The sequence below is a fragment of the Oncorhynchus mykiss genome, chromosome 6, assembly GCF_013265735.2.
Source record: "Oncorhynchus mykiss isolate Arlee chromosome 6, USDA_OmykA_1.1, whole genome shotgun sequence".
Lineage (NCBI taxonomy): Eukaryota > Metazoa > Chordata > Actinopteri > Salmoniformes > Salmonidae > Oncorhynchus > Oncorhynchus mykiss.
Window position 1 is genome coordinate 26345767 of NC_048570.1, and position 142756 is coordinate 26488522.

At 42.3% G+C, this 142756-nt stretch overlaps 7 protein-coding genes across 17 annotated transcripts in view; 4 read left to right on the forward strand and 3 right to left on the reverse strand.

Annotated features, from left to right (window-relative positions):
- The first annotated feature begins 20206 nt into the window (after positions 1–20206).
- Positions 20207–37043, forward strand: LOC110525610 (U5 small nuclear ribonucleoprotein 200 kDa helicase). Its single transcript, XM_021605888.2, has 44 exons — positions 20207–20611; positions 20982–21145; positions 21257–21428; positions 21602–21794; positions 21911–22065; positions 22162–22314; positions 22411–22510; positions 22632–22768; positions 22940–23020; positions 23199–23372; positions 23491–23628; positions 23787–23942; positions 24074–24244; positions 24419–24612; positions 24746–24869; positions 25030–25179; positions 25649–25759; positions 25855–25986; positions 26134–26322; positions 26503–26700; positions 26851–27003; positions 28686–28766; positions 28895–28978; positions 29066–29172; positions 30246–30364; positions 30486–30640; positions 30768–30957; positions 31088–31261; positions 31442–31602; positions 31729–31956; positions 32087–32278; positions 32442–32620; positions 32751–32902; positions 33007–33115; positions 33230–33338; positions 33443–33632; positions 33769–33933; positions 34096–34217; positions 34392–34535; positions 34709–34885; positions 35007–35167; positions 35404–35485; positions 35592–35684; positions 35876–37043. The coding sequence occupies exons 1-44, from the start codon at positions 20567–20569 to the stop codon at positions 36023–36025; spliced, it is 6414 nt and encodes a 2137-aa protein (XP_021461563.1). The 5' UTR covers positions 20207–20566; the 3' UTR covers positions 36026–37043.
- A 150-nt stretch (positions 37044–37193) lies between these two features.
- LOC110525611 (probable cytosolic iron-sulfur protein assembly protein ciao1-B) lies at positions 37194–45525 on the reverse strand. Of its 4 annotated transcripts, none has more exons than XM_021605892.2 (7): positions 45131–45525; positions 40282–40430; positions 40064–40175; positions 39837–39937; positions 39476–39668; positions 39290–39323; positions 37194–37750 (listed from the first exon to the last, which is right to left on the reverse strand). In XM_021605892.2, exons 1-7 carry the CDS (start codon positions 45267–45269, stop codon positions 37516–37518), a joined length of 963 nt encoding a protein of 320 aa, XP_021461567.2. In that variant the 5' UTR covers positions 45270–45525; the 3' UTR covers positions 37194–37515. The 4 variants fall into 4 exon arrangements, with proteins under 4 accessions (XP_021461567.2, XP_021461565.2, XP_021461566.2 ...); XM_021605890.2 differs by having other exon boundaries at positions 39290–39365; XM_021605891.2 differs by having other exon boundaries at positions 39467–39668.
- Positions 45526–45659: 134 nt separating this feature from the next.
- LOC110525613 (transmembrane protein 127) lies at positions 45660–48894 on the forward strand. The gene is made up of 4 exons (XM_021605893.2): positions 45660–45808; positions 46184–46463; positions 46545–46709; positions 47116–48894. The coding sequence occupies exons 2-4, from the start codon at positions 46220–46222 to the stop codon at positions 47424–47426; spliced, it is 720 nt and encodes a 239-aa protein (XP_021461568.1). The 5' UTR covers positions 45660–45808; positions 46184–46219; the 3' UTR covers positions 47427–48894.
- A 6211-nt stretch (positions 48895–55105) lies between these two features.
- LOC110525019 (coiled-coil domain-containing protein 74A) lies at positions 55106–57311 on the forward strand. Of its 2 annotated transcripts, XM_021604980.2 has the most exons (8): positions 55106–55137; positions 55653–55892; positions 55988–56029; positions 56170–56266; positions 56378–56570; positions 56694–56797; positions 56880–56936; positions 57021–57311. In XM_021604980.2, exons 2-8 carry the CDS (start codon positions 55733–55735, stop codon positions 57154–57156), a joined length of 789 nt encoding a protein of 262 aa, XP_021460655.2. In that variant the 5' UTR covers positions 55106–55137; positions 55653–55732; the 3' UTR covers positions 57157–57311. The 2 variants fall into 2 exon arrangements, with proteins under 2 accessions (XP_021460655.2, XP_021460654.2); XM_021604979.2 differs by having other exon boundaries at positions 55118–55892.
- A 1108-nt stretch (positions 57312–58419) lies between these two features.
- On the reverse strand, positions 58420–109654 carry igsf9b (immunoglobulin superfamily, member 9b). 7 transcript variants are annotated; one of them, XM_036979735.1, is made up of 23 exons: positions 108606–109651; positions 99096–99191; positions 97470–97676; positions 78917–79063; positions 78053–78204; positions 77837–77954; positions 75224–75365; positions 70686–70831; positions 70425–70567; positions 70179–70319; positions 69968–70084; positions 69714–69864; positions 69483–69594; positions 69211–69386; positions 68862–69100; positions 67589–67673; positions 66753–66923; positions 64604–64640; positions 60780–64325; positions 60456–60625; positions 60116–60304; positions 59795–59812; positions 58420–59675 (listed from the first exon to the last, which is right to left on the reverse strand). In XM_036979735.1, the coding sequence occupies exons 2-21, from the start codon at positions 99154–99156 to the stop codon at positions 60132–60134; spliced, it is 6234 nt and encodes a 2077-aa protein (XP_036835630.1). In that variant the 5' UTR covers positions 99157–99191; positions 108606–109651; the 3' UTR covers positions 58420–59675; positions 59795–59812; positions 60116–60131. The 7 variants fall into 7 exon arrangements, 6 of the variants coding, with proteins under 6 accessions (XP_036835630.1, XP_036835631.1, XP_021461570.2 ...); XM_036979736.1 differs by lacking the exon at positions 60116–60304 and having other exon boundaries at positions 108606–109653; XM_021605895.2 differs by having other exon boundaries at positions 58420–59812.
- A 310-nt stretch (positions 109655–109964) lies between these two features.
- On the reverse strand, positions 109965–112117 carry tmem230b (transmembrane protein 230b). The gene is made up of 3 exons (XM_021605898.2): positions 111681–112117; positions 111266–111388; positions 109965–111129 (listed from the first exon to the last, which is right to left on the reverse strand). The coding sequence occupies exons 1-3, from the start codon at positions 111774–111776 to the stop codon at positions 110989–110991; spliced, it is 360 nt and encodes a 119-aa protein (XP_021461573.1). The 5' UTR covers positions 111777–112117; the 3' UTR covers positions 109965–110988.
- A 28530-nt stretch (positions 112118–140647) lies between these two features.
- The window catches only part of adra1aa (adrenoceptor alpha 1Aa), a 10942-nt gene continuing 8833 nt past the window's right edge, over positions 140648–142756 (forward strand). The window contains exon 1 of the mRNA XM_021605899.2: positions 140648–141893. Coding sequence (XP_021461574.1) covers positions 140990–141893 — 904 coding nt within the window. The 5' untranslated portion in view covers positions 140648–140989. The remainder of the gene's footprint in view (positions 141894–142756) is intronic.

Sequence of the window (142756 nt, forward strand, 5' to 3'; positions counted from 1 at the left end):
CAGCTTAATTTCAGTGGTGAGTCACTGTGTCTGGGGTACATCCTTTATAGTGTGCACGTACACCACGTCACAAGATTGAAGCATTATGGCATTCAGCACTTGATTCTTTGCGGAAAGGGAGATGTTTATATACCTTTTGGTGATTGAGTCATGGCAGCATTTAGAGGGGTTTGAATCCCTATTCCTCCTGGGTTTAAAACTAAAGAAAGGTGAATACTCGTCCTCAATAGGGGCTTTTTTCTGGGAGATTTTTGGGAATGTCAGGAGCATGTCCCAGCAGGCTTATGTTCAAGCATTCCTGTCTCCTGAGAAAATTATTCACAAAGATCCTACAGATCCTGTTTGGCAAGGGAATGGAGAAAGTGAGGGAGGGAGGTAGAGGAGGGAGGGAAATGGGGTAGGAAGGGCTAACATAGGCCCTGGCTTCCTTTTTTTTCTTCAGTTGCTTATTTGCATGTTCTATCTTGTCTAACAAATGAAATTATATGATGCTCTGAATCATTTTCCAGAAATGAAGCCTTTGAACTGTGAACTTTGAACTGACTAGAATCAGGAGTTGCTCTGATCTGCTTTTATTCTGCACCAAAGTTTTTATATCAATATAAAATCATGCATTTACAATAAAATTGGCAAAAATGGATTTTTAGCAAAAAACTAATTCTCAAGCAAGAATTTTTACTAGGACTGTTTGAGAGTGGTCTGAGTGGAGAGTGTACAACTGAAAACTAGCTGTTATTTGCATAAAGGTTTGGAATTCTCTATCTTATTGGTCTATTTGCACATTTACCTGATGTCACCGCGTAAAGCCGAAACTCTGGCCCATGCATAGTAATGCGAGTTCGGCTCTTTTTACTGACTTAGATATTTTCGAGTCATTCAGTCAAAATAACGAATCGTTCGAATAATTTCGTTAATTTGAGTCCGTAATAGCCAGAGCAAGCATAACATTCAATATTTCAATTAATTGTATTCATTTTTGCACCATGTGATCAATTATCAGTTATAAACATGTATTTTTCTTCTCTATACTGACTGCAGCGTGATCTATTTTCCCTCGCGCACATGATAGACAGTTGCTAGTCGGAGCAAAGCCCCACCTGAGTTTGAGGAGCGCGTATTAAAAGCCAATTTATGCGGTCGGAGGCCCATTTGGAATTTGTGACGCAATTGCAGAGTGTCTTGAGGCAACCAGAGGCTAAATTGAACTCTGTACCACATCGTCATGCATCTCTTAAATTTTGTAACAATGTGGAGGGCTCCGCATTGACATGATTGGTTGACGGTATGTGAGGGTGAGAGGTCCTGTATAAGCACAAACTCACTTCCTTGACAACGTCCTTCACAACAGATTTGCGCTGCTCGGCGAAGCGCAGTAGGAATAATGGCCCTGACTTCTACAGAGGCCGTATCACCCTAAATGCTGCACGGCCAAAACAGACGTCAAATGACCATGTCGCTCCTATAATCCTTCTGTAGAATTCATTGCGGCCAACAGGTCAAACGAACTACTAAAATGAATGAGAAACTCTGAAAAATATATATAACTCTTGAGTCAGTAAAAAGAGTCGTTCAAGTTCGCAAACTGCACATCCCTAATCAGAAGGTCCTGTGTAGAGTGTTAGTTTCATCCGCTGTTGGGACGTGCTACCTGTCCCAGACCTGCTGTGAATTTCAACTCTCTAGAGACAGCAGGAGCGGTAGAGATACTCTTAATGATCGGCTATGAAAAGCCAACTGACATTTACTCCTGAGGTGCTGACTTGTTGCACCCGTGACAACTACGGTGATTATTATTATTTGACCATGCTGGTCATTTATGAACATTTGAACATCTTGGCCATGTTCTGTTATAATCTCCACCTGGTACAGCCAGAAGAGGACTGGCCACCCCTCATAGTCTGGTTCCTCCTTAGGTTTTGGCCTTTCTAGGGAGTTTTTCCTAGCCACCGTGCTTCTACACCTGCATTGCTATTGCTTGCTGTTTGGGGTTTTAGGCTGGGTTTCTGTACAGCACTTTGAGATATCAGCTGATGTAAGAAGGGCTATATAAATACATTTGATTTGATGTAGAATATATACGCTGAACAAAAATATAAACGCAACATGCAACAATTTCAAAGATTTGACTGAGTTACAGTTCATATAAGGAAATCAGTTAATTGAAATAAAACCATTAGGCCCTAATCTATGGATTTCACATGACTGGGAATACAGATATGCATCTGTTGGTCACAGATACCTTAAAAAAAAGGTAAGGGCATGGATTAGAAAACCAGTCAGTATCTGGTGTGACCTGTGGCGACCTGTCATTCAGGGCAGGTGGGGCTGAGGCCCACAAAGCAGGTCTGCTCTGCATAGCTCAGTGCTTTCTGTGGTGAGGCAGCCAGCAGAAAATGATTTGCTCAGCATTGCACTGTAATTGGCTCAGTGTTCTGTCACTCATGGGGACACTACATCACCCGCCTTTAGTAAGAGTAGACATCAAGAATGTGAGCCCTTTGGGTGCTGCCATGGAGTTACATTAGAAGTACCCAACCAAGAAGGCTCAAGGTCATTGGCCACAAATAAATTGACGTCAAATCATGTTATATCTACAGTAGTCTTGATTGGACTGATCATGTCAACATTTTACTTTCAAAATCTTAGCTAGCAGTCATCATCATAAATCAAGTAGACAATCTACTGGCAAATCCTTTTTAATCCTTGTCATATGAAAATAAATAATGAAGATAAATTATAGATAAAACGTATCGGTGCTCATCGGCCATTGGACATAAACATTACACAACCATGGCAAATACAAAAATGAGTTGTTTGGAAGGAATCGGTGACAGCAGCTAACCGCAAGCATTGACACTGGGAAGTCAGACTTTGGAAAATACGTTTTGAACGGTCATCCAACTCCAAATCTTTTTCTTTGATGACAAAATTTGCCAATGAGGAACCACCATGCACAAGGTGAGTCCAAAAATGTCTTATATGCTGCTGCATATATTATGTAATATGCCAGAGAGCCATATCAGCTATGTTTTTTAAAAAGGTAGTAAACGAGGCTGAATGAATTGTTTTGCTGCCAGACAAGGCTCCGCTGATAGCCAGGTGTAGCGGTGGTAAGGATTCACTACATTTTGCTGGATAGAAAGCTCTGCTGTTGGGACATGTTTATGTAGGCCCTAACAGTTTGTGGGCACCACTTGTTGCCGTTATAGTGCAATTAATGTATTGTTTAGTGTTGTGTTGTGTAGTGGCTTTGCTGGCATGCAATTTGAGGGGAGTTTGCCCCACCAAGATTTACATGCTAAAATTGCCACTGGGTGTGACCACCGTTTTCCTCATGCAGCGCAACACATGTCCTTCACATAGAGTTGATCAGGCTGTTGATTGTGGTCTGTGGAATGTTGTCCCACTCATCTTCAATGGCTGTGCGAAAGTTGCTGGATATTGGCGGGAACTCATGTATGGTGAGTATACAGGCCAACTGGGACAATTTCAGCTTTCAGGAATTGTGTACAGATCCTTGCGACATGGGACCGTGCATTATCATGCTGAACCATGAGGTGACGGTGGCGGATGAATGGCAAGACAATGCACCTCAGGATCTCGTCACGGTGTCTCTGTGCATTCAAATGCCATCAATAAAATGCAATTGTGTTCGTTGTCTGTAGCTTACGCCTGCCCTTATGCTTGAGTCTAAGGCACTGCATCTCAGTGCAAGAGGTGTCACCTCACAGCTTGGATTCGAACCAGACCTATCACATCCGGCTGTGATTGGGAGACACATAGGACAGAGCACAATTGGCCCAGTGTCGTCCAGGTTTGGCTGGAGTAAGCTGTCATTGTAAATACGAATTTGTTCTTAACTGACTTGCCTAGTTAAATAAAGGATCAAAAATAAAAATACCGTCACAATGTAAAACAGATGAGCTTCCCTGAGATGGTTTCAGACAGGGCTGGCCTGGGCTGGCGTGGTTACACATGGTCTGCAGTTGTAAGGCCAGTTGGACGTACTGCCAAATTCTCTAAAATGACCTTGGAAGCAGCTTATGGTTGAGAAATGAACATTAAATTCTCTGGCAACAGCTCATGTGGACATCCCTGCAGTCAGCATGCCAATTGCACCCATTGCTTGGGCTTAGTGGGAGCTGACCCCCGTAGGGAGACATGAATGCCATCTAGAGGACTTGAAGGGAATTTGTGTAGCAATATCTGAAACAAGTGCTTTCCATACAATCTTGGCATGCTCTCATAACAACTAAATGCAAACCGTTAAAGCTAATCAAACTAGCTGTTAACCTCTTGCAGTATATCTCCCAGCATCCCCTATCCAGACTTCTCACTATATTTATTGTTTGAACTTATGCAGCACTATTAAGCATCAACAAATACTTGACACATGACCTTGCTATTGAAGAGAATGTTTAGTAACAGTATTAAGCATCAAGGAATACTTGACACATGACCTTGCTACTTCAGGAAATGTTTGTTAAAGCATTTGGCGTCTGATCCCTTGTAATTGAAAGCATGAAAGGCCCATTCCTTTGTTTCTAAAGCAAGCACTATCCCACTTCCAAGGAGATAGACAATAAGAATCAATTAGTGTAAAATGTCAAGTTTATCAGGCATTATTCAACATCATATTCACAATACAACTATGGAAGGAATTAGGAAAGCATAATGACAATAAAAATATTTGACATTTTCTTTTGAAATGTACTTTTTTCTGTTTATACAATCGTTATATCGAGACCTTTCTTGTAACAACATCTACATTATGTAGGCTTCTCTGAATTACATTTTTTATTTATTTCACCTTTATATAACCAGGTAGGCCAGTTGAGAACAAGTTGTCATTTACAACTGCGACCTGGCCAAGATAAAGCAAAGCAGTGCGACACAAACAACAACATAGAGTTACAAATAAACAAACGTACAGTCAATAACACAATATAAAACATCTATATGCAGTGTGTGCAAATGATGAATGAATTCTCAAATACAATGTTTCCATCACAATCTCTCCCACAAGTATTTCTTAGTTATGAAGAACAAGATCTAACTGTGTTTTAGAGGAGGCAGTTTGTATAGTATTTCAACATCAGCTTGTAGAGTTCATTGTGAAAGATCCATTCTCTTCAACCAATAATGGTTGGCAGTATTGTACATACTTCAAATTGTGTGTATGTAGGATCATACAAAACAGAAATGAGAAAGCACGCTATGAGAAACCACACACAACTAATGATTACTGTGGGAAAATGCTCTACTGTACATCCTGTATAGTCAGTGTAAAAGCCCCAGCCTGGGAAAAGAAAGGCTTAGTATGTTGGGGGTTTGGTTCTCTCACACAAAGTTACCCTTATCACAAAGTTATTTCTCACACCTCAATGGAAAACAACATGCATTTTTCCTTTAAGACCAAGATGGCACATTCAACAACAATGTCACTAACTTGACTAAAGCCATACAAATGTACATTCATCTAATTATTTGTTTGGAAGTACTAATTAAAGATGCATTACTGTAATTATTTGATTATACAGTAAGTTGTCTGAAAAATGTAGGACATTCTCAACCGTTATAGTATTTGTTCTGAATGAAGAACTAATGTGTGAATACAATAAAACATTAAAACATTCGTTTAGAGATGATTTACAAAAGTGTCTTGTTTTGTTGATTTTTTACATCTGGAGGATGCCGTGCCAGCTAGTGTAATGAAGCAGTTGTACAGCCAGATAGATAACTGCAGATATGTGTGGGTGAGACGCTTCAAATGACACTCTTCCTGTTTTACCCCACATTTTCCCAAATGAAGAATTTGGGGTTGTAACGAATAACAGAGACAACATTATGCGATGCTGAAGTTTCTCGAATGACAAAAAGAAAAGACTGAAACAAGTCTTACACATGCGGAAAGCCTAACAGCAGAGAGATCTTTCTTTTAGGTATTTTTAGTATACTCTTTTAGCATATGTTTAGAGGATGTTGCATTTAAGCCAGTGTCGTGTCTTTGGCTATGCCGGATTAAGTGATATGACATGCTATTCTATAAAATAATTTCTCTGTAATTAATATTACCTGATTGAGCTAATCATGTAAATGTAATTAACTAGAGAGCACCACAAAATAATATTTATAGAGCTGTTATCTTCCGAATAAACTCTTAAAGACCTAGTAATATTTTACATCAATAGCAGTCAATATTAATCGTTATCTTAATTCAGTCTCATCTGAAAGTTGTAATTTCTTGGTTATCTGCACAAACCCTGGCTAACAAGTTGAATCAGCAATACAAAATTGGGTTCAATTATTTATTTACTAAATACCTAACTAATCACACAGAATTACACATACACATAATTAATCATAACTTGATTACAAATTACGTTATGAAGGAAAACGTCCCTAGAGGGCGGAACAGATATGACAGTTTGTTACACAAAAGAAAAGGGGCTGGGTTTGAGTGAAAGAGCGGGAAGACTGAGAAACAAAGGGAGAAGCTGTGCTATCGTAAATACAGTATCTTATGCATTCTAAATTACCGCCCATTTGTAAAAGGAAAATGCAATAAATATTTACTCTGAGCTGCGCTTCGGTAGGTTGGTGGTAGATGGAAGGCCATATTGCCAAACCGAGTTCTTTGTCCTTTGAAGAATGTCCCCGGTGGTCAATTGGATACGTTGTAGTAATGTCGTTGTATGATAGATGGGATACTCTGTCTGTTCCTTCCTAACCCTCGTTTGCAGCTGCTGTTGCTAACTCAACGGCTAGGAGGTATCACTTCTGTAATGAATAAGAGTTCAAAGTTCATACCATTCGCAACCAAGGCTCACGCTGATGTTGGCTTCGTTCTGTAGTTATTATCTGAACCATTCTGACATCGGACCGTCGTCCTCACATCCATCGTCAAGGCTTTATATAGTGGAGTGAGGAGGGTGTGTCTGAAAAGTTTTATAACCCATGACTCTTCACAGGGACGGCCCACTGATTGAGCAGAGCCCTAACCTTCTGAAAACTCAATTCTCACATTATAGAAGCTAAAATCACATTTCATCCCATCCCAAATAATTTCATATTCAAACATTTAAATTGAACAACAATTCCATGTGAATCCGATAACTCTGATGTGTAGACTTTACACTGTAGAGTTTATGTCATCTTATCATTGATGAGAATGTCTCAGATGACAACCGAACTGACATCATATTCATTAAGTACCATCACATATGTTCAATTGGTCGGATTACCAGAATATAGTTCATTTCCCCCCACCTTCTGATGTTCTCAGAATCTCTATGTTATCCAAGGGGTTTGCAAATGTAACATCAGTAGGGTAGAGAGGGGAAAAAGGGGGGAAGAGGTATTTATGACTGTCATAAACCTACCCCCAGGCCAACGTCATGACACCAGCACAACATATACAGTATACACAACAAAATAGTTGTGGTTGAGGTTGAGGAGAAACATGCATCACACAACTTTGCAGAAACCAACATGCTGAAGGTTAGAGCTTTGTCTTCAGCCAAAGAGTAATATAAAAAACACATGAGGATCATATTAAAGTACATTCAAAATATATATTGGATCACAGATGATTTGGAACGCTACATAGACCTTTACAGAGTTTTAATTAAGTAAAAAGCACAGGTGAAGTAACCTAACCAGTCAGTTATTCATTGCTAGTTTTGCAAGACACAGAACTGGTGTATCTTCTAGTTGCCTAGTATTTCATAAGACCACGGCCCAGCGCCAGACTACTGCCCCAGACCCCCACCTCCAATGTTGTTTTTATGACAGAAACATGTCCAGATTTATAATTCTATTTCTACACATTTTGTCACAAGGCTAAGAGAGAATGTTGCTGTTTTAAAGCAAATTTCTTGCAATTCTACACATTTTGCAATAAAAAACAAAAGGTTGGAGACCCAACTGTAATCCGGCACTGAGAAGGCATCAGTAACACTGCTCTTGAAGTGCTTGAAATCTACATTTGTGATAATTGTCCCCCACAATGAAATCGGGGAAGGGATTGAGACTTTGTCTCTGTCCATCAGTACAGAAAAAAAGAAAAAAAGGTTCTGGATAGAACCAAAAAGGCTTCTATTGCTTGCTTCATATATGGGACCCCTTAAGGTTCTATATAGAACCCTTTTGTAGGGTTCTTTGATCAGAAACCAGGGGGTTCGTCATCACTGAACGAGAATTGCTTCCATGTAGAACCATTGGGTTCCATACAGGGTTCCATTTTGAACCAATTTCGGGTTCTTTACTTTACCTTAAAGCTGCAATATGTAACTTTTTGGGCGACATGACCAAATTCACATAGAAATGTGAGTTATAGATATGTCATTCTCATTGAAAGCAAGTCTAAGAAGCAGTAGATCAGTTCTATATGCTCTATTTGTATGCTTCCCGTGCTAAAGTTTAGTTTTAATATTCTACATAGTTTAGCACAGAAAGCGTGGTCATTAACTACAATGACCATAATCCATTGCGCACCTACTTTTCCGGCCTATAAGTTTATTTTATGCCTGCTAAGTTAGGTTAGTGTGGAACAGAGAGAGAAAAGAGGCAGAAACATATGCAATCGAGAGGGATAGATAGCAGTTGCTTTGTGAGGCATCTGTACCTTAAAATACATGATCTAAGTTATTGATAATTGGTATTCAGCAGTCATAAAAGTATGACTTATTTACTTTGAAGAACTTCTAATATAGTGATTTTTTCAGACAGCATAGGCAGCAGCTTTATAGAGATGAGATGACTTGGAATTAAATAATACAGTTGTCAAATAAAACAAATGTAATATACACAACTGAAATAAGTTACTAAAGTAAAGTCGTGAATAAATTATGGTTAATAGGTGATAAGAAATAATGGGCCGTCACTAACATCATGGGAATTTAATTAATTGTTTTATTCTGTGTTACGGCATTCAACCCACATAATTCATAATGCATTTAATAATGTTACAAATAATTAAATTGAAACCTACCTCAAAAAACACTAATCACTCAGCACAGACAGCACTGGCCTGATTTTGACAAAACGTGGGTGAATAATGAGTCTTGCCATAGAGATCCGGCATTTACAAAATTACACTGATTGGCCAGATGGTGGCGCTACAACAAGAGACTGAAAATGCTAACTTTAAAAGGTCACACCCCTCACCTCGTTTGATCTAAAGTAATGAAATTTGGTAAATTTGTCTCTCTCCTCACGAGGAACAAATTTGCCCCAGGGACACAAAGTCTGATTTTAAAAAAGAAATAATTAACTAATTAACTAACTAATTAATTACTCCTCTGGCACCGAATGACGATCTGCCTGCAACTTGATATGTTGCATCTATGGACAAAGGTCTCAAGGCAATACTTTCCAGACTAGTACCTCAAACAACACTGATCAATAAACATTCACATGGGTGTGGTCTGGCACATAAATGCATATAAATCAATCAAAGGTATTTGTATTGTAACAAAATGTGGTACACATGCTACAAACGCTGTCAAGACTAAACGTATTAAAGAACATTCACATTGACCACATGGTGGTGCTATTACGGGCACATGTTTCATCATCGATGTGAACATGTACAATGGCTCTGAACACGTGCTGATGGAAGGCTCCATCAGTGCCATGTTTGGTGAGTGCTTAAATGAGGATCATTGTTAGGAGTTTAGAAACTCCTTGCATGCTATGTTGATTTAAGAGGTCTCAATGGCATTTGTTGATATCCTTTAAAGGCAACAAATGAGGACATTGATCATGCTTGTGTTCTACAGGTTCTGCTGTGTTGCAATTGACAGCTTCATTTTTAAAGCTCCCTATATCTGGAACCCACTGTATTGTGGGTGCAACAATTGGTTTCTCCATGGTAGCCAAAGTTCATCATGGGGTCAAATGGATGGAGCTACTAAGTATTGATGTGTAAATGACTGTGGTGATACGCTGCAATAAGGACTTGCTCAGACATGATAATTATGAGATGATGATATCACAGTATTAGTGTGGCAAAATAAGGGTTGAAAAAAATAAAAATGCTTATGACAAGTCTTACAATGCATTACATCTGTATCGTAATGCATTATTACCAAATGGTATTGGCCAGAGACTCATTGAAATATGCTTTGACATAATTATCTTTAGAAATACAGTGCCTTGCGAAAGTATTCGGCCCCCTTGAACTTTGCGACCTTTTGCCACATTTCAGGCTTCAAACATAAAGATATAAAACTGTATTTTTTTGTGAAGAATCAACAACAAGTGGGACACAATCATGAAGTGGAATGACATTTATTGGATATTTCAAACTTTTTTAACAAATCAAAAACTGAAAAATTGGGCGTGCAAAATTATTCAGCCCCCTTAAGTTAATACTTTGTAGCGCCACCTTTTGCTGCGATTACAGCTGTAAGTCGCTTGGGGTATGTCTCTATCAGTTTTGCACATCGAGAGACTGACATTTTTTCCCATTCCTCCTTGCAAAACAGCTCGAGCTCAGTGAGGTTGGATGGAGAGCATTTGTGAACAGCAGTTTTCAGTTCTTTCCACAGATTCTCGATTGGATTCAGGTCTGGACTTTGACTTGGCCATTCTAACACCTGGATATGTTTATTTTTGAACCATTCCATTGTAGATTTTGCTTTATGTTTTGGATCATTGCCTTGTTGGAAGACAAATCTCGGTCCCAGTCTCAGGTCTTTTGCAGACTACATCAGATTTTCTTCCAGAATGGTCCTGTATTTGGCTCCATCCATCTTCCCATCAATTTTAACCATCTTCCCTGTCCCTGCTGAAGAAAAGGAGGCCCAAACCACGATGCTGCCACCACCATGTTTGACAGTGGGGATGGTGTGTTCAGCTGTGTTGCTTTTACGCCAAACATAATGTTTTGCATTGTTGCCAAAAAGTTCAATTTTGGTTTCATCTGACCAGAGCACCTTCTTCCACATGTTTGGTGAGTCTCCCAGGTGGCTTGTGGCAAACTTTAAACAACACTTTTTATGGATATCTTTAAGAAATGGCTTTCTTCTTGCCACTCTTCCATAAAGGCCAGATTTGTGCAATATACGACTGATTGTTGTCCTATGGACAGAGTCTCCCACCTCAGCTGTAGATCTCTGCATTTCATCCAGAGTGATCATGGGCCTCTTGGCTGCATCTCTGATCAGTCTTCTCCTTGTATGAGCTGAAAGTTTAGAGGGACGGCCAAGTCTTGGTAGATTTGCAGTGGTCTGATACTCCTTCCATTTCAATATTATCGCTTGCACAGTGCTCCTTGGGATGTTTAAAGCTTGGGAAATCTTTTTGTATCCAAATCCGGCTTTAAACTTCTTCACAACAGTATCTCGGACCTGCCTGGTGTGTTCCTTGTTCTTCATGATGCTCTCTGCGCTTTTAACGGACCTCTGAGACTATCACAGTGCAGGTGCATTTATACGGAGACATGATTACACACAGGTGGATTGTATTTATCATCATTAGTCATTTAGGTCAACATTGGATCATTCAGAGATCCTCACTGAACTTCTGGAGAGAGTTTGCTGCACTGAAAGTAAAGGGGCTGAATAATTTTGCACGCCCAATTTTTCAGTTTTTGATTTGTTAAAAAAGTTTGAAATATCCAATAAATGTCGTTCCACTTCATGATTGTGTCCCACTTGTTGTTGATTCTTCACAAAAAAATACAGTTTTATATCTTTATGTCTGAAGCCTGAAATGTGGCAAAAGTTCGCAAAGTTCAAGGGGGCCGAATACTTTCGCAAGGCACTGTATCTCTCTTTCCTCTCTGTAGTGGTATCCTGGTTCCTCTCACCTCTGCTGTCAGGCATCATGTCTGCAATTCTCTTCTATTTTGTTCGCAGGTTCATCCTGAATAAGGTAAGAGTGGTAAACCTGTAATATTGTTTTTAGTGTTTCAACTTTCTCCTGACGAGAGAATGTAGAAGGATGAAATTACTGTTTCGGCACACAATGGGAAATATCTGAGGAATCTATGAAATAATAGTGACATTTAATAAGTGATCCTTAGCCATGTGCTCCGAGCCAGATCTCACCCCACCTATCTTCCTCAGGAGGATCCTGTTCCCAACCATCTGAGAGCGCTCCCTGTCTTCTATGCTATCACCATGGCCATCAACTTCTTCTCGATCATGTTCACTGGAGCCCTACACACTCTCAGTCACTATGCACACATACACCCCACTCACTTCATCCTCCCAAAACACTCTCCCACAGCACTAATGCAGGGACCATTGAAACCCTCTGGGGCACCCTTGATGCCTTATTAAAAAGTGTCACTGGAGGCATAAAGGAGTCAGTGTATTTAACTACCTGATTTTTTTTTTAACGAAATCATGCCGCTGTCAGAACCTCTGAAATTACATGTCTTATACTATGCTGTGGGATACAATTTAATTTTATTGCACACAGTAGACACATCCAACAATATAGGCTACTGTGTATGATATTGATCACACATTTACCACACTCATTTTCATGCTTGCCCACATACTTTTACACTTACCCTTACTCATGTATTCTGTTTCTCAGACATTCAGAGTAACACAACTGATGCTGATAATCTCACTCATGCTAACAGACACACATAATCAGAACCACACCATCTTGTAAGACTTAATTTAGAAGATATTAAATGTTTTCTTGGGAGCCCCTCATGGCAGTAGGATAGTTATTGTCACTGCATTACAGTATTTGCTATCCTGTATATTTTTATTATTGCTGTAAATGGTGTTTTGCTTCCTGTCTCTCACATCTGTCAAATTTGATTGACTCGTTGGCCATACATTATGTTTGATCTGTAACATTTGATTGGCTACTGGATTAAATAGGTAAGTATTGAGAAAATGTGCGTTACTAACCACTATAGTATAAAAATATGTTAAAAAGTTGAAACAATAGGTTGGTACATAAACTCAGCAAAAAAAGAAACATCATTTATTCAGGACCTTGTCTTTCAAAGAGACTCTTATCTCCCTGACTAGCTTTAAGTACCAGCTGAGCAGCTCACAGATCACAGCACCTGTACATAGCCCATCTGTAAATAGCCCATCCAACTACCTTACCATATTGTTATTTTTATGTTTTATTTTGCACCACAGTACCGCTACTTACAAACTCATCTTCTGCACATCTATCACCCCAGTGTTTAATTTGCCATACTGTAATAATTTTGCCACTATGGTCTATTTGCCTCACTTATCCTACCTCATTTGCACACACTGTATATAGGCTTTCTCTATTGTATTATTGACTGTATGCTTGTTTATTCCATGTGTAACTCTGTGTTGTTGCTTGTGTGGCACTGCTTTGCTTTATCTTGGCCAGGTCGCAGTTGTAAATGAGAACTTGTTTTCAACTAGCCAACCTGGTTAAATAAAAAGATAATTCGTAAAAATCCTAATTACTTCTCAGATCTTCATTGTAAAGGGTTTAAACACTGTTTCCCATGCTTGTTCAATGAACCATAAACAATTAATGAACATACACCTGTGGAACGGTCGTTAAGACACTAACAGCTTACAGACGGTAGGCAATTTTCCTGGGCCACTATAATTATTTTTCTAATTGGATTTGTCCCCTCTACCACACGGAACCCCACTAATCTACCAACGGAAACGCATGAGGTGGCTAAAAATAGACATCTGTCTTCTGCTAGCTTGCTACCCATGGCCCGGCTAGCTGTCTGAATCGCCGTGACCCCAACCAACCTCACTACTCACTGGACCCTTATGATCACTCGGCTAAGCCAGGTCGCAATTGTAATTGAGAACTTGTTCTCAACTTGCCTACCTGGTTAAATAAAGGTAAAATAAATAAAAAAAGAAATAAAATAAGCATGCCTCTCCTTAATGTCAATATGCCTTGTCCATTGCTGTTCTGGTTAGTGTTTATTGGCTTATTTCACTGAAGAGCCTCTAGCCCTGCTCAATATACCTTATCTAACCCTTCAGTTCCACCACCCACATATGCGATGACACCACCTGGTTTCAATGATGTTTCTAGAGACAATATCTCTCTCATCATCACTCAATGCCTAGATTTACCTCCACTGTATTCACATCCTACCATACCTTTGTCTGTACATTATACCTTGAATCTATTTTATCTCCCCCAGAAACCTGCTCCTTTTACTCTCTGTTCCGGACGTTCTAGACGACCAATTCTCACTGCTTTTAGCCGTACCCTTGTCCTACTCCTCCTCTGTTCCTCTGGCGATGTAGAGGTTTAATCCAGGCCCTGCAGTGCCTAGCTCCACTCCTATTCCCCAGGCGCTCTCTTTTGTTGACTTCCGTAACCGTAAAAGCCTTGGTTTCATGCATGTTAACATTAGAAGCCTCCTCCCTAAGTTTTTTTTTCACTGCTTTAGCACACTCTGCCAACCTGGATATCCTAGCCGTGTCTGAATCCTGGCTTAAGAAGACCACCAAAAACTCTGAACTCTCCATACCTAACTACAATCTACTGCAGAGATAACCTGCAGAGTTCTGTCCTACTATCCAGGTCTGTACCCAAACAATTTGAACTTAAAAATCCACCTCTCTAAAAACAAGTCTCTCACCATTGCCGCTTGCTATAGACCACCCTTTGCCCCCAGCTGTGGTCTGGACACAATATGTGAACTGATTGCCCCCCATCTATCTTCAGAGATCGTGCTGCTAGGTGACCTAAACTGGGACATGCTTGACACCACGGCCATACTACAATCTAAGCTGGTTGCCCTCAATCTCACACAAATTATCAATGAACCTACCAGGTACAACCCCAAAGCCGTAAACACGTGCACCCTCATAGATATCATCCTAACCAACTTGCCCTCTAAATACACCTCTGCTGTTTTCAACCAAGATCTCAGCGATCACTGCCTCATTGCCTGTATCCGTAATGGGTCAGCGGTCAAACAACTTCCACTCATCACTGTCAAACACTCCCTCAAACACTTCAGGGAGCAGGCCTTTCTAATCGATCTGGCCCGGGTGTCCTGGAAGGATATTGACCTCATCCCATCAGCAGAGGATGCCTGGTTATTCTTTAAAAATGCCTTCCTCACCATCTTAAATAAGCATGCCCCATTCAAGAAATGTAGAACCAGGAACAGATATAGCCCTTGGTTCTCTCCAGACCTGACTGCCCTTAACCAGCACAAAGACATCCTGTGGCGTTCTGCATTGGCATCGAACAGCCCCCGAGATATGCAACTTTTCAGGGAAGTTAGGAACAAATATACACAAGCAGTTAGAAAAGCCAAGGCTAGCTTTTTCAAACAGAAATTTGCTTCCTGCAACACAAACTCAAAAATGTTCTGGGACACTGTAAAGTCCATGGAGAATAAGAGCACCTCCTCCCAGCTGCCCACTGCACTGAGGATAGGAAACTCTGTCACCACTGATAAATCCACTATAATTGAGAATTTCAATAAGCATTTTTCTATGGCTGGCCATGCTTTCCACCTGACTACCCCTACCCCCCCACAGCAACTCGCCCAAGCATTCCCAATTTCTCCTTCTCCCAAATTCAGTCAGCTGATGTTCTGAAAGAGCTGCAAAATCTGGACCTCTACAAATCAGTCGGGCTAGACAACCTGGACCCTTTCTTTCTAAAATGATCTGCCAAAATTGTTGCAACCCCTATTACTAGCCTGTTCAACTTCTCTTTCGTGTCGTCTGAGATTCCCAAATATTGGAAAGCAGCTGCAGTCATCCCCTTCTTCAAAGGGGGGACACTCTTGACCCAAACTCCTACAGAACTATATCTATCCTACCCTGCCTTTCTTAGGTCTTCAAACGCCAAGTTAACAAACAGATTACCGACCATTTCGAATCCCACCGTACCTTCTCCACTATGCAATCTGATTTCAGAGCTGGTCATGGGTGCACCTCAGCCACGCACAAGGTCCTAAACAATATCTTAACCTCCATCGATAGAAACAATACTGTGCAGCCGTATTCATTGACCTGGCCAAGGCTTTCGATTCTGTCAATCACCACATCCTCATCAGCAGACTCAACAGCCTCGGTTTCTCAAATGATTGCCTCGCCTGGATCACCAACTACTTTTGCGATAGAGTTCAGTGTGTCAAATCGGAGAGCCTGTTGTCCGGGCCTCTGGCAGTCTCTATGGGGTGCCACAGGGTTCAATTCTTGGGCCAACTCTTTTCTCTGTATACATCAATGATGTCGCTCTTGCTGCTGGTGAGTCTCTGATCCAACTCTACGCAGACGACACCATTCTGTATACTTCTGGCCCTTCTTTGGCAACTGTGTTAACAACCCTCCAGACGAGCTTCAATGCCATACAACTCTCATTTCGTAGCCTCCAACTGCTCTTAAATACAAGTAAAACTAAATGCATGCTCTTCAACCGATCGCTCTTCAGCATCACTACTCTGGACGGTTCTGACTTAGAATATGTGGACAACTACAAATACCTAGGTGTCTGGTTATCCTGTAAACTCTCCTTCCAGACTCGCATCAAACATCTCCAATCCAAAGTTAAATATAGAAAAAGCATCCTTCACTCATGCTGCCAAATATACCCTCATAAAACTGACCATCCTACCGATCCTCGACTTTGCGATGTCATTTACAAAATAGCCTCCAACACCCTACTCAACAAATTGGATGCAGTCAATCACAGTGCCATCCGTTTTGTTACCAAAGCCCCATATACTACCCACCACTGCGACCTGTACGCTCTCGTTGGCTGGCCCTAGCTTCATACTCGTCGCCAAGCCCACTGGTTCCAGGTCATCTACAAGACCCTGCTAGGTAAAGTCCCGCCTTATCTCAGCTCGCTAGTCACCATAGCAGCACCCACCCATAGCACGCGCTCCAGCAGGTGTATTTCACTGGTCACCACCAGGGCCAATTCCTCCTTTGGCCGCCTCTCCTTCCAGTTCTCTGCTGCCAATGACTGGAACAAACTACAAAATCTCTGAAACTGGAAACACTTATCTCCCTCACCAGCTTTAAGCACTAGCTGTCAGAACAGCTCACAGATCACTGCACCTGTACATAGCCCATCTATAAATAGCCCAGACAATTACCTCATCCCCTACTGTATTTATTTATTTTGCTCCCTGGTACCCCAGTATTTCTACTTTGCACATTCACCTAATGCAAATCTACAATTCCAGTGTTTTTAATTGCTATATTGTATTTAATTTGCCACCGTGGCCTTTTTATTGCCTTTACCTCCATTATCTCATCTCATTTTCTCACATTGTATGTAGACTTGTTTTTGTACTGTATTATTGACTGTATGTTTGTTTTAGTTCATGTGTAACTCTGTGTTGTTGTATCAGTCGAACTGCTTTGCTTTATCTTGGCCAGGTCACAGTTGTAAATGAGAACTTGTTCTCAACTTGCCTACCTGGTTAAACAAAGGTAAAATACATTTAAAAATTAAGGTCACAGTTATAAAAACTTAGGACACTAAAGAGGCCTTTCTAATGACTCTGAAAAACACCAAAAGAAAGATGCCCAGGGTCCCTGCTCATCTGCGTGAACGTGCCTTAGACATGCTGCAAGGAGGCATGAGGACTGCAGATGTGTCCAGGGCAATAAATTCCAATGTCCGTACTGTGAGACGCCTAAGACAGCGCTACAGGGAGACAGGACGGACAGATGGTCGTCCTCGCAGTGGCAGACCATGTGTAACAACACCTGCACAGGATCGGTACACCCGACATCACACCTCTGGGGCAGGTACAGGATGGCAACAACAACTGCCTTAGGGGGCGGCAGGGTAGCCTAGTGGTTAGAGTGTTGGACTAGTAACCGAAACGTTGCAAGTTCAAATCCCCGAGCTGACAAGGTACAAATCTGTCGTTCTGCCCCTGAACAGGGGGCAACTCACTGTTCCTAGGTCATTGAAAATAAGAATTTGTTCTTAACTGACTTGCCTAGTTAAATAAAGGTAAAATAAAAAATAAATTACACCAGGAACGCACAATCCATCCATCAGTGCTCAGACTGTCTGCAATAGGAGATGCTGGACTGAGGGCTTGTAGGCCTGCTGTACTGTAAGGCAGACCTCACCGGCAACAACGTCGCCTATGGACACAAACCCACCGTCGCAGGACCAGACAGGACTGGTAAAAAGTGCTCTTCACTGACGAGTCGCGGTTTTGTCTCACCAGGGGTGATGGTCTGATTTGTGATTATCGTCGAAGGAATGGAGCGGGATCGATTTGGAGGTGGATGGTCCGTCATGGTCTGGGGTGGTGTGTCACAGCATCGTCGGACTGAGCTTGTTGTTATTGCAGGCAATCTCAACGCTGTTGGTGGAAGAGTGGGGTAACATCCCACAGCAAGAACGGGCAAATCTGGTTCAGTCCATGAGGAGGAGATGCACTGCAGTACTTAATGCAGCTGGTGGCCACACCAGATACTGACTGTTACTTTTGATTTTGACCCCCACCTTTGTTCAGGGACACAATATTCCATTCACATGTCTGTGGAACTTGTTCAGTCTATGTCTCAGTTGTTGAATCTTGTTATGTTCATACAAATATATGCACATGTTAAGTTTGCTGAAAATAAACGCAGTTGACAGTGAGAGGACATTTCTTTATTTGCTGAGTATAGTAATGCACCGTCCTGGTTGAAAGTGACCCTGATACATAAGTTCCTCTTCAGCACTTGTCTGACTCACATTATTTGTTGCTGCATGTCCTCTTTCTGATACTGCTCATATCTGAGTATGTACACAAATAGTTGGAAGTGAAAAAGTTCTCAAGAGATTCTACCACGTGTCTCCTATCTCATGCGGTCATGAAGTAGGAAGGGACCGAGAAACGACGAATTAGAGACAGCAAGAGGGGTCATTTAGTTTGTACCATCCTAGTGATTATCTAAAAGGACTTTGAAGGCACAAGCAATAGTACACTCAATAGTGTACTTGACATTTGTGTATGGTAAATGAAACGGACAGTTTCTTCTAAATTACTGAATTATAGGCATTTCTAGTTTTTGGAAAGGCATGGAATCCAACTACACATTTCAACTGAAACATCTGAACAGAATGTGTTTGTTGTGGTTGCTTTGACCGTGATATAGTACAGTGGCAAATGTTGCAATTCCCATACCAGGTGCTGTGTAGAAGGATGACCTTGAATTATGTGAAGGGCACATGCTTTAGTGAGAGCGCCCTCTACGCCTCACCCTTGTCTGAGCATTCTGTCCCCTGTTCCCTTGTCCTGTACACAGTTCTGGGGTTCGACCAAATGCCATTGTGGGTAACACTGCTCATCTCGCTGGGCTGCGCTCTCATCACAGCCCTGGTTGTGTGGTTCATCGTCTGTCCACGGCTTAAGAAGAAGATGAAGCGTAAATCTCATTACTGTTATACAACTTTCATCTTTGAAAGGGAATCGATTGATGTAGAAATAATGCTGATTGCTGCCTTGCTGCTGTTTGTCCATCAGTTGAAGTGGCCTCCAGTCGCTGTGAAACTCCACTGATGGAGAAGACCCCCTCCAAACCTGCCACACAGGAGCATCCCTCCACAATCAAACCTTGTGACTCCGTTCCCCAGACACCACCAGCCGATAAGCAAAGGGTGGCCTTTAACATTGGAGGCTCAGAGGAGGCTGATCTGGACAGCAACATGGACACCAACAACTTGGACGTCAGCAATAGTGAGATCCCCTAGTGACTAGTGACAAAATGATTAAGCTTTATAGTATTTTTCCACTCATCTTTATTGTTTGAACTGGTTGTATTGTTGCTGGTTATCCCTGTTAGGTATTAATTGCAGAATGGGCCCCATGACTATCATAGACCCACATAGTGGCCAGTATGTACAAACACAAAGGGAATGGAGCAACTGTAGGCAATTTCCTAACTATGTTTTTTTTAAAGAATGGCACAGCAGCCCAATTATTAGCTATGCCTTTGTTGGGCAGTATTCACAAACCTATATGACCTCTTGTCATTATATAATTGTCACCAAAACCAAGCCAGGCTAACAATACAGTCAGTGGTGGTTGATGAGGAACAGTCTGAGTGGGGGTTTTGAACCAGGGACACCTGACCCAGCACTAACATATGGATGGGGATGCTATACTCTCACTATTAGTTTAGATTCTAGAAAACCCTATATTTAATTAAATTGGCCAGAGCGGTACTGCTTCGTCGAATTGATAGAGGTAACTGTACAAAAAAATATAATCTCGAATTTGACCTACGACACGGACGGAAGCGGAAGTAGGAACTGAAGCGCCGCTTGTTGTTGGAGCGAGCGTGTTCGCAGAAACGGATGGCTAACGCTTTTACTAACAACAAGTACATCACATATCGCTAAGTGTATATATTGATAGAAAGGATTTTCGCTTACCTCTATTTCTTGATCCAAGCACATCAACATTGGCTGTGGAGCTAACGTTAGCCAATCGTAGTATAGCATCTCCATCTTAGCTAGCTGCTCTAGAAACTCGCTAGCTAATGTTCAGCTAGCTAACATTAACTAGTCATCGTTCTTCTAGTGACACTGTAAATTGTAACTGTTGAACCACAACAGTGCTTAAACATTAATTCAAGCAATCATGGCGGATGTTACTGCACGTAGCTTGCAGTACGAGTACAAAGCGGTAAGTATGAAATTGAACTAAGCTAACTTTAGCTAACTAACGTCACTTGGAGATGTTTTCACTCATGCTGTATTGTTTTCTTGCGCCTAAGTAGTTTGCAGTAGTTCGGTAGTTATCTAACGTGTTACCGGTATGCTAATGTGTCTGGACAAAGTATTGTAATTTCTACTGGTTACTAACTAGGTAGTTAGCGAGAAGTTCGCCAGCTAACGTTAGTCTGTTAGCTAGCCAGTTTGTCCAATGTTGGCAAACGAATTTCTCAATAAGTGTTGTTTTTGTGCTTCAGTAAGTGTATAACTAGCCAGCATGGTGAAGGCAAGTTTACATTGCTTTACCCTTCCTCTTAACTTTGTCTATTGTCCAATACTAGAACTCCAACTTGGTCTTGCAAGCAGACCGTTCGCTCATTGACCGCACAAGGCGTGATGAGCCAACAGGAGAGGTGCTGTCCCTGGTGGGGAAGTTGGTGGGAACCAAGATGGGTGACAAGTCCCAGAGGACCAAACCTTCAATGCTGGAGGAGAGACGGGCAAAGTAAGTACAAGTGCCTCTTCAAGTATTTTTCTGGTGCATGTCTGAAACACTTCTTGACTGACTAACCCATGTATGACTATTCCCTCCACCTTTGTCTTTTGAACTGTGCAGAAGGAGGAAGAGAGATGAGGACAGGCACGACATGAACAAGATGAAGGGCTTCACCCTCCTGTCAGAGGGCATTGATGAGATGGTGGGCATCGTGTACAAGCCTAAGACCAAGGAAACCAGGGAGACCTATGAGGTCCTTCTCAGCTTCATCCAGGCTGCGCTTGGAGATCAGGTCAGAGAAACAGCTGTTAAGACTCTTGTGCAATTATGTGTCTGTCTCAAGGGGTAATTGATTTGAAAAGAATGAAGAACACTATGCAGGCCATATATAATGGTGGAATGAACAATGTTCTAATCAAATCAATGACTTGAATATGCCTGTGCTGTATTTCTGTATCTCTGCAGCCGAGAGATATCCTGTGTGGAGCGGCTGACGAGGTGCTGGCTGTGCTGAAGAATGACAAGATGAGGGACAAGGAGAGACGGCGTGAAGTGGAGCAGTTACTGGGGCCTGCAGATGACACACGCTACCACGTGTTGGTCAACCTGGGCAAGAAGATCAGTGACTACGGTGGTGACAAAGAGCTCCAGAACATGGGTAAGAAAACGAACACAATGATGAAGGAATGTTTACATTATATTCACTCAACTGGATCATGCATTCATTTCTGGCTACTATTATGCACTAAAATGAACCAATGTTTCAACATACAGATGACAACATTGACGAAACATACGGAGTGAATGTCCAGTTTGAATCTGATGAGGAGGAGGGTGATGAGGACCAGTTTGGGGAGGTGCGAGATGATGGCTCAGATGAAGAGAGTGAAGGAGAGGAAGCAGACTTGGGCTGCACTCTGACAGCCAACGTAAGACCCCTCATTCACATAACACACACGTCTGTGTTTATACTAAACTACAATGTCTCTTTTAACCTTTGCACTAATTAAACATGTATCCTGTAGCTTGGTGTGACAGGTGATGTGATGACAGCCAAGAAGAAGGAGCTGCACCCTCGTGACATCGATGCCTTCTGGCTCCAACGTCAGCTCAGCCGTTTCTATGACGATGCCATAATCTCTCAGAAGAAAGCAGATGAGGTTCTGGAGATCCTCAAGGTATGTGTTTGTGTGTCTTATTTGTTTCAGTATCTCTGCCTTTGTCTATGTGGTTGCCTTGGTCTCTGACTGACTTCCTGTCTCTGTATTCCACAGACGGCCAGTGATGACCGAGAATGTGAGAACCAGCTGGTCTTACTGTTGGGATTCAACACCTTTGACTTCATCAAAATCCTTCGTCAGCATCGTCGCATGAGTGAGTACCTATCATTTCCACAACTAATGTACATTAAGTTAACATTTAGATGGGGACTATAACAGCATGCATTACCAAAATTGAGAGGTCACTCATAATACATTTCTCTGCTCCCTCACAGTCCAGTACTGTACCATGTTGGCAAGTGCTCAGAGCGAAGCAGAGAAGGAGAAGATCATAGGAAAGATGGAGACAGATCCAGACTTGTCCAAAGTTCTTTATCAGCTGCAGGAGACTGAGAAGGAGGATATTATTAGGGTAAGAAACCATCTTAATTGTTGTATTAATCACTGGATAAATCATTGTTTCTACGCTGTGTACTGTAGATGTATTGGAACAGACTGAAATGCATAGAAGGATAAATGATCACCTAAGCATTTAATGTTGGTTCCCTTGGTCTCAAACAACGGCTGGTGTTCATGTCTTCAGGAAGAGCGATCTCGCAGGGAGAGAGTAAGGAAGTCTCGTGTGGACAATGACTTGGAATCTATGGACATCGACCATGGAGAGGTGAGGAGGACCATGAATAATGCACACATGACTGTAGCCTGTCTATAGCCACTGTAATCCACAGACGATTTTAACATAAACTATAAACAGTACACACATGTAGCAATGATATACATTCAATATGAATACATTGATGCTAAATAAATCCTAACTTCAACCATTTATTCCCCCCTCTCAGTCTATGACCCCTAAACAGTTGCTGGACCTGGAGGACCTGGCCTTCACCCAGGGAAGCCACTTCATGGCCAACAAGAGGTGCCAGCTGCCCGATGGCTCCTTTCGCAAGCAGCGCAAAGGCTACGAGGAGGTGCACGTCCCTGCACTCAAACCCAAGCCCTTCGCTGACGATGAGGTGTGTGTGTGCGCCTGTGTATCTTTTTGATGTAGTCAGTACTGACGCTTCTAGCAAGTGAATGGTCTTATTTTCAAGAACCTTCCCCCAAGTCTCAATTGATCATCTGTATTAATAGGTGCTGGTGACCATTGAGAAGCTGCCCAAGTATGCCCAGGCAGGTTTCGAAGGGTTCAAAACCCTGAACCGCATTCAGAGCAAGCTGTTCAAGACTGCTATGGAGACCGATGAGAACCTGCTGGTGTGTGCTCCTACGGTCAGTAAATAAACCACGGTCAACTATAATACACTGCTCTCTGCTCAGCACTCTGTCATGTAGCATATGTTCAACAGTGCCGTTGTTGAACTCTGTTTTGTTTTTTAACTTATCCCAATGTATTTTCTTCCTCTGTCTATTCCACTGGGGGCCTCCAGGGAGCAGGTAAGACCAACGTGGCCCTCATGGCTATGCTAAGAGAGATCGGCAAGCACATCAACCTGGACGGAACCATCAACTTGGATGACTTCAAGATCATCTATGTGGCTCCTATGCGCTCGCTGGTACAGGAGATGGTGGGAAGCTTTAGTAAGGTGAGACTTGTTATTTTTATGGGGTCAGAACTCAGTGTTATGTGCTGTCATGCACTTGAATTGCCAGGAGAGCTATGTTTGTATAATAAGGAATTCTGTGATTGTGTTTTGCATGTCTCCCTTCCTCTCAGCGTCTGGCCAGTTATGGCATCACAGTGTCTGAGCTGACAGGAGACCACCAGCTGTGTAAAGAGGAGATCAATGCCACCCAGGTCATCGTCTGCACCCCAGAGAAATGGGACATTATCACACGTAAAGGAGGCGAGCGCACCTACACCCAGCTAGTGCGCCTCATCATCATTGTAAGTACAGACACTCTCTCAAACTTAAATGGTTATGGACTTTATGCAAGACCCTTTAATCAAACATCCCATTACTATTGCCCAAGCATTTATGTTATTTGACAGGATTTTTTAGAACTGTAGTTATAAACTCATTGGGTGTAAGAGCTGTAACTGAGTGTGTCTGGTGGTCAGGATGAGATCCATCTGCTGCATGATGACCGTGGGCCAGTCCTGGAGTCTCTGGTGGCCAGGACCATCCGCAACGTGGAGCTGACCCAGGAGGACGTGCGTCTTCTGGGTCTCAGTGCCACCCTGCCCAACTACGAGGACGTGGCCACCTGCCTGCGGGTAGACCCCGCCAAGGGACTCTTCTACTTTGACAACAGGTCAGCCAGGGCTCAGGAAGGAGGGTCAATCTCTCCACACGCTCTCACTTATCGTCCTACTATAGATGAACAGATTTTGTGAGAGGTTGGATTGGAAGCACAAATTTGACTGATAGTCTTTTCTGTCTTCCAGTTTCCGTCCAGTGCCCCTGGAACAGACATATGTGGGCATCACTGAGAAGAAGGCTATCAAGCGCTTCCAGATCATGAACGAAATTGTCTATGAGAAGATCATGGAGCATGCTGGGAAGAACCAGGTGAGGCCTGCTCAGCCTAGTGTTCTTCAACCATCATCTGACTCTGCAAAACATGAGAAACATGAGATCTGGAAAATCCTAATGTCTATCAGATGAGAAATATCAACAGACAGAACGTTCCACACAATCTGGTATTCCTGTGCTAACTTGTGTTTGTCAGGTGCTGGTGTTTGTCCACTCCAGGAAGGAGACGGGGAAGACGGCCCGGGCTATCAGGGACATGTGTCTGGAGAAAGACACCCTGGGGCTGTTCCTGAGGGAGGGGTCAGCCTCAACTGAGGTCCTCAGGACTGAGGCAGAGCAGTGCAAGGTGAGTTCATCTGACCTGGGGATTAATTTTAGCTAACAAAGCCTGTAGAATCTCTCCATGTGCAGAATTCTACACACATCTATCCCCAAATCTGTGAGTAAAAAAACAAATCTTACAATAATCTGATTATTTAAGCTGCAATATGTAACTTTTTGGGTGACCAAATTCACATAGAATTGTGAGTTATAGATCTGTCATTCTCATTGAAAGCAAGTCTAAGCAGCGGTAGATCTGGTTTATGTGCGCTATTTCTATGCTTCCCGGTAAGTTTCGTTTTTACATCTTTTACTTTTGGTTTTGAACACCAGCTTTAAACAGCTGAACATACAATATTTTTAGATTTAGATTTGTCACAAACTGAAATTAATTGAACTATTATAATTTTAGCAACCAGGAAATGGCAAAGCGATTTCTGCATATTGCACCTTTAAAAAAAAAGGAACATTACATACATTTTTTTCATCCCCAGAACCTTGAGCTGAAGGACTTGCTGCCCTACGGTTTCGCCATCCATCATGCTGGTATGACCAGAGTGGACCGTACGTTGGTGGAAGATCTCTTTGCTGATCGCCACATCCAGGTTAGTCTCTACTAACCTCTTTCCTTTAATACAGTCAGAGCTATTGTTACAATGTCACCGGACCCGTCTCACTGAAAGGGCTCTGTCTGTTTCAGGTGCTGGTGTCCACAGCCACATTGGCCTGGGGTGTGAATCTGCCTGCACATACTGTCATCATCAAAGGCACCCAGGTGTACAGCCCAGAAAAAGGCAGATGGACAGAGCTGGGAGCCCTAGACATTCTACAGGTTAGTCTGCACTGGCTGGATTAGACTAGTGAGGTACATTCACAGGGCTAGACTTCACTGTAGCAGAGTATTTTGTGAGCTAAATAATGCTCAAACTCTGTTAGCTTTGTGAGTTTGAATGACACCTGTGTTCTGTGCTGTGTTCAGATGCTTGGTCGAGCTGGGCGTCCTCAGTACGACACCAAGGGAGAGGGCATTCTGATCACATCCCATGGGGAGCTGCAGTACTACCTATCTCTGCTCAACCAGCAGCTGCCCATCGAGAGCCAGATGGTGTCCAAGCTGCCAGACATGCTCAATGCTGAGATAGTGCTGGGCAACGTGCAGAATGCTAAGGTGAGCGTAAACTGGATTTACAACACCTCACACAACTCACCACTAATAACAATACAGACATGCTGTGGTTTGCTACTGAAACTACTTGTGGGGAGACTGGTCAACTAGAACCATTAGTGCTAACATTCAAACCCTTGCTGCTGTAGTGGTCTCACTCCTCCCTTGTTGTCTCCTCATCAGGACGCAGTGAACTGGCTGGGCTACACCTACCTGTACGTGCGCATGCTCCGTAACCCCACCCTGTACGGAGTCTCCCATGACGACCGCAGCTCGGACCCCCTGCTGGAGCGCCGCAGGATGGACCTGGTCCACACTGCAGCCAATGTGCTGGACAAGAACAGCCTGGTCAAGTACGACAAGCGGACCGGCGCTTTCCAGGTACACACTGCTCTACACATGCACTCTGTCCAGTGGGATCAATGCAATGACACTGACCTATTGAGGCCTCTTCAAGATTCTAAGATGGTGAAAACAAAGATTATGCTATTGATATTCATATTAGATTACTTTTCTCGTCCTTCCCTGAAGGTGACGGATCTGGGTCGCATCGCCAGCCACTTCTACATCACCCATGACTCCATCCAGACGTACAACCAGCTGCTGAAGCCCACCCTCAGTGAGATCGAGCTTTTCCGTGTCTTCTCCCTCTCCTCTGAGTTCAGGAACATCACTGTCAGAGAGGTATGCAGCACTCTAGAATAGGGATGGGCACGGTTATTCAAATATCCAAATGGACGTTACTATTCGCTGACTTGGGAGAGTATTAACTTTTGAGACAATAAATATCGGCCTACTTTAACAATGAAAAGGCTTTGACTAAAATGAAATACGATTATCTATGTGACATTGTTACATAGCCTAAAAGGATAAACCATTACATATTTTTTTGTTTAATGACAGTTTGTATGAGTGCGCCCAATAAAAAGGATTCACCAGCAGCCTACACTGGTTTCACACGTGTAGCTTGTTGTTATTGTCGGTCAATCAAATCGCTGCTGCAGTCAGAGGCTCCATGTGTAGCAAGTGAAGAGGGAGATCTAATCAATACAAAATGGAATTACAATTACAGAATTAAGTTGGCTAAATGAGAAGGAGTAGGCTAAAACAATCAACCAAGAGGTAGGCTGTTGTTTCATATGAATGGAGTTGTTGTAGACAAGGACAGGAAGCACATGCAAAAAATACTAAATTAGTTAGCTGTGCTAAGTTAGCTAGATAGATAACGGCAGCAACACGTTTTTCTATCATACCATCTGATAGTGCCTGTCTTGGCTGCATTGAATCGTTGTAAAGAAGCTAGCTACAGTAGCCATTTAAGTTAGCCAGGTAGTTAGCTAGAGTATTTAACTGGCCTGTAGCTAGCTAGCTTCTTTACAACGATTCGATGCAGCCAAGACAGGCACTACCAGATGGTAAGATAGATAACCTATGGCAGCAACAAGTTTGGCTACTTTCTTTCTCTCCCACACACACCCTTCTGCTGAAAAAAGCAGGGGGCAGCACACCGGCTGTCTCCATTGAAGTTTGAAAAGTCTTTTAGATTTTTTAAATTAAAACATGTATTTCGACTATCTGAATAGCCAGGAAAAAAAGGTGAAATCATTTAAAATGCCCATTCCTACTCTGGAATACTCTATTTAATTACCAAATCAAATGTATTTATAAAGCCCTTCTTACATCAGCTGATATCTCAAAGTGCAGTACAGAAACCCAGCCTAAAACCCCAAACAGCAAGCAATGGGGCGGCAGGGTAGCCTAGTGGTTAGAGCATTGGACTAGTAAGGTTGCAAGTTCGAATCCCCGAGCTGATAAGGTACAAATCTGTCGTTCTGCCCCTGAACAGGCAGTTAACCCACTGTTCCTAGGCCGTCATTGAAAATAAGAATTTGTTCTTAACTGACCTGCCTAGTTAAATAAAGGTAAAATACAATTTTAAAAAAGGAAGGTGTAGAAGCACGGTGGCTAGGAAAAACTCCTTAGAAAGGCCAAAACCTAGAGAGGAACCAGGCTGTGAGGGGTGGCCAGTCCTCTTCTGGCTGTGCCGGGTGGAGATTATAACAGAACATGGGCAAGATGTTCATAAATAATAATAATCACAGTAGTTGTCGAGGGTGCAGCAAGTCAATAGCCGACCATTAGGCTTTTTCATAGCCGACCATTAGGAGTATCTCTACCGCTCCTGCTGTCTCTAGAGAGTTGAAAACAGCAGGTCTGGGACAGGTAGCACGTCCGGTAAACAGGTCAGGGTTCCATAGCCGCAGGCAGAACAGAAGGCCAGAAATGTTACTGAATGCTTTTGGCCCAGGTCTACACCAGAAACTGTACAGTAAAATGCTACAGATACATGAATGCTCTTATTTCAGGAAGAGAAGCTGGAACTGCAAAAGCTGCTGGAGAGAGTTCCCATTCCAGTGAAGGAGAGCATTGAAGAGCCCAGCGCCAAGGTATACTACTACTACACGTGTCAATGTTGACACTGTACACTGATCAATTATATGGAACACCACTGCAGTATGTATTGCTAGAGCCCTGTTGCTATGAGCCAGTTCTGAGGTGTGTGTTCTTATTACAGATCAACGTGCTGCTCCAGGCTTATATCTCTCAGCTCAAATTGGAGGGCTTTGCTCTGATGGCTGACATGGTCTATGTGACGCAGGTAAGGCTACGTCCATTTGTTTGTTTGATTAGAGAGATGTTTTCAGTATGTTACCAGTATCTGACTGTTAACTATATCCTTCCTCAGAGTGCTGGAAGACTGATGCGAGCCATCTTTGAGATCGTCCTGAGCAGGGGATGGGCCCAGCTCACAGACAAGACCATGAACCTTTGCAAGATGATTGACAAGAGGATGTAAATTAACCATTGCTGTTTATTCCTAGTTTTCACTGATGAACACCTTAGTCACCAGTCCTAGTGAATTATAGTGGACAAAAATATAAACGCAACAATTTCAACGATTTTACTGAGTTACAGTACATATAAGGAAATCAGTCAATTGAAATGAATTAATTAGGCCCTAATCTATGGATTTCTTATGACTGGGCAGGGGCGCAGCCATGGGTGGACCTGGGAGGGCATAGGCCCATCCACTTGGAAGCCAGGCACACCCACTGGGGAGCCAGGCCCAGCCAATCAGAATTACTTTTTCTCCACAGAAGGGTTTTATTACAGACACAAATACTCCTCAGTTTCATCAGCTGTCTAGGTGGCTAGTCTCAGACAATCCCACAGGTGAAGAAGCCGAATGTGGAGGTCCTGGGCTGGCGTGGTTACACGTGTGCGGTTGTGAGGCCGGTTAGACGTACTGCCAAATTCTCTAAAACAACATTAAAGGCGGCTTATGGTAGAGAAATGAACATTAAATTATCTGGTAACAGCTCTGGTGGACATTCCTGCAGTCAGCATGCCAATTACATTTCCCCTCAAAACTTGAGACATCTGTGGCATTGTGTTGTGCAGGTGCTTCTACACCTGCATTGCTTGCTGTTTGGGGTTTTAGGCTGGGTTTCTGTACAGCACTTTGAGATATCAGCTGATGTACGAAGGGCTATATAAATAAATTTGATTTGATTTGTGACATAACGGCACATTTTAGAGTGGCCTTTTATTGTCCCCAGCACAAGGTGCATCTGTGTACTGATCTAGCTGTTTAATCCGCTTTTTGATATGCCGCACCTGTCAGGTGGATTGATTATCTTGGCAAAGGAGAAATGCGCACTAACAGGAATTTAAACACATTTGTGCTTGAAATTTGAGAGAAATAACCTTTTTGGATGGATAATTTTGGGGATATTTTATTTTAACATGGGACCAACACTTTACATGTTGTGTTTATATTTTTGTTCAGTGTACATGACGAGGCTAGAATGAAATGTGATGTTCTTCTGGTCTACTCTGTCTGAATGTTTCCCCCTCCTACACAGGTGGCAGTCCATGTCTCCTCTGCGTCAGTTCAGGAAGCTCCCAGAGGAAGTCATCAAGAAGATTGAAAAGAAGAACTTCCCCTTCGAGCGCCTCTATGACCTCAACCACAATGAGATTGGTGAGTCTGCTCTGCATTGCACCCCAAATGCCCCACCTTGATCTGGACCCACTAACACTACATACTCATTGATTCATCCCCGGTTGTTGAAGTTGTCATTGAAAGTGTTTCTGTCCCTCAGGTGAATTGATCCGCATGCCCAAGATGGGGAAGACCATCCATAAGTATGTGCACCAGTTCCCCAAACTGGACCTTGCTGTTCACCTGCAGCCCATCACCCGCTCCACACTGAAGGTGGAGCTCACCATCACACCAGACTTCCAGTGGGATGACAAGGTCAGTGGATCTGTATACTACCCTCAGGCTGTTAGTTGAAAGCTGTTACATGGCTCAGATTAAATTAGGTTTTTCTTACTGTAACACACCCGCACATTCATACACACCCTCTCTGTGGCCCATACAGGTGCATGGCTCGTCAGAGGCCTTCTGGATCCTGGTGGAGGATGTAGACAGTGAGGTCATCCTACACCACGAGTACTTCCTGCTTAAGGCCAAGTACGCCCAGGACGAGCACCTGGTCACCTTCTTCGTGCCCGTGTTCGAGCCCCTGCCCCCACAGTACTTCATCCGCGTGGCCTCGGACCGCTGGCTGTGTGAGTGCGACACTCCTCTGGCTAGCTCTTATTAGTAACTTAGTCGATTCAAACTGTGTAAGCAAATCTAAAGTTTTGGAGGATGTCAATTGAAAATATTTCTCTCTCTCTGCACATATTTCTCTCTCAGCCTGTGAGACCCAGCTGCCGGTGTCTTTCCGCCACCTGATCCTGCCAGAGAAGTACCCCCCTCCTACTGAGCTGCTGGACTTGCAGCCCCTGCCTGTGACTGCCCTGCGTAATGCCGCCTTCGAGACCCTCTACCAGAACAAGTTTCCCTTCTTCAACCCCATCCAGACACAGGGTAAGACACACTCTGAGACTCTGAAGTGTCACCATTTGGGCTAACAGTTTCTCACTGCACCCATCTGACCTCTAAGACCAATGTGGCCCATTCAATGACTTCGATCAGGCCCATGCCTCTATACCTTTGGCGCTAACATTGTGAGTAAAATAACATGTGGTATTCTCTGTGTTTGTCCAGTGTTCAACGCTGTGTACAACAGTGATGACAACGTGTTTGTGGGAGCCCCCACCGGCAGTGGGAAGACCATCTGTGCTGAGTTTGCCATCCTGAGGATGCTGCTGCACAACGCAGAGGGACGTTGTGTCTACATCACACCCATGGAGGCCCTGGCTGAACAGGTACAGGGCTATCAAGATGGAGTGTTTTCAACTTTAACATAATGTTGTTTTTGTCTGACTTCTGATTATTCGCACTTATATTACCCATTCCTTCCACCCCGTTTAACGTCACTCGTGTGTGTCCAGGTGTTTGTTGACTGGCACCAGAAGTTCCAGGATGCTCTGAATAAGAAGGTGGTGTTGCTGACAGGAGAGACTAGCACTGACCTGAAGCTCCTGGGGAAGGGTGACATCATTGTCAGCACCCCGGACAAATGGGACATCCTGTCGCGCCGCTGGAAGCAGAGGAAGAACGTCCAGAACGTCAGCCTCTTCATCGTGGACGAGACTCACCTCATTGGAGGAGAGAACGGGGTAAGGCCATGATCCAAACTGATGAAACCTATGTATCCACATGCCTAGTGCTTTGATAGCAACTACACAATGCTTTTTTGACATGTCAAGTAAAATATATTGATATTCATACTCACCGTCTTGCTTGAAGCCTGTGTTGGAGGTGATCTGCTCCAGGATGAGGTACATCTCGTCTCAGATTGAGCGTCCCATCCGCATCGTGGCCCTCAGCTCCTCCCTGTCCAACGCCAAAGACGTGGCCCACTGGCTGGGATGCAGCACCACCGCAACCTTTAACTTCCACCCCAACGTCAGGCCTGTCCCTCTGGAGCTGCACATCCAGGTCTGTACCATGACTGTAATGTCCTCTCAACCTGTTACATTATCAACCTGCTCTTATCCAAATAAAACCCCCATAAGGTTTTTCCATAAAATATATTATTATCTGGCTGGATAATATCATATCTGCTCAATTTACCTTAATTGTAATGCCTCTCCTCTCTCAGGGCTTCAATGTGAGTCACACCCAGACTCGCTTGCTGTCCATGGCCAAGCCAGTGTACCACGCCATCATGAAGCACTCCCCCTCTAAACCGGCTGTGGTGTTCGTCCCGTCCCGCCGACAGACCCGCCTCACCGCCATCGACATCCTCACCTTCTGTGCTGCTGATGTGGTCCCTCAGAGGTCAGACCCATAACCTTTACACACTTTAATCTTTCTGAGCAAGGAGTTTAATCTCTTTATGTATACAATGTTGGTAGATGTTATAACATGAGGTCTCAGAGCAGTAACAGATGTCCCTGTCTCCCTGTAGGTTCCTGCACTGCACTGAGAAGGACCTGGCTCCCTTCCTGGAGAAGGTGACAGACGGCACCCTAAAGGAGACACTGGCCAATGGGGTGGGCTACCTGCACGAGGGCCTGTCCACTACAGAACGCAGGATTGTGGAGCAGCTCTTTAACTCGGGTACAACTGGCCACTCCCTTAGAACTGCTGATATAGTACATAGTTAGAGAAAGTATAGCGGGTGATTGTTAAATGACATACTGTGTCTGGTCCTCTGTCTGCAGGTGCAGTCCAGGTTGTAGTGGCCTCACGCTCCCTCTGCTGGGGCACAAACATATCTGCTCACCTGGTTGTTATCATGGACACCCAGTACTACAATGGCAAAATACATGCGTAAGTAACACTGTTTATTTATTATATATATTTTTGGTTGTTGTAATGACTACATTTCCTAGTCTATATCACTCAGGTTAAGTGTGTTAGTGACCATGTCCTCTGTGTCCCCAGCTATGTGGACTACCCTATCTACGATGTGCTCCAGATGGTGGGCAAGGCCAATCGGCCCCTGCAGGACGATGAGGGACGCTGTGTCATCATGTGCCAGGGTTCCAAAAAGGTACGTCAGCAATATCCTCTTTTTCTCTCCATTTTCACTGTCACTTTTTCTTTCACTCCATCATTCTGTAATTTTAGAACCTAATCTATTTTTCTCAAATCTAGGATTTCTTCAAGAAGTTCCTGTATGAGCCCCTGCCGGTGGAATCTCACCTGGACCACTGCATGCACGACCACTTCAACGCTGAGATCGTCACCAAGACGGTGGAGAACAAACAGGACGCAGTGGACTACCTGACCTGGACCTTCCTGTACCGCCGGATGACCCAGAACCCCAACTACTACAACCTGCAAGGTGAGACAGGCACACCTACAGCACTGGCACTGCTCTCTACTGTTGAAATTCTAGACATGTAGTGTTTTTCCATACCTGTAGTGTTGTTGTCTAGGAGTCTTATGTTAATGTGCTGCTCTCCATCTCTCCCTTCCAGGCATGTCTCACCGTCATCTGTCCGACCACCTGTCAGAGCTGGTGGAGAACACCCTGCATGACCTGGAGCAGTCCAAGTGCATCAGCATCGAGGATGAGATGGACGTGGCACCTCTTAACTTGGGCATGATTGCTGCCTACTACTATATCAACTACACCACTATCGGTGAGAACTACCACAACCAACATCCCATTGTCACTAAATATGGCTTTATCAGTCACATCACCTATGCTGTGAACCACCCCATAGACTAAGCAAGTGTTAAAATAGAATACATACATTATACAGTATATAACTTGAGTTACTGATATTTTGTGTTTGTATCAGAGTTGTTCAGTATGTCCCTGAACGCCAAGACCAAGATCCGTGGATTGATTGAGATAATTTCCAATGCTGCTGAGTACAAGAACATCCCCATCAGACACCATGAGGACAACCTGCTCAGACAGGTAAACACACTAATTCACATCAATAATCATAATATGCACTTTTGCAGACTTACCCCACCCAAATAGTCATGTAGAACTGGAAGTAATGGAAAGTGTGAATTCATTGCTCACAAATACTAATCTGGAAGCATTCTATGAAATTTTCATTAATCAAGTTGTATATGTTGTTTTCAGCTGGCCCAGAAGGTGCCCCACAAACTGAACAACCCCAAGTTCAACGACCCCCATGTGAAGACCAACCTGCTGCTGCAGGCTCACTTGTCCAGGATGCAGTTGAGCGCTGAGCTCCAGTCAGACACAGAGGAGATCCTCAGCAAGGTGAATGAGAAATGAATAGATGCTTTGGTGCAGTCTACACTGTAGTAAATGGACTCTGTAGAGCAGAAAGACTCTAGTATGACCTAGTGTTGAAGAGTTCAGAAAGTAGAGGGTCAGATTTGAAGTGTGCTAGTGTTTTAAAATCTATGTGTATGGTTGTGTGTCCTGTCCAGGCTGTGCGTCTGATCCAGGCCTGTGTAGATGTGCTGTCCAGTAATGGCTGGCTGAGCCCTGCGCTGGCTGCTATGGAGCTAGCTCAGATGGTCACCCAGGCCATGTGGTCTAAGGACTCCTACCTCAAACAGCTGCCCTACTTCACCTCTGAGCACATCAAACGCTGCATGGACAAGGTAACACATCTACTACTGCCTGTTACTCTATTAATTTGTTACACTTCCATTTTCCAGACAAGGGATCATGGCCATCTTGCTTTGATGTGGATCTTGAAGCTGATCTCTCGTATTTCTCAAGGGTGTGGAGAGTATCTTTGACATCATGGAGATGGAGGATGAGGATCGTAGTGGGCTGCTGCAGCTCTCAGACACCCAGATAGCTGACGTGGCTCGCTTCTGTAACCGCTACCCTAACATTGAACTGTCCTATGAGGTGGCAGAGAAGGAGAACATCAAGAGGTGATTTAAATGGGGGTGTAGATGTAGAGGGGAATAATTGTGGGGAAATAGGTTGACTGAATATAGAGAGATCAGTACCACAGGAAAATGTTTGTTTGCTTCGGAGGTTGTTAATTATAAGGTGTTAATTATAAGGTGTTTGCTACTTACTACGACTGCTCAGTGAATCTATAGACCATTGAGAATGAGAGGAGCAGAGTAAGTGAAGGTGTCTGATCATATCTTTGTGTTTACAGTGGAGGTCCAGTGCTGGTTTTGGTCCAGTTGGAGAGAGAAGAAGAGGTGACTGGGCCTGTTATTGCCCCACTCTTCCCCCAGGTATGGATCATCACCTCCAGTTTGTCAAAGCTCCTCTAGTGATTCATTCAAAAAGCACAAACTCAACAATGACCATGTTTAACCTTTGACTGTGTTGTTGTTTCAGAAACGTGAGGAGGGCTGGTGGGTGGTGATTGGAGACCCCAAGTCCAATAGCCTGATCTCCATAAAGAGGCTGACCCTGCAGCAGAAGGCCAAGGTCTGTTTATAATCCTAACTGGACCTTAAAGAGCCAATACATGCAAGCATCTGCGTATTTTGACAGTTGCCTACATGTAGACTAGCATGTAATTGATTTAGCGTCTGAAAGCCCGAAAGTAATCATAAAGGTGAATACCCTCTGTGTTAGCAATGCTTGGCCTCACTCTGTGCCCTTTTCTCCCATTGCAGGTGAAGCTGGACTTTGTTGCACCAGTGCTGGGCGTTCACAACTACACACTGTACTTCATGAGTGATGCCTACATGGGCTGTGATCAGGAGTATAAGTTCAGCGTGGATGTGAAGGAGGCAGACAGCGATGGAGACAGTGATTCAGACTAATCAGGCATCAGATGACAAGTCATTTCTCAATTCAAGCTGGGATCAGTAGAGTTTGTTTGTTTTATACTGAACAAAAATATAAATGCAACAATTTTACTGAGTTAGTTCATATGAAGAAATAAATACATTTCTATGGATTTCACGACTGGCAATACAGATACCATCAAAAAAATGGGCCTCGGGATCTTGTATTATTGTTCATTGCCCGTAGCTTATGCCTGCTCATACCATAACCCCATCATGGGGCACTGTTTACATCAGAAAACCACTCGCCCACACAATGTATTATGATCATGCTCTTTAATATGCCACGCCTGTCAGGTAGCTGGATTATCTTGGTAAAAGATAACCGTTCACTAACAGGGATGTAAACAAAGCACAAAATGTGTGAGAAGCCTTTTGTGCATATGGAACATTACTGGGATCTTTTATTTCAGCTCATGAAACATGGGACCAACACTTTACATGTTGCGGTTATTTTTGTTCAGTGTAGATGAGTCACGTTTATGGGCTGTTATATTCTATTGTGCTTGAGGTAATTGTCAGCCCTTTTTGTTTAAATGTGCTCCAGTCAAGGATAGTGATGTGTATATAGTACCCAATTAGAGAAGTCTGCTTACATTTTTAGTAAACAAATCATAGTATATCAGAGATTGTCTCAATTTGCCTGTAACGGTTTCACAACTCTGCAATCATAGTTGGGTACTTTCTAAATAATCTGTCAATTGTCAAACTCTGATTACTTTCCCCTTAAATCAGAAGAAAGGATCCATCCATCGTGTGTAATCATAGTGGCCTCTGACTCGCTCAGGTGGAACAAGCTGGCGCCTTTCAAGACTAATTTGAATGTCATTGAACAGTCGAAATGTATTTTTTCCCCTGGCAACAACTGATTAGTACAAATAAATTCAGTTACTCCCAACCCTGTCTGCTATTAAGAGTGAAAAGCTTGTTTTGTTTGCTGGTGAAATACCTTTGTGCTGTCATAGCTTTTCCAATAAAAATGATCCAGACTACTTTGACTGTAAATTAATATAATCTGAAGACCATCTTTATGAACAATTAATATAAAAGGTGAAAGTGAAGACATTTTCCATCAACGCTTACTAGAAGTGGTTTCTGGAAACATTTATCTAGCATCTAGACATAAGTGTGCTGAATCCCTTGATTACATAGCTATGACAATTTTATTTTCTTGATATTACAAAACACCATTGGAATGTGTATATTGTATTGTTAATCAAATACATAATTATGACATTTAGGGCCCACATTCAGTTTTGAACCACAAGTGCACAGGCAGGTATCAGTATAATGAAATCAAAACCACTCTAACCTCATTAAAACAGGTTATTGCAAGAGGGATTAATAATAAACATCATACATGACAATTTCAGTGCTGTTGGCACCCTTGACAGTACAAGGTAAATTCAGCATTGTTAAACACTGGATCTGGAAGTCCTAACTAGCCCCACATACTGTACATGTTCTCAGACCCCAGACTGGTAGTTCCAGACTGCTATCTCCCCATTGTCACTGCAGGAGACAAGGAGCCCAGCCTCCTTGGGGTTCCAGGCGATACAGTTGACATCCTGGGTGTGGGCCTTGGGTACATGGGCAGACAGGGAGAAAGCAGGCTGGTCTGGGTCAGCAGTCTCATCCTCCTTAAACACACGTACTCCGTCATCACCACATGCAGTCGCCAGGGCACCCGTCAGTGGACACCTGAGAACAACCAAAGAGTACTGACTTGGTGAATCTGGCTACATTTTAAAATATGTAAATCCGTTCAAATATAACCTACCTTCCAAAAGTTTGGGGCCACTTAGAAATATCCTTGTTTTCCATGAAAACATTCATGAGTTGCAAAAAGAATAGGAAATGTTGACAAGGTTATAAATAATAGTGTCCTTCAAACTTTGCTTTCGTTCAAAGAATCCTCCATTTGCAGCAATTACAGCCCTGCAGATCTTCAGCATTCTAGTTGTCAATTTTTGAGGTAATCTGAGGAAATTTCACCCCATGCTTCCTGAAGCACCTCTAATGGCCAATCCATTAGACAGAATACCTGACTGCTTCTTCCCTAAATAGTTCTTGCATAGTTTGGAGATGTGCTTTGGGTCACTGTCTTGTTGTAGGAGGAAATTGGCTCCAATTAAGCAGCGTCCACAGGGTATGGCAAGGCGTTGCAAAATGGAGTGATAGCCTTCCTTCTTCAAGATCCATTTTACCCTGTACAAATCTCCCACTTTACCACCCCCAAAGCACTCCCAGACCATCACATTGCCTCCACCATGCTTGACAGATGGCGTCAAGTTCTGCATCTCACAAATGTTCTTTGTGATTCGAACACCTCAAACTTAGATTAGTCTGTCCATAACACTTTTTTCCAATCTTCCTCTGTCCAGTGTCTGTTCTTTTGCCCATCTTAATTCTTTATTTTTATTGGCCAGTCTGAGATATGGCTTTTTCTTTGCAACTGCCTAGAAGGGCAGCATCCCGGAGTCGCATCTTCACTGTTTACGTTGAGACTGGTGTTTTGTGGGTACTATTTAATGAAGCTGCCAGTTGAGGACTTGTGAGACATCTGTTTCTCAAACTAGACACTATAATGTACTTGTCCTCTTGCACAGATGTACACCAGGGCCTCCCACACTTTCTATTCTTGTTTGGGCCAGTTTGCACTGTTCTGTAAAGGGAGCAGTACACAACATTGTACGAGATCTTCAGTTTCTTGGCAGTTTCTTTGCAATTTCTCACATAGAATAGCCTTCATTTCTCAGAACAAGAATAGACTGACGAGTTTCAGAAGAAAGTGCTTTGTTTCTGGCCATTTTGAGCCTGTAATCGAACCCACAAATGCTGATGCTCCAGATACTCAACTAGTCTACAGTTTTATTTTTTCTTTAAATCAGGACAACAGTTTTCAGCTGTGCTAACATAATTGAAATAGGGATTTCTAATGATCGATTAGCTATTTAAAACAATAAACTTGGATTAGCTATCACAATGTGCCATTGGAACACAGGAGTGATGGTTGCTGATAACGGGCCTATGTAGATATTTAAAAAAAAAATGTTTTAAATTTGCAGTGTCCAGCTACAATAGTCATTTACAACATTAACAATGTCTACACTGTATTTCTGATCAATTTGATGTTATTTGAATGGCCAAAAATGTTTGCTTTTCTTTCAGAAACAAACATTTCTAAGTGACCCCAAACTTTTGAACGTTAGTATATATTTCTATAAAGAGGACTCTCACCATGCAATATCATACACTGTCCGTCCATGAAACCCTGAAAGGGTACAAACACATTTCCAAGCCGTGTCAGTGCCTTCTGTAAAAAAATAAAAAAAAACTATAATAAAAAAAGTTGTTTTTCCTGACCTTCCTTTTCACCACACCATCTATGGAGCATTGTGTGTGTATCTTTCTCACCCTGCCCACCTTCTGGCTGACATTCTTTCCAGATCTTTACAGTACAGTCATCACTGCAGGAGGCCAGCCGCTGGCCACTTGGGTCAAAGGTCAAACCCCAGACAGTGGAGGTGTGTCCTTCCAGGGTCGCCCTGCACTCCCAGTCATCATCCTCTTCTTTATAGACACACACATTGTTGTCGTAGCTACATGAGGCGAGGAGCTGCGTAGAGAACATCACTTAGCTTTAGTGGGGTAGACAGTGAATGCAGAGTACAGAATACTGAAATGATTAGTCCAGAGAAGCCTTGCAATAGCAATGGGGTGTCATGAGATTATATAACATTGCTATTAGTACAAGGAGTGAAACAGCATATGAAATAGGCAGTACCTCCTGTGTTGGGTGCCAGACAACATGCTTGACATCCTGTGTATGAGAGTTTACCACACTCACACACTCATACTCATTCTCATTCTCATTCTCCTCATCCACTGAGAAGGAAAGAGATTGTGAGAGACTATTCAAAACTACATACAGAGAAACAGTTGAATGTTAATACTTGTTTCACGTGATAGAAATACAAAGACATTTTATTCCTATATTGATGCCGCACTAACCTTCCCAGATCCAGACGCTCTTGTCTCTACTACATGTGGCCAGCAAGTTACCGGATGGGGCCCAGGCCACACATTTGACCTCATTCTCATGTCCTTCCAACACAGTCAAGCACTGAAAGAAACCGAGACAGTGTGATGCTCTCAACTAGGGACATATCTTACCATCACCATAAATGCATATACAGTAGTAAGCTGTTCACAGTGACCAGTCCCCTCACCTCAAAATCATCATTCTTCTTTTTCCAGATGCAGGTTGTGGCATCAAAGCTGGCTGAGGCCAGGTAGTTCCCACATGGGGACCATGCCACCTTTCTGACAGTTCTCTGGTGTCCATCCTGGAGCAAGGTCTTACATTCCCAAGAGTCACCTACACAGATAATCAAATGGGGGTCATTTTTTCCAGTAGTATGCTACTGCAACCTACAATTTGTGGCGGTCTGGCATGTGGGCATTCCTGCATCCCCCCAAGCATCCCATTGGTTCCTGCATGAAACACCGGCAACACTGTGTGCTAACTACACTGAACAATATAAACGCAACGTAAAAAGTGTTGGTCCCATGTTTCATGAGCTGAAATAAAAGATCCCAGAAATGTTCCATAAGCGCAAAAAGTATTTCTCTCAAATTTTGTGCACAAATGTTTACATCCCTGTTAATGATTATTTCTCCTCTGCCAAGATATTCCATCTACCTGACAGGTGTGGCATACCAAGAAGCTGTATAAATATCATGATCATTACACAGGTGCATCTTGTGCTGGGAACAAAAACAGGTCACTCTAAAATGTGCAGTTTTGTCACAACACAATGCCACAGATGTCTCACGTTTTGAGAGAGCATGCAATTGGCATGCTGACAGCATGAATGTCCACCAGAACGTTTCCAGAGAATGTAATGTTCATGTATCTACCATAAGCCGCCTCCGTCATTTTAGAGAATTTGGCAGTACGACCAACACTTGCAAACCAAGTGTAGCCAAGGACCACAGGCCAAGGACCTCCACATACAGCTTCTTCACCCAGCTTCCCTGAGAAACTGTGTCAGTGAAGCTCATCTGCACGCTCGTCGTCCTCATCATGGTCTTTACCTGACTGCAGTTCGGCATCATAAGCGACTTCAGTGGGCAAATGCTCATTTTTAATGGCCACCGGGCAGATGGCAGACGTATAGCATCGTGTGGGCGAGCAGTTTGCTGATGTCAATGTTGTTAACAGAGTGCCCCTTGGTAGCAGTGGGGTTATGGTATGGGAAGGTAAAGCTACGTACAACAAACACAATTGCATTTTATCGATGGCAATTTGAATACACAAAGATACCGTGATGAAATTGTGAGGCCCATTGTCGTGCCATTCATCCGCCACCACCACCTCATGTTTTAACATAATAATGCACAGCTCCATGTCGCAAGGATCTGTACACAATTCCTGGAAGCTGAAAATGTCCCAGTTCTTCCGTGGCCTGCATACTCACCAGACATGTCATCCATTGAGCATTTTTGGGATGCTCTGGTTCAACAGCATGTTCCAGTTCCCACCAATATCCAGCAACTCCGCACCGTCATTGAAGAGGAGTGAGACAACATGCCACAGGCCTCTAAAAGCCTGATCAACTCTATGTGAAGGTGATGTGTAGCGCTACATGAGACAAATGGTGCTCACACAAGATACTGACTGGTTTTCTGATCCATGCCCTTGTCTTTTTTTTTAGGGTATCTGTATTCCCAGTCATGTGAAATCCATAGATTAGGGCCCAGTGAAGTTATTTCAATTGACTAATTTCTTTATATGAACTGTAACTCTGTAAAATATTTGAAATTGTTCATGTTGCATTTATATTTTTGTTCAGTGTAGTTTGCGACACAGTGTGCACAGCAAGCTACGCCTAACAAAATAAATGCAACATCAAATCAAAATCAAAATGTATTTGTCATATACACATGGTTAGCAGATGTTAATGCGAGTGTAGCAAAATGCTTGTGCTTCTAGTTCTGACAATGCAGTAATATCCAACGAGTAATCTAGCCTAACAATTTCACAACAATTACCTTATACACACACACAAGTGTAAAGGAATTAATAAGAATATGTACATAAAAATATATATGAATGAGTGATGGTATAGAACAGCATAGACAAGATGCAGTTGGATGGTATAGAGTGCAGTATATACATATGAGATGAGTAATGTAGGGTATGTAAACATTATATTGAAGTGGCTAGTGATACATCAAGATGGCAAGATGCAGTAGATGGTATAGAGTACAATACATACATATGAGTAATGTAGGGTATGTAAACATTATATGAAGTGGCATTGTTTAACTTCTTGGTGACAGGGGGGCAGTATTGAGTAGCTTGGATGAATAAGGTGCCCAGAGTAAACTGCCTGCTACTCTGTCCCAGATGCAAATATATGTATTAGTAGTTTTGGATAGAAAACACTCTAAAGTTTCTAAAACTGTTTGAATGTTGTCTGTGAGTATAACAGAACTCATATGAGCAGGAGAAAACCTGAGACAAATCCAACCAGGAAGTGGGAAATCTGAGGTTTGTAGTTTCATTTAAGTGATTGCCTATCCAATATGCTGTGTGCCTATGGGGCCAGATTGCACTTCCCAAGGCTTCCAGCAGATGTCAACAGTCTTTAGAAAGTTGTTTAAGGCTTCTACTGTGGAAGGGTGTCGAATAAGAGCTGTTCCAACAAGTGGACTAGGCTGAGGCCAATCAGTTGTTTACTGCGCGGTCACGCCATTCCTTCTTTTTCCTCTGTAATGAATACGCTATTGTCCGGTTAGAATATTATTGAAGATTTATTATAAAAAGACCCTAAGGATTGATTGTAAACATACGACATGTTTCTACAAACTGTAATGGAACACTTGACTTTTCATCTGGATTTTGCGCTCGCGCATTGTGCCTTTGGAATAGTGAACTAAACACGCAAACAAAACGGGAGGTATTTGGACATAAATATGGACGTAATCGAACAAAACAAACATTTCTTGTGGAAGTCCTGGGAGTGTATTCCGACGAAGATCAGCATAGGTAAGTGAAGATTTATAATGCTATTTATGACTTTTGTTGACTCCACAATTTGGCGGGTAACTGTATGGCTTGCTTTTGTGGCTCAACGCTGTTCTCAGATTATTGAACATTGTGCTTTTGCTGTAAAGCTTTTTTGAAATCTGACACAGCGGTTGCATTAAGAACAAGTTTATCTTTAATTCTATGTAAAACATGTATCTTTCATCAAAGTTTATGATGAGTATTTGTTATTTGATGTGGCTCTCTGCAATTTCTCTGGATGTTTTGGAGGCATTTCTAAACATGGCGCCAATGTAAACTGAGGTTTTTGGATATAAATATGAACTTGATCGAACAAAAAATACATGTATTGTGTAACATTGATTCCTGGGAGTGTCATCTGATGAAGATTGTCAAAGGTTAGTGATTCATTTGATCTAGATTTCAGCTTTTTGTGACACCTCTCTTTGGTTGGAAAATGGCTGAATGCTTTCTGTGACTAGTTGCTGACCTAACATAATGATATGTTCTGCTTTCGCCGAAAAGCCTTTTTGAAATCAGACACTGTGGTTGGATTAACGAGAAGTGTATATTTTAAAATGGTGTAAAATACTTGTATGGTTGAGTAATTTTAATTATGAGATTTCTGTTGTTTTGAATTTGGCGCCCTGCAATTTCACTGGCTGTTGGCGAGGTGGGACGCTAGCGTCCCGAATGATCCCAGAGAGGTTAAAGTGGCTGGTGATACATTTATTACATCAATTTTTCCATTATCAAAGTGGCTGGAGTGGAGTCAGTATTTTGGCAGCAGCCACTCAATGTTAGTGATGGCTGTTTAACAGTCTGATGGCCTTGAGATAGAAACTGTTTTTCAGTCTCTCGGTCCCTGCTTTGATGCACCTGTACTGACCTAGCTTTCTGGATGATAGCGGGGTGAATAGGCAGTGGCTCGGGTGGTTGTTTTCCTTGATTATCTTTTTGGCCTTCCTGTGACATCGGGTGGTGTAGGTGTCCTGGAGGGCAGGTAGTTTGCCCCCGGTGATGCATTGCGCAGACCTTACTACCCTCTGGAGAGCCTTAGGGTTATGGGCTAAGCAGTTGCCGTACCAGGCGGTGATACAGCCCGACAGGATGCTCTCGATTGTACATCTGTGAAAGTTTGAGTGTTTTTGGTGACAAGCCAAATTTCTTCAGCCTCCTGAGGTTGAAGAGGTGCTGCTGCGCCGCCTTCACCACGCTGTCTGTGTGGTTGGACCATTTCAGTTTGGACCATTTCCATTTCAGTTTGTCCGTATTTTCCTCAAAGCGAGCAAAGAAGTTGTTTAGTCTGTCTGGGAGCAAGACATCCTGGTCCGCGACGGGGCTGGTTTTCCTTTTATAGTCCGTGATTGACTGTAGACCCTGCCACATACCTCTAGTCTCTGAGCCGTTGAATATCGACTCTACTTTGTCTCGACACTGACGCTTAGCTTGTTTGATTGCCTTGCGGAGGGAATAGCTACACTGTTTGTATTCAGTCATGTTTCCGGTCACCTTGCCCTGATTAAAAGCAGTGGTTCGCACTTTCAGTTTTGCGCGAATGCTGCCATCAATCCTCTGTTTCTGGTTTGGGAATGTTTTAATAGATGCTGTGGGTACGACATCGCCGATGAACTTGCTAATAAACCCACTCACCGAATCAGCGTATTCGTCAATGTTGTTGTTCGCCGCAATGTGGAACATATCCCAGTCCACGTGATCGAAGCAATCTTGAAGAGTGGAATCCGATTGGTCGAACCAGCGTTGAACAGACCTGAGTGCAGGAGCTTCCTGTTTTAGTTTCTGTCTATAGGCTGGAAGCAACAAAACAATCAGAATTGTGGCAACCAGGAAATGGCGGAGCGATTTCTGCAATGTGGATCTTTAAAAACCAATATAAATATAAAGAGGTGCCTGCTAATGCAGAAATGCCCACATGCAGGAACACCCCCTTCAAATTTTTGTTTTGTTTCCGCGGGCACATGCTGCTTTTAATGTTAATTTCACAGCGGATTTGTCGTATTTACCTTCCCTTCCCCATATCCGAATGGCTCGGTCACCACCGCATGATGCCAGCAATGTGCCTTTGGGGTTCCATGCCACATACCAACAGCGGGAATCTGGATGCGCATTGAATTTCTGCAGAAGGGCCACAGTGTCGTTCATTGCTAGCAAGCTGCTATCTAGCTAGTGACTTGTTATTGGCAACTGATAATGCTGCTACCAAAACAGCAAGCTAGTCGTAGCTATGCAAACGTCATACACATAAACAAGGAAGACAGCTAATATCCACTTCAAATACGAGGTTTGTATATGGTATTTGTAAATAAATTTCGCAACTAACGTTTTACCAAAAATACTCCATCAATGTGCTAGTTTCTCTTCCTCTCCGTAGGTAAGTGCTGCCAATCTAAAGTCCATTCGGCTCATTACTGCCACTATCAGTACACGATGATCATTGCATGTTTTATGGACACGTTGTACCAAATGGCCAAAGTGTAACTGCAGAATATCCCAGTAGGTGGCGGTATTAACAACAAATGTACCTTGGTCTGGTGTAACATTAAATCTAAAAAGAAGAAGTGATGATGAACAAGGAAACAATTTTACAGGAAGATAGCTAGTTACTTGGCTGCCTTTTGTTTTTAGCGTAATATCGTTAGTATGCTTCCTCCTTTGGGCGTTTTAGATTACTTGAACAGATTGTGAGTATCATGTCTTCAGATTTGATATATTATGGGTGTCAGTTCACGTTACAATTTGTTTGAAGTAAATCAACTAGGATTTTAGACTGCTAGCTAGCTTCTGCTGCTAACAGGCCTACGTCGAGGTCTGAGCTTTGTAGCTAGCTAGACTGAAAATTATTGTTCAATTTGTTTTGTTGTTGAGTAATTTAGCTAAGAGATTACGCATTGTGAATAGACTTAAACCTATTTATTTGACACATTGTTACCAGTTGACCTACACTAACGTTATCGGTTTTAGTTAAGTTAGCTGATAATTTCACAGACAGAAGGACGCTTTGTCAAAACAAAAGCTGTCTGTCATTTGAAGACTGACTTAGCATAGCTATAAATCAGGCACTGACTCCTGGTTGACGGCCAAGTGGGAATTGGATGACAATGTATGCACCACCGGGTACCACTGTCCCCGGAAGCCGGCGAAGGAGAGGGGGTACTGCACTGCCCAAGCAGCCAGAGCGAAGCCTGGCATCTGCCCTCCCCGGAGCACTGTCCATCACGGCTCTATGTACGGCCTTGGCCGAACCAGCTTGGGTCCGAGTTCATGGAGGGACGTGTCCCAAGCAGGAGCTTGGAGTGGCTGATGTCCTGGGATACATTGACCCAAAACTTCTGGAGGGTAAGTAATGATTTTGCCAACAGTGGCTCAAAGCACCTACTACCTGTGGTTTGTGTTAACTATCACCAACTTCTTCTTCAGATTATTGTGTGAACTCCCAGACCATCTTGCTGCTAAGGGTCATTGCTGCCTTCTGCTTCCTGGGCATCCTATGCAGCTTGATAGCTTTCCTTTTGGATGTCTTTGGGCCCAAGCACCCTGCCCTCAAGATCACCCGCAGATACGCATTTGCCCACATTCTCACAGGTATGAATGGATTTGGGCCGTGGACAAGAGAGGAAATTAGCGATTCAGCTAAAGTTTAACAACGATTTCAAGGCAAAGTATAAACTAGGGCTGGTATGATACCAGTATGGCAATATTTTTCCTATGGCAAAAATGGAAACACAAAGCAAACTTGGTCCTTTAAAAACCTGCTGTATGTAAATATTGTGTGCTATAGCTTGGAAAATAAATACATGTGACTCTGGATGACATATTGATGTTTGTTTCCAACGTTAGGGCTGTTTTGCTAAATAAGTTCAAAATAAATGGTTTTGTTTCTCTGCCACGATACTAATGAGTATCACAATAGTGGCCCTAGTAGAAACAATGGAAATCAAATAATCCCTTTCCTTTTTCCCCTGCCTGCTCTTTCTTTTTGTGGTTTTAGTGCTGCAGTGTGCCACAGTAATCGGGTTCTGCTACTGGGCCTCAGAGCTCATCTTGTCGCTACAGCAGCAGCATAAGAAGTACCACGGATCACTCATCTATGTCACGTTTGCCATTAGCTTCTACCTGGTGGCGGGGGCTGGCGGCGCCTCCATTCTGGCCACAGCTGCCAACCTGCTGCGCCACTACCCCACAGAGGAGGAGGAGCAGGCTCTAGAGCTTCTCTCAGAGATGGAGGAGAGCAGTGAAACATATCCTGCCGATTATGACATTGCCAACCAGTTCCAGCCGCCTCCTGCATACACGCCTTAATGTAGCCAGCCCGGCCACTTCTTTCTCTTACATCCATGCTTCTCTATGAGCACGTCTATTGGCCTTGTCTCAACACCTACAGATATGTGATCCAAAAACTGTACCCAATGGATATTCTCTGCAAATACTCTGCTTTCTATAATCAACATTAACACAAATGGACACACTTATTTCTTGATTGTGGGTGCTTGAGTGCATGAAAGCTTCCTTTTACGGTGGCAGAGATTCAATACTTGATTCGTGTTTTCACCACTGAAGCTTGGCTTTTAGGAATTTGCATGTATATGTCATTAAGGACTTGACCCTTACATGTAAAGCAAGAGAAACTGGCAATATATGGGGTGTTATTTTAAGAACTGTTATACGGTTTGGGTCTACACCTGGTTTATTGAATGATCAGATATGGCGTGAGACTCAACATAGTGTATGACAGTGTTTTAAGTCATGGCTTAACAAAGGTCAAGTTCGGAAGTTTGGGCTTTCGAGAGTGTGGCAGTAGTATTGGGCATTGGTTTGAAGTGTTAAATGACCGCTTAACATCGATCATTTGAGTGAAGTCTTTTGACTTGCCTGCCATGTGATTATAATTGGACATTTTATCAGTTAAACCTGAAAGGCACCGAGGTTAAACACACTGAATTTTAGACATTTATTTCTCAATTGAAATGGACCATTATTTATTAACTGTCTGTCCCTGCCTGGTGTGGTAACTTTTTTTTTATGTGAATGCAAGGCACTGTTTTGCATTTTATTTAGTCTTAACAGTTGTGCAGTTCTGAACTTGGAAGTCAATAGGTTTTCCATATTAAGTAAGATTGGTTAGTCACAGTAGTAGTAAAAATAGTTATTTTACATAAACATGGCCAGTGATTGAGGCCCAAATTGTTATGAAAGTAATTAATGGAAAGCCATGAGAAATGTAAAGTTTCTCATGGTTTTGAAATGTACGTTATTCACATTTTTCAGATGTTGGACAAATAGAGGAACATTATTTTCTCTTTTTAACAACTGTCAAAAAGGGTAGTATGCCATTGTAGATGTAGACTCATCCTCTGTCCACAATGCATTGGTCATTTCATAAATTCAATCATTTCACTCAAATGTATCCAACTGAATGACAACTTTTTTATTTGTACTTTGTGATTACTTAACTTGAGTTATGTGTGTTGTCTGTGCATGAGTTCTTCCCCCTGATCCTCAGGATTGTGAGAATCTTATTGAAATCTTTTGGGATGGAATACTTCACACAAGTAATCTCAACTTGTGTTAGGATTCAGCCTTTTTTTCATGTGAATAATAATCTAGTTGTACAAGTGATTTGTTGCTCTATTGTTTATTTTGATATTGTTTCTTTTATTTTAGCCTTTCTGCTTTACTTTTCATAAGTGTGTAGAAATGTTAAGTAAAATATTGTGGACAGTTTATATATAAAGCTGGTCGTATTCTAAATAAAAAATAAATGTCCAATTTTGTTTTAACTAATTGCATTCAATCTTAGAACTAAAAATGAAGAGATTCATTCCAAAACGCGCTATATATATATATATGCAGTTTCAGAAATGTTGGCCAATTAGCATTTTTTGGTTTAAAGAGCTTATGAAAGAGATTGGTGTATATTTTTTTCCCCATATTAGTATTATTAAACAAATACATTTCACTAAATGGTTTCATTTCAGAGGGACAATTTTTGCAAAATTATATATGTCCAGAGAAAAGTGCTGCAAGGTTTTACACAGTCACATGTTTTAAAGAACTATGCAATTGAATAATACAATAATATGATACAGTAATATGAGATCTGTATGTAAAATATACAAGATATGAACATTCCATTCCAGCTAAACAATGGATCTAAGCTATAGTGTTTTGCGAGACAACCAATTTTTAATACACACATCTGGAATCAGTGTTGTGGAAACTACTCTGAATAAATAGTTTACCAAGCTACCAATTACTTCATACAGGAAGAAGTTAAGCTACACTAAAGCTACTCTTAAGAAAAAAAGTTTACTTAACTAAAGTTACTTAGAAAAAAATCTAATAAAATGTATTTATATAGCCCTTCGTACATCAGCTGATATCTCAATGCAATGCAGGTGTAGAAGCACGGTGGCTAGGAAAAACTCCCTAGAAAGGCCAAAACCTAGGAAGAAACCTAGAGATGAACCAGGCTATGAGGGAGGGGTGGCCAGTCCTCTTCTGACTGTGCCGAGTGGTAGATTATAACAGAACATGGCCAAGATGTTCAAATGTTCATAAATGACCAGCATGGTCAAATAATAATAATCACAGGAGTAAATGTCAGTTGGCTTTTCATAGCCGATCATTAAGAGTATCTCTGCCGCTCCTGCTGTCTCTAGAGAGTTGAAAACAGCAGGTCTGGGACAGGAAGCACGTCCGGTGAACAGGTCAGGATTCCATAGCCACAGGCAGAACAGTTGAAACTGGAGTAGCAGCTCGACCAGGTGGACTGGGGACAGCAAGGAGTCCTCATGCCAGGTAGTCCTGAGGCATGGTCCTAGGGCTCAGGTTCTCCGAGAGAGAGAAAGAAGTAGAGAATTAGAGAGAGCATACTTAAATTCACACAGGACACCGGATAAGACAGGAGAAGTACTCCAGATATAACAAACTGACCCTAGCCCCCCGACACATAAACTACTGCAGCATAAATACTAGAGGCTGAGACAGGAGGGTCAGGAGATACTGTGGCCCCATCCGATGATACCCCTGGACAGGGCCAAACAGGAAGGATATAACCCAACCCACTTTGCCAAAGCACAGCCCCCACACCACTAGATGGATATCTTCAACCACCAACTTACCATCCTGAGGCCGAGTACAGCCCACAAAGATCTCCGCCATGGCACAACCCATGGTTGGGGGGCGCCAACCCAGACAGGAAGATCACATCAGTGACTAAACCCACTCAAGTGACGCACCCCTCCTAGAGACAGCATGAAAGAACACCAGTAAGCCAGTGACTCAGCCCCTGTAATAGGGTTGGAGGCAGAGAATCCCAGTGGAAAGAGGGGAACCGACAGCAAGGGCGGTTCGTTGCTCCAGAGCCTTTCCGTTAACCTTCACACTCCTGGGCCAGACTACACTCAATCATATGACGCACTGAAGAGATGAGTCTTCAGTAAAGACTTAAAGGTTGCGACCGAGTCTGCGTCTCTCACATGGGTAGGCAGACCATTCCATAAAAATGGAGCTCTATAGGAGAAAGCCCTGTCTCCAGCTGTGTGCTTAGAAATTCTAGGGACAATTAGGAGGCCTGCGTCTTGTGACCTTTTACGTGTAGGTATGTACGGCAGGACCAAATCAGAGAGATAGGTAGGAGCAAGCCCATGTAATGCTTTGTAGGTTAGCAGTAAAACCTTGAAATCAGCCCTTGCCTTAACAGGAAGCCACTGTAGGGAGGCTAGCACTGGAGTAATATGATACTTTTTTGGGGTTCTAGTCAGGATTCAAGAAGCCGTATTTAGCACTAACTGAAGATTATTTAGTGCTTTATCCGGGTAGCCGGAAAGTAGAGCATTGCAGTAGTCTAACCTAGAAGTAACAAAAGCATGGATGAATTTTTATGCATCATTTTTGGACAGAAAGTTTCGGATTTTTGCAATGTTACATAGATGGAAAAAAACTGTTCTTGAAAAAGTCTTGATATGTTTGTCAAAAGAGAGATCAGGGTCCAGAGTAACACCAAGGTCCTTCACAGTTTTATTTGAGATGACTGTACAACCATTAAGATTAATAGTCAGATTCAACAGAAGATCTCTTTGTTTCTTGGGACCTAGAACAAGCACCTCTGTTTTGTCCGAGTTTAAAAGTAGAAATTTTGCAGCCATCCACTTCCTTATGTCTGAAACACAGACTTCTAGCGAGGGCAATTTTGGGGCTTCACCATGTTTCATTGAAATGTACAGCTGTGTGTCATCCGCATAGCAGTGAAAGGTAACATTATGTTTTTGAATGACATCCCCAAGAGGTAAAATATATAGTGAAAACAATAGTGGTCCTAAAACGGAACCTTGAGGAACACCCACAATTTACAGTTGATTTGTCAGAGGACAAACCATTCACAGAGACAAACTGATATATTTCCGACAGATAAGATCTAAACCAGGCCAGAACATGTCCGTGTAGACCAATTTGGGTTTCCAATCTCTCCAAAAGAATGTGGTGATCGAGGGTATCAAAAGCAGCACTAAGGTCTAGGAGCACGAGGACAGATGCAGAGCCTCGGTCTGATGCCATTAAAAGGTCATTTACCACCTTCACAAGTGTAGTCTCAGTGCTATGATGGGGTCTAAAACCAGACTGAAGCATTTTGTATACATTGTTTGTCTTCAGGGAGGCAGTGAGTTGCTGCGCAACAGCCTTTTAATTTTTTTTGAGAGGAATGGAAGATTCGATATAGGCCGATAGTTTTTTTATATTTTCTGGGTCAAGGTTTGGCTTTTTCAAGAGAGGCTTTATTACTGCCACTTTTAGTGAGTTTGGTACACATCCGGTGGATAGAGAGCCGTTTATTATGTTCCACATAGGAAGGCCAAGCACAGGAAGCAGCTCTTTCAGTAGTTTAGTTGGAATAGGGTCCAGAATGCAGCTTGAAGGTTTAGAGGCCATGATTATTTTCATCATTGTGTCAAGAGATATAGTACTAAAACACTTGAGTGTCTCTCTTGATCCTAGGTCCTGGCAGAGTTGTGCAGACTCAGGACAACTGAGCTTTGAAGGAATACGCAGAATTAAAGAGGAGTCCGTAATTTGCTTTCTAATAATCATGATCTTTTCCTCAAAGAAGTTCATGAATTTATTACTGCTGAAGTGAAAGCCATCCTCACTTGGGGAATGCTCCTTTTTAGTTAGCTTTGTGACAGTATCAAAAATAAATTTCAGATTGTTCTTATTTTCCTCAATTAAGTTGGAAAAATAGGATGATCGAGCAGCAGTGAGGGCTAGTCGGAAGACTTCCAGTTTGGTGTGGCGCAATTTCCGTTCCAATTTTCTGGAAGCTTGCTTTTCAGAGCTCGAATAGTTCCTGTATACCAGGGAGCTAGTTTCTTATGAGAAATGTTTTTGGTTTTTAGGGGTGCAACTGCATCTAGGGTATTGCGCAAGGTTAAATTGAGTTCCTCAGTTAGGTGGTTAACTGATTTTTGTCCTCTGACGTCCTTGGGTAGGCAGAGGGAGTCTGGAAGGGCATCAAGGAATCTTTGTGTTGTCTGAATTTATAGTATGACTTTTGATGCTCCTTGGTTGGGGTCTGAGCAGATTATTTGTTGCAATTGTAAACGTAATAAATGGTGGTCCGATAGTCCAGGATTATGAGGAAAAACATTAAGATCCACAACATTTATTCCATGGGACAAAACTAGGTACAGAGTATGACTGTGACAGTGAGTAGGTCCAGAGACATGTTGGACAAAACCCCCCAAAATGTTCACTTCTTCCAAACTTCTTTGGTAAAAAATGTATCTAAATCTGAAATGTCATAGGGTACAAATTGCAAGAACAGAACACTGTAGTCAGATGTTAACTAAATGTGATTTTGCCTGTTACAGATGCAATATGCAGAAATCGCTATGCCATTTCCTGGTTGCTAAAATTCAAATAGTTTGCCTAATTAAAAAAAATTCTGACAAAACAAGCATAGTGTAGTGTTGAAATAGAGCATATAGAACAGATCTAATGCTTCTTAGAATTGCTTTCAATGAGAGTGATATCGACAACTCACATTCCAAAGTGAATTTGCTCGGGTCGCAAAAAAAGTTACATATTGCAGATTTAAACACAAAGTGAGAATTAAGCTCACAAAAAGTGTTTCACGTGAGAATTAGGCAGGTCTGAAGAAAGAAAATTCTTACCTACCGTACGCCCATATTTTTTTTTTGGGGGGGGGGGGGGGGGAATAGGGTAGTGTGTAGTTCCAGTAGTTAGCTATACCTCTACATGGCAAAAAAAGTAGCCTAATTAACTACTGAAAACACTACCAAAATTTGAATTTAGTTCCAACTACCACCAAGCTACTGCAAAATGTAATTAAATTACTAGTTGAACTACATGTAGTTTTACCACTGCCCAATAATGTCTAAAATCTATTAATTTAAAATCTGAGAAGAGATATTTTACAGACACATAAAGGTAGCTAGCTACCCATAAGCATTTATTTCTGATGAAAAAACACGTGAAAAATTGGTCTATATGATGTTTTGGAAATAAACTGTTACAGTGGAGGCTGCTGGGGGGAGAATGGCTCATAATAATAGCTGGGATGGAGTAGAATGGAGTGAAAGGAATGGTATCAAACCCATGAAAACCATGTTTTTAATACCATTCCATTTACTCCATTCCAGCCATTATTATGAGCCATTCTCCCCTTAGCAGCCTCCACTGCTATTCAAATGTAGGCTGCACACAATATTTATGCAATCATGTGTGGATGTCTTGAGCCATGTGTGGTCTACAGTATAATTAGGAATTAGAATACTAGAATGGACATGAACCTAATTATGATGGGATAAAGGTCAGGGAGTTGGTCAACCATGGTTTGTCTGTGCTGTGATAAGATATTGTGTAAAATAATGAATTTGAAGAATCTATCTGCACTATATGTTTGTTAGCTAGCTATCCAGACAGTTTTAGAGGAATGATTCCATACATTTTTCACATTAACTGCCAATATGCCAGCATTCCATTCAAACAATGCGGTCACAGCAATAGACTGGCTGAGATCAGTTGATAGGACTTGGGACAAGTTGTAGATGCAACAAGTACTGATATTTGGTACGTTCGTAAATTCACTCTGGAGTGCCAGAGAGCACTCAGAGTGCGCTCTGGGCGTTCGTATATTGAGAGCGTTGTCAAGATTGTCCGTTTGTAAATTCAGAGTGTTTCACTCTCGGAGTGTTTAGAGCGCAACCTGGAAGCTCCTGCCGAGGAGTAGGGTTGATCCGAGCGTTCTGACCTCACAACTGCAGTCAAGCACCCAAGCTAACTGGCTAAAGCTAGCTAGCTTGTAAGCTACTTCTAGACATAAATGAGAGAACACCTCACTCTAACCATTTTACTTGCCATAGCAGAGCTGGTTAGGCTGTTTTCATGGTATCCAGAGCGTTGGTGACTGTAACTGTGCTGCTGGCAACAATTTAATAACGTTTTTTTTGCCGATGTTTACTGACACCGGCCAAATTCAACGGGTGTTCAGCTTTCGTAAATGAATCAGTTATTCTGCGCTCTGGAACACTCAGAAGAGAGTCAGAGCGAATTTACGAACGCACCCATTGTCTCATATAATAGCACACACAGTTTTCCAAGAAAACAAAAATGCAGACATTTAGGGTATGTTTACATATATTTTATAGGATATTTATACAGAAAATGTGTATAAAACCTATTTCAACTGTATTTATAATTAGATGACAATATTTTAGGATGACAATACTTATATTACACAATTTCTAATATCCTGCCTTACTTTTATGTTCCTGCATAAATAAAATCAAGGTTATGCCTCTACTGCCATTTATTCCAATTTGAATGGTTTGGAGGTCTCATTGACCAATATGGCTGTCATTTTAACTCCATTCTGGAACTTTGAGGGATTATGACATTACCCCTCTAGTAATTTAACAGGACCTATGCTGACTGTCGGTCGCTATGGTAACGACTGTTTTGTTGACGGGAGGCACAATTGAGACATCAGGAAGTAAGTCGAGCAGTGCGGAGTCCAGTCTTTTGAAGCTGAAATTTTTAAGATAAGAGAAATGTCAGCATGAACAGCCTAATCAGGACCTATTGGCCTATCTGAAAAGTTACGTATTTTTTCATGATCGTGGTTCTCTGCCATATGTGGCTCTTGGTGCTATTAACTTAGGCTACCATGCTGCTAAGAGATATGTAGCCTAATTTTACCCAGTGGTGGGCTTGGACTGAAATATGTGCTGGTACTTGTTTAATTTGGGACGGTACTTTTTATATTTAGGTGAACGAACTCTGCAATACTTTTAAGCTAATATTCTATAAGAAGTGCACTAACTCATGCAGTGGACAATTTTAGGTACCGGTAGTTCACTACATTCCGGTGAGCTCCTGCCCAAGTCAAGCACTGATTTTACCATTTTAAAATGTCAAACATTGTTAGCCAGATTCATATATAGTGTCAAGTGGTACGTTAGCTAATAGACAGGCGTGTTGTATTTTCTACTATCATGTCAAAAAAAGCAGTCCGGAACCTGCCCCACTGGTCCCATGTCGGATGTCACCGAAAATTACCCCGTGACTGGCCACCCAATCCTCCACAAATGATGGACCCAGAAAGTTTAACTTTTCAATGCACCATGGATTCTGACATTAGACGAGTGGCATCATTGAAGAAGGATGTTTTATTCCTACAAAAACAGCACAGAGAAACACTGAGGAAACTGCATGAGGAAATCGAAGAATTAAAACGTGAAAATAAAGGTATACAGTTAAATGCATCATGAGTATCCTAGTAGGCTACTGTATTATTAAATAGTGTTGTAACAGCCCTAATAATTGATTTATTCAATTTGCAGAACTGCACTATCAATCGATAATGGAGCCACAACAATCTGAAAGTATGAGTAGGCCTATGCCTGATATTTTCTTCTGTAGTTTTTTTCCTCCCACACAATCATGTTATTGGGGAACAAATTGTAAGTGTCCCTCCCTATTGAAATGTATTCTTATACCCCCCCCCTTTCCTCTTGTGGTTTAGTATCTTCAAGATGCAGATCTCAAACACAACAGCCCAGCTACACAGAGCAGACCAGCCACCCTCTGCATGGTCTGCCATCTCCATCAGCAAATCTAAGGTAATCATCACACTTAACACCCATATAATATCTTTCTTACATATCATTAATAATAAAATACTTTGGTGGCAGTGTTGATTGAACATTCTCTTTATTTTCACTCGCATGCAGAGTGGATACAGCAAGCACATCTCATCTTTTAAGATCAGATTTAAATGCAAAATCAAAAAGGGGGTTGATCACATCCTTGCTTCCCCTGCGGATTGATGGTGGTCCATTTCACTCCCCCTATGCCCCCACCCTGCAGGAGTGTGAGGTCATCATCAGACAGCTCTGTAAAAACAACAACTTGCAGTCCCAGGAGGTAGGCTACAGAGAGGACCCTACTGTATCATGTTCTGCTCTCATTCCATGTCAGCATGTAAGAACACCATGTCACATTTAATCTTAGAATGTTAAAACTCTCTTCTCTCAACTTGTTTTTCAGCTGCTACGTGTGAAGGCCATCCTCAAAGACTTAATAGTCAACAACAAGAAAATGTCCCAAGAGGCTTACACACTGACCAAGGCTTACCCCTCTGATGCAGACAGGTGAAATAGCCTACAGAATTTATCAAAATGTTTGGAAAAACTCATCCCTAAAATAGTCTTCATATTGAATTATTTATTTCAGAGACAAAGACATTGGAATGTTTCCAAAACTACCTCTCAAGTCGCTGCCAAAAAAACTGTAAGTCAGTCATGCTATTTATAGTGTTATTAATGTGCTCCATGATATTACTTAAAATAAGCATATTATTTTTGCCTTCTGAAGGCCCCCAGCCCCGATTGGCATGAGAGAAAGAGTCATCTTGCCAGCCATCAAACAGAGCCTAAACTCCAGAATAGAAGAGAGGCAGAAGAAGGCACAAGCTGTGCTGAGATCCCGTCTGAGAAGAGTGGTGCAGTAGGACACAGCATTATCATCACAAAATATGCATCCCTCAGTTTTGAACTGAGTGTGTTGTCTGTGAATAAAGTAAAGGTGTCAAGTCTGTGAATGATACACTCTTGAGTTCCATCTCACTAACTGTTTTTTGTATTATTTTTTTTATTTCACCTTTATTTAACCAGGTAGGCTAGTTGAGAACAAGTTCTCATTTACAACTGCGACCTGGCCAAGATAAAGCATAGCAGTGTGAACAGACAACAACACAGAGTTACACATGGAGTAAACAATAGACAAGTCAAGAACACAGTAGAAAAAAATAGTCTATATACATTGTGTGCAAAAGGCATGAGGAGGTAGGCGAATAATTACAATTTTGCAGATTAACACTGGAGTGATAAATGATCAGATGGTCATGTACAGGTAGAGATACTGGTGTGCAAAAGAGCAGAAAAGTAAATAAATATAAGCAGTATGGGGATGAGGTAGGTAAATTGGGTGGGCTATTTACCGATAGACTATGTACTGCTGCAGCGATCGGTTAGCTGCTCAGATAGCAGATGTTTGAAGTTGGTGAGGGAGATAAAAGTCTCCAACTTCAGCGATTTTTGCAATTTGTTCCAGTCACAGGCAGCAGAGAACTGGAATGAAAGGCAGCCAAATGAGGTGTTGGCTTTAGGGATGATCAGTGAGATACACCTGCTGGAGCGCGTGCTACGGGTGGGTGTTGCCATCGTGACCAGTGAACTGAGATAAGGTGGAGCTTTACCTAGCATGGACTTGTAGATGACCTGGAGCCAGTGGGTCTGTCGACGAATATGTAGCGAGGGCCAGCTGACTAGAGCATACAGGTCGCAGTGGTGGGTGGTATAAGGTGCTTTAGTAACAAAACGGATGGCACTGTGATAAACTGCATCCAGTTTGCTGAGTAGAGTATTGGAGGCTATTTTGTAGATGACATCGCCGAAGTCGAGGATCGGTAGGATAGTCAGTTTTACTAGGATAAGTTTGGCAGCGTGAGTGAAGGAGGCTTTGATGCGGAATAGAAAGCCGACTCTAGATTTTATTTTAGATTGGAGATGTTTGATATGGGTCTGGAAGGAGAGTTTACAGTCTAGCCAGACACCTAGGTACTTATAGATGTCCACATATTCTAGGTCGGAACCATCCAGGGTGGTGATGCTAGTCGGGCGCGCGGCCGTGACCAATAAAATTAACATGAGTGTAAACTGGATAGTTCAGGACCCTGTTCAATACTTCGATGTCAAATAATGTCACATTCTGGTACATTCAGAATAAAACCATTTATTCAATACAAACATAAAAATGACATTAAGAACAACCAAATGTCCAGATATATTTTTTTAAACCCAGTTGGAACAAAACATTAAAACATTTATTTAAAAAATGCAGATGTGCTCCAAATGTACAGATTTACAGCCGCTCCTTACGTATAGTACAGGCCTCAAATCTTTTTTTATTTTCCTTTTTTGGTTACTGTAAAACAGTTCCAGTATAAAGTACAGTTTTGTCATTACATAACAAAAGTCAGGACACATTTTTGTGCATAAAATGTACAACAATAAATGGAGACTTCTTATTCCAACATATAATTGATCTTAACTGAGTATATTCACAGTGTGGTTTTCACATCAATGAGGTGAATTTGCATGTAAACATTGTTGCATATCAAAACCCATGTTAATAAATATACAATAATGCTAATTATGCTTGTAGTACAAAAGATAAAAAATAATGATTACAATATATATAGTACTTAATCTCAAACCATATTGTTATTCTTGATCTCTAATAATTTAATATATGCTTAATTTGGGAATATGTTTAACCATATTTGTGAACAGTGAACTACCTTATTTTTGACAAAGGTAAAGCAAAGATGATACACAACCTTTCCCTGTCATGAACAACATAAGATATTTTTAAATTCAAGTCAAGAAATGTCAGCATGAATTCTTTTTCATATGATCGAGTATTAGGACGTTGAGTTTTTAAATGGTACCAAAAATATAAGGTTTAATTGTCTAGGGCTACAGTACATGAACACATTTACACTGTTAACTCTTACAAGCAATCACTCAACACTTTCCTGTTAGTCTGAAATACTCTGCAGAGAAAACTGAGGATGATTACAAACACATAAATGAGGGAGATTCACCTGTGACAAGATTGTAATTGGGAAAGTAATAAAAAAAAAAACGTTTTTCTACCCACTGTAACAATGCAATACAAAGATGAAGCCTCGCTCACTCAAAGCACAATCCATTTCCCTTGGGGATTGGTGACTCTAAATGCAAAATAGTGGTTGTGTTGATTACACAAAACACAAGAAATATAAATATCCAACATCTCATAATAGGCTTCAAACAGATCAAAGTATTATTCTGTGTCAATAATGATGGCACACAACACAAGTATCAATATCTGTGGCAATTGGTGTGTACAATGTGCGCCGTATGATCAAGCAGCATATCCGGTCTGTCAGTTGGCATTGTTCTGTCCACAGAAGATCCAGTTGAACTGTTGAGGATATGGATTTTGTACATATAAAAATTAGGTATCATGAAGCTTCAATAAAGATATCCAGCATTTATCGAGGACCACAGTGCTGTAGTATGTGCATCTGAGAAACTATTTACTTCCTTTCTTTGAAATATCTGAAACACAAAATGATAGAATACAGCACACTGTTAAATACATTCCCAGGACAAACAATACATCAAAATACTGCAAGATAGTCATTCCATTAGCTAGTACTACCTGCTGTTGTCCCTGACAATTTTCATCCATCTGTTGTGAAATTGTGCATTGCTTAAAAAGACAGCATTGTAAAATTTAAAAAAAAAGTGAATGTACAATTTCACAACAGAGAGGGATGAAAACTGTTAGGGACAAAGGCAGGCAGTGAGAGGTCAAAGAGAAGGTGAGAGGGTAGCAGTAGCAGGCAGAGAGGAACGGACCAAGGTGGGCAGGCGGTTAGAGGAGCGCTGAGTTGGAGTCTGTGTCGGGGGGGAGGCAGGGATCACTGGTGCAGGAGGATCCCTGAGCGCGCCTGTACTCCTGGTACTCCAGGCGGAGTGCGTTGAAGCGCGCCTCACTTAGGGAGCGACTGTATTGGCAGCGAGGTGGGTTGGAAACTGGTGAACTGACTGAGGGGCGGGAGGGAGAGGAACAGCATGGAATGGGAGAGTCATGGGTACAACTCACATCACCACAACCACAACAAAAGGCACAAATGAATTCACGCATGATATGATACATTCAGTGTGGTGAATAATAACATACTATTTATTCTCTTACCATTCCTGTGGCGGTCCTGTAGGCCAGCCGCAGAACGGGGTCGATCATGCCTGCCCTCCCCCCTGCCCCGTCTTACCCCTGCCTGTGGCTTCATTGCCTCCAGGACTTCCGAGTCCACACAGACATCAGTAGAATCCCACTCATAACTCTCATCAACTGATGTGTTCCTTCTATTGACAGACACACAAAACAAGTGGTCAGTCAGACATACACAGGACAATAGCATTAGTTTAACAAAATATATCAATAACATATTTGCAATATCCTACATTTTTTGGGCTGTGAAGAAATCTGTGTGATGTTGGACTGGTGCGGTAGTTTCACCTTTTCTTTCTCCGCTCAAGTAGATCCATCTCGGCTCTGTGTCTCTGTGTCTCACTTTCCTCGGTTGTCTCTGGGGAGCTGAGAAGGGTGGGAGTGATAGAGAGGGACTGGCGAAGGAGGCCAACGCTACCTCTCCCACTGCTCTGACTGGCATAACTGGCCCTCCCTCCTTCCCTGTTATCGCTCATCTCCACCTCTGCCCCTGCCCCCTTACCCATCCTTCTCTCTGCTTGTCTATGACTGTCTACATCTCTGGGTGGGAAAGGGCCACCATGGTAGGGTGAGGGCCAGCTATACATCCGGGGCAGGTTGGGCCTCGGTGGGCCCCTCTTGGACTCTATCGGCCTGGGGTAGTCCCCCCTCATGCCTGGTCTGGGTGGGTACTTGTCTGGTCTGGGTGGGTACTGGGGTATTGAGAAATCCATAGGGACATATATGTGCTGTACAGACCTCAGGGCATCCTGATATGTGATAGGTGACCTGGATGCATCAGGATAAGCACTGGCCTGTCTACGCAGATCAGATAGGTCTCGTCTAGCAGAGCCAGGGGGTTGACTTGGCGGGTACATGGAGGAGCTTAGGTAGGTATAGGAAGAACTGGATAGGGATCTGTTATACCGAGGCCTCTCCAGGGATCTTTCAGCATACCTAGCCCTTTCCAAGCTGCTTTCACTCGGCCGTCTAAAAGGGACACCTTCTTGCCACAAGGGGCCTGGCCTGGAGAAGGAGGATGCAGGGGTGCGTCCTAAACTATAGGACTTGACCTGGATGTCTGAGTTTGGGAACTTATCCCAGTAACATTTCTCTGAGACATAAGTCCTTGGGCTTTCAAAATGCTCCCATTTCTGTGACCCTAAGCTGATTGACTTCTTCAGAAATGGACGAGGCTGTCCCATGCCTGAGAGTGTTCTGCAGGGGCCGATGCTCAGAGATTTCTTCATGAATGGTGCACGGGGTTGATGGATCTTAGAGGCTATTTTATTAGTCCTGTTGCCCTGAGAATGAAGTCTTTGGGCTTGTTCTGAATATGACTCTGGTTTAGCGGCAAAAGTGTCAGGGTGTTTTGACACAACGTCTGCCATGCTTTTATCTGCACTAACCAACGTCTTGACTGGACTTAAACCCCTTCTCGATAGTTGTCTCTCTGAGGCTGTGGTCTTTTGACTAATCAGTGGTTGCGACTGCTCATGGTTGTGATGATAACTCCCTGTGAGTTCTGAACCAGGTGATTGTTTTTTTGACCAGTCTGGAATCCCAGCTTTGTGGCTTGAATCTCTTGCTTCCACTTGCAGAGAGTATCTGTAGGCTGGCTTCTCAACTGCTTCTGAAGTTCCTGCTTGACCAACAGAGTGTCTGTTTTCTAAAAAAGAAACTTTTTTTGGGCATGAACTTGTCTCAAGGTTCTCCTGCACATGAACTGCCCAGTCTTTTGGAACCACGTCTGGCTTACCTTCCAGAGAAGTCTCTGTCTGTGGCTCTACGCTTTGGCAAGTAGTGACTGTGAGTTCAGATTCATCCCCAGAGTCATCCACACTCATCTCAATGAAACCCGGGAGGCTCAAATACTCCAGAATTGCACTTGTCTGCAGTGGCGACATTTTGGGAGCCTGGTTTGTCTGCTTGTTCTTGAAAGACTCTGAGACTCTGGCAACAGAGAACTGGGACTGGTCACTATCACACTCTTCCAGAAGAGTTAAGTGGGAAATGTGACTGGGGCTGTCACTAAAAAGCGCCCTATCACTCCTTCTGGAGTGTGTCCTGCCACACTCTCTCTCCTGCTCAGGGTATAACAGTGAACTCCGAGGGTCATTCCCAATCTTATCATCTATCACTTTCCCTTTGGCCCCTGCTTTGTGGAGCTCATAGGGTAAAGTAGAATAACTAGAAGGACTCTGATTTACTCTCTCCCTAAGGCCATCTATTGTCTCTGTTTTCTCAGACAGACTATATGATGCAGTGCCTGGGTAAGGCTGAACAGGACTTGTGGCCCTTACTCGATCTGCTGAAACAGATCTCACACTTTCAGCTGCTGGCTCCAGATGCTGTGTACCACAAGCAAAGGACGATCTTAGTTTTAAGGCACCTCCCCCTGGTTGCTTCTTTTCCCTCCAGCCTTCCTCAACCATAGAGCTTCTACGATACGTGTCCTGCTCTCTTTCTACAGTTCTGTCAGGATTCCTCGACCTGGCTCTGCTTCTGGCTGTTCCTTGACCAATAGGTGGGCTTTCTGATGTAGGGGAGAGCAGAGATAGAGTGGTGCATTGAGTGGCTGGGGAGCATGAGCAGTCTTCAGGTAGCGAGTCCTTCATGGCCGACCCAATGTGACCTTGGTGAGGATGTTGGACCCTTGGTGTCGTGCTTTCTAAGGGGCTCTGCACTGGGATAAGGCTGTTGATAGAGGTGACTGGGCTGATGTCCCATTGGATGTAGGAGGAAGGGAGCCGGTCCATTGGGCTGCTCGTGTTCCCAAAGTAGCAGGCCCTTCTATAGTCCAACAGCTGATGGGTCTGCCCGGAAGCCCGGTGGACTTTGGGACGTAAGGTAATGTCTTGTGGCTTCCATATAGGATCCTCAGCCCCTGAACTATCCGGTTCCCTGTTAGGGCTTTCTGCCTTTTCAGGCTGCCTTTCCTCTTTCTCCCGCTCCCTTGCCCTCTGGCTGGCGGTATAGTTCTCCAGCTCCCTCTCCATCTCCTCCCTCTCTTTGGCCAACTGCAGACACTTGCTGAGGTTATCCCGCTCTTGTTCACTTGTATCAATCTGTGAGACCAGCGTGCTGGCATTAGTCAGCTGGCTCTCTCTCCCCATGGTATGGTAGCCTGCTTGGTGATGCCTGTCCCTCTCCAGCTGTCTGGCTCTCCTGCCCAGGCTGGGGAAGATGTCCTCTGGGTGCCCAGCATGGTATCTTTTCAGGGAGTCACAGGCTCTCTTCTCACTGCTGTCAGAGTAGAAGCTGTCTCTCTCCAGCAGAGCCTCTGAGATGCCCTGATCGTCATCAGAGTGGAAGCAGCCGTGACGGGAGAAGTTCCTGGCCATGGCCCTCACTCTACCCGGGGAAGCAGGGGGCTTGCTGAGGTCTGTAACTTCCACTGTAAGGTAGGAGTCCTTTCTCTCTCCCCTCTCAGAGCTCAGACTGCTGGACTTTGGAGAGTCTTTGAAAGATGTCTGATTGCTCCCTGTGCCGCTATCTCCCCCATTGGTTTTGGTTTGTAGGAAGACTGTTTTCACGTTTTTCTTCATGTTGGAAAGAGTAGACCCCTCTAGCAGGGGCTGGACAATGAAACGTCCATCTGGGCCTCTTGAGATGGACTCCAGCGGAGAGGGTGAGGGGGCATTACCCCCCAGGTGGCTCTCAAAGATGGTGTAGTGGGGTGGGGGAGAGGAGCTGGACAGGAGCTGACTACGCTGGTCCTGGTACTCTCCACGGCTGCCTTTATCAAAGGAGGAACGGTCAGACTGGGAAGATGAGGAGTTGGGGAAGAAAGACAGGGGAGGACACAGCTTTATCTTCAGAACGCTGTCAGGGCTGTCAGAAGGCGAGCGAGCTCTGAGGAAGAGAGGAGAGTCATAGGAGAAGTGATGAGTTCAGTTGAACAGAATAAGACAGGATAGTGCAATATTACATTATTGTCTCAAGCTTAAAATAACAATATGTAAGGATGCATTCAGTGGCTACAAATTGCTATGCTTTTTGTTATGAGAAGCAGATAAACACACATTAATATGCAATGATTCTTAAAAAAGGGCACATAAGAATGGAAAATGGGTTGGTTAGAATGCAGCCAATGCAATGAGGGAAATATGCTGGTATGGATGGGCACTTACTCTGGAGAAGGACTCTTCTGGAAAGCAGAGGGGAGATCTGGAGGAGGGAGAAAAGGTCAAACAATGGCACATATAAAATAAACAAAAATGGTGTCAACTGAAATAGATTAACATGCAATTACATGAAAAGGAACCAGGCTTTGGACCAGCTCTCAAGGCTTTGGAAATCCAGCTTAATAGGCTTTGAAAATACTTTAGTTGCTACATCTGTTTTTGGACATAAATTAATTATATATACACATTGATTCTTGAAGAATATAACTTATACACAGTACCAGTCAAAAGTTTGGGCACCCCGACTCATAAAAGGGTTATTTTTTTACTATTTTCCACATTGAAGAATAATAGTGAAGACATCAAAACTATGAAATAACACATGTAGAATCATGTAGTAATCAAAAAAGTGTTACAAAAATCAAAATATATGTTATATTTGAGATTCTTCAAAGTAGTCACCCTTTGCCTTGATGACAGCTTTGCACACTCTTGGCATGATTTCAACCAGCTTCATGAGGTAGTCAACTGGAATACAATTCAATTAACAGATGTGCCTTATTTAAAGTTAATTTGTGGAATTTCTTTCCTTAGTGTGTTTGAGCCAATTAGTTGTATTGTGACAAGGTAGGGATGGTATACAGAAGATAGCCCTATTTGGTAAAAGGCCAAGTCCATATTATGGCAAGAACAGCTCAAATAAGAAAATAGAAACATGAAGGTCAGCCAATACGTAAAACTTTGAAAACTTTGAAAGGTTCTTCAAGTGCAGTCGCAAAAAACCATTAAGCGTGAAGATGGAACTGGCACTCATGAGGACCGCCACAGGAAAGGAAGACCCAGAGTTCCCTGTGCTGCAGAGGATAAGTTCATTAGAGTTACCAGCCTCAGAAATTGAAGCCCAAATAAATGCTTCACAGAGTTCAAGTAACAGACACATCTCACCATCAACTGTTCAGAGGAGAGTGGGTGAATCAGGCCTTCATGGTTGAATTGCTGAAAAGAAACCACTACTAAAGGACACCAATAAGAAGAAATTACTTGTTTGGTCCAAGAAATACCAGCAATGGACATTAGACCAGTGGAAATCTGTCCTTTGGTCTGATGAGTCGAAATTTGATATTTTTGGTTCCAACCACCGTGTCTTTGTGAGACGCAGAGTAGGTGAAAGGATGATCTCTGAATGTTCCCACCATGAAGCATGGAGGAGGTGTGATGGTGTGGGCGTGCTTTGCTGGTGACACTGTCTGTGATTTATTTAGAATTCAAGGCACACTTAACCAGCATGGCTACCACAGCATTCTGCAGCGATACGCCATCCCTTCTGGTTTGCGCTTAGTGGGACTATCATTTGTTTTTCAACAGGACAATGACCCAACACACCTCCAGGCTGTATAAGGGCTATTTGACCAAGAAGGAGAGTGATGAAATGCCTCATCAGATCACCTGGCCTCCACAATCACCTGACCTCAACCCAATTGAGATGGTTTTGGATGAGTTAAACTGCAGAGTGAAGGAAAAGCAGGCAACAAGTGCTCAGCATATGTGGGAACTCCTTCAATACTGTTGGGAAAGCATTCCAGGTGAAGCTGGTTGAGAGAATGCCAAGCATGTGTAAAGCTATCATCAAGACATGTACTTTGAAGAATCTAAATCTAAAATATGTTTTGATTTGTTTAACACTTTTTTTGGTTTCTACATGATTCCATGTGTTATTTCATAGGTTTGATGTCTTCACTATTATTCTATAATGTAGAAACAAGTAAAAAATAAAGAAAAACCCTTGAATGAGTAGGTATGTCAAAACTTTTGACTGGTACTGTACATGTATGCCTCATGAGCTCAGCTCAACTCAATCAGAATCCAAAATAAAAGCTTGTTTTATTCCAATGTTTGTTAACATGGGAAACTCTGACAATATGCTTCAAACTATCATTTTGATATGTTGGATGGTCAGTACATTGCATCAATAGCTATTTCTATGAGTGGTAACATTTCTCCAGGCCCATCTTTCAGCTTTCCATTCCTTTGTTATTGTTTCAACTGCAGATTGCCCATTTAAAGATAACCTCTCATAAAACACTTCAATGGATAGAACGCTTGAAATTCTTTCTCTTTTAGTATCAGGGAAATGTTAGGATAAAGCAGTCTTTACCATCTCTCCTCTTCCTGCGAAGATGGGCTCTTCTGTGACTCATAACACAGACTGTCACCAAGGAGAGTATGATTGCCAGGAACAGGAAACACACTCCACCCAACACACCAGCCAATAAGGGCTCAGGGACAAACTCCAGGAAGCCTGGCCAGACAGGGTACATCTCCATGCCTGCAACCACACCAGGCACAGTGTGTTAGTAATGCACTAACAACACCGTAGAGACAGCCATGCTTTTGGCTAACAATCAGTGTAATACATGTATCAACATAATGACTACTGTCAAGAGTCATGACTATCACCAAGCACAATTTATATAACTGTTACATAATGTTTAGAGCTGTTTAGTCTTTGTCACGCCCTGATCTGTTTCACCTGTTTCTGTGATTGTCTCCACCCCATCCAGGTGTCGCTTATTTTCCCCAGTGTATTTATCCCTGTGTTTCCTGTCTCTCTGTGCCAGTTTGTCTTGTATGTTAGTCAAGTCAACCAGCATGTTTTTCCCCGTTCTCCTTGTGCGATTCTCTTTTTGATAGTTTTCCCGGTTTTGACCCCTGCCTGATCATCTTGCCTGATCATCTTGCCTGCCCTGACCTTGATTCTGCCTGCCCTTTGGTACCTTTTGGACTCTGAACTGGTTTTGACCCTTTTGCCTGTCCATTACCATTCTCTTGCCTTACCCTATTGGATTACTAAATATTGTAAGACTCCAACCATCTGCCTCCTGTGTCTGCAACTAGGTCTTGCCTTGTGTCATGATAGTCTTAGCTTTATAACATAACCAGTGTTTCTATAATACAGTTGATCAGAGCTGGCTGTACAGTAATGATACTAACCTGTGGTGTTCACATTGACAGACTCACTGGGCTCACTCAGTAGCTTGTTACTGCGAGACACCAATCTCAGATCATAAATGCAGTCCTGAGAGGGGAGAAGGACACGTGTTCAATAAACACAATTCTGGGCAACATACAGTGGCTTGTGAAAGTATTCACCCCCTTTGGTATTTTTCCTATTTTGTTGCCTTACAACCTGGAATTAAAAGTTGGATGGGTTCCGCTGGTGTACAGCAATCTTTAAGTCATACCTGAGATCTGGGCTTTGATTAGGCAATTCCAAGACATTTAAACGTTTCCCCTTAAACCATTCGAGTGTTGCTTTAGCAGTATGCTTAGGGTCATTGTCCTGCAGGAAGGTGAACCTCCACCCCAGTCTCAAATCTCTGGAAGACTGAAACAGGTTTCCCTCCAGAAATTCCCAGTATTCCTTTAATTCTGACCAGTTTCCCAGTCCCTGCCGATTAAAAACATCCCCACAGCATGATGCTGCCACCACCATGCTTCACTGTGGGGATGGTCTTCTCAGGGTGATGAGAGGTGTTGGGTTTGCGCCCGACATAGCATTTTCCTTGATGGCCAAAGAGCTCAATTTTGGTCTCATCTGACCAGAGTACCTTCTTCCATATGTTTGGGGAGTCTCCCACACCAAATGTGTTTGCTTATTTTTTTCTTTAAGCAATCACTTTTTTTCTGGCCACTCTTCCATAAAGCCAAGCTCTGTGGAGTGTACAGCTTAAATTGGTTCTACGGACAAATGCTTAAAGTGGTTCTACGGACAGATACTCCAATCTCAGCTGTGGAGCTTTGCAGCTCCTTCAGGGTTATCTTTGATCTCTTTGTTGCCTCTCTGATTAATGCCCTCCTTGCCTGGTCCGTGAGTTTTGGTGCGTGGATCTCTCTTGGCAGGTTTATTGTGGTGCCATATTCTTTCCATTTTTTAATAATGGATTTAATGGTGCTCCGTGGGATGTTCAAAGTTTCATATATTTTTTTATAACCTAACCCTGATCTGTACTGTGTATGTCCATTACATGAAATCCAAATAAAATCAATTTACATTACAGGTTGTAATGAAACAAAATAGGAAAAACCCCACGGGGGGTGAATACGTTTGCAAGGCACTGTATCTGAAAACACATTAAAGCTTGCAAGTCATCGTCTTCAGATTACAGTTAATGTACTTTAAAGTACTTTTCATTGCACCTCATTTATCTAATAGTTAGTGTCTTCATTCATTTTGCCAAGGTCCAAAATTATAATTGCCTCTCACCCTCAGTAATCCTTGTACGAGTAGTTCACTCTGGTTGGCCTTCACAGCGCTGTTGAGAATGACCCATTGGCCTCTGTTCCTCCGAGCCTGGAGGACATACCCAGTGAGGGATGTGGCCTGAGACTCAGGAGCATACCACTGTAGAACAATCCCAAGCACCGTCTGATTGGCTGACAGGAACGAGGGAGGGTCGATAGTTGGTAGAGTGGTGACCACTGTGGGTGGATCTGTTGGTAGGGCTGTGGAGGAGAGACAGGATAAGATCAGACTTGTACATACAAAAAAATGTAGATCAGTGTCCAATACAGATAAATTAAAGAGTGCTTTGTCAGTTAAAACTTGTACTGACCCTGCGTCCTGACAGAGGTGATTTCACTGAAGGGCCCAGAGCCCAGTTTGTTCTGAGGCAGGACACTGAACTGGTAGCTGGTGCCAGCCAGCAGCCCTGTCACCAAAAGGTGGAACTTGGACGTGGGCACTGGGAGAGATGCCCACTCATGTTTCCCTCTGGAAGCCTGCTTAACCCTGGGGCCAAGAGGGAGGGACTCAGAGATTTAAGAACCATAACAAAGAAGAGAATGGCCAGTGTCATTCAAATAAACATTGAGATTAATTACTAACCAGATAGTAAACTTCTGGGTGTATCCTCCATCAAATCCAGGTTCCCAGGACACATTGGCTTGGTTCATCCCGGTGCTTACTGACACGAATGAGGCAGCATGAGGGCTGGTGCCTGGGGGGGAAGATGAGGAGGGCAATTTGGCATACACCAGTGGAACGGTATACCCTGTTTACCAATGTACTACAGAATGGCATGTCTTGCCATGTTACTCCATGCAGAGGTCAACTCACCCAGAACCAAGACCACAGTGCCAGTGTTGACAGTGGCCACGCGGTTGGTGGCAAGGCACTCCCAGCCCCCCTGGTGGTCTTTCCTGAGAGGCTTCAGGAGGAGGGAGCCATTGGACAGCACAGTGTATGTGGAGCGAGGAGTGGGACCAACCTATGAGTTGAGAGAGCAACAACAGAGATGAGCGTAAACAGACAGAGAGAGAGGGCTATGCTCTCTGGGGTTCCATCAGCTGTGTCTATTAGGGACATATCACCTTGCTCCAGGTGATATTGGGAGAGGGGTCTCCATCTGCCTCACATGGGATGACTAGCTCCCGGCCCACCTCCTGCAGGTACTCAGCACGAGGGGACACAGAGAATGAGGGCGGATCCTGCGGAGGGAAAGACAGTTTTAAGTCCATACCAGACCCACAGGCAGCAGGGTTTTCTATGACCAGGGAACAGAGGCCTGTAGACCAGCCTTACCTGCAGGATAACCTTAGTGGGTTCAGACTGGCCCATGGTTCCATAGCTGTTATAGGCAGTACAGGTGTACATGCCCACTGCATCGTCATTGGCTGTGGCTATAAACACTGAGCCCTCAGAGTTCACCTTCCAGCCAGGGACCTGAGCAGACATAGACAGAAGGAGAAAACAAACATGAAATACAACATAGATCAATCACATATATTCTATGTATTAGGATTCATGTTTCCCAGTGTGAATACCTACATTGTCAAGGTTTAAATTGTTCCCATCTTTGGTCCAGTTGACAAAGAGCATGGGGGGCTCAGCCTGGACTGGGCAGAAGATGGCTCCCCTCATGCCCGTAGGTAGATACGTTTCCCTGGGCATCCGGCCCACCCGAGCAGGGTCTAAGAGAGACAAAGGAAATATATATACAGTAAGTCACTCTCCCAGAGATGGAATATAACACACAGGCCAGGAAATCAAGACATGCATACAGTAGCCATAGTCAACCACAATTCTTACGTTTGACTTTGAGGTGTGCTGAGGCAGAGGGTGGGGTCATCAACCCATTGGTTGGTGTACAGGTGTAAATCCCAGTGTCCTCTGGGACAAGACTAGGGATGAGGAGTGTTCCGTCCACTAAGATCTTCACACGGGTCTTGAGATAGCTGAGAACAAAACACACACACATCACAACCTGGCCTTGAGTGTCTTCTTAGTTGCAATATGCTCCATTGTCTAAGAATTACCTGTGGTCACAATGCTACTACTGGTATATAATTGACTCACTAACAATCAAATTAACTTGTATTGTAGAGGCAAACGCTTTGTGAGATTACATAGAATCAATGCAATGGGCTTGGAAACATAGATACACATCATAAGACAGTATGCTTCTCACATATCCCAGTCAGTGGAGGCTCCTCAGAGAAGGAAGAGGAGGACCATCCGTTTTAGATAAAGCTATACTAAATATATTCAAATGTCATTAAATAGTTTATTAAAATACACTGTTTTGCAATGAAGGTTTACAGTAGCCTCAACAGCACTCTGTAGGGTAGCTGTAATAATGAGACGGTGAGTCGGAAGCAAGTGCAGGTGAAACGTTTTAATAAAACAACAAAACCAAGAACACGACATGAACATCATACAGAATGACACCTCACCAAAGGGAAGCATCAGGGAGTTTTTTTGTTTTTGTGTTGGAGGTGATGTCGGGTCCGGGTGTCAGGACCGAGGCAACCGGGGAGGTCTCAGCCAGCTCATCAGGCTCACACTCCTCAGCTGGTTCGTCAGCTGAGGAGTGTGAGCCTGATGAGCTGGCTGAGACCTCCCCGGCAGATTTCTGCGCCTCAGCGGAGGCGACCGGTTCACTCCTGATCCCCGGGATCGTCGTGGTGGCTGCGGCTGGAGCCGAATGCGCCGGGGAGGGGACTACTGTCACGTATGCTCTCTCTCCGACGCTCTAGGTCGCCATGCTCCTGCACCTCAGCTGGATCGACAGGTTCCCACGCCTTAGCAGAGGTGACCAGTCCGCTCCTGATCCCGGGATCGTCATCTTGGTCAGCGTCCTGCGGCTGGAGCCACGTGTCGGGTAGGGGGTACTGTCACGTGTGCTCCCTCTCTGGCCTCTAGGTCACCAGGCTGCTCGTTAAGGCGCACACCTGTCACCATCGCTAAGCGCATTAGCGCAATATGACACTCACCTGGACTCCATCATCTCCTTGATTACCTGCCCTATATATGTCACTCCCCTTCCCCAGGCATAATTGCTTCTGTTTCAGTTTTATGTCTGTGCATTGTTCATGTTTTGTATTATGTTGTGTTTATTTATTACAACACTCACTCCCTGAACTTGCTTCCCGACTCTCAGCGAACATCGTTACAGTAGCGACCACCGTAGTCGGAGGACAGCTAGCTTCTGTCCTCCTCTGGGTACATTGACTTCAATACAAAACCTAGGAGGCTCATGGTTCTCACCCCATTCCATAGACATACACAGTAATTATATATTGCGGAGGACATCCTCCATCCTATCAGAACTCTTGCAGCATGAACTGGAATATTGTTCACCCAATCAAAGGATCAGAAAATTAATCTAGTACAGAAAGCATTAGCTACAGCTAGCTAGCACTGCAGTGCATAAAATGTGGTGATTAGTTGAATCAATGAGAGAGAAAGACAATAGTTGAACAGTTTTGAACAAATTAATTTATTCCAAAAATAAAGAAGCAAGAAAGAGATAGAGAGACAGATTTCATATTTTTTGTTAACTTTCAGTTTCACTTACTTAGCTAGCAAATGCAGCTACAGTTGAAGTCGGAAGTGTACATACACTTAGGTCATTAAAACTTGTCTTTCAACCACTCCACAAATTTCTTGATAACAAACTATAGTTTTGGCAAGTCGGTTACGACATCTACTTTGTGCATGACACAAGTCATTTTTCCAACAATTATTTACAGACAGATTATTTCACTTATACTGTATCACAATTCCAGTGGGTCAGAAGTTTACATACTCTAAGTGTTGACTGTGCCTTTAAACAGCTTGGAAAATTCCAGAAAATTATGTCATGGCTTTAGAAGCTTCTGATAGGCTAATTGACATCATTTGAGTCAATTGGAGGTGTGTGTACCTGTGGATGTATTTCAAGGCCGACCTTCAAACTCAGTGACTCTTTGCTTGACATCATGTGAAAATCAAAAGAAATCAGCCAGGACCTCAGAAAGAAAAATTGTATACCTCAACAAGTTTAGTTCATCCTTGGGAGCAATTTCCAAATGCCTAAAGGTACCATGTTCATCTGTACAAACAATAGTACGCAAGTATAAACACCATGGGACCACACAGCCGTCATACCGCTCAGGAAGGAGACATGTTCTGTCTCCTAGAGATGACCATACGTTGGTGCGAAAAGTGCAAATCAATCCCAGAACAACAGCAAAGGACCTTGTGAAGATGCTGGAGGAACCAGTCCTATATCGACATAACCTGAAATGCCGCTCAGCAAGAAAGAAGCCACTGCTCCAAAACCGCCATAAAAAAGCCAGACTACGGTTTGCAACTGCACATGGGGACAAAGCTAGTATTTTTTCAAGAAATGTCCTCTGGTCTGATGAAACTAAAATAGAACTGTTTGGCCATAATGACCATCGTTATGTTTGGAGGAAAAAGGGGTACGCTTGCAAGCCGAAGAACACCATCCCAACTGTGAAGCATGGGGGTGGCAGCATCATGTTGTGGGGGTGCTTTGTTGCAGGAGGGACTAGTGCACTTCAGAAAATAGATGGCATCATGAGGCAGGAAAATTATGTGGATATATTGAAGCAACATCTCAAGATCAGTCAGGAAGTTAAAGCTTGTTCGCAAATGGGTCTTCCAAATGGACAATGACCCCAAGCATACTTCCAAAGTTGTGGCAAAATGGCTTAAGAACAACAACGTCAATGTATTGGAGTGGCCATCACAAAGCCCTGACCTCAATCCTATTGAACATTTGTGGGCAGAACTGAAAAAGGAGGCCTACAAACCTGACTCAGTTACACCAGCTCTGTCAGGAGCAATGGGCCAAAATTCACCCAACTTATTGTGGGAAGCTTGTGGAAGGCTACCAGAAACATTTGACCCAAGTTAAACAATTTAAAGGGCAATGCTACCAAATACTAAATGAGTGTATGTAAACTTCTGACCCACTGGGAATGTGATGAAAGAAATAAAAGCTTAAATAAATCATTCTCTCTACTTTTATTCTGACATTTCACATTCTTAAAATAAAGTGGTGATCCTAACTGACCTAAGACAGGGAATTTTTACAAGGATCAAATGTCAGGAATTGTGAAAAACTGAGTTTAAATGTTTCTGGCTAAGGTGTATGTAAACTTCCGACTACAACTGTAGCTAGTTTAGCCTACTCAAACACACTGCTCAAACAGAGGGATGCTATTTTAGCTAGCTGGCTATAACTATCCAACACAACACTGGAACTCTTCCAAGTCAAGGTAAGCTTTTGGTTTTACTAATTTATTGCCATCGGGGCCTGCCGGTGTAAGTGCTAAATTGCTTACTGGCCATACACTGTAACGTTACTGCATGATTGTAGAGGGTTTACAAACGCATTAGTTCTATTAGCTATGTTGATGATGATGTTGCTTTAGCTTATATGGTGACAACAATGTAGGCTGTGCATAGCGGTTATGATATGGTTTGGCTTGGATTATTATTTTTTGCCTGGTCACATACAGCTGATGTGTTGTGCATTGAAGTGCACAAGGGAATGGAAAAGGTGAGATGAGGAGAAAGCATAGATGCGAGAAGGAATTCAACATGGCTGCTGTGAAAGTGAACTGTGTTTACACGTGATCAGGTGTGTATTCATTCCGCCGATTCTCTTGAATAACGTTTCTTAGACGGAAGCAAATGGAATGAAACGGGGATAAACATACCAGAATTTGTCCAATAGAAACTCTTGTTTGCAACTGTTGGACTAATGATTCCACCCTAGATCAGCTAGATGCAGGCAAGAGTGTGCAATGCAGTATTAAATGTGTTGCTGTCGGTCCATGTGTCTGTCACCTAAAAGAAAATATCTCGACCTGTGTGCACCTACATTGTAAACTTTCATTCATAGGCTAGGTTGAAGCAACCTCATGATGGATATAAGGAAATTTGAGTATAATGTACTGTAGTAGCCTAAACCTATCGCTGTCACATTAAAGTGGGTGAATGGAATATGAATGTTATCCAATATGCTGTAATAAAATAAGGCCATGCTTATGAAAATAAAAAAGCTTGTCCTCCGTCATCTTAAACTGCACTGACCGCCACTGATCCCAGTAGCTTCTGTAGTTTGTGTTTCTACTGTAGTTTGTGTTTCTGTGCGTTTCTGTTGTAGTTTGTGTTTCTACTGTAGTTTGTGTTTCTGTGTGTGTTTGTGTTGTAGTTTGTGTTTCTACTGTAGTTTGTGTTCCTGTGTGTGTTTGTGTTGAAGTTTGTGTTTCTACTGTAGTTTGTGTTTCTAATGTAGTTTGTGTGTTTACAATGTGTCAAAGTCAACTCACTCGATATGGTAGACATTCTGTCCCTGTTTCCACCACTCATAGGTGAGGTTGGAGGGATAGGCCTCAGCTTGGCACTGCAGAACTGCATCCTGGGATATGTTGAGGGTGGTGTCCTCTGGGGCGATGATGATGAGTGGAGGACCTATTTTGAAGTTGGGAGAATTTAAGTTACTGCATACATGTCTTTTTCTCTGGTTGTAAAACAAGTGAGTCATACTGATAAACTTAATGATACAGGTATGCGGACACAAATAACAGCTGAGGATTTGATGTGACAAGAACAGTGCATTTATAGACCATACACCACTAGATGGAAGTGTCACAGTAGCTCTGGGTCTGTATCCACAAAGCATCTCAGAGTAAAAGTGCTGATCTAGGATCGGTTTAGCCTTTTAGATTATAATGAATAAGATTATATTGACAGATCCTAGATCAGCACTCCTACTCTGAGATGCTTTGGGGATACGGGCCCTGATAGTAAAATGGCGCCGGAGGGGAAGGCTTATCGGCTCTTAACTAACCATGCTATTTTGTTTGTTTATTTGCGTTGTTCGTAACTTGTTTTGTACATAATGTTGCTGCTACCATCTCTTATGACCGAAAAGAGCTTCTGGACATCAGAACAGCGATTGCTCACCTCAAACTGGACGAAGAGTTGTTCTTCAATAAGTCGAACGGGAGGGATTTAATACAGACACCCAACCAGGCCCAGATACCCGTTATTTGCTGGAGAAGAAAACGCAGATTTCGCGGAAAGAGATCAGGGTGCTTGTGAGGATCAGGCGACGAGTGGCTAATCTTCCCATGCCTTCCGTCCTGCTAGCTAACGTTCAATCGCTGGAAAATAAATGCGACGAACTGAAAGCACGTTTATTCTACCAACGGACATTAAAAACTATAATATCTTATGTTTCACCGAGTCGTGACTGAACGATGACATTAAGAACATACAGCTGGCGGGTTATACACTCTATCGCAGGACAGAAACGTAGCCTCTGGTAAGACATGGGATGGGAGCCTATGCATTTATGTAAACAACAGCTGGTGTACGATATCTAAGAAAGTCTTGAGGTTTTGCTCGCCTGAGGTAGAGTATCTCATGATAAGCTTTAGACCACACTATCTACCAAGAGAGCTTTCATCTGTATTTTTCGTAGCTGTCTACATACCACCTCAATGAGCTGTATACCGCCATAAGCAAACAGGAAATCAGGTATCGAAGCACCAAGTCTAGGTCCAAGAGGCTCATAAATAGCTTCTACGCTCTAGCCATAAGACTCCTGAACAGCTAATCAAATGGCTACCCAGACTATTTTCCCAGAAAACATATGTTCTTTAAGTTGGCTTTCTGTTAAACTAAAGGCAGAGGCTGCGGATCCGTAGGTAACCACCCTATCCCAGCCCCCAAGAACCCTTTTCCCCAGGGACGCATTCAGCAGGACGCAATGTTTTGGAACGTTCAGAGAGAAATATGTGTTGTAGAGCAAACATGCCTCTCTGACATGTTGAACAAGGAATCACGTAGGCTCTATTCATGGCATTCCTATCTGCAATGTTCAACAACATTTGGCTACTGAACGTGGCCCAGTGCTGAAGATCGGAATCACGTTCTGTGCACGTGTTTCTTTACCTCTAATTTACTCACATATTTTTGTGGTCAAGTTTTACAGGTGAAATATTGTAAGCTGACATATGGAATTGTTTTAAGAAGGTCCTACCATGGATAATTTAGCTATTTGATTTTGAATTTTAGGACACCTTTAGGTATCAAACTAAATATGTATAAATGATTTGATAAAATATTGAATTTGGCCTTTACCACTATAGCCCATAGAAACACATTGAACAAGACATTCCTAAATGGCAAAATATATATATATATATATATATATATATATATATATATATATATATTAATGAATATATATATTCGTATAATTATATATATAGATAATTATACGAATTGAGGCTGTTCTGAGGGCAAAAGGGGGTGCAACTTAATGTTAGGAAGGTATTCCTAATGTTTTGTACACTCAGTGTATGTACTTGCTAATACCCTGAGATCTTGGAGTTGCAGAAATTATGTAGCAAAAATGTAAGTGTAGGGTAAAGGCAAGCACACTAGGTGGAGACAGTATGCTTTGTGTGGTCAGTGTAGGCTCTTTCTCCCTTTCTCCAGGCTCCTCTCCAATGAGAGACATACAGTGGTGAGAAAGACAGGGGTACTGAATCCTTGTGTTCCTAATGTTAGGAACATTGATTCAGCTTTGATCTAACTTTATTAAACGACCACCATTCATCAGGGTAGCCTGTTCTCTAAGAGTAGAGCAGAGACTATGAGTAAAGTAGGGAATCCCATACATGCGCAGAAGCTTTAGGACCTTTAGCTGACGGGAAGAGGGGTCCAGAAAATACCTATCCGCAGCCACTCCGTAAACTAAATGGTTAGTAAACAAAATAGTTTGTCTTCTAGACCAGACCTAAGGTTTTAAGGACTAATTTAGGAACCTTTAGGGGTTAATACATTGGAGACCCTTAAGGTGAGCGAACTGAGCTGATTGGGCTTATGAGAAGCCTGCCTCTCCCAGATGGTTAGAAGATAGTCAGACTGACCTTTGACCTGCAGCTGGGTAGTATGGGTCAGATTCCCCTCCGAGTTGGACACATGACATTTATACATTCCTGATGTCTCTCTGGTGACGGGGGCCAAAGATAAGGTGCCATTGAGCACCTGTGAGAGAGGGAGGGAGAGAGAAAGAGATTGCAGATGCTTTGAATCATGACCAACAACTTCATCCAACAACAGCAAATAGAAGCTTTTCTACATACCACCATGTTTTCACCATTCTCAATTGGGGCCTCATCTTTATGCCAGATAACAGTTGGTCGAGGGTTACCATGGGCACCACAGCTGAGGGTCAGGGAGTCCCCTAGCAGGACTTCCACAAAGGTAGGCGGAGTCTTGATAAATACAGGTGGGGCTGTAGGGGGAAAGTTAGATGATCTTTAAACAAATGTAACACAATTATCTAGCTAGTTAATTAACTATTGTGTAACAATTAGTTAACTAATTGTAAACTATGAATTATGTTACTGCTATATCTGTAAGCTAGTAGTGGCCTCTGATCACCCAAACATGTTGAGTAACCAGGTACGTTTCATGGATGTAACACAATACTTGCCCTGATGACATCCTATTTGATGCATAAGGGAGGAAGAAAACAAGACAAGATGTACAAATGGAAAGAAAGAGAGGATGAGAGGTAGATAGTAAATTGGAGTAGCATGTGTTTTGATATGTGTGTGAATGGGAAAACAGAATAGGAAAAGGAGAGAAGGAGAGAGTGACAGTAGGAGGAGAGAAGGATGCAGGACAAGGGAAACACTTGAACACAAAACATTGTTTTCCCTTTAGCCTCCACTATCCTGGTGAGGTCACGTGCACTGTGTCTACGTCCCCTGTGGCGAGACGAGACGAGACGTGTCGTGAGCACTGTGTAAAACATTGAGCATTTTGCAACAACAACTTATACACGGAAAAAAAACTCCATATGAAGATAAACAGGAGAGGGACATGCTGAAGATGTTGAATATATTCTAAAGGGAAAACACTGATGGTTGTGAGCAGTTAGAGGATGACTTGTCCTGTAGGTCCAGTTCCTCTGACTGCCACAGAGACCCACTGAGCTGCACCTGTGATGGAGAGGAAGGTCCAGGTGCCGTTGCGGAACTCGTCTGTGGTGCAGTCCAGGAGCAGGATGCGACACTCAAACCAGCCCTCGTCCTCCAGGCTCAGCCCCTCCACCAGCAGCGAGGCCCCCCGGGTCAGAGACACACGGCCTGGGCACAGAGAGAGACAGAGAGCCCCCAGGGTCAGAACATACAACCAGACTAGCAGAGTCAGCACATGCAGGCAGTGAGCTTACCAAGCAGAGGACACAGGCATCCAGTGTCACAAAAGGCCACAGGCAAAGTCAAACCTCATGGGTTTTCAGGACATCAACTATACTGTCCCATAAAGTTTTCGGTGAGTTAGTATTAAATAATCAATTATACATTACTTAAATTCCCCAAAGGGTTTAGGACTTTTCGGTCTGCTTAATGGAATATATGGAATGACATAACTGGCAAACAGAGAATGTAATTTAAAGAGAAAACAGAGACCTTGGGATAGGGAAGTACAAACCCATGATTCAATTTTGACCAGCAGAGCAAGATTCTAGTTGAGAAAGATTTACCATATTTAGATTTCCTGTTGTTTACAATACGGAGAGTGATGAAGAGAATAGATAAAAAAGGGTAAAGGCAGTTTGGTACCAATACCAACACAAGAGAGAAGCTCTTATCAATGTCAAAATGTCACCAGATTCCACCGGAATCTGAAGATTTGTTTTGAAATGTATCACCTGTTTTTGTATATCATGGAGGAGCATATGGCAGAGAGGGAAACTGTGGAAAGCGGAAGACACTTTATGAAGTGCTCCCCCCCCCCACCTCCTTCCAAACACACGTCTCTCTATCTCACACTCCGCCCCTCTCTTTTTCTTTCTACTTCTCACAACTCCTTGTCGGGCTTTGAAACGTGATCTTTTGGTTGCCTGGTGACTGAAGCCTGGTTTTCAGGGTACTAAGTTACCCGTCTTTCCCCACCCCCTCCTTTTATTCAGTCTCTCAATGAACTATTTTTTCCCCAAATGCAGGGTTTTAAATGATAGGAGGATGTGTATTGTAAAGCAGTGGAAAACTCATGCTTTTAGCAGGCAACAGCCAAGCAGTTTTAAAATAAACAGAGCAGTCACAGAGAAACCTCATGCATCCCCTCAGAACAAAACAAACGTACCCAATGAGTTACTCATAAACGTAAGTTAATAATGTTTGGAGCTATAAATGAGCAGAGGAGGAAGCCCTTCTCTTTTAAACACAGGAAACATACATATTTTTCAAGGTGGAAAAAGTTAAACCAATTAACCCTCTGACAAGGAATAGGGAAAGGGGGATACCTAGCCAGTTGTACAACTGAATGCCTTCATATGATGAGGTCTGATAAATGCTTAGGCTTTATAAGCCTCTGTAGTAAGCAATTGTAGTAGATAACCAATGCAATTCTACAGCCTGCAGAATCTAGAATAAAGACTGTAGGTATCTTGTACACTAAATCCTATGATTGACAACACAATGTGTAAAAAGCCCCTATTTTCATGAAAAAAAGCCCCTAGTCTGTTCATTGAATAAGCATGAGAATAGAGATGGAGTTGCACCCTCATCATTGAATCTTTTCACGACACAATCTTGTACTTCAGCTCCTGAGGTCATTTCACCAGGGTGTTGAATGACAGAAAAGATTTATTGAATTTACTTCAACTTTGAAATTTTGACAAAAAAAGATCAGAGGAAAACAGCGACTATTCAGCTGTCCAGGATGTTTTCCCTTCAGACAGCAGTGGCCGGAGGTAGTCTTGTGATTAATTAAGCAAAATGCACCCACAGCCTTGAGGCTTCAGGGTGAAACACCACACTGTGTTTAAAAAGGGATTAGAATGAGTCACAATTAACCCCACATTCCAGAGAGGGGCTGTTGTTTTGGTTAATGGTAAGGTATGCCTGCAGAGATAATGATTGTCTGACCTGCTTCAACACAGACCCAATCATTACTGGGCGGCTCTCAGTTTGTGCTTACATAAAAAGGTACCTCTGATCCCAGGTCAGTGTTATTAGGAGAGCTGATAGGACACTCAAAGAAAGGAAATGTGTGCTGAAATGATAACAGGTGTATCAAAGACTTCAGGCATGGGCTGTTATCTCAAAGTGAGGGATCCTCCCTGAGCTGTCTATTTCCTATACAGACTTTTTCCCAAACAGCAATGGAATTAACTCCACACCCAGTGCACTGGAGAAAAACTCTTTCATGTGTATCACTTCATACACAATCTCACACCTAATCCCTTTGTGGCTAGAAATGCTGAGGAACATTTTAAATTCATTAAGATTACCAGCACCTCTAAGAACGATTAAGAATCAAACACAAACCAAGGAATTCCCAATGGCCAAATAAATCTAAATACTGACATGCAAGCATGAGGGTGCACCGCATATGAGTTGATTTTCAAAACCTTGAGTGTGCAGTTCCAACTGGCTCACCACTGGGGAATTTTTTGTTTGACTATGAAACACTTAACTTTCTTGCTCCCCTCCTGCCTGTCCATCACTACAAAGGGAAGGCAACTCCCCCACACCACCCCTCGTAATTCTCTCAGATTACCATAGTGATGAAACCAAGAATACCCAGGGCTGGGAGTTTGGATTTGAATTCAGTTGCTGTGGAAACGGGGAGCGACGGGGGTAAAACACTGGGAAGGGAGGGCCAATCACAGGGGGTGGGTTTGTGCCTGTGATTCAAAAAATTACACATGGAAGAAAACATGTTTGGATTTAAATAATGGGTAAATGGCTTGTGACCGATCCAGCAGTAGGAAATGGAGACAGTGGGTGCATTCGTAAATTCACTCTGGCTACCTACTCTGGCTACCTACTCACTCTCGTCTGAGTGTGCCAGAGCGCAGAATAACTGACAAATTTACGAACGCTCAACACCCATTGAATATGGCTGGTGTCAGTAAACGTCGGCAAAAAAAAGCGTAATTCAATTGTTGTCAGCAGCAGTTCTTGATAATGCTCTGGATAACATAAAAACAGCCTAACCAGCTCTGCTAGGGCAAGTAAAATGGTCAGAGTGAGGTGTTCTCTCATTTGTGTCTGGAAGTAGCTAGCAAGCTAGCCAACATTAGCCAGTTAGCTTGGGTACTTGACTGCAGTTGTGAGGCCAGAACGCTCGGATCAACCCTGCTCCTCGGCCAGAGCGTCCAGTGTGCGCTCCAGTGTGAATTTACGCCTAGCGGGCACTCTGAGTGCACTCTGGCACTCCAGATTGAAATTATGAACGCACCCAGTGTGAGAGATAAAAGAGAGACAGAGAGAGAAAAGCATGTTTTAATTTGAATCTGAGGTCAGACAATAGTGACAAATGCAGTTTTATTTTAATTATTTGTCTAGCCATGGATGGTCACAAATGGCAAAATTGCTTCCATTCATAAAAAACAAATTAGAATAAGATAAAAACTAAATATGTGCCCTGTAAATGATTGCTTTTGTTAAGATGGACAGATGAGTCACTACCACATGATTTAAAATAATGTTCAAAATTAAAGGTGTGGACAATTTCCAATCCATCCCAACTCGAAAGAAAAATATGGGGATCTGAATACTCATCAAAGATGACCAAGTATTGATGAAAATTGTTAAACGGCTCATTGCTGCATTCTACAAGGAATACAATGACAGATTATGGCGAGGTTATAGAAGGAATTTGGATCAATAATCCACCGACTACTACCAATGAGTGAGACCTCACTGACCTCAGTGAGCCTGCAACACTCCAGCAGACACATTCATTACTCCCACTTGGCCTGCATTAGCACAATATCCTGATGCCCTCCTATACACTAGTCTCTATGGAGCACAGAGACAGCGAAACACTAGCTGCTCCTTTTTCCTGTCTATTCTCCTCACTGTTTTTCCACCCCCAGATATCACATGACGACTTCAGTCTACCTTACAACGAGCTGCTATTCTGACAGGTCTGGCTGGGGTGCAGTGAAGGGTGCATAATGGAAACTCTAATGCACCCGTTCAGTTCAGCGTTCCCCTCTAAGACGCACCAACCTCTTCACATTAGCCAGAGTCAAGTTCTCCCCCAGTGGGTGGCAGGTTAAAAATCACTCAGCTCTTTCTGAGCTGCACCGCTCACTGCACTGCCAGAGAACTGGCTTGCCTGTACTCGTGACAACAGTTTTTATGTAACCATGGCCTGGGGTTTTAATATACAATATACTGTAATGTACTACATGGTGTTTAAAATCACTCTGTGCTCCCATGCTTACTTTAGTCAAACTGGTGTTAAAATCATATTAATTTTACCCAAAATAATTCCATTCAAGCTGGTTGTCACACATATGGAAGTCAACACTTCCGATGCAGTGATTGTGTGGCAAATGCTGTTCATTGTGGTCCATGCAGCCTCTCAGCGTTAAATCTCTGGGATAATGTTCTATTGTTCGGAGGAAATGGAATGGACATGTGATTGTTGCAGTGGTGGTTCCCACTGCTGCGTAATTACATGTTGTAATGCACGGGGATATACAGAATTTCATATGCTACAATTAATAGCGGCACCTATGGAGGAAGACAGATCATTCTGTTTACAGAGGCCTCAGTTTTGTTTTTCTTTGTCTGTTCCGTATGGGTTTAAGGGAGACAGGCAGAGGTGCATTGTGGGATGTGTTTTGATTTGAATACAATCATAAGTCTGGGGCCAGCCCCTGACAGCCCACCCCTCCCTTACCCCCAAATTTCCCTCTTCAACCCTCCTCTCCCCTAATCAGTTTAACCCTCTTATGAATAGCTCTTTGTCAAGCAATAGATTACAGTTAACTCAGTCCCTCTCTCTCGGTCCGGCTGTTTTAACCCTTGCACCAGCAAGCACGTTCTGCTCACATGGTCAAGCCACTGCAGCAGTGAGTGACACATCCAAACCTCAGCCCCAGCCAACTTGGCCAACTACAGAATGGCCCTCCATGCCTGAATCAGAAAACAAACAATTTAGAAGCAACAAGTCAACCATGGTCTACTGCATTCAAATCTGTGACAAAGTATGGAAGTGTCAATGTACCAATACCTGTTTTTAATGACACTGTATTTGAAACATACTAACATACTGTATGACTTAGAAATGATCATGTGCAGGTGTTCATGCATGTGCGAGTTTTTTTATGAGCCCTTTTTATTTCCGTACATGATGTACAGTACTGGTAAATAATTGACAGAGGCTGCATTTGTTCTGCTCATTCGTTTTAAATGAAATCAAGCTTTATTTATACAGCACATTTCAGACATGGAATTTGTATAAAGGCAATTCTAACATTTTAAATACATTACAATACATTCATTACAGAATTCACAAGACACTAAGTGTGTGCCCTCAGGCCCATACTCCACTACCACATATCTACAACACAAAATCAAGGTGTATGTGTGTGTATTGTGCGTATGTTATCATGTGTGTGTATGCATGCCTCTATGCCTATGTTTGTGTTGCTTCACAGTCACTGCTGTTCCATAAGGCGTATTTTTATCTGTTTTTAAAATCTGATTCTACTGCTTGCATCAGTTACCTGATGTGGAATAGAGTTCCATGTAGTCATGGCTCTATGTAGTACTGTGCGCCTCCCATAGTCTGTTCTGGACTTGGGGACTGTGAACAGACTTCTGGTGGTATATCCTGTGGGGTATGCATGGGTGTCTGAGCTGTATGCTAGTCATTTAAACAGACAACTTGGTGCGTTCAACATGTCAATACCTCTCACAAATACAAGTAGTGATGAAGTCAATCTCACCTCTAGAGATTGACATGCATATTATTAATGTTTGCTCTCTGTGCACATCCAAGGGCCAGCTGTGCTGCCCTGTTCTGAGCCAATTGCAATTTTCGTAAGTCCCTCTTTGTGGCACCTGACCACACGTCTGAACAGTAGTCCAGGTGCGACAAAACTAGAGCCTGTAGGACTTGCCTTGTTGATAGTGCTGTTAAGAAGGTAGAGTAGTGCTTTAATATGGACAGATTTCTCCCTATCTTAGCTACTGTTGTATCAATATGTTTTGACCATGGCAGTTTACAATCCAGGGTTACTCCAAGCAGTTTAGTCACCTCAACTTGCTCAATTTCCACATTATTTCTTACAATATTTAGTTGAGTGAATGATCTGTCCCAAATACAATGCTTTTAGTTTTTGAAATATTTAGGACTAACTTATTGAAACCAACTGCAGCTCTTTGTTAAGTGTTTCAGTAATTTCAGTTGCTGTAGTAGCTTAAGTGTATGGTGTTGAGTCATCCGCATACAAAGACACACTGGCTTTACTCAAAGTCAGTGGCATGTCAATAGTAAATATTTAAAAAAGTAAGGGGCCTAGACAGCTGCCCTGAGGAATTCCTGGTTCTACCTGGATTATGTTGGCTTCCATTAAAAAGAGGCTTCCATTAAAGAACACCCTCTGTGTTCTGTTAGACAGGTAACTCTTTATCCACAATATAGCAGGGGGTGTAAAGCCATACGTTTTTCCAGCAGCAGACTATGATCGATAATGTCAAAAGCCGCACTGAAGTCTAACAAAACAGCCCCCACAATCTTTTATCATCAATTTCTCTCAGGCCAATCATCAGTAATTTCTGTAAGTGCTGTGCTTGTTTAATATATAATATGGGGCGGCAGGGTAGCCTAGTGGTTAGAGCGTTGGACTAGTAACCGGAAGGTTGCGAGTTCAACCCCCCGAGCTGACAAGGTACAAATCTGTCGTTCTGCCCCTGAACAGGCAGTTAACCCAGGCCGTCATTGAAAATAAGAATTTGTTCTTAACTGACTTGCCTGGTTAAATAAAGGAAAAAAAAAATATCCTTCTCTATAAGAATGCTGAAAGTCTGTATTGCATGCTGTATGTATCATCTGTATGTATCTGTATCTGTATGTATCTGGTCAAAACCATTTTTTTCAAAACTTTACTAAGGGTTTGTAACAGGCTGATTGGTCGGCTATTTGAGCCAGTAAAGGGGGCTTTACTATTCTTAGGTAGCGGAATTACTTTTGCTTCCCTCCAGGCCTGAGGACACACACTTTCTAGTAGGCTTAAATTGAAGATATGGCAAATAGAGGGGCAATATCATCTGCTATTATCATCCAAGTTGTCAGACCCTGGTGGCTTGTCATTGTTGATTGACAACAATCATTTTTTCACCTCTTTTTCACACACTCACTTTATGGAATTCAAAATGACAATTCTTGTCCTTCATAATTTGGTCTGATATACTTGGATGTGTAGTGTCAGCGTTTGTTGCTGAAATGTCATGCCTAAATTTGCTAATCTTGCCAATGAAAAAAAAACATTAAAGTAGATGGAAATATCAGTCGGTTTTGTAATGAATGAGCCATCTGATTCAATGAATGATGGAGTTGAGTTTGCCTTTTTCCCCAAATTTATTTGAAGGCGCTCCAAAGCTTTTTACTATCATTCTTTATGTAATTTATCTTTGTTTCATAGTGTAGTTTCTTCTTCTTTTAATTCAGTTTAGTCACATGATTTCTCAATATGCAGTAAATTTTCCAATCGGTTGTGTAGCCTGACTTATTTGCCATTTCTTTTGCCTCATCCCTCTCAACCATACAATTTTCCAATTCCTCATAAATCCATGGGGATTTAACAGTTTTTACAGTCATTTTCTTTATGGGTGGATGCTTATTAGTAACCGGGGAAAACAATTTCATAAATGTGTCAATTGCAACGTCTGTTTGCTCCTCATTAAACACCACAGACCAACAAATATTATTTACATCAACAGCATAAGCATCACTACAAAACTTATTGTATGACCTCTTATACACTGTATTAGGCCCAGCCTTTGGCTACTATATTGTGATCACTACATCCGATGGATCTGGATAATGCTTTCAAGCACATTTCTGCAGCATTAGTAAAGATGTGATCAATTCATGTTGATTATTTCATCCCTGTGCTGTTTGTAACTACCCTGGTAGGTTGGCTGATAACCTGAACCAGGTTGCTGGCACTGGTTACAGTTTTAAACTTTTTGAAGCTTTTTCTTGAGTGGGCAGCTTGATGAAAGCCAGTCAATATTTAAATCACCCAGAAAATATACCTTTCTGTCAATATCACATACATTATCAAGCATTTGACACATGTTATCCAGATACTGACTGTTAGCACTTGGTGGTCTATAGCAGCTTCCCACAATAATGGGCTTTAGGTGAGGCAGGTGAACCTGTAGCCATATTACTTCAACAGTATTTAACATGAGATCTTCTCTAATCTTTACAGGAATGTGGCTCTGAATATAAACAGCAACACCTCCACCACTGGCATTTCTGTATTTTCTGTAAATAGTCTAAACTTGTATTACTACCACTGTATCATCAAAGGTATTGTCTAAGTTAGAGGTCGACTGATTATGATTTTTCAACGCCTATACCGGTATCGATTATTGGAGGACCAAAAAAAGCCGATACCGATTAATCGGACAATTATTTTTTATTTTTTTGTAATAATGACAATTACAACAATACTGAATTAACACTTATTTTAACTTAATATAATACATCAATAAAATCAATTTAACCTCAAATAAATAATGAAACATGTTAAATTTGGTTTAAATAATGCAAAAACAAAGTGTTGGAGAAGAAAGTAAAAGTGCAATATGTGCCATGTAAAAAAGCTAACGTTTAAGTTCCTTGCTCAGAACATGAGAACATACAGTATGAAAGCTGGTGGCTCCATATTGAGTCTTCAATATTCCCAGGTAAGACGTTTTAGGTTGTAGTTATTATAGGAATTATAGGACTATTTCTCTCTATACCATTTGTATTTCATATACCTTTGACTATTGAATGTTCTTATAGGCACTTTAGTATTGCCAGTGTAACAGTATAGCTTCCGTCCCTCTCCTCGCTCCCTACCTAGGCTCGAACCAGGAACACATCGACAACAGCCACCCTCGAAGCATCGTTACCCATCACTCCACAAAAGCTGCGGCCCTTGCAGAGCAAGGGGAACAACTACTTCAAGGTCTCAGAGCGAGTGAAGTCACCGATTAAAATGCTATTAGCGCGCACCTTGCTAACTAGCTAGCCATTTCACATCGGTTACACCAGCCTAATCTTGGGAGTTGATAGGCTTGAAGTCATAAACAGCTCAATGCTTGAAGCACAGCGAAGAGCTGCTGGCAAACGCATGAAAGTGCTGTTAGAATGAATGCTTACGAGCCTGCTGCTGCCTACCATTGCTCAGTCAGACTCCTCTATCAAATATCAAATCATAGACTTAATTATGACATAATACACGGAAATACGAGCCTATCGTCATTAATATGGTCGAATCCGGAAACTATAATTTTCGACAAAACGTTTATTGTTTCAGTGAAATACAGAACCGTTCCGTATTTTATCTCACGGATGGCATCCCTAAGTCTAAATATTGCTGTTACATTGTACAACCTTCAATGATATGTCATAATTATGTACAATTCTGGCAAATTAATTATGGTCTTTGTTAGGAATGAATTTCCTGCCGTACATACCTACACGTATGCTACGGTCACAAGACGCAGGCCTCCTAATTGTCCCTAAAATTTCTAAGCAAACAGCTGGAGACAGGGCTTTCTCCTATAGAGCTCCATTTTTATGGAATGGTCTGCCTACCCATGTGAGAGACGTAGACTCGGTCTCAACCTTTAAGTCTTTACTGAAGACTCATCTCTTCAGTGGGTAATATGATTGAGTGTAGTCTGGCCCAGGAGTGTGAAGGTGAACGGAAAGGCTCTGGAGCAACGAACCACCCTTGCTGTCTCTGCCTGGTCGGTTCCCCTCTCTCCACTGGGATTGTTTGCCTCTAACCCTATTACAGGGGCTGAGTCACTGGCTTACTGATGCTCTTTCATGCCGTCCCTAGGAGGGGTGCGTCACTTGAGTGGGTTGAGTCACTGACGTGATCTTCCTGTCTGGGTAGGCGCCCCCCCCCTTGGGTTGTGCCGTCGCGGAGATCTTTGTGGGGTATACCCGGCCTTGTCTCAGGATGGTAAGTTGGTGGTTGAAGATATCGCTCTAGTGGTGTGGGGGCTGTGCTTTGGCAAAGTGGGTGGTGTTATATCCTTCCTGTTTGGCCCTGTCCGGGTGTATCATCGGACGAGGCCACAGTGTCTCCTGACCCCTCCTGTCTCATCCTCCAGTATTTATGCTGCAGTAGTTTATGTGTCGGGGGGCTAGGGTCAGTTTGTTATATCTGGAGTACTTCTCCTGTCTTATCCAGTGTCCTGTGTGGATTTAAGTATGCTCTCTCTAATTCTCTCTTTCTCTATTTTTTTCTCTCTCTCGGAGGACCTGAGCCCTAGGACCATGCCTCAGGACTACCTGGCATGAGGACTCCTTGCTGTCCCCAGTCCACCTGGCCGTGCTGCTGCTCCAGTTTCAACTGTTCTGCCTGCAGCTATGGAATCCTGACCTGTTCACCGGATGTGCTACCTGTCCCAGACCTGCTGTTTTCAATTCTCTAGAGACAGCAGGAGCGGTAGAGATACTCCTAATGTTCGGCTATGAAAAGCCAACTGACATTTACTCTTGAGGTGCTGACTTGCTGCACCCTCGACAACTACTGTGATTATTATTATGTGACCATGCTGGTCATTTATGAACATTTAAACATCTTGGCCATGTTCTGTTATAATCTCCACCCGGCACAGCCAGAACAGGACTGGCCACCCCTCATAGCCTGGTTCCTCTCTAGATTTCTTCCTAGGTTTGGACCTTTCTAGGGAGTTTTTCCTAGCCACCCTGCTTCTACACCTGCATTGCTTGCTGTTTGGGGTTTTAGGCTGGGTTTCTGTACAGCACTTTGAGATATCAGCTGATGTAAGAAGGGCTATATAAATATATTTGATTTGATTTGACTTCACACAGTTCACAATGAGCCAGGCGGCCCAAACTGCTGCATATACCCTGACTGCTTGCACGGAACACAAGAGAAGTGACACAATTTCCCTAGTTATAGGAAAATCATGTTAGCAGGCAATATTAACTAAATATGCAGGTTTAAAAATATATACCTGTGTATTGATTTTAAAGAAAGGCATTGATGTTTATGGTTAGGTACACACTCATCTGCAAAATCTTTAAAAAGGGGTAAGCCACGCTTCAGGGACAATAGGTAAATACCTTCACCCAAACCTTCAGGAACTCTGCTGCGGGGGAGAAAAACACCATCAAAAGCGCATCACCACCAATGGTTCACTCTCCCCCGCCGAAACCAAAGCCGGGGCTTCAGGCTGCCCCGGAATGATGTAATCCGATTCACACTCTGAAAACCCGCCAATCAGGGATAGTATATCGTCCTCGGAATCCAAACTCTGAACACAGGTAAAGAAACCGGAATGAGCCAAACTCAGCTGAGATGACACCCCTATCAACTCCAGCCATCAATCTTCCTCACAAAGTCAGCCCGGCCAGAGAGACAATGGTCACACAAAATATTCCAAACCAATGCCTCCTGAGTTTGTTTCCACCTCTGGCAAACAGGACAGCACTCATGAGTATCATTCATTTTCATTGTGAAACCACATGCCATAAGCCACGGTCAGTGGTTCAAACTCAGCTGGTTAGCCTTTTTAACTTACTCTTGCCACTGACCATCTTACTCAAGCAAGGAAGCATTAGCTACATAAGCAAAGCAAAGTAGTTTGCTTTTAGCAAATCCAAAAAACCAATGCTAAGACCCAAAACTCACAACATCTACAGTGACGAGTACTCTCTCTCCACTAACAGACACGTATTGTAACTCGGAGCCAAATCTCGTAGCCTTTGTGTGCTTAAAACGTTTGTAAATTACGTGACATGTTCTTCCTTCGGGAGAGCTGAAGTGCGAAGAATTGAGGAAATGGATGCGAGCCCAGTTATTATAGCCAGGAAGGTGGGGCTTCTGAGGGAGGGCTCAGCATCCATTGAGCTCCAGCCGTCTTCATTCCCCTTGTACCGCTCGAGGATAGCGTAGATCATAACACTGATGTCCGGGAGGGCACTCGCCTGGGCTACGGCGGTGTGGGAACAACAGTCCACCGTCTGCCTCAGTCTGGAGGAGTTTGTGGCGGAGGTACGGAAGGTGGTCGAGTCTCCATTGTCCGGGAGAGAGGCTGCTCGTAAACTGCTCCAGCTACGTCAAGACGTCCATAGTGTGGCAGACTACGCGGTGGATTTTCACACGTTGGCAGCTGAGAGTGCCTGGAAACCAAAAGCATTATTCGACATGTTCGACACAGATTATCGGAGGTGATCAAAGATAAGCTCACAGCCCGAGAACTGCCCATGGATCTCAACTCCCTCATAGTCTTGACCATCCGGATCGATGGGCGGCTACGAGAATGTAGAAGGGAGAGGGAATCTGTCCCCTGTTGCCCTCGCTTGCCCTCGATTCCCATGTTGCCTCCGAGGAATCCCGGAAACCCCTGAAGGCATTTCCGAGAGAATCTGATGTCACCCGAGTGCTCACGGGAATTGCAGAGGGCGGACGCCTCCTCCAGAGCCCAAGCTACTGGGAAGGGCTTCGATTATCTCCGGATGAACGTAAACGCAGACTGAACACCAGGAGCTATCTGTATTGCGGGACAACAGGACATTATCTTTCCATCTGTCCATTAAAACGTCCAGGCTCATCAGTAGGTATGAGTATTCTGTTGAGCCGGACGAGGAACCCATTACTCGCACCCGTATCAATGCCACCCTTTTATGGGGTGACCAGGCCAAATCACTCTGGGTGCTCATTGACTCTGGGGCAAATGAGAGCTTTATCAATGCTCCCTTGGTGTCGGAGCTTGGTATCTCCACTCAGCCCATCTCCATTCCCATGGACGTCAGAGTGCTGGATGGGCAAACTATTGGCAGAGTCACCCGCAATACCTGCCATTGACCTTCTCCCAGACACTACACCCCCTCGGGGGTTGGCTTTGTCGGGTCTGGAGACCAAGGCTATAGAGGAGTACATTGAGAACTCACTCATTGCAGGGAGTATTTGCCCATCTGCCTCCCCCGCTGGCGTAGGGTTCTTCTTTGTGGAGAAGGACAAAACCCTGCACCCATGTATCAACTACAGGGGTTAATGGGTAAAGAATACCCTCTACCACTCACCTCCTTGGCTTTCGAACCTCTTAAGGTAGCGACCATCTTCTCTAAGTTGGACCTTCAGAACGCCTACCATATGGTTCGGATACAGGAGGGAGATAAGTGGAAAACAGCCTTTAACACAGCTAGCGGGCACTATGAGTACTTAGTTATGCCATTCGGGCTGACCAACGCTCCCGCTGTGTTCCAGGCCCTAGTCAACAATGTGCTCCGGGACATGCTGAACCGGTTCGTGTTTGTCTACCTCAACGATATCATGGTCTTTTCCCGGTCAGCTCAAGAACACGTCCTCCACGACAGACAAGTCCTTCCGCGTCTCCTGGAGAACCAGCTTTTAGTTAAAACAGAGAAGTGTGAGTTCCATCGCTCCACCATCTCCTTCATTGGATACGTCATTGCTGCAGGACATATACAGATGGATCCAGACAAGGTGAGAATGGTGGTGGATTGGCCTCAACCCACATCCAGAGTGCAACTGCAACGTTTCCTGGGCTTTGCTAACTTCTACCGCCGCTTCATCCAGGATTACAGCATCGTGGCTTCCCCCTCTCAGCACTCACCACCCCCAAGGTTCCCTTCACGTGGTCTCCAACAGCTGACCAGGCGTTCTCGTACCTCAAACATCGATTCACTACAGCCCCCATCTTAGTCCATCCGGACCCATCCCGTCAGTTTGTGGTGGAGGTCGACACCTCGGATGTCAGAGTTGGGGCCGTCCAGTCCCAGCGTTCTGCCCAGGATCAAAAGCTGCACACCTGCGCTTCCCTCTTTCATCGTCTTACCCCTGCTGAGAGAATCTATGATGTGGGAAATTGAAAACTCCTTGCTGTCAAGATGGCGTTGGAGGAGTGGAGGCAGTGGTTGGAAGGGGCAGAACACCCATTCTTAGTGTGGGTGGACCATAAGAACCTGGAATATCTCCGCACCACCAAGCACCTCAACTCTAGGCAGGCTCGTTGGGCCCTGTTATTCACCCGGAGGGGTTCCGGCTAACCAGATGTTTGTCCCGGACTCTGGCCGTTCCCCGGTCCTGGAATGGGCACATTCCTCTCGACTGACCTGCCATCCAGGCTCCAGTCAGACCCTGGCTTTTGTTCGACAACGCTTTTGGTGGCCTTTCATGGTGCCGGATGTCTCCGCATTCGCTACCGCCCGCACGGTGTGTGCACAAAATAAGACTCTGCAGCAAGATATGGCTGGCCTATTTCAACCACTCCCTGTTCCTCACCGCCCCTGATCCCATATATTGGGCTCCCCCCATCAGACGGCAACACTACTATCATGACGGTGGTGGATAGGTTTTCTAAAGCCGTCCATATTATTCCCCTTCCCAAGTTACCCTCAGCAAAGGACACGGCTCAGCTCAGGGTGCAGCACATCTTCTGGATCCATGGACCTCCGGGCGACATGGTTTCCGATCAGGGTCCCCAGTTCTCGTCCCGGTTCTGGAAGGCGTTTGCACCCTCATTGGGTCGTCGGCCAGCCTGTCCTCTGGTTTCAACCCCCAATCTAACAAGCCAATCAGGACCTGGAGACGGCCCTTCGTTGCCTCGTCTCCACCAACCCCACCACCTGGAGCCAGCAACTTGTGTGGGTTGAATACGCCCGCAACACCCTTCCCTGCTTGGCCACTGGTCTCTCGCCCTTTGAGTGTTCCTTGGGATTTCAGCCCCCGCTCTTTCCCGAACAAGAGGAATTCAGCATACCCTCTGCCCAGATGTTCATCCGCCGCTGTCGCCGTACCGGGCTGCTCTTTTGAAGACCACATCCAGGTATCGCAACAAGCGGATCGCCACCGGACCCCTGCTCCCCGCTAGCGGCTTGGGCAGAGAGTATGGCTCTCCACTCGGGACCTGCCCCTCCGAGTGGAGTCCCGTAAACTTTCCCCCCATCTCATCGACGGCCATCCGTCTTACACGGTGAGGCGCCTCCTGAGTGTTCGACCTCGAGGCAGGGGATACCAGTACCTGGTTGACTGGGAGGGTTATGGCCCAGAGGAGAGGTGCTAAGTTCCTGCTAAGAACATCCTGGACTCAGCCCTCATTGCTGAGTTCCACCGCCGGCACCCTGGTCAACCAGGTATGTGCCCAGGCAGGAGGGGTCCTGTCACACACTGATGGGTTTCACCTGTCTTTGTGCTTGTCTCCACCCCATTCCAGGTGTGGCCCATCTACCCGATTATCCCATGTGCATTTATACCTGTGTTCTCTGTTTGTCTGTTGACAGCTTGTCTTGTCTTGTCAGGTTTTACCAGCATGCTTTCCCGTCTTCCTGTTTTCTCAAGTTTCTGTTTCCTAATATTCTCAGTTCTGACATTCTGCCTGCCCTGACCCCGAGCCTGCCTGCCATTCTGTACCTGCCTGACTCTGACCCGATTACGAACCTCTGCCTGCTCTGATACCATTCTGTACCTTACTGACTCTGCCCTGGATTACGGACCTCTGCCTGCCCTTGACCTTTCTTTTGCCTGCCCCTTGTTTGGTCAATAAACATCTGTGATTCTAGCTGTCTGCATCTGGGTCTTATCCTGAGTTCTGATACTTTCAATTTATAACCCTCTCCTTGTTGTAAACTACTCTTCCAACAGTACAGGTGTTGTATCTTAATTTGATCATCCTATTGTTGCAGGAAATGCAAATGTGTAGTGTATTCAAGGTTTAAACTTTCCAAAACTGCATCAACCCCTAATTTTTTAAAATTATAATCCAAACAAAAATGCCATTTCCTGTTGCTGCATGATTATTTTCCTTCTGTGAGAAACTTAGATGAACTCAGATTAAGATCCTATATCTGTAGGTAACAGAGGCCTGGCTCAACCAAAGCGCCTCTCTTCTCCTGTGTGAAACTCAAGCCTAGTCTGGGACAGGTCTGGGATAAGGTAGAACCTCCCAGGCAGTGCTTGAGCCTTAAAGAAGGACTTCACACAAAAGCTCCCAAGCAGCACAATACTGGGCCTGATCTCATTCCCATGGGACACACCTACAGCGCTGTGAGATGAAGTAACAGAACCTTTGTCCTGATGGAGTAACTTAAAGCTGGAGAACATGAGATCCACGGGTCTAGCCTGCATTCTTCTCATATTGTGTCACTGTTTGGCAAACGTCTCCCTGGTCCAGTTTTAGTAGAAATACAGATTGCTGCTGGATCATGTGGGTCAGCCTCAGCTGCCACCTCTCTGTTTGGCTCTCTCCTGGCTGAGTTGGTCGAATAGGGTCATGTTTAGTAAGGCATTGTTGACCAACGTAAAATGTCAATTCCAATTAAAAGATGGTGGAGGAACAAGGCTCATTAATTGAGGTTCTTTAATGTGTGTATTTGTATGAGGGCCAAACAAGGCCATGACTCCCCGGTGTTCACGGCTCACACTGAGACAGAATGATGGGGGCCTGCTGGGCTGAGTATGGGGTTTTGCCGCTGTCGTTCTACCCCCAGGAGGGTGGGCCCTCCACACCGTCTCCACTCATTTACTTCAGCGGAGAGGACACATTTGATCTGCCCTTTTTAGAGCAAGTGCCCCTGACAGCGCGGCCAGTGAATGGAGACTCACGTTTCCTCAAAAAGCACAACTCCAACAGACTTCACTAGCCGAGTTCACTCTACTTCAGTATTTCAGTGACTATTTATTTGTCTCTTCCTCTTTGTTCTCAGGTGATTGATGTTCAGCCCTCCAGGGCATGTTTAGAAAAGAGACATGGAGGAAGAAGGATGTGGCACTGGGCAGACTCCTCCAAAATGGTTTCTCTCCAGAAATAAAAGATTTGCAGAGCAGCCTGCACAAGTAATCTGTCTGTTTCAGAGCAAATGGCTTCTAATGGGGTCAACAGAAGGACATTACTCTGTGGCACAGACACAGACACAGCAAGCACTCCTCAAGCACTCACTGTAATCTTAAATACACTTGATATCCTATCTGAACAATTAGAGATTAAACGTATTACTTTATTATACCCCCATCCAAGATAATGCTTCCTCTCATTCTTTCATGAGACACTATTAGACTGGCGGATGGCGTCAGTGCAAGATTGTACATGAGAGATAGAGCAGTCTCATAAACTCTTAATAAGGATGAAAAAAAGCTAGGCATTTCTTCCTATTACTAAATTTTTTTGTTGTGCTTGTTAGTCCCTGAGCATAGACAGCTTGAGACAAAGATCAGGAAGTGGTTGTGTTTCATACTGTCTAGTGAGGTGGGGCTGTGGTTCAATCTGAAATCCCCCATACATTTTAATTTGATGGTAGAATACATTAGATCCGCAGTGCTGATACGCTTCACATGTTGCCACCTGCCTCCAAAAGGAGGGGAGCTGAGAGGATATGAGGCAGACAGGGGTTAAGCAGACCCCAGACACACAGAGAGGGAGAATATCCCTCATCAAAACCAAGTCCTTTTTGATTTCTAACAAACCGTTAGATTGTTGTTGTTACTTTTCTGTTGTTTTTACCCCCATAGCCTCAGTGATGAATTATGGGTTATGTTGCATCACATGATTGCCTTAAAACAATAACACTGGGGTTTATGGGTGGGTCAGAAAGACGGCCAGACATTGGTTAGTGCTCTTCTGGCCATTCCTGAATTGTCAGAGCCTGGTCGGTGTCCAGTGCACGCCAGGGTCCATTTGATCTTTAGTGGGATAGCTGAAATCATCTACTGATTGTTTTTAAGTGAAAACCAACTGTAGGTGGACTTTTTATTCCCCCCCTTGCACTCACACACATATGCATGCACACACAAAAACACACAAACATACACACATACATGTGCACACACCCACACACAGCCCCGTCTGTCATCCCACCTCCCTGACTGAACCATTAACATATTTACGTCCTCACCCAAGCCCTGCCCCAGTCCCCTGCCCCAGTCCCCGCCCCGGTACTATGGAGGCCCTACCACACACCCAGACACACAGTGTAATTACAGGGCTCTTGTTTGGGTGGATTACCTATTTGGGGTATTCTCACCACTAAACCCCCCCAGCATTCATAAATACCATTGTAGCCCCCTTCCACTTCCCCACCCCCACTCAAAACAAAACAGCTGTACTTAAATCACATTCCCAGCCAGCTACTAGTGAGGGGAAAGAAAGGCTCAAAGGAAGGTAATTGAAAGTTGTTTTAAGACAATGTGACCTTGTTGCACAGAATCTCTTCAGATATAATCAGAGAAATGCGTAATTTTCAGGTCCTTGTCTTGAGGTTAAACTCTCCTTTGTCCTTCCCCCATATGATACACTGAGGAATGTAGAGACTGCACTGGGGTGTTGTATGCAGGCAAATGACTCCCAATAAATCAGCAGGACAAAAGATTAAATTGCACCAGGACTCAAAGTGAGACCCAAAAGGTTCAAATGTTCAGCCATGTTGTATAACTGCAATTGCCACAGTGTATTTGCTATGCATTGTGTAATTTGAAAGAAGCAGTGATAAGACATACTGTAGATCTGGGACAAGAGGACTCACCCTTGTAGTTGGGATGCACACGTGGTGCGTACACTCCGAATTTGATGAGGATGGGAACATTGTAACCCAGACGAACCCACTCCACCACGTGCAGTGGGAACAAGTTTGGGGTGGTTACTCCAGTAGAAAGGGGGTTAAGACTGCAACCTAGCTCTGCAGTCCCCCCAACCCTGGCTCGTACCACCGCCTCCACACCCTGGGACGTACCTGAGGAGAAAGCACACAGGTTGCAATAATACAATGGTGGTAGGCTGAGCATGACTGGTGAATCGGCAGTAAAACATGTTGATGCCTGAAGAGTCAACAGTCAAGATCCACATGTGGATCTGTTCCACATAGGTTTGAGTCATGCAGAGCCAGATACATGCTGAGTTTTCTCCAAAATGCATTCTGTGGAATTTCTGGTTCTGAAGATATTGAGTAAATATTCACTTGATTTTTTGCAGGGCCGAGAACCGATGATAAAATTGTTTAGCAGCCAGCAACAGCTTGGCTCCTTTATGAGAGGGAAGGGGAGGACAAGAAACAAGAAACAAGGCTAAACCCAAAAGGCAAGGATGGAAAAAAACTGGAAGGACATTGAGAAACTAACATGCAGTAAAGGATAAGAGATTAGAGTAGATAGCATAAATATTGGATGTCAGCCTGCATATTTCCAATGACTGTGTTAATCTCTAGAGTATGCTTAGTTTAAAACAGACATACAGGGGCCATGTAAAACAATGACACTCCATTTGGTGACAAGACCGCTGGACTGCAACTCTTTAAACATGTTTCAATTCCATTAACGACACATGGGCCAGAGCCTGAGAGCCTGGCAGTGTTGTGTTGTCTCTGTACCTCGTCTGGCCTAGTGATTAAGCACTAATCTCAAAGGGGGACACTCCCTGATAGAGGGCAGGGCAGCAGGCCCCTCACCGCTCCCTCCCACTCCGCCACCCCCTGGGGTCCACACATGGCTTGCGCTCCACAAAACTCCCCTCCCCCTAGAAGCGTGCCTTTGGGATGGGGCCAGTATAAATCCCAGATTGATCTTAATCCGCACCCGTAGATTTTTTTTAGAGTAGGATTTCACCCCATTCCCTTGTAAACACTTGTGTCTAGACCCCCAGACCCCCTCCTCATCACTTTCCCCAATCCAGGCCATGTGTACATAGTAGCAGATGTCAGAGATTTATCCGTATGATGCTGTGAATCATATGTTCTAGGGAGTACATTCAGAAAATTCCACTGGCCAGTACATGAGAGTCAAGGGCTATGTGAACAATGAATCTAAAGAGAGTGGTATAAACTACAGAGGAAAATACATTGGTAGTTAAGGGTAGAAAAGGATGCAGAGAGACAGAAACAGAAGATAATGAATTGGATGAGAGGGTTTCTCTGATAATGAATTGGATGAGAGGGTTTCTCTGATAGTGAATTGGATGAGAGGTTTTCTCTAGAGGTACAGTTTACTTGATACGTTTTTACGGTGTATAACTTAACTACAGTGTTGTACCATTGTAATAGAAATGTATGAAGTGAATTACTTGGGTAGCTAGGAGAGCAAGGCAGGTGTAAGGAGAGAAACCAATAAAAATGTGATGAGCATAGCAAATCTTCCCAGATGTACAGTATGATACTTACGCAGCAGACAGAGGGCAACAACAGTGGTGACACCCAGAAGCCACAGTCTCTCCAATCCCATGGCCGTCCCTCACACTCCTTCACACATCTCCCAACCTGAAAACACAGAAACACACACATTCAATTCAAACCTCTGACATACAGTAACACACAGCCTTCAATACTGTACAAGGACCTTCCCACTGCATCTGACATCAGACAAGACCAAGGTAATCGTCCAAGTTAACATCAACCCTAAAGTATTTCATAATCCCTACTTTAAACTGGATTCCAGTCTGTTGATCACTTGATAACTGACTGCATTCTGTAAATAATCTTTGCACAGTGCAAATGTGATGTCTGATCTGTGGTTGGGATTTGGGAAACATGCTTATTCAAACTAGCATTGGGAGGGGAAATATTTCCTCTGAGTGGACATCATGCTCTGTTTGTGTGTGTGTGTGTGTGTGTGTGTGTGTGTGTGTGTGTGTGTGTGTGTGTGTGTGTGTGTGTGTGTGTGTGTGTGTGTGTGTGTGTGTGTGTCCCTGTCACTGATACGGTCAAAGAGATTTACCTTCTGCCTCTGATTGGTTCAGCTCATACCGTAGGTCTCCTATCATGCTAACTGGGCTAAAAGCTATAGACACATGACACGTGCAAGAGGAAAACACCAGCGACATCTCTGTTTACTGACTGGCTATCTCAACCTGGAATATACAAGGTCTGAGGTCATCTGCCTTTGGCCTAAAGAGCAGGAACCCAGACTTTATCAAAGAAATTGGAAATACAGACATTGTCATCCTACAAGAAACATGGTATAGAGGAGATCTCATCATCCCAACCCCAGTCTAGTCATCATCCCAACCCCAGTCGTCATCATCCCAACCCCAGTCGTCATCATCCCAACCCCAGTCTAGTCTTCATCCAAACCTCAGTCTAGTCATCATCCCAACCACAGTCTAGTCTTCATCCCAAACCCAGTCTAGTCTTCATCCCAACCCCAGTCTTCAATGCACTTTCAATTCATTTCTCCTCTTGAGTTTCAATGTAAAAAATGGTATCGTCCAGAGAAGAGAACCCTGTAAATGCAAGGGAATTTAATTTATATCTCTGACATTGGGCAGTATTGCTCCGACCCACTGAATACGAACAGGATATTACTGTAACCAGACTGCTCAATATTCAATTTCCTAGAAAGTAAAATGTTTAGAGCCTGACAATAAAATGGGTCAATAAAGCTGGGAAAACTGAATCTGTGCTACACTGTCTGGTCAGTGATGTGTTAAGGTTGCAACCTTCATCTTAAAATCTACAATTTAAATGATCCCCTTCCCTTTCTTAGAAAATAATGGAATGACCCCCCCCATCACCACATACACACTGTATTCTCCCACACACTTTATTCAGAGCCACTAATACCAGCTTATCACTAGTGTAAGTTAATTACACTAATATAAGGAGGCTATTTTTGGAAAGCTAACAACAGCATATTACGCCAACTCAACTCACGTGACACATTTGGTGCTCTACTGTCGCATGTTAGTTTGCCATTTCATCATGTAAAAACTGGCGCACTAGTATTATCCAGCCCTAACTCCAGGTTCGGCAATTTACCAGTGCTGAGACGGGAGGAGTGGCAATATTTGAGGTGTGTCCTTGACCTATCTAGCCATGACCCACAGTTTACATGGAAGGAGAGATGTGGCTTTTGCGCCGGTGAATCTCGTTTTTAGAATAACAAATATAACAAATATATAGGTTTCCCCCCATTTTGTTTAATTTGATTAAAAACTAAGCATAGCCTACCCTCCCTTTAATCAAGGCTGGTTTAGCAGCATCACATAGGTGTGTCTTTTTATCCTGACCATTAGCCAAAAGTACCCTATGAATAAAGGGGTTTTAATATGGTCTACTGAGAGTGCTTTGAGGTTTTTTCCCTCACAATTCACATATCTGAATTTCACTTGTTCAAGTAGGCCAGGGGATGGCAATAGGTGGCCCGCGTGCCAAAACTGTCCCGAAAGTGATTTCGGGGCCGACTAAAGTCTTTAGGATTTTCGTTTTTGGTAAAAGAAATACTGTAAAATCACCAGGAATTCAGCTAAAAGGTATTCCCACTAATAAAAAAAAGAGACAAAGGTGATTGTGTCTCAATTTATGAAATTATTGTCATTTTCAAATACAATCTCTTTTTGGGATTAATTGTGGTCAATTGGCAGGGTACAAATTATTTAAATCAATCGGACAAAAATTGGCAAGCGGCTGAATCTAGCTGCCTAATCCTGAAGTAGGCTATCCATCCCCATTTGCAATGAGCGCCTCTCGTCCGTTTACCAAAGACACACTATTCAGTCTTCTGATGTTTTTGAGAATCTTCCTCGCACATAGGAATTGATACAATTGACTAGAGGCAGGATGATACCAGTATCAGTCATTAGTATCGTGGCAAGGAAACCTGCTTCTTAACACACTGCTCGCTTAACCCAAAGCCAGCCACACCAATGTGTTGGAGTAAACACTGTCCAACTGGCAAACTTGTCAGTGTGCATGAGCCTGGCCCGCCACAGGAGTTGCTAGAGTGCAATGGAACAAGGACATCCCAGCCAGCCAAACCCTCCCCTAACCCGGATGATGCTGGGCCAATTGTGCGCCGCTTCATGGGTCTATTGGTCGCGGCCAGCTGTGACACAGGCCGGATCGAACCCGAGTCTCTAGTGACGCCGCTAGCACTGAGATGCAGTGCCTTAGACCAGTGCGCCACTTGGGAGGTGGATTTAACTTCTTTAGAAAAACAGCATGTTTCGTGGAAACAAACATCATTACGTTGTCATCCAGAGTCACATTTATTTATTTTCCATGCTATAGACGGGTTGGTTGATTAGCAACAGAAACGACGTGTGTACAACAATGGTGCAACACAGACAGGCTTGGCTTAGATTGTTGATGTCACGCCCTGGTCTTAGTATTTTGTGTTTTCTTTATTAATTTGGTCAGGCCAGGGTGTAACATGGGTTTTGTATGTGGTGTGTTTTGTCTTGGGGTTTTTGTTAGGTATTGGGTTTGTGGCTTAGTGGGGTATCTAGCATAGTCTATGGCTGTCTGGAGTGGTTCTCAATCAGAGGCAGGTGTTTATCGTTGTCTCTGATTGGGAACCATATTTAGGCAGTCATATTCTTTGAGTGTTTCGTGGGTGATTGTTCCTGTCTCTGTGTTTGTTTGCACCAGATAGGCTGTATAGGTTTTCACGTTACGTTTGTTGTTTTTGTATTGTTCGTTTTTTCTTCGTCATTAAACATGTATCAAGAATACCACGCTGCATTTTGGTCCGACTCTCCTTCACCGCAATAAAACCGTTACAGTTGACAACATGTAAACTATATTTAGTCTACGATGTTTATTGATAACATAAATCAATTTGCACAATGAGCACTTGTTGTCTCTAAAAAACATTGTTACACTGTTACAGCGAATTTGAGCCATGTTACCAAAGACATGACGTTAGTCAAAACACCTCAACACAAGACATGGTATCAAGAACAAGATCAAACTTGCTGGAACGAGCCACTTACGATTTCCCACATGGTAGTCATTGTTGCTAGCTATCTGGCCGTCCAGAATCACAACAAAACACCGCCTACTGCCTCTTGAAGCACACGCATCGTTTTCGTGACGTTGTCAGCGAACCCACACAATATTTTAAATACAGCAAGTTTTTTAAAGGACCAAAGAGTGTGGTCTACTTCATGTTTACATTTTTGCCATGGAAAGAATATTACGGTATTGGTATCGTCACAGCCCTACAATTGACAGGAGCCTAGTGTTTTGTATAGATGTGCAAATGTTATGCAAAAAGACATTTAGGCCTACAGTACGTGTGCAGTCTGCACAGAGTGCCATAGAATGAGAGATGCAATTTATGATATCATGTTTCTGAACCGATCATATTTAGCAATATTGTTTGATTAATTATTTTTCATTTAACTTGATAAAAAAAAAAAACGTATAAAAATTCACTGTCTATGGGTGAGAATGTACAGTACATGGCTCAAATGCAATGCAATTTAGTCTGCTATTTCCGGAGAAGTGCAAATATGATCTGTGAGACAGTTCCATGATGTTTATAAAACATTACATTTGAGAGCAGCATAACTGTGAGTGGACATATATTGGATCCAGCTCCTGTGAAAAGTTTGGATGTGTGTAAAACCCTCCATAGTCTCCATTGTCTGTATTATACGCCCACAGGGAGCAAGTATTGTGCCTGTAACTGTATTTATTTATATTTTATTTTACCCCCTTTTCTCCCCAATTTCGTGGTATCCAATTGTTAGTAGTTACTATCTTGTCTCATCGTACGGGCTCGGGCTCCCGTACGGGCTTTCGAAGGTCAAAAGCCATGCATCCTCCGAAACACAACCCAACCAAGCCGCACTGCTTCTTAACACAGCGCGCATCCAACCCGGAAGCCAGCCGCACCAATGTGTCGGAGGATACAACGTGCACCTGGCGACCTGGTTAGCGAGCACTGCGCCCGGCCCGCCACAGGAGTCGCTAGTGCGCGATGAGACAAGGATATCCCTACCGGCCAAACCCTCCCTAACCCGGACGACGCTAGGCCAATTGTGCGTCGCCCCACGAACCTCCCGGTCGCGGCCGGCTGCGACAGAGCCTGGGCGCGAACCCAGAGCCTGGGCGCGAACCCAGAGCCTGGGCGCGTGCCCTAGAACAACAAGTTGTTGTTTCATAATACCAACTTTTTAGGCCTACTGAATTTAATGTTGCTTATTGACAACATTTGACATGTCTTGTGAGAGACCCGTTGACAGGGGAGTATCCAGACTACAGACCCTGCAGAGAGAGCCTGTAGGGGTTAAAGTCTACAAGTGTAGACATGAGAGACATAGGACAGCCCCCACCACTATTCTGTGGCTTCAGGTACAACCTGTTTCCCATGGCAACAGAACAAGGCACAAAGTCCTTTAAATGCAAACAAATGAGGCCTACAAGTTTAGCTCAAGACGCTACATACGTTGTATGTAGTAATGAGGGGTTACATACTGTAGGTCACTGACAGTATGTATATAAAATGATAGTGCTAGTCATCTGCTGATGCACAGTACACCATCTTCCATAATGTCAAAGTGTCTTTCCTCTCACAATGGAAAATAAAATTGGGTGCATTTACAATGATTATCTCTCTATTTTTAACTAAACAGAGGACTCAGAGTTCTTTCTGAAAGCATATATTCAGACATCATTGCAATTATGGGACCTGCTCAACAAGAGTTTTTCTTTTAGTTTTTTGAGTAGCTGGTTTCATACCAATACACCTTGTAAATGATTATGAATTATCAGCTTAGACGTCTACTTTTGAATTATGTTCATATTGCCCAACAGTAACTTAAGTTCCTTTCACTAAAAACTAGCTTTAGTTTAGAGGGTTGGGAATGAGTGGTAGCTAAGACCATTTTACACAGTCCTGAACAGCAGACAAATGCAGCTCTGCCAACACAGGGAGCAGATGAACCAGGGGTCTGGGGAACTGAGGAGAGGGGAACCTGGGGGTATCTGAGGGGAAGACAGAAATTACATAATAATGTCTAAGAAGCCATTGAGGGTGATCTGGACCGTTCTGAGTAAGCTGATACACAACTGATACACAACCACAGACACTCATATAGTCTGGGCTTTTGCTCCCATATGTTTGGCAATCAATGCAGTAGACTAATACACACTTACATTTGACTTTGCAATGACAGTGTAAGGACTTTTTAGTTGCATCTCTTACTGGTCTTCAATGAGACAAATTACCTTGGACTGCACACTTGTGAACACCTAGTCTAATCCAGTACTGCCGCTCCCAACCTTAATAGTGTAATCAAATTAGAATTCAAAGTTAAAGGGCATCTGTCAGCAGCACACTGTCCTGGATATGCTTATACAAACACTTGGTGCATTTATTATTCTGCACTGCTACCCCTAGCAGACTGACAGTCTTTGATCCAGCTGACAGATGCACTATACCAAAACTCTCCCCTTCCATCCATCACCTGTGAGAGAGCCATCATACATCAAATCCATAATCTATCAATACTGTTGCGTCTACTCCTAAGTAAAGTGTTGTAATCATGTCAGCAAATACTGTACCCTAACCCTCTAGAACATTCTGTTTACAGGAATGCTTGCCATTTTGATCGCATTATAAATAACATGGACGGTTTATCCCATCCAAATGTGTCACACACTTGCAGTAGAGCTAAGGGAGCAGACAACGAAGAGGGCCAAGCCGGATCACACACCAGCAGGTAGGCTGCAGCACAGTTTGAAGAGCCCTACATTAAGAGGTGAAAAGGTCGAAATGTGGAGGGAAATAATCCACCCCAGGCCAGGCCAGTAGTGAGCCCACTGAAAGCAGACCTGAAAAAAGAAGGTGAAGTACAGATCAAAAGGATTTCCATTGAGATCACAGCTTTGCAGCTAGAATCACACCCAGACAATATTGTGAATGTATACCTCAAACTCATGAAAAATCTACCTGACACTATCCATCTGTTTTACTCTCTACTTCCACTCATCTGGCAATACATAACCCTAACCCTAAGGAAATCCTATTGGCAGAGCGGCCAAGGCCCATCAGTGATGGTGGTGACAGAGATGGAACTGATAAGCAGCTATATTACTTTCTTAGTAATCCTGGTTAATCCTGCTTGGGCCACGGCCTCAGAACAGGCCAGCTGGGTTTGAGGGGGGAACTTGACAAACTGAGGACCATATCACAGGTGCAAAAGAAAGAACACACCTAGTAGTAAATCATAAACAAAGGAAACAATTCATCCACTCCACATCCCACAAGACTAATTCTTAAAATCAAAAGGTTTAGGCCAACAACCTAAACTTTACTGACCCAATGAGGGAGTACTGAGACCAAACTCTTATTTCAAGATGTAATGGAAAAAGAGACATCGGAGGAAGCATTTCCTACTTCTTAAAAGGTCTGAAGGTTCCACCATTTCCACTCTGATATCAAGTTCAAGTTGAAGGAAAAGCTCCTAGTAAATTTAGCTGTAGCACAAACTCATTGTGTGGAGTGTGTAGACTTTTATTTTTCGCTTCTTAGTGTTGTTTTGTCTAAAGATACCCAAAGTGCTGTAAAAAGGAACAGTAGAAAAATACTCTCCAAATCCATTCAGGGCATTTAAGTTATACGTTGCTCAAAATACCCCAAAATGATGTGTATCCCTCAGTTCCCCACTGCAATGATGGAGTGTGTAGACAGAGTATAGTCATCTATTCATCTACTACGTTCCTCACGGTTTCGTCCTTTTGTCGTATCTTTCTTCTCCTCCCTACCACATGCACACAGTTTGAGCGCTCCAGACAAAAGTGCCTTTTCGTGGGAACGTCCAATTTGTAGAGGACGTGTCGGGGTCCCTGACAAAAAACAAACGTTATGCAACAGAACACGTCCGTAGACAAAGGCAATGTAATGTTGCATATCCACCAGTTATACAACATTACATCCACCAGTTATGCTGTTCAAGTTGAAATGTTATTGTCACATGCACAAGTACAGTGAAATGCTTCATTTTGAATGTGCTATTTTGCCTCTCCAGAAGTGTGTTTCTTATCAAGTCTATAAAACCCTCAGTGGAGAAGTGGATCCGCCTGGCATCAGTTGAGACCCATTAGGTCTAAATGTTGTGTACCGACATCCTCCTTTAATTTGACCAGCCCTTTAGAGTGGTTTGTCCCACCCTATGACCTCTGGTGGCCAGGCAAATCCTAATTCAGGCCAAACCATGGGGACATAAAGCTGCTTACAGACACTGAACTGAGTGAGGTGAACAGAAAGTGTCTCAAGGCATAGATAGCTGACTGCTGCACCTGAGCTAGAATAGTTCACACGAATGACCACGTCGGTTTTGTTAGAAGGTGAGAGACAAAATCAAGATGCTACCCCAATGTCTTGGTTGAGCCAAAGAAAGCTAAAAATAACACTAAAGAACCCATTTGATTCTGGAGGTTCATTTGTACCTAACCAGGTCAACTCTTACCGTCTAAGACTGAGGAACATATTCAGAGTTGCCAACAACACTGCAGATTGAAATAGCTCTGTCTATACTATGGTGCTATTGACACTGCATTCAGCAGAATATTTCCTCCTTTGCTCCCTCTCTTAAATCTCCTTTAGGTTTCCCCCCAAAAAACTATAAGCGGTTTTGTTTCAAATCCATGCAAGAAACAGAAAAGTCAATTATATTAGCTTTAGTACACCTCAATGCTAAACAAGTCATTACCCAACATTTTAAAACAGTGTAAAAAGTTAGACCTTCTCTAAACAAGTATGCAGAACATTGAACCACAGAGTCTGGTAAATAACTAAGGCCCATGGATGAACTGAGCGTTACAGTTGGACTTCGGTCACAAAGGTCAAAACCCTGAATATTTAAATCTACAAAATTAGCAATAACAATCCCCCATAACTCTGTTATAATGGAAACTTTTACTAAACCATGAAATAAGTGCCATGTTAGAGAACTAAACTTTTTAGCATCAATGATGCCCTTGTGTCATGATGAAGCACCACAGTGCCAACAGTCAGGATCTCCAGTATCAAACTCATACCCATGTCAAGCAGAAGAAATGAAAGACACAACGCATGGTCTTTCAGAATGAAACCAGTCTCAATAACCACGTGTGGACTGAACTGGCAACTCATTCAGAGTATGAAGTAAGAAATTATACATCATATTTTAGTAGCAGATGCTGTTCTGATTTATCAGTTTTCAAACACAAAGAAAAAAGATAATGTGCAGCAGTCAGGCTTATATTTGCATGCAATAAATAAGTCAAGAATAATAATTAAATCAAATATAAAAAAAACATTTCTGAAATGGTTACTTTAGAACTCAATTAAGTAACTAGATGGTTTGTTTACATGGGTGCCCATGTCATAGTCTCCATATCAGGCAAAAACAGTTGCCTCTATTGTCTGATGTGCAGTCACGTGGACTGATAGGAAAGGGACCCAACCTCTATAAGAAATTACTATTCTGCTGTGATTGATTGACCATTTTTCTCTGTATGCATAAACGTAATGCATTAATTAATCTTAATTTATTGAAGGCTATGAATAATCTGCCTGGTTCTAAACGTTCACTTACAGTAAATGCTAACGCACGCTTAAGCAATTATCAATCTGTAATTACAGTGGATAAACAAACATGTCACGAGCTAAATAATCAACAAAAACAGACGTCAACACAATGCACTACAGGAGATATTCTGCTTGTCAGACTGTTTCCATGGTCGGTTGAATATTCGAGACAAAAGTATAGCCTACAACAGCATGTTTTGTCTAGACTAAAACTAGAATGAGGAATTGTGATTGTGAAATAAAAACATTTAATATAATAGTATATCGTAAGTGAATGGCCCCTATTTACATTTGCAACAAAAGTGGACCCCGTGTGAAACTCACAGAGGCTGTTATTCACATGTAGGTTGTGCCCGATTTAAAAGTCCCTTTACCTTGCTTGAGGCACTTCTCTGACTTGACCAGAATCAAATCAGTCCATCGGGTCCTTTGCTTTTTTTCAGCATGCAGGTTGACGTATTTGGGCATTCATTAGTTACTCTCAAGTTTGATAAGGTTGCCTTTAAAATGCAGGTGTTCGACAAAGGCAGGTGGTCGCATAGTTTATAAAAGCGTGGCAGACTGTCTCACGCGCGCCACATGATAGTTGTTAAACATAACCAGGGAAGTTGTAGGAAAAGCTCCTAGTAGATTTAGCTGTAGCACTATCTCATTCAATTCTCAGGTTTTAAATCCCATATAAAGATAGAGGAAAAACCTAAGAAGTACCTAGATTGGTTTAGAATCGTTTAAAAGTTTCCGAGCATTATTTTATATTGCTCTTCTTCGTGTTGCTTTGTCCAAAGTTACCCAAAGTGTTGTAAAAAGGAGCAGTAGAAAAAATACAATCCGAATCCATAGAGCGCATTTAAATTATACGTTGCTCAAAATACCCCAAAATGATGTATGCCCGCCAGTTCCCCACTGCAATGACGGAGTGTGTAGACAGAATACAGTCGTCTATTCATCTACTACGTTTCTCGCGGTTTCGTCCCTTCGTCGTATCTTTCTTCTCCTCCCTACCACATGCACTCAGTTTGAGCGCTCCAGACAAAAGCGCCTTTTCGTGGGAAAGTCCAACGTATAGAGGACGTGTCGGGGTCCCTGACAAAAGACAAACGTTATGCAACGGAACACGTCCTTAGACAATGGCAATGTAATGTTCCATATCCACCAGTTCTACATTTTTTTAAATGACCAAAATGTTATCCAAAAGTCCTTGCGTTAAGCTTTTGTTCCCCTCCATGTGTCTTTCCGTGTATATTCAATTATTAATAAAGCCGTTATTACTGGGAGAAAATAGTCTACTTTGTCACAAAAGTTACAATAAAGTTCCTTCACCACACGTTTGCCAATCAATATGGGAGTGGGATAGTTTTACTTTGAACAAATGCAACAGTGTTGTCCCTCAAAGAACTACATGTAATGTCTGTGAGCTTTGCTTTGTTTGGGGTCTGGAGTTGTTGTGGTAAACTGATCCTAGACCTGCCCAAGTAGCAACCCCCTACTCAGTTGATTTAGGAAAAACTACTGTAGACTTGCTACACTGCCAGTAGCACCATTGACCCAGAAAATATCCAATAATAACAGCTCTCACACTCACAGATATGACACTTTTGGTTCAGACAACATCAATGGTTGTCTGTAGAATATATATATATACAGTATATATAAATCTTTTTCTTTTTTTTATCCACAAAGTAAACTTTGGCACACCACAGGGGGGTGTGAGTTGACACAAAAGTGGAGAGTAGTTCATGATACAGTCTTTATTGGAGCTGATGCTCAACCACAAATGCCTTTAAATTGAATATATGGATACACTACAGACTTCATTGCAAGTGACAATGCCTTTCAAAATCAGCCAGTGGAAAACTACACCAGACACTATATTGTTGCGTGACAACGTTTCCTTCTTGACTCTCACAGGCCTAGCAGCACACCATATGGAGATCAAAGAATTGGCATTAATCACATAAAATACTCCTACCAGGAACCCTCCAGGAAAGCATAAGCGACATTTCAACAGAAAAACAAAGTCAACTTTCAAGTTTAGCCATAATATCTCAAACTCATGGTTCTGTTGGGGTACCAACCAGAGTGAGAGTAAATTGATTTACGGTTACACTGATCAGGTCTTTCAGTTGGACAATACAATTAAACTCATGCCTCCCTTACAGCACAGCTATGTATTTTATCAGAAATTACATCCTTCCCTTTTATAGATAAGTGTGGGTATACCTACACGAGGCCAAAACTATGGGAATAAATAAACAAAATTTGCTCTAAACCTCAAACTGCAAGTTATGTGGGGAAAAAATGCATCCTAGAATCACATTTCCAATTGGTCAGTCAACTAAAAATCAAGGGTGGTCTACAGTGATAGGTGGGATGAGAGTGGCTGAGAGGTGGGATTAAATAGCTCTGTTCGGTTATGTATTATTGTTATGTGATTGCTGTATATGAAAGTGCCATGTATGTAAAATGTATATGTAAAATATATGCATATGTAGCAAAAAAACAAGACATGTCATGAAGTAAATACAAATGTGCATGTTATTTGTTAGAAACAATAACACAAACCTATCTAAATATAGTAGTCATTCACAATGAAGTATGGTGGTAATCCAGTCAAAGAACAAGAAGTGAACAGACATGACATGATGAACAAACATCAAAAGGACATCTGCTTTAGGACTACCCTGGATCCCAGTCTGTTTACTGTATTCAACAATGTTATGTGAAAATAACAAAGAAGTTGCCTCAGTTAGGAGTGGCTCAGTCATCAAAGTCTGGGATATCATCGTAGGAGTAACCACGGTAGCCCTTCGATGCATAGTAAGCTATCCGTAGGTGATAGAATCCAGGAAGGAAAACCAAGATTCCAATTATGAGAACGGGCACAGTCCGGTCAGCATGCTGAAATGAATGAAGAAGAAAAAATATATCTAAGAAACACAATGGAATGTGTCAAAGTTAATTATGTGAAATCTATTTGTTGTGCTGTTGTAAAACATGACAGGAATGTACAGATGGACTCAAAGTTCATACTCACTGTGACTTCAAAGTATCCTGCCAAAAGGAGAGCTCCAATGGTGATCAACAGAGAGCCAATCAAGAAGAGGACAGTTGCCAGTGCAATGGCTTTGTATGGGACCTTTGGTGGGCTTTTTTTGAACTGGGGGGGACAAACATGACTTCATAACAACATACCACAGAAGTTCAATAAATTGAATGGTACATTTTTGTAATTTGTGTATCACCAAACCATCCCAAAAGCTTTTTTTCAATACTGATATGAAAACATTATTCTATATACAGGGTTCTTTGATGCAATAACAACATTGGACTATGTCTATAGGCTACATAATCCCATAATTACCATGGGCAGTTCATTTCAAATAAAACTAAGCCGATATAGATTCTATTCCAACCCTACCAGGCCCATTCTAGCACACTAAAGCCCTTACCTGCAGGTCAATGTAGCCGTCATCATCATTGGCTAGTTTGGAGTACCTGACCTTAGTGTTAAGTATTCCTTGTCTTAAACTGCTGCGAGCGTTCATCTTTACTTTAAATTACTTGCTAAAACTGTTGCATTGTTATGTTACATTGGCAGCCGGTACATTGTATCATTTCATATTGAGAAATGCTACAATGATGACACTTGCCTATTCAGATACACTGTTGTCAACTTGCAACGAACGTGTTAATCAGTGTGTCAGCTCCTCTCGACTCACTACGATTAGCCTATGTTGCAACCAAATGAAAATAGAAAGAGGGATACCGCCTTTTCAGATCAGGAGTTAGAACATAAACATAACATGTTGTTGCAATAAAAACGTCCGCACTCATGCCCTCTTCCTTGTTTAGTCTGTACAACGCCTGCGCAATGCTCTGAACCGTCCCTGAACTGGAATGGAAGTAGGCTAGGCTACCACTAAGGGGCGGTGCCGTATCACATCTGAAAAACAAGTTGGTGCAGCTCAAGTGGACCACAACACATGTAGGCTAGGAGACACTCGTGTCAGTATCTGTCTTTTCATAAAATCAATATATCTATCACGTGTGAGTCCACATATTGTAATAGTGACACTGATGTTAGATAGTTAGCGTTTTTATATTCTGTATTTTGTGATTTTGTAATGGTTTTAGTGTAGCTTTCTCTGCATCCTCTTCCCATGCATAGTTCACTTCAGCCCATTCATAGAAGCTACCTTTAGCGCCTATTGATGAAGGTTTCTTCTTCCCCGGGGACTTTTGCTAAGAGCCCCGACACTTGCTCAAAACAATCATCGCTTGCAGAATGGTTTTTGAAACATAAGGAATGTACACTGAGTGTACAAAACATAAGGAACACCTGCTCTTTCCATGAGTGACTGAACAGGTGAATCCAGGTGAAAGCTATGATCCGGTATTAATGTCACTTGTTAAAGCCACTTCAATCAGGAAGGGGAGGAGACATGTTAAATAAGGAATTTTAAGCCTTGAGACAATGGATTGTGTATGTGTGCCATTCAGAGGGTGAATGGGCAAGACAAAAGATTTAAGTGTCTTTGGAGAAAGTATGGTAGTAAGTTTCAGGCGCACTGGTTTGCGTCCAGAACTGCAACACTGCTTGGTTTTTCCGTTCAATCTATCAATTATGTATTTATTGAGCCCTTTTTACAACAGCAGTTGTCACAAAGTGCTTATACAGAAACTGAGGCTAAAACTCCAGAGAGCAAGCAATGCAGATGTGATCAACAGTTTCCTGTGTATCAAGAATGGTCCACCACAGCAAAAGGGGGTGCAACTCAATGCTAGGAAGGTGTTCCCAATGCTTGGTACACTCAGTGTATTTTTCATATCAGTGAGAAATATTAATAAAAATAAAAGGTTAAATTACTACACACACCTTTTATAGGGTTAGGGTTAGTGTTCCCACATGGCCATATCTCCATGTTACAGTGCTTGTTTACGGAAAACAGACGGAAGACAGAAGTGTGCTCCAAACACCTGTGTGTAAGCGTAACTGAGGAGTAAGTGTAGTTCGTCAACTGGAGGCACACACCGTGTATGGATCTGTGAAAAACACCTACAGTAAGTGTATCTTGTTTATTTGAAAATGTATTTCACTCTGATATGAAAGATAAAGGCCATATGTTTCGAAAACCATTTCACAAGCGATGATTATTGACATTTCTAAACGTTAAAACACAGTGTCTGAGTTGTAGTTCACACAGAGCCAGCCAAGGGCGAAGCTAACCTCTGAAAACCATACAGAGAGAAGGGTTTTCAAGAGCTACGCTACTCATACCCTGGCTACACCTTGAGGTAGTTGTCAGATCGTACATGATTATACTGTGCATGTTCACAGCATAGTGCATAGTATTGACTCGTGTCTTTTGTGAGCATATGAAAAGAAATCAAACCAACAGATGGTAACTGGGAGGGCTTTTGTAACAGTTCACCTAACATGACTCTTGATTGGCTTCCAGACCTCCAGCTACTGCATCTGTCACTTCCTGTTGTTTGTGCGAATAAGATTAAGAAGGTCTGTTGAAATAACAATCAAAACTATTCAGGGATCACCTCCCACCCCTACACAGTTGCACAAAAGTATTTGTAACTAAACATGAAATGGTATAAAATCCATGTTAGACATTCCTTTTCATACGATGACAGCACGTCACATTGAATTGGCAATCATTGTTATCTGAAATTATTATCTAATATGGTTATCTCATATATCCTCATTTGCCTTGAGGCTTGTACTCAAATATAGATTTCTGTGTAAATATAGCCTTCAGGACCATTCCATCAGGACTACCTAGTCTGACGACTCCTGGCAGTCTCCGTCCCCAGTCCACTTGGTCCTGATCCAGTTTCTGCTGTTCTGCCTGCGGCTATGGAACCCTGACCTGTTCACCAGACCTGCTACCTTGTCCCAGACCTGCTGTTTCGACTCTCTCTCTCTCTCTCTCTCTCTCTCTCTCTCTCTCTCTCTCTCTCTCTCCTGATGTCTCGACCTCTGAATTCTCGGCTATGAAGGGCAGAACTGACATTTACTCCTGAGGTGCCGACCTGTTGCACCCTCTATAACCACTGTGATTATTGTTTGTCCCTGTTGGTCATCTATGAACATTTGAACATCTTGAAGAACAATCTAGCCTTGATTGCCATGTATTCTTATCTCCACCGGCACAGCCAGAAGAGGACTGGTCACCCCTCAGAGCCTGGTTCCTCACTAGGTTTCTTCTTAGGTTCCTGCCTTTCTAGGGAGTTTGTCCTAGCCGCCGTGCTTCTACATTTAGGGTTTTAGGCTGGGTTTCTGTATAAGCACTTTGTGACATCTGCTGATGTAAAAAGGACTTTATTGTTTAATATACTTCAGTGTTTCACTGCTTTGTTTCCATCTCTGTGTCCTAATAGGCATACATGGAGTGTACCAAACGTTAGGAATAGCTTCCTAATATTGAGTTGCACCCCCCTTTGCCCTCAGAACAGCCTCAATTCGTCGGGGCATGGACTCTACAATGTGTCGAAAGCGTTCCACAGGGATGCTGGTCCATGTTGACTCCAATTCTTTCCACAGTTGTGTCAAGTTGAATTGATGTCCTTTGGGTGGTGGACCATTCTTGATACACACAGGAAACTGTTGAGCCTGAATAACCCAGCAGCATTGCAGTTCTTGACACACTCAAACCATTGCGCCTGGAAACCTACTACCATACCCCGTTCACCCTCTGAATGGCACACATACAATTCATGTCTCAAGGCTTCTTTAACCTGTCTCTTCCCTTTCACCTACACTGATTGATTTAACATGTGACATCAATAAGGGATCATAGCTTTCACCTGGTCAGTCTATGTCATGGAAAGAGCCTGTGTTCCTAATGTTTTGTCCACTCAGTGTACGTACTTACTGAGGTGCATTACATTTGCACCATCCACTCCCATGCTATATGTCTGTTTTCATCAAATTGCCTCAGAATAAACAAAACTCTGCAGTGTCAATCTTGTCCAGAACACTGTGTTCTATAAAATGACATATCGCCTTAGATCAATAGCCCTTTAGTACATTCATGAATTGTGATACAAGAAGTTTACTTTTTCAATGAATGGTGATATTGGGTCAAAAAAACAATTAAAGGCCATCCACTTCTTAGAAGATGTTGCTAGTGTTTACCATGGCTCTGTCTCGGAGAGTGTTTAACAGACTACAAACCATTTGATTATCCATCCAGTGTCCGTGCAATAAGAGCTGTGCCTGATGACTCTGCACAGGTCAATAAAGTGGATACACGGTCTGAGAAGAGAAAGCAGAGAAGGGCAGAGGCAGACAGTCTATTCAGGTTATCTGATGATTCTTATCAGGTAGCAGAGTGACATCAATGTTATTTTTACCCTCTACAGTGTGGTGTATTCAGGGAGATTAGAAACATAAGAACACCAGGTAACTTGTACAAAAGCTTTGATGACATTATGTATGAAGGTTCATCTGGTTGTGACTACGGTTGTCTGACTGATTCTCCCTGCAATGGATTGTCATCTCTCTGGTCACGCACAGCAATGGCCTGGATGGCACATAAAGCAGTACTGCACACCTTTTACCCTCTGATAAATAATGAATGTAGTTGCCATTGATAGAGGGTAATTGTCTTCCTTCCCTGAAAATTGCTTTATTCCCAGCTAGTAAATAATGTTCTGAGAATCATATGTTTTTGAATGCTTGGTGAGAGCGTGGTTGTCCTATGGTTATTTTGCTCACAACCTTCCCACAACGTTCTGGGAATGGTGCAGGATACCCAGCTAGCACATAACATTCTGAGGTGGGAATTTCAGTATACGGGTTTTCTCATGGTTCTATTTCAAATAATGTTCTCAAATTGTTCTCAGAACGTTAAGAAACAATGTTCTGAGGGAATTTCAGTATTTCAGCATAACATTTTCTGCAGGTTTCCTCATGTTCTTAGAACATTAAGAAAACCTTCCATAAAAACCACAAGAAATCATTAGTAACATTTAAATAATGTTGTACGAATTTTATTTAAAAACATATACTGTACATTCTGTTCTGTCACCAAAACTCTGTCTATCATCTATCTTGTTAAGTGTGTTCAGGTGTGTTGGCTGCACCCACTAATTAGCCACACCTGATATTAACGAGTGCTTGTTTCCTTTTAAATAGGGTCTGTTTGACTGGACTAAAATTAACAGCTTTGTATGAGTACAAAAAAAATCATGCTAGCTCCATCCTGGTGGCGCAGTGGACTAATTCCATGCATGGACAACAGAAGATCATGGTTTAAATCTCACTTACGACGTACCACAATAAAAATGAATGTTTGCATAATTAAAGCCTACAATGTGTCTTCTTTGTGCTTGGAGTTTGAAACAGTTAACCTAAGCTAGCAGTGTTATTAAGTCTTATTGAAACATGTTCCCAGAACATTATTTAATTACCTTAAAATAACCTGTAATTTACCATCTCAGAATGTTAATAAAACCTCACAGGAAAACTTTCAGGAAACCATAGTCAAATGTTCTCAGAACCTCCCTGTAACCTAAAAATATGCATTCCCAGAACAGGCAAAATGTTCACTTCCGTTCTCAGAATGATTAAAAAACTTTACATTTTACTGGTCAGGATACTTATAGCTTCATTCCCAGAACCAATGGGAAAGCAAAAACAGACATTCCCACAACTTCCAAGGAACCAAATGTGCTTGCTGGGTTATTCACATTTCCCCTCTGGTCCTGGGAAAATTGGACAATCTCATAGACAAAATAGAGAGCCCCCTGTAGGCAGGAGTGTCTGATAACAACCTCACCATACAGCCCTCCAGCAAGGTAGCTGGGAAACAGTGATATGAGCACTTTGTCAGGGTCACGCACAGCGTTCATGGAGTAAATGCTCAGTAGATTATGAATACTCTTACGGATAAATGTGCTTTAGCAAATAAAACAGGGAATATATGATTTCATTATCTGAAAAAAATCAGTGTTGCTTTATATAAAATACATTAATATCTTGTCTGAAAAGGTATTTGAATCTTGAAGATGCTTTAGCTAATTACTCTGTGATCAGATAATACAACATATGGTTAGAGTTCAGAGTAACCTTGGGAATACTTAATTGACAAGGATGTGATGAAAATGTTACTTTGAACATATGTAAAGGGAATTTTATTTGGAAAATATTGCTCCGGGTGTTTAGTGAGAAACTAAAGACACTGAAACACATCAATATGGTTACATGATAAAACTTGATAAAGATGTGTGAAACCAAGCTCTAAATTGCTCAAGAGTTAGTTTGTCAACATCTAAAATAGTTTGTCCGAAGGAGACATGGAGTGTTGTCATTTTAGATGATAACCACTAGAGCATAATTCCCCAACTGTCAGTTATAGCATAATACCAGATGAACATAGCCCTGGGGATGTGTGTGTGTGTGTGTGTGTGTGTGTGTGTGTGTGTGTGTGTGTGTGTGTGTGTGTGTGTGTGTGTGTGTGTGTGTGTGTGTGTGTGTGTGTGTGTGTGGTATCATCCCTCCGTAACCCAGGGCGTGACATAGCACAGCAGTCAGGGAGCTGCAGCAGGGCCATCATTAGAGTCCTGTTTGGGGGCAGAGTTCCATCAGCTAAAAAAATTTAAGCCGACTTCATTACAGAAATTCCGAGAGGGGCTTGACCGCTGGCTTGACCATTACACCACTTCAGCGTCACACTATTGCCCTGTGCCGGTCTGCTGTTACTTTAAACTCACTGCTGGGCCCCAGACATCAATCGATGTGACATTCTGTGTGTCTGACACATATGCTAAGTTTAGGTGGGTATAGAACAGTATGACAACAATAATGACCCTTTCCTTCCCCATAGATGCCATTACATAGGCTACATGGAACATGATGCTTTTTAAATTCCTCTTAAAGGGATAGAAAAGGTGATCTTACCGAAAGTGATTGGTTCACAGAGAGTGAGATACTGAGACACTGTTTTGCCACCTGTATTTATTTTTGTACTTTTTATTGATAGCCAATTGGTAGTTACAGTCTTGTCCCATCACTGCAACTCCCTTACGGACTCAGGAGAGGCAAAGGTCGAGAACCATGTGTCCTCTGAAACACGACCCCGCCAAGCCGCACTGCTTCTTGAAACACTGCCGTACAGCTGGCGACCAAAGTCAGCTGTGCACGTGCCCGGCTGCGACAAGGAGTCGCTAGAGCACGATGCGACAAGGACATCCAAGCCAATCAAACCCTCCCCTAACCCGGATGACACTGGGCCAATTGTGCACTGCCTCATGGCAAGCTCCAACACAGCCTGGGATCGAACACGGATCTGTAGTGACGCTTCAGGCACTGTAATGCAGTGCCTTAGACCGTTGTGCCACTTGGGAGGCAGATTTAACTTCTTTAGGAAAACAACCTGTTTTGTTGGAAACAAACATCATTGTATTTAATGTATTTGTAACCTGTTGAATATTATCTGACATGAAAATGTTGGTTCTCAAAATCAACATGCAAGAATTTCCTCCTCATCTTCCAACTGTCTGCCCATGTGAGCCTTGAATTCACTTGAACCACTGATGCATCAAAGCCTGTCTTTTTTTCTACCTGAAATGTTTTTGTGTGTGGGTGGATGGATGATTGGCTGGTGTGTTAACAAACTTAATCAGTTTCAATAAGGCTTCATCCTCGGTTCAAAGGGATGACTAGACAGTCACCTTCCTGTATACATGTGAAGACCCAGGTATCTATAAGAGGCTGCAGGACAGATGTACATGATCATACAATGTCTCTCTTTTTTATATTAATCTGTCATCTCCTCATACTGTAAAAGGCTCTTGCTATTAGAACTGGATGGCTCTAACCCATTAATAAAAAAAAATGAAATCTGACACAGCGGTTGCATTAAGGAGAAGGGTATCTATATTTCTGTGCATAATAGTTGTATCTTTTATCAATGTTTATTATGAGTATTTCTGTAAATTGATGTGGCTCTGCAAAGTCACTGGATGTTTTGGAACTACTGAACGTAACGCGCCAATGTATACTGAGATTTTTGATATAAATATTAACTTTATCAAACAAAACATACATGTATTGTGTAACATGAAGTCCTATGAGTGTCATCTGATGAAGAACATCAAAGGTTTGTGATTCATTTATCTCTATTTCTGCTTTTTGTGACTCCTCTCTTTGGCTGGAAAAATGGCTCTGTTTTTCTGTGATTTGGCTCTGACCTAACATAATCGCTTGGTTTGCTTTCGTCGTAAAGCCGTTTTGAAATCGGACACTGTGGTGGGATTAACAAGAAGTGTATCTTTAAAATGGTGTAAAATACTTGTATGTTTGAGGAATTTTAATTATGGGATTTCTGTTGTTTTGAATTTGGCGCCCTGCACTTTCACTGGCTGTTGTCAAATCGATCCCGATAGCGGGATCTCAGCCCAAAGAGGATAAAGTCCATCATTTATGTCCAAATACCTCCTTTTTGTTCGCGCATTTAGTCCAGTAGTCCAAATGCACAACGCGCAAGCACTAAGTCCAGACGAAAAGTCAAAAAAGTTACATTACAGTTCGTAGAAACATGTCAAACGATGTATAGAATCAATCTTTAGGATGTTTTAATCATACATCTTCAATAATATTCCAACCAGACAATTCCTTTGTCTTTAGAAATTAAAGGGAATGAAGCTCGCTCTCACGGCCGCTCGTGAGACTTAGCTCATGGCATTCTGCCAGACACCTGGTTCAAACAGCTCTTATTCGCTCCCACTTCATAAAAGAAGCCTGAAACAAGGTTCTAAAACTGTTGACATCTAGTGGAAGCCTTAAGAAGTGCAATTTGACCCCATAGATACTGTGCATTTGATAGGGAATGAGTTGAAAAACTACAACCTACAGATTTCCCACTTCCTGGTTGGATTTTTTTCTCAGGTTTTTACCTGCCATCTGTTATACTCACATACATCATTCAAACAGTTTTAGAAACTTCAGAGTGTTTTCTATCCAACTATACTAATAATATGCATTAATTAGCAACTGGGCCTGAGTAGCAGACAGTTTACTCTGGGCACCTTATTCATCCAAGCTACTCAATACTGCCCCCAGCCATAACAAGTTATCGAACAAAACAAACATTTATTGTGGAACTGGGATTCCTAATGCTATTTCTGAGTTTTGTGACATCTCTCCTCGGTTGGAAAATGGCTGTATGTTTTTTTTGTGGCTTGGCACTGACCTAACATAATTGCATGGTGTGCTTTTACCGTAAAGTTGTTTTTAAATCTGACACAGCGGTTGCATTAAGGAGAAGTTTATCTATAATCGTATGTATAACACTTGTATCTTAGATCAATGTTTATGATGAGTATTTCTGTAATTTGATGTGGCTCTCTGCACATTCACCGGATATTTGTTTGAGACAATGCATTTCTGAACATAACGCACCAATTTCAAATGAGGTTTGAAGATGAACTTTATCGAACAAAACACACATTTATTGTTTAACATGGAGTCCTGGGAGTGCCATCCGGTGAAGATCATCAATGGTTAGTGATTCATTTTAAAGCTATTTCTGTCTTTTGTGACACCTCTCCTTCTTGGAAAATGGCTGGATGGTTTTCTGTGACTAGGCGCTGACCTAACATAATCGCAAGGTGTGCTTTTGCCGTAGAGCCTTTTTGAAATCAGACACTGTGGCTGGATTAACAAGAAGTTTATCTTTAAAATGGTGTATAATACTTGTGTGTTTGAGGAATTTTAATTATGAGATTTCTGTTGTTTAAATTTGGCGCCCTGCAATTTCACTGGCTGTTGGCGAGGTGGGATGCAGGCGTCCCACATATCCCAGAGAGGTTTTAAGGAACTTGACAAAACAAACCAAAAAATGTTGGTATTTCATTACTTTAACAGAACGTTTCCGCAGAACATTTCCGTTTTGGCAATGTTCAAGGAATGTTCTCCAACTGATTTGACATTGGGAATGTTTTCAAAAAGTTGAGAGAATGTTAAGAAACAGTGTTCTTCTGTGGGAATTTCAGTACATCAGCATAACGTTTCCTACAGGTTTCCTCATGGTTCTAAGTCATGTTCTTAAATTGTTCCGAGAACGTTATAAAACTTTCCATAAAAAACAAAAGAAAACTTTAGTAATGTTCAGAGAACATTCTAAGAATGCTATTTAAAACATATACATGCCGTTCACAGCATTAACCTTTCTGATCTCCCCATCCCGGATCCGGGTTCGTGAATACAGACTCAAGCTCATTACCATAACGCAACGTTAACTATTCATGAAAATCGCAAATCAAATGAAATAAATATGCTAGCTCTCAAGCTTAGCCTTTTGTTAACAACACTGTCATCTCAGATTTTCAAAATATGCTTCTCAACCATTGCAAAACAATCATTTGTGTAACAGTATTGATGGCTAACGTAGCATTTAGCATTAGCATTCAGCTGGCAACATTTACACAAAAAAACAGAAAAGCATTCAAAAAAATCATTTACCTTTGAAGAACTTCAGATGTTTTCATTGAGGAGACTCTCAGATAGCAAATGTTCAGTTTTTCCTGAAAGATTATTTGTTTAGGACAAATCGCTCCGTTTTCTGCGTCACGTTTAGCTATGAAAAAACCCCTGTATCCAGGATTGTGTAAATCTATCAGCAAGCTCATTAGCATAACACAACGTTAACTATTTATGAAAATCGCAAATGAAATGAAATAAATATGCCATCTCTCAAGCTTAGCCTTTTGTAAACAACACTGTCATCTCAGATTTTCAAAATATGCTTCTCAACCATAGGAAAACAATCATTTGTGTAAAAGTAGCTAGCTAGAGTTAGCATTTCGCGTTAGCATTTAGCGTTAGCATTAGCGTTAGCATCCAGCACGCAACATTAACAAAAACATAAAAGCCTTCAAATAAAATCATTTACCTTTGAAGAACTTCTGATGTTTTCAATGAGGATACTCTCAGTTAGATAGCAGATGCTCAGTTTTTCCAAAAAGATTCCTTGTGTATTAGAAATAGCTCCGTTTTATACATCACATTTGGCTACCAAAAAAAATCCATAAATTCAGTCCTCAAAACGCAAACTTTTCTCCAAATTAACTCCATAATATCGACTGAAAACATGGCAGACGTTGTTTAGAATCAATCCTCAAGGTGTTTTTCACATATCTCTTCATTGATACATCGTTCTTGGAAACATGGTTTCTCTCCTGAATCCCAGGAGAAAATGCCTGCACCTGAAGATTACGCACAAATTTAGACAAAGGACACCGGGCGGACCTCTGGAAAATGTAGTCTCTTATGGCCAATCTTCCAATGATATGCCTACAAATACGTCACAATGCTGCTAAGACCTTGGGCGAACGACAGAAAGTGTAGGCTCATTCGTTGCGCAATCACAGCCATATAAGGAGAGAATGGAAAACAGAGCTTCAGAAATTCTGCTAATTCCTGGGTGATGCATCATCTTGGTTTCGCCTGTAGAATGAGTTCTGGGGCACTTACAGACAAAATCTTTGCAGATTCTGAAACTTCAGAGTGTTTTCTTTCCAAAACTGTCAAGAATATGCATAGTCGAGCATCTTTTCGTGACAAAATATCGCGCTTAAAACGGGAACGTTTTTTATCCAAAAATGAAATAGCGCCCCTAGAGCTCTAAGAGGTTAACAAAACACTATTTTTGTATATAATAACACCTTGTAATAAGGCATTTATAATGGAATAGTAAATCATTTATTCATAATTTTATTTTACTCTGACATTTGTAAATGCTAGTAATCTAGTTATTCACACAAACTTTTGAAGTACAAAATAATGATTCATAAGATAATTTATAAGATGTTCAAAATAGGTCCTCATAAATCAATTACTAATCATTAGTTAAGTGTTTTTACGTGGTCTCATCTAAAGTTAGGGATATTTTATAAACTGTCATCATGGCAAAGGGTGGCTACTTGAAGAATCTTAAATATAACATATATTTTGATTTGTTTAACACTTTTTTGGTTATTACATATGTGTTAATTCATAGTTTTGATGTCTTCACTATCATTCTACAATGTAGAAAATAGTAAAAAATAAAGAAAAATTAATGAGTAAGTGTGTCCAAACTTTTGACTGTTACTGTATATAAAATATGTTATTGGCCATTCCACCACCCCCATCTTTGGATGACACAAATAACTTTGCTTTTGTAACTTTTTTGTTGTTGTTACATGCACATTCTACACACATGGTACTTCTTTACACAATAGTTACATAGCAAAACTCTACTTATTTGATATACATTACATCTGGATGGATAGTACTTAAACATTCGGTATACATTATAGTGTTTTCAGTCATAACTATAGATCATGAGCTTTTAATCCCACCCTTCTCTATGTTCTATCTTGTTAAGTGTGTTCAGGTGTGTTGCCCATGCCCACTAATTGGCCACACCTGATCTTAATGGGTTCTTGTCTCCTTTGAAATGAATCTGTTTGAATAGGCTAAAATGAACAGCTTTGTATGCTATAAAAAAATATGGCATGCTAGCTCCATCCTGGTGGTACAGTGGACTAATTCCATTGATAGAAAACATAGCTTTGAATCATACTGAGGCTGTGTCACAATAAAACATTAATGTGTTTGGGTGATTAATGCCTAGGAAATTAATTTAACCTGTATTTTCCATTCTCAGAGAATTAATAAAGGCTGTCATTGTAAATTAAAATTGATTCTTAACTGACTTGCCTACTTGAATAAAGATTAAATAAAACAATTGGAAAAAATACTGTCACGTTCGTCATAACGAGGAGACCAAGGCGCAGCGTGAGATGAAAACATTATTCTTTATTTAAACGAAGAACACTAAACAAACGTGAAGCTATAAACACGAGTGCTGACATACAACTACACAGACAATAACCCACAAACTATCCAAGGCATATGGCTACCTAAATATGGCCCCCAATCAGAGACAGCAATAAACATCTGCCTCTGATTGAGAACCAATCTAGGCAACCATAGACATAAAAACACCTAGACTGGAAAAAACCCATAAACATACAAAAACCATAGACAGGACAAAAACACATATATCACCCTCGTCACACTCTGACCTAACCAAAATAATAAAGAAAACAGAGATAACTAAAGGCAGGGCGGGACAAATACAGGAAAACTTTCAAGGAACCAGAGTAAAACATTCTCAGAACCTCCCTGCAACCTAAAAATAAACATTCCCAGAAGAGGCAAAATTTCTGTTTTACCAGTCAGGAAACATATGGCTTCATTCCCACAACTGTTGTGAAACCAAAAACATCTGTACCCACAACTTCCAATGAACCAAATGTTCTAGCTGGGTATCTAAGGGAAGTCATTAAGGTGAGTGTCAGTGTAAATTGCAATATTTGTAAGAATGTTTAGACAAGATATGTCCCTAAATTAAGTGTAACGTGCTCTACCTGTCTAATTTAATTGATTTTAGAATTGTCAAAACTCAGCAGTCTGCCCTGGTGTCTGAAAGGCTCAGACTGCCATTCTGACAGGTCTTTTACAGATGGAACTTGGCAAGATGCACACACAGACAGACAGAGAGAGGTGGTGGAAAGGGAGGGAAAGAGTATTCTGTATTAGTAATAGTCTGCTATTGTTCTAACATTTAGAGAAGTCTCTCATCTCTAACAAATTAATCTCTTTTTTTTGACATGTGTTCGTATTCCATCATTCAATTTAATGATGTCTTTGATATTTTTTCATCACTAATAATATCACATCAGTGAAATTAAATGGCAGATGTGCAGGAACGAAGGGTCAAACCAGATTTACTCTGCATGATCCCAAATGTGCAACCCAAATGTTGTCATTGTGAAATATGTTTACTGTAGATAACTACCATTGCTAGTAATTATGAGTGGTGATTAACAACTAGGAGTTGTCATGGTTATGTAAGTGTTAGGAGGGGAAAGTGAATCTTCCCAAAGCAGTAGCAGCACGTACTGAGAGGCAGTTCATTGCTCATCTGCCAGGAGAAAGAGGATTCCCAAAGCTCTGCTATGATAGCGTCCTAAATGCTTGGGTTGGTGTTGAATCTTTATGAGTTTGAAAACAAACAAGCTATGAACAGTTTACAATGGATGAGAATGAGAGAGAGAGTTGATGGTATCCTCAATGGTATTAAATATACAGACCACAAATTCCAATTGACCATACTTAACATCATCCTTGGCTCTAGCCTCTTCCCCAATATTTGGAACAAAGGACTGATCACCCCAATTCACAAAAAATGGAGACAAATTTGACCCCAATAACTACCATGGGATATGTGTCAACAGCAACCTTGGGAAAATCAACTGCATTATCATAAACAGCAGACTCGTACAATTCCTCAATAAAAGCAATGTAATGAGCAAATGTCAAATTGGCTTTTTAACAAATTACCGTATGACAGACCACATATTCACCCTGCACACCACAATTGACAAACAAACCAAACCAAACCAAAGGCAAAGTCTTCTCATGCTTTGTTGATAAAAAAAAGAAGCTTTCGAATCAATTTGGCATGAGAGTCTGCTATACAAATTGATGGAAAGTGGTGTTGGGGGAAAAACAACATTATAAAATCCATGTACACAAAGTGGCCTCATCCTACTACAAATGTCTACTGTTTGCTGATGATCTGGTGCTTCTGTCCCCAACCAAGGATGGCCTACAGCAGAACCGATATCTTCTGCACAGATTCTGTCAGGGCCCAGTAAATCTCAGCAAGACAAAAATAATGGTGTTCCAAAAAAGGTCCAGTTGCCAGGACCACAAATACTAATTCCATCTAGACACCATTGTCCTAGAGCACACAAACAACTATACATACCTCAGCCTAAACATCAGCGCCACAGGTAACTTCCACAAAGCTATGAAAGAGCTGAGAGACAAGGCAAGAAGGGCCTTCAATGCCATCAAAAGGATCATAAAATATCGACATACCAATTAGGATCTGTCTAAAAAATACTTGAATCAGATATAGAACCCATTGCCCTTTATGGTTGTGAGGTCTGGGATCCACTCACCCACCAATAGTTCACAAAATGTGACAAACACCAAATTGAGACTCTGCATGCAGAATTCTGCAAAAATATCCTCAGTGTACAACGTATAATGCATGCAGAGCAGAATTAGGCCGATACCCACTAATTATCAAAATCCAGAAAAGAGCTGTTCAATTCTAAATCCACCTAAAAGGAAGCGATTCCCAAACCTTCCAAAACAAAGCCATCACCTACAGAGAGGTGAACCTGGAGAAGAGTCCCGTAAGAAAACTGGTCTTGGGGCTGTGTTCACAAACACAAACAGACGCCACAGAGCCCCAGGACAGCAACACAATTAGACCCAACCGAATCATGAGAAAACAAAAAGATAATTACTTGACACATTGGAAAGAATGAACCAAAAAAGACTGAGCAAACTAGGATGCTATTTGGCCCTAAACAGAGAGTACACAGTGGCAGAATACCTGACCACTGTGACTGACCCAAACTTGACTACAGTGGGGAAAAAAAGTATTTAGTCAGCCACCAATTGTGCAAGTTCTCCCACTTAAAAAGATGAGAGAGGCCTGTAATTATCATCATAGGTACACTTCAACTATGACAGACAAAATGAGAAAAAAAAATCCAGAAAATCACATTGTAGGATTTTTAATGAATTTATTTGCAAATTATGGTGGAAAATAAGTATTTGGTCACCTACAAACAAGCAAGATTTCTGGCTCTCACAGACCTGTAACTTCTTCTTTAAGAGGCTCCTCTGTCCTCCACTCGTTACCTGTATTAATGGCACCTGTTTGAACTTGAAATCAGTATAAAAGACACCTGTCCACAACCTCAAACAGTCACACTCCAAACTCCACTATGGCCAAGACCAAAGAGCTGTCAAAGGACACCAGAAACAAAATTGTAGACCTGCACCAGACTGGGAAGACTGAATCTGCAATAGGTAAACAGCTTGGTTTGAAGAAATCAACTGTGGGAGCAATTATTAGGAAATGGAAGACATACAAGACCACTGATAATCTCCCTCGATCTGGGGCTCCACGCAAGATCTCACCCCGTGGGGTCAAAATGATCACAAGAAAATCCCAGAACCACATGGTGAATGACCTGCAGAGAGCTGGGACCAAAGTAACAAACGCCTACCATCAGTAACACACTACGCCGCCAGGGACTCAAATCCTGCAGTGCCAGACGTGTCCCCCTGCTTAAGCCAGTACATGTCCAGGCCCGTCTGAAGTTTGCTAGAGAGCATTTGGATGATCCAGAAGAAGATTGGGAGAATGTCATATGGTCAGATTAAACCAAAATATAACTTTTTGGTAAAAACTCAACTCGTCGTGTTTGGCGGACAAAGAATGCTGAGTTACATCCAAAGAACACCATACCTACTGTGAAGCATGGGGGTGGAAACATAATGCTTTGGGGCTGTTTTTCTGCCAAGGGACCAGGACGACTGATCCGTGTAAAGGAAAGAATGAATGGGGCCATGTATCGTGAGATTTTGAGTGAAAACCTCCTTCCATCAGCAAGGGCATTGAAGATGAAACGTGGCTGAGTCTTTCAGCATGACAATGATCCCAAACACGCCCGGGCAACGAAGGAGTGGCTTCGTAAGAAGCATTTCAAGGTCCTGGAGTGGCCTAGCCAGTCTCCAGATCTCAACCCCATAGAAAATCTTTGGAGGGAGTTGAAAGTCTGTGTTGCCCAGCAACAGCCCCAAAACATCACTGCTCTAGAGGAGATCTGCATGGAGGAATGGGCCAAAATACCAGCAACAGTGTGTGAAAACCTTGTGAAGACTTACAGAAAACGTTTGACCTCTGTCATTGCCAACAAAGGGTATATAACAAAGTATTGAGATAAACTTTTGTTATTGACCAAATACTTATTTTCCACCATAATTTGCAAATAAATTCATTACAAATCCTACAATGTGATTTTCTGGATTTTTTTTCTCATTTTGTCTGTCATAGTTGAAGTGTACCTATGATGAAAATTACAGGCCTCTCTCATCTTTTTAAGTGGGAGAACTTGCACAATTGGTGGCTGGCTAAATACTTTTTTACCCCACTGTATGTACCTATTCAGTGAGCATAGCCTTGCTATTGAGAAAGGCGACCGTAGGCTCTCAAGAGAAGACAAGCTATGTGCCCACTGCCCACACAATTAGGTGGAAACTGCCAAATGTATGACCATATTAAACACCCATATATCCCTCAGATTACACAGATACACAACATTTTTCGAAAAACAAACCAAATTTGGATAAACTCCCATATCTATTGGGTGAAATACGACAGTGTGCCATCACTGCAGCAAGATTTGTGATCTATTGCCACAAGAAAAGGACAACCAGTGAAGAACAAATACTATTGTAAATACAACCCATATTTATGTTTATTTATTTTCCCTTTTGTACTTTAACTATTGGCACATAAGTATGTAATGTTTACTGTACATTTGTGTTGTTGTTTTCACTTTTGCTTATTATCTAGTTCACTTGCTTTGGCAATGTTACAGTTTTTCTCAATTGCTAAAACACTAAAACCCATTGGCTGAACAAATTTCTCAGTTGCCTGGACTCATTTAGCTAATTATGCAGTCTGTTGTCAATACCTTAAACCATTTCACATGGTAAAACACAATTTGCAGATCTCACTTAGACTTTTCAGCAAAACTCTAAACACATTCTCATTCTCAAAACACATTCTGCACTCTAATGCACATGTCATCCATACTGGTAAAGACAAGTGGCAACAATCAAATACAAATAGAGAACATATGTCATTGATTGAACACAACCACTCAAAATGTATTTAACCTGCTTCAAATGATGCGACACAACCAATATAAGCCAGTTCTACGAGCAAACAGGTTGTTGAAGGTGGGAAGGAGAAAGTCTGAGAATGGATACTGTAGTACAGTGCATTGTAGGCTGTATACTGTACAATGGACAAATTGTATGGCCCTGAACATTGTGCTTTCCATTTATTAACAGTACTGACTGCTCAATAGATTTTGACTGGTTGCAGGTTCATATCAACAAAGAACAAGAATTACAGTATCACAGAGACAAAGGACAAGTTTGTGAGATGCAGGGTACAATACTGTAAAAATAGGGGTACAAGGAGGAGGAAGAACAAAAAACAAAATTGCAAAGAGCAAAGCAGAGTAGTAATTTTTGATCAATTTTGAGCTACTATGATAGAACATGTTTTCGTTCATCAAAGACAATTACGGAAAAATATGAATATTCTTTTAGATAAAAAATGTACTTCTCCCTGAGAATTGTATGTTTTGAACAATGTGTTTTCTATTTTTAGGTGTATTGTTTACTGACTGCTTGAGAGTGTATATCATGTTGATCACTTTGTTTATGATTTGAGAGCAGTGCTTGATTTTGAACACAGGTAAAACCGTTTTGAGGTGAATGTTTCATTTTGCAAGAGGAGTCAGAGGTTATGTAAATAGTGCTTGAAGATGAGGTTTTGTGTTTAATGTTTTCAGGAAATGGAGCAAGGTTTCAGAAATTGTGTTTTAGCAATTGAGAAAAACTGTAACATATGTTTCCCATGACAATAAAGCCCTTAAATTGAATTGAATTGAATTGAGAGAGAGAGAGAGAGAGAGAGAGAGAGAGAGAGAGAGAGAGAGAGAGAGAGAGACAGAGAGAGAGACAGAGTCAGAGACAGAGTCAGAGACAGAGACAGAGACAGAGAGAGTATAGGACAAGCCAGAGATGGTCAGATGGTCTTTTCAGGGACAGTGACATCTATCCCTGATTAAGTAATTTAGAGTCCTACTACAGTCATCTCTCACTGTAAAACTGAGATATCATACATTTCCCAGCACCCATTAACCCCTTATATCTGGAGCCATCTGGGAAACAGATAAGATTTCAATCACATAGTGTGTGTGTGTGCGTGCGTGCGTGCGTGCGTGCGTGCGTGCGTGCGTGCGTGCGTGCGTGCGTGTGTGTGTGTGTGTGTGTGTGTGTGTGTGTGTGTGTGTTTGAGGCCCATAAGAGATTTGAGACCAATATTTTTGATTCACAACACATAATCATCTGCTTTGTTCTGCAGCTCTTCTAAAGAGTAAGCAAATGTACAAGTCAAGGGAGATTCCATGCTTTGCCTTTTGCCATTAAGTTAATTGTGCAGCGAGTGAAATTACATTCACAAACTAAAAGACTTGCAGGCATATTTATTTTAGCATTAAAAACAGGGGGAGAGCTTTAGGCATTTTGTATAACTTTATTTCGTCTTTATGGACCTTCCACCTCAATAGTTTTGAGCTTAAAGAAACATAACTGTACAGCAATGAATTAAGGAATAAACGACTAAACAGGCTCTCCAAATCTGTTTTATTATATTCCTTAGTTTGATCGCGTTATAATGAACCATACTTTTCTGGAAATCATGGAACATTACTGTGCCACCCTGTTTATATTGCTGGGGAAATCAAAAGTTCTGTATAAATAGTGATGACGCAAAGGAATGCTAATCTGATGAAGGAAAGAGGGAGAAAAAGGGGGTTAAAATGTATTATTTTTTAAATAAAGAGAGGTATAGGTTATAATGAAGCCTATGCGGAGGCAGGTGAGTGAAGGGGTGATTGTAGCAATGACTAATTCCGTAGTCATCGTTTCAAGGAGTTAATGCTCTTGAAGAGCAGCAATTATAATGCGGGATCCCAGGGCTTTCCATTAGGAGCGCACTTGGCTTATCTGCGTAAATATCAAATACCTCACCTCGGTCAAGATAGCGGAGCACATCACATAAGCCCGCAGTCATTACACCATGAGTACACCTAACAATACCTCTTTTTCATATTCCTTTTCGCTTTACCGTATACTTGACATTTGTTGATGTTCAAACCATCCGTACAAGGATAAAGAGTTAGGTGAGTAGCCTGCCGGTCCGGTAAAAATGTTTTATTGATTGCCTTTGTCAATGGGATCCAGTTTAAGTTTTTTTGAAGAATCTTATCTGTTTCCCAGATGGCTCCATTAATTGCAATATATTTTGGTTGATTGTCAACAGATATGTTATTAACGTTTGCATGCTTTGCATAGGCTACTTGTACGCGGGGCTGCATTGGAATAATAGGCTAAGGAGATTCAATGTAGGATAGTCTCATTTTGGTGTAAAATTACACCCAGTTATATTGAACACGGTTCCATTTACGAGAATCACAGTCACGGACAAAAGACCGATTATCTACTCGACTTTTTCATTCTCTCATTCTTCTTATTTTGTACAGAATGAAAACGGTTCATCTAGTGTCTACAGTTCATCATAAATATCTGCATTTTCATAAACTTTGTCGTTTTCAATACTGGTCTAATAGCATAATCATCGTTAGATATCCGCTGCTTTTGCAGAGCCTGGCTTGTGTAGTTAAAATGTGTACAATAACAGTATACTGCAGTAGGCTAGTAACAATACCTGAAATAATATGTTTAATTGTTTATTGCATTGCACTTTACATTAGCCTCGAAGAGCAGTAAGGAGAAACAGTTATTTGTTAGGCTATGGCTTCTATGTCTTCCTTTCTTTCTTTCTTTCTTTCTTACTATCTTTCTTTCTTTGCAGAGGAAATGGTATGTTCTTACAAATGGTATTTGTATTTGTATTTCTTTGATGCATTTTTTCCCACATACTGTATTAATTTACTTCCTTCCTAGTTTTATTTCACAGAATTGAGCTGAAATAGGTCTAGTCCAATAATGTACGTGAAAAACAAACAGTGTGACTATTGAGCATTGGAGCTATTGGTAAGGGACAGTGAATACAACCATACTAATAATTTGGTGGGTGCTTATATTTTTCCTATTTCACACAGGTACAAGTGTGTATTTAACACATGCAAATTGGATGTGTTTTATTGCATATCCCAACTCCCTGTGATACACCCTCGGAGAGAGTGGGGTCACAATTCTGGGTCTTCTATGATCAAGTGTTAAGTGCCTTGCTCAAGCACATATCGACAAATTTTTCACCTTATCAGCTTGGGTATTCAAACTAGTGACCTTTCAGTTACTGGCCCAACGCTCTAACCGTTAGGCTACCTGCCACCCCATGCCATGTGATAGCTGAGCAGCCCCATACTATGTGATGGCCGTTCATTAAAGCGTACCAGTATTTGTAATGTAATCTTGGACAGAATGGAATTTGCTGTAGGGGCAGTCACGACTGCAGTTATGCGGACACAATGTTTCCGGCTTAATGTAATGCTTGCCTTTAACCATCCATGACTTATCTTGACTGTTTGTGCAGCTTGCTAGACTCAAACGATCCCTGTTTTCTTGATTTTAGTACAATGTGTTTGCAGTTTGGGTTTGTGGTAATTTATTGAGACATTTCAGGAGACCTGTGCACCTGAGTCTAGTATGCACCTAATATCTAACATCCAGATGTTGCCTACAAGGCACTAGGCTGAGGACAACTGAGCTTTCATGGGTGACGATGATGCAACTGTCATTGTTGATTATTCTGGAGAAATGAACTAACAAATGTCATAACTTTGTCATGGGCTGTTTTTAATTTGTTCCACACACTTCAGTGGTTGAGAATCAGACACAGTCTTAGCACCCTATACTGCCCCCAAAGCAAATTAGCACTCTCTTATCCTGCTAGAACACTACCCAATATATATTACAGTCTTAGCACCCTATATTGCCCTTAAAGCAAATGAGCACTCTCATCCTGCTACAGATGTAGCATTTTAATTTGAGCCAGTTTCATACAGCAGGAAAATAATCCTGCACCAACAGGAAATGTGAATTATTATGTGGATTATAATTAATGGACATGTTTGTAGGGGTTGACATATTTTTCGTAAATGCAAATCAAGTCTGAAATTTCAAAGTGGAAATTGCAAACTTTAGAAGCTTTTTTGAACCTCAAATACACTACATGTTTTTAATTTTCTGTGTTGCTGGACAGTTCTCCTGCGACAGGGTGATCAAATTAATATTCTACATCTGTAGGACACAAGCCAAGTGCTATTGTGTGTTATAACCACACTGTGAGTAATATGGCTGCACCATCCCAGTGTTAGCTCCAGCAGCACAGCACTGGCAGGAGCTGGTTGGAGGTGTGAATGTGGATGGCAGCTGACTGCACACAGGAGTCCACCAGGCTGCTTCGGCAGCTGCTCAGCCAGTGTGGAGCAGGACTCAGTGGGGCACAGAGGAAAGGTCACGCTGTGGTTAATAATGTGACAGAGGAGATATCAAGGGAGGACAGTAGCGGACCAAGTAATACCCATCACTACACATCTGCGTTTTCCCCACCCATTGTATCAGCTCTGGGACCAGAAATTGGCCCTGACATTTCTAACACATCAGCCCATTTTTTCCTTGAGGTACCCATAATTAGCCAAATAATGATCACATTGCGCAAAAAAAGAGACAAGTTAGACATGCCCACTGGCCTAAAAATGGACCAGCCCATCTGGCATTTGCCTGAAATGCCACATGGCTAGTCCGCCCCTGCTCACCTATTCTGCATGGCAGGTCTAATGGATAGGGTGCGTGCAAAGTGCAAGAGAGGGGGTTTGGTTAGAATACATAAACCTTGACACTGATGGACATATAGTCTAAGAGCTGCAATCAGATTAACTTCTAATGTCATCTTCTCAGTCAAAGCTGCTTATCATAACCCAATATAAATCCACTAGGGCCGTTTCCCTCCACTTTTAGTATTCTAGCCTGTTGTGAATGTCAGGCATTTTATCAAAACCATATTCCATAGATGACGTCCATGTACCAATTGCCATTGAGCAGTGAGACAGTGGGCATTTTATGTGAGACATTGTGAAAGTTTGTTTTGAAACAGAAGGAGAGACAGCCAGAAGGATTGTTGCATTTCTGCCATACATCAAAGTCAAGATGAATTATATAAAAGGATCTAGCCCGGCATGTCTTAAGATTTTTGACGTCATTAAAGTCAACAATCAAATCCAATTTTCTCTTCTGTTCTTAGTCTACACAGATAAATTGAGATAAAGGGACATATTTGCTAAGCGTTTGCAGCAGGTGCAAACTCTGCATCTGTTTTTCTTTCAAAAGATTACTAAAATCAGGACGAGAGAATACAAATGTAAAAGAAAGGTTAGAAGAGAGATTAAGGCTGTTATTGTGATGGAACAGTTTTATGTTTTAGCTTAGTTTTTTTTGTTTTTATCCCTTCCCACTGGGCACACGGATTGAATCAACAAGGTTTCCACATCATTTCAATGAAATTACACTGAACCAACGTGGAATAGACGTTGAGTTGGCGTCTGTGACCAGTGGGTAACTGAAAAAAAGCGTGACGAAAGCTTAGTAAAAAAATTCTAAATGCTACATATTTTGCATAGACTGCCATTATTTAACAGTGCATTCTGGTAATTATAAAAGACAAGAGCGAGTAAAACCAAAAGCAAGTAAATTGATGCCATACAATAGGGTGCAGTGTGAGGAGTTAAACATGGACAGTACACTATTCAGAATCCAGATCGTAATCAACATGGCTTACAGTTGTCACAATGTGATGCATTGATTATCCCACATTGATTTACACGGACATGGGATAGAGATTGATGAAGTCAAGGATTAAAGCATTTCAAAGATAATGTGTTTATAAAAGGTTGTCACTGATATTGAAATACACTATATATGCACATGTACAGTACCAGTCAAAGGTTTGGACACCTATTCACTCAAGAGTTTTTCTTTATTTTTACTATTTTCTACAATGCAGAATAATAGTGAAGACATCAAAACTATGAAATAACATATATGGAATCATGTATTCACCAAAAAGGTGTTAAACAAATCAAATGTATTTCAGATGTTATATTCTTCAAAGTAGCCACCCTTTGACTTGATGACAGCTTTCCACACTCTTGGCATTCTCTCAGCCAGCTTCATGAGGAAAGCTTTTCCAACAGTCTTGAAGGAGTTCCCACATATGCTGAGCACTTTTTGGCTGCTTTTCCTTCACTCTGCGGTCCAACTCATCCCAAACCATCTCAATTGGGTTGATGTTGGGTAATTGTGGTGGCCAGGTCATCTGATGCAGCACTCCATCACTCTCCTTCTTGGTCAAATAGCCCTTATACATCCTGGAGGTGTGTTGGGTCATTGTCCTGTTGAAACCAAAATTATAGTCCCACCAAGCGCAAACCAGTTGGGAAGGCATGTCGCTGCAGAATGCTGTGGTAGCCATGCTGGCTAAGTGTGTCTTGAATTCTAAATAAATCACAGACAGTGTAACCAGCAAAGCACCCCCACACCATCACACCCCCTCCTCCATGCTTCACCATGGGATCCACACATTTGGAGATCATCCGTTTACCTACTCTGTGTCTCACAAAGACATGGCGGTTGGAACCAAAAATCTCAAATTTGCACACATCAGACCAAAGGACAGATTTCAAATGGTCTAATTGTCCATTGCCCGTGTTTCTTGGCCTAAGCAATTATCTTCTTCTTATGGATTTGGTATTTTACCAAATAGGGTTTTCTTCTGTATACCAGCCCTAACTTGTCACAACACAGCTCAAATGCATTAATAAGGAAAGAAATACCACAAATTAACTTTTAACGGGGCACACCTCTTAATTGAAATGCATTCCACCTCATGAAGCTGGTTGAGAGAATTCCAAGAATATGCCAAGCTGTCATCAAGGAAAAGGGTGGCTACTTTGAAGAATCTCAAATATAAAATATATTTTGATTTGTTTAACACTTTTTAAGTTACGACATGATTCCATATGTGTTATTTCATAGTGTTGATGTTTTCACTATTATTCTACAATGTAGAAAATAGTCAAAATAAAGAAAAACCCTTAAATGAGTAGGTGTGTCCAAACTTTTGACTTGTACTGTATGTGGACACCCCTTCAAATTAGTGGATTCGGCTATTTCAGCCATACCCGCTGCTGACAAGTGTATCATCAAGCACACAGCCATGCAATCTCCATAGACAAACATTGGCAGAAGTATGGCCTTACTGAAGAGCTCAGTGACTTTCAGTGTGGCACTGCCATAGGATGCCACCTTTCCAACAAGTCAGTTAGTCAAATTTGTGTGTGGTTGAAAAACAAGTTTTAATGACTCCAACCTAAGTGTATGTAAACTTACGACTTCAACTGTAGATATTCCATTAAAAATCTGCAGTTTCCAGCTACAATAGTAATTTACAAGATTAATAACAATGTCTACACTGTATTTCTGATCAATTTGATGTTACTTTAATGGACAATGTTTTTTGATTTTCTTTCAAAAACAAGGACATTATTAATAAGTCATCCCAAACTTTCAAATGGTAGTGTATATACAGTTGAAGACAGAAGTTTAAATACACTAAGGTTGGAGTCATTAAAACTCATTTTTCAACCACTACACAAATATCTTGATAACAAACTACAGTTTTGGCAAGTCGGTTAGTCGGTTAATTTATAATTCACTGTATCACAATTCCAGTGGGTCAGAAGTTTACACAAACTAAATTGACTGTGCTCTTTAAACAGCTTGGAAAATCCCAGAAAATTATGTAATGTCTTTAGAAGCTTCTGATAGGCTAATTGACATAATTTGAGTCAATCAGCCAAGACCTCAGAAGAAAAAAAATTGTAGACCTCCACAAGTCTGGTTTATCCTTGGGAGCAATTTCCAAACGCCTGAAGGTACCACGTTAATCTGTACAAACGATAGTACGCAAGTATAAACACCATGGGACCACGTAGCCGTCATACCACTCAGCAAGGAGACACGTTCTGTCTCCTAGAGATTAACTTACTTTGGTGCGAAAGGTGCAAATGAATCCCAGAACAACAGCAATGGATCTTGTGAAGATGCTTCAGGAAACAGGTACAAAAGTACCTATATCCACAGTAAAACGAGTGCTATTTTGACATAACCTGAAAGGCTGCTCAGCAAGCAAGAAGCCACTGCTCCCAAACCGCCATAGAAAAGCCAGGCTACGGTTTGTAACTGCACATGGGGACAAAGATTGTACTTTTTAGAGAAATGTCCTCTGGTCTGATGAAACAAAAAATAGAACTGTTTGGCCATAATGACCATCGTTATGTTTGGAGGAAAATGGGGGAGGCAAGCCAAAGAACACCATCCCAACCGTGAAGCATGGGTGTGGCAGCATCATGTTGTGGGGGTTCTTTGCTGCAGGAGGGACTGTAGTAGCTCAAGACATCAGTCAAGAAGTTAATGCTTGGTTGCAAATGGACAATGACCCCAAGCATACTTCCGAAGTTGTGGCAAAAAGGCATAAGGACAACAAAGTCAAGGTATAGGATTGGCCATCACAAAGCCATGACTTCAATCCTATAGAAAATGTGTGAGCAGAACTGAAAAAGTGTGTGCGAGCAAGGAGGCCAACAAACCTGACTCAGTTACACTAGCTCTGTCAGGAGGAATGGGCCAAAATTCACCCAACTTATTGTGGGGAGCTTGTGGAAGGCTACCTGAAACGTTTGACCCAAGTTAAACAATTTAAAGGCAGTGCTACGAAATACTACTTGAGTGTATGTAAACTTCTGACCCATTTGGGAATGTGATGAAAGAAATAAAAGCTGAAATACATCATTCTCTCTATTATTATTCTGACATTTCACATTCTTAAAATAAAGTGGTGATCCTAACTGACTGTCATGCCCTGACCATAGAGAGCTGCTTATTCTCTATGTTGGTTGAGGCGTGACAGTGACTAGGGTGGGTCATCTAGGTGTTTAATGATCTATGTTGGCCTGGTATGGTTCTCAAAGCAGCTGTTTATCGTTGTCTCTGATTGGGGATCATATTTAGGCAGCCATTTCCCCATTGTGCTTGGTGGGCTCTTGACTATGGATAGTTGCCTGTTAGAACTATTGTTAGCGGCATGTTTTGTTTTTCTTCTGTTTTGTTTGGGGAGTTTATTATTTATTAAACATTGTCACGTTCTGACCTTAGTTCCTTTGTTTTGTCTTTGTTTTTGTATGGTCAGGGCGTGAGTTGGGGTGGGCAGTCTATGTTTGTTTTTCTATGTTGGTTTTTGTGTTCGGCCTAGTATGGTTTTCAATCAGAGGCAGGTGTCGTTAGTTGTCTCTGATTGAGAATCATACTTAGGTAGCCTTTTTCCACCTGGGTTTTGTGGGTGTTTATTTTCAGTCTTTGTGTGTCTGCACCGGACAGAACTGTTTCGGTTGTTTTTGTTATTCAGTGTTCAGTTTGGATTATTATTAAATAAGATGAACACTAACCACGCTGCGCTTTGGTCTGATCCTTACTCCTCCTCAGACGAAGAGGAGGAAATCTGTTACAAACATTTGGAATTCTACACATGCTGCGCCTTGGTCCAATCATTATAACGAACGTGACAGGGAATTTGATTCAATGTCAGGAATTGTGAAAAATGGAGTTTAAATGTATTTGGTGTATGTAAATAATACTACTTGAGCAAAAGTAAAAAAATATTTGGCTTTAAATATACTTAAGTATCAAAAGTCAATGTAATTGCTAAAATATACTTATCAACAGTAAAAGTATAAATCATTTCAAATTCCTTATATTAAGCAAAGTAGACTGCAACATTTTATTGTTTTTATATTTTAATTTACGGATAGCCAGGGGCACACTCCAACACTCAGACATCATTTACAAACGAAGCACGTGTGTTGAGTGATCCTTGACTGGTCTCTCAAAGCACTTCATGATGACAGAAGGGAGTGCCACAGGGCGATAGTCATTTAGTTCAGTTACCTTTGCTTTCTTGGGTACAGAAACAATGGTGGACATCTTGAAGCAAGTGGGGACAGAAGACTGGCATAGGGAGAGATTGAATATGTCCATAAACACACCAGCCAGCTGGTCCGCGCAAGCTCTGAGAACGCGGCTTGGGATGTCGTCTCGGCCGGCAGCCTTGCAAGGGTTAACAATCTTAAATGTCTTACTCATGTCGGCTACTGAGAACGAGAGCCCACAGTCCTTGGGGGCGGTGCTATCCTCAAAGCGGGCAAAGAAGATGTTTAGCTTGTCCGGGGGCAAGACGTTGGTGTCCCCTACGTGGGTGGTTTTCCCTTTGTAATCTGTGATTGTCTGGATTCCCTGCCACATACGTCTTGTCTGAGCCGTTGAATTGCGACACCACTTTGTCTCTGTACTGACATTTTACATATCTAAGCCTCCCACTTGATCTGTCTCTATCCTCCTGACTGGCGTTTATTTTTTTTAAAGAAACAAAATATACTCTGCATTGCTGATAAAATCTGGGTAAAAGATTGAAAGGAATGTGAGTCTTATTCAGTACATTTAGTTATCACTTGATTTTCTACCAACCTTGCCAGCAGGCATGCCAGCTAAGATAGACAACTCTAACTTGATTCATAGCCTGTAATACCTTCTTGGTAGCTAATTGAGGTTGGGAGATAGGTTCTCAATCTGGGCTAGATAAAGCCAACTTCATACAATTGCTGGGTGGCTAGTAGTATTACAAAGAAACAAAAACCACAATGTTTAACAAAACAATAATTTTCATACAGGACAAATCTGAGGGGGCACGTGCCCCTGTGGGCATGACGCCTCTGCACTTTATTGGTCACTCGTGTCCATGGCTGGATCTGCCTCTGTATTCTTCAACCAACATGTCCAATCAACAAAATGAGGCCACAGCTCCATTGATCAGCCAGAGGAGAGGGTATTCTTGAGACATGCTCTCGCTCCCATACAATGGCGATGGATAGGAGACAGTTTTTTGAACAGCTAATGACATTGAAACATGCTGCAGAATGCAAAATGTGGCTGTCTGAACATTTTTTATAAGATGCACTTGTCTGATGAGAGTTGATTTTGCATTAGATCTTTTGTGGATATTGGATGTCAAACCAGCTTACACTTTTCCTTACTCGAGCAAAGCATCACTGTGGCTGTATCTCTTTGTTACAGGGGGAGTCACGCCACAGACACACAGTGACTACTGAACTCATCCACGTCCAGACTGAGGCTGTCCTAACATTCAGAAGACTTGCCCTGGGACTGGCCTGTTTTTTCACCTGTAATAACCCTCCTACCTCCTACCCTGGTAAGGGGTCTGGTCTGGAGCTCAAGCTTTAACAGGGAGGACATTGTTCAGTATTCACTTCCAGTTGGACTGGACCAAACTAAAACCAAACTATTCGCATTGATGCTTTTACAGATTTCATATGCTTAATTTCCTCTTCCCACTATTCAACATTTTTTATATGATGCAGACTTGCACTTGTTCACTTTGAACTAGCTATTGGGAAAATCAGAGAGAGGGACCCCAGAACCTATGCCTATGATAATGATCCTCAGTAACCAAATACTACTATGATAGGTCAGACTGTCGGAGTCAACTCCACACTCCATCAAATATATTTTAGGTCTCCAGCTGTATTATAACTTGTGGTTTAACATCAAGGATAATCTCAAAATGGATTAGCTTTTGTTTGTTAAATAGCGTTCCTCTGCATACACAATGTTTGTCTCTATCAGTGTTTTAAACAAGCTCATAGCTTTCTACTTTTGATTAATTGTAATTGCCCATTAGATTAAGACAACATGAGTCAAATGATGCTTTGACAAGACAGACTTAATGTGATCACTATTTGAATGGCTCTCAGGAAAGTGCCCTGATGTCTTTGTCTTCTCTCAGCGAACTTAACTGTCTGCAGTTTATCTGTCAGTCTACTGTTCAGTACAGGGCAGGACAGTGTATCAATACTATTTAGAGAACAGATGGTTCCTATAGCAGACAACATGAACATGACCCCAGAGCATCCAACACAGAACTGCTCCAACTGCAGCCAGGCGTTTGTCCCAGAGCTCAATGTGGTTAAGGCTGTCGTGCTAGGACTGATACTTGGGACAATTATTGTATGTGGGGTTTTTGGGAACATCCTGGTTATCTTGTCGGTGGTCTGTCATCGACACCTACGAACAGTCACACACTACTTCATCGTCAACCTAGCGGTGGCAGACCTCCTGCTGAGCTCCATCGTTCTGCCTTTCTCTGCCACCTTTGAGATCCTAGGGTACTGGGTGTTCGGAAGGCCCTTCTGCAATGTGTGGGCAGCGGTGGACGTGCTGTGCTGCACAGCCTCCATCATGAGCCTGTGTGTGATCTCAGTGGACCGCTACATCGGGGTCAGCTACCCGCTGCGCTACCCAGCCATCGTGACAGAGCGCAGGGCACTGCTTGCCCTGGTTGGCCTGTGGGCTCTGTCCGTCACCATCTCCATTGGCCCTCTGTTTGGCTGGAAAGAGCCGGCGCCAGAAGACGAGTCAATCTGTAAGATCACAGAGGAGCCTGCCTACGCCATCTTCTCTGCTGTGGGCTCCTTTTACCTCCCGCTGGCCATCATACTGTCTATGTACTGTAGGGTGTATGTGGTGGCCCGCCAGGAGAGCCGGGGCCTGAGAAAGGGGCACAAAACAGACAAGTCAGATTCAGAGAGTGTCACGCTGAGGATCCACCGCGGCAACATGGCCGTGTCTGAGGATGAGGCCCTGCACAGCCGCACACACTTCGCCCTGCGTCTCCTGAAGTTCTCCAGAGAAAAGAAGGCCGCCAAGACCCTGGGCATTGTGGTTGGCTGCTTTGTGCTCTGCTGGCTCCCTTTCTTCCTGGTTCTGCCCATAGGTGAGTGTTACCCATTGTACCCAGGCTCCTTACCTTGTCGACCGTGCTCCACAGCTACCATGTCATGCTGTTAATGCCACCCCCTCTTGTATCTATACTTGGCAAAATAATTTATGAGGTTTTGTAATTAAATTGTATTGCAGAGATGGCTGTTGGCGGGAGGGAGGGTGGGGGGGGAGTGTTGGATGATTCCCAAAATAGATTTTCACAACAGTCTCTGGTGCCGTATCATGCATACCTTTCTCATGTCATACGGTATCAACCATAGAAGTAGAACAACTTTATTTATATGTGTAATAAATAGGTTTATGTTATGTGAGGTTGTTCGATGTGGATGATGTAAAAAATTATATTGAGCTATGTGCTATTCTTCCATTAACCAGTATTGGGCTGCATCTGCAAAGATTTCCTTTTATTGATGCCAAATTAAAATGATCTGAAATAAGTAAAATGTTGCATCAGAAAGTGTACACATGCAACACTTCAATCTCCTTCTCATCCTGTTGTTATTTTACCTTTCGTACACGACTGCTTTGAAATATAATTTAACAACCATACTATTATTTTATGAGTATATATGAATACACATACTAATAATGGGGTATTTCATGTGTAACTAATAAAATAAAGTAATTTCAGTAGCTTTTATTTCAGACCACACAAAATGTTGAAAGACAAGTATAATTGCCCGTAAGCGTTTTCTGATGTTAACAAAGCTTTGAATAGAGTCAGTATTATTTAAAAAAATAACACTGATTGATGAAAGTTTCAGAATAGGCAATATTATCATCCTCACTGTTTCATATTATGAAAGAATCGTGTTTACATAACGCTTTTATGTAAAAATTGTTGAGAGGATTTTC

Coding starts and splice junctions, on each gene's coding strand:
- LOC110525610 (XM_021605888.2), top strand. CDS start 20,567: ATGGCGGATGTTACTGCACGTAGCTTGCAGTACGAGTACAAAGCG. Junction 27,004..28,685: donor GGAACATCACTGTCAGAGAG/GTATGCAGCACT, acceptor CTCTTATTTCAG/GAAGAGAAGCTGGAACTGCA. Junction 32,903..33,006: donor GGAGCAGCTCTTTAACTCGG/GTACAACTGGCC, acceptor CTCTGTCTGCAG/GTGCAGTCCAGGTTGTAGTG.
- LOC110525611 (XM_021605889.2), bottom strand. CDS start 45,269: ATGAACGACACTGTGGCCCTTCTGCAGAAATTCAATGCGCATCCAGAT. Junction 39,669..39,836: donor TCTGGCACCCAACACAGGAG/GTACTGCCTATT, acceptor TTCTCTACGCAG/CTCCTCGCCTCATGTAGCTA. Junction 37,751..39,289: donor ACAGTGTATGATATTGCATG/GTGAGAGTCCTC, acceptor GGTTGTTCTCAG/GTGTCCACTGACGGGTGCCC.
- LOC110525613 (XM_021605893.2), top strand. CDS start 46,220: ATGACAATGTATGCACCACCGGGTACCACTGTCCCCGGAAGCCGGCGA. Junction 46,464..46,544: donor TGACCCAAAACTTCTGGAGG/GTAAGTAATGAT, acceptor CTTCTTCTTCAG/ATTATTGTGTGAACTCCCAG. Junction 46,710..47,115: donor ATTTGCCCACATTCTCACAG/GTATGAATGGAT, acceptor TTGTGGTTTTAG/TGCTGCAGTGTGCCACAGTA.
- LOC110525019 (XM_021604979.2), top strand. CDS start 55,640: ATGTCAAAAAAAGCAGTCCGGAACCTGCCCCACTGGTCCCATGTCGGA. Junction 56,267..56,377: donor TCTCCATCAGCAAATCTAAG/GTAATCATCACA, acceptor ACTCGCATGCAG/AGTGGATACAGCAAGCACAT. Junction 56,571..56,693: donor ACAACTTGCAGTCCCAGGAG/GTAGGCTACAGA, acceptor CTTGTTTTTCAG/CTGCTACGTGTGAAGGCCAT.
- igsf9b (XM_036979735.1), bottom strand. CDS start 99,156: ATGGGATTGGAGAGACTGTGGCTTCTGGGTGTCACCACTGTTGTTGCC. Junction 70,085..70,178: donor CCACTAAGGTTATCCTGCAG/GTAAGGCTGGTC, acceptor TTCCCTCCGCAG/GATCCGCCCTCATTCTCTGT. Junction 60,626..60,779: donor CTTGAGCGGAGAAAGAAAAG/GTGAAACTACCG, acceptor GTCTGTCAATAG/AAGGAACACATCAGTTGATG.
- tmem230b (XM_021605898.2), bottom strand. CDS start 111,776: ATGAACGCTCGCAGCAGTTTAAGACAAGGAATACTTAACACTAAGGTC. Junction 111,389..111,680: donor ACGGCTACATTGACCTGCAG/GTAAGGGCTTTA, acceptor TGTCCCCCCCAG/TTCAAAAAAAGCCCACCAAA. Junction 111,130..111,265: donor CAGGATACTTTGAAGTCACA/GTGAGTATGAAC, acceptor CATTCATTTCAG/CATGCTGACCGGACTGTGCC.